We start from the raw sequence: 144179 nt of genomic DNA, 5'->3' as shown, positions 1-144179 counted from the left end.
AGTAGATAAGTTGGCTGTTTGGGGACACAAACATAGACAAGAAGTGTGGATAGACTAACATTTTTTATCCTATTTTAGGAAGTGAACTATCTAACATGCTAATTGGATTGCACATTTCATGTTCCCAAGAAGGCAGAATTGGTTGTCTCATTTCAGAAGTCCATCAGGGCCCAATATGCTTGTTATCATTTCTTTAATGACAAATCAGTATTGAAGGATTTGTATTTTAGCTTGGTGTGCCTTTTCTTAACTCTTTTCCAATCTTATCTGTCACGTTTTGCAGGGGAGAAGCAGCCATTGCCTTGGGAGATGCGGGTTAGAGTTGCTTACTATATTGCACAGGCACTTGACCACTGCAATACTGAAAACCGGAAGATCTATCATGATTTGAATGCATACAGAGTTCTCTTTGATGAGGTATTTGTCTAGATAACAAAGATGGTTTCCAAAGATCATCTTGCCTATTTTTAGATGGAACTTGAGTTGCAGGATAATATTATCCATGAATATCTGTGTAGACAACCAGAACTCCATGATATTTACTACATGCTAAAAGATCTTTGTATTCTACGCAAAAATAACCTGAAGCTTTTGTTTGTAAGGATTTTTTTTCTTTCGAAATTGGTTGTATAATGAGGAAATCGAGTATCCCAAACTTTGTACATAATATGTATCTGTTTGACTTTCTCTTATGTAAGCAATTCTGTCTCATACTTTGGATTGTTAAAAGGTATGTTGGCCACAGAAGGTGATGAGGTTTTCATAAATTGATATGTTTAGATGCAAAGCATTCACAAGGGACAGGAAGAAAGTGGATTTGCTTATTTGTACATATAGATGTCATTTCTGGATGACTAATACCATAGTTGCATTTGTATCCTAAATGAGATTTCACTTGTCTTTGTTTTCTTGCTTCCTCCTTCTAGAGGAAAGACGATGTCCCGCTGTGGACTATCTACTATCCTTGAAACTGAATTTGTTATTATTGCAGGATGGTGACCCTCGGTTATCAAGTTTTGGCCTTATGAAGAACAGCCGGGATGGAAAAAGCTACAGTACCAATTTAGCTTACACTCCACCAGAATTTCTACGTACAGGTCTGTGTCTGTTCTAGGTGGTACATAGTACATAGGCTTGATGTAAGTGTGGCTGGTCTGGTCATTCTTTCTGTATGTTTTCTTGATCAGTTGATTATAAATTTCATGTGAGGGGCTAAGGAGGTGCAAACTCCTTTAACTACTGGGAAATAGGCTACAGACTTGTACAAATACTTGATAGCAGATGACAAGGATGAAGAGGGTAGAAATAATTAAGTTTGTTTGCAATCCTTTCCTAAATAACTTGAAAGTCGGTTATCAAGTTTTGGCCTTATTAAGAACAGCTGGAATGGAAAAACCTACAGTACCAATTTAGCTTACACTCCACCAGAATTGCTACGGACAGGTCTGTTTCTGTTCAAGATGATACATAGTACATAGGTATGATGTAAGTGTGGCTGGTCCTTCTTTGTGTATGTTTTCTTGATCAGTTGATTATGGATTGCATGTGAGGGCGCTAAGGAGGTGCAAACTCCTTTAACTACTGGGAAATAGGCTACAGACTTGTACAAATACTTGATAGCAGATGATAAGGATGAAGAAGGTAGAAACAATTAAGTTTGTCTGCAGTCCTTTGCTAAAATTTGAAAGATGATTTCTCTTTGTGATATAGTCAATAAATAGAAATTTTGTACGTCAGAACCTGGACTTTGCAAACCATAGTCACCCTTCCTATATAATCCATTTTATTGTCTAATCAGTAATCAGTTGAACTGTTTATCTCTGGATGATTATTATCTTATCCAGTAACAAATATTGTTGTCAGATCTACTAACTTGCCCCCCAAAATCCTAGCTGGCAGAAGAACAAGAAAAAATCATTTGAGCTAATGTCCTCTTTGTCTGCTGATATCCAAAAGTGTCATTCATTTTACAGTTAAAAGCATGATTAAGCCATCTATTTTCTTAGTGAGGCTTCTTTTCCTATGTGGGCAAGACATAGCATGGTTGGTGTGAATATGATATGAATATAACCTTCGAACACTTCATGTTATAGAACTTCTATGACATAATTATATTATGGTAAACCTTTGAAGAAGGATCTACATTCTTCCCATGAATTTATGCAGTTCCAGAAGCCGATATTGCCATGGGATGCTTTTTAAGTGTCTATAGGACTATATTTGTCCCCTTTGGGCCAACATACTACGTGGAAAGTGGTTGCATCTCTTCTAATATAAGGCAAGCCTTGTTATGTCTGAAGGATGTATCTGCTAAGGTATGGAATTGGCCTTGGAGACATCGGAATAGAGTTTTTAGGACTTGACGACAAGTGGTAGACGTGAGGCTCTTGATTCTTGGTTCTGTGCTTATAATTCGTTAGGCTTCTATTATGTCTTCGTTTTCAACCTTGAGTCATGCTTGAAAGAACTGTTATGATTGTAATCTATTTTTAGTAATTGGAGTTGAAACTTCTCTGTATAGCTGCTTTCTGAAAGTCGGTGCTTCAATTTTCAGGAAGGGTCATCCCCGAGAGTGTGATTTATAGTTATGGGACTGTGTTGCTGGATCTTTTGAGTGGCAAGCATATCCCTCCAAGCCATGTAAGGACTCTGGATTCCATACTTAAGTTGTATACAAAATCTTTTCATTATCAGACATACTGTCTTTCTTAGGTTTCTGAGGAGTTATGGGCATCACCCTTGACGGTTTTGCTCCAATATTTTATTCTATCCGGAAATCTAATTTCCTCCGAGTGTATTGAAAATCACCCTCATTATAGAGGATGGACAGATCAAGGGTTCTCCCGAATTTGGGTAGTTCAGTGAGTTAAATCCAGGCAACAGGGCCTAAAATCTTGCGGGAAAGGACTGATGTATGATGCAAATACTTTGTGTCTGTGCTTAAGGAATGAAGCTGCACTGCAACATGCTAATTGGCGTTCTTTTCCCCAAGTCTGTGTCAGTTGCAAAATTCACACTAGACTTTTCACCAATTCGGTTATGTTTTTGTGACTGTAGGCTCTGGATTTGATAAGGGGTAAAAATTCTTTATTGCTAATGGATTCATCCTTGGAAGGACAATATGTTAATGAAGATGCATCTGAATTGGTTGAGCTAGCCTCAAAATGTCTGCAGTATGAGGCCAGAGAAAGGCCTGACATCAAGTTCCTCCTGTCATCGGTTGCGCCTCTCCAGAAGGAGAAAGAGGTGCAGAATCTCAAGTGCCATTTTAGTGGCTTCCTACTAATTGAGCTGTAGATTTGTCAGGAATTCTTGATTCTATTCATGGATAGCTCTTTTCCTTCGCTAATATGTGCATTTTACCATCAGGTGGCTTCGCATGTTCTTATGGGTATAACTAAAACTCCTGTAGTGCTTCCAACTATGCTATCGCCGCTTGGAAAGGCATGCGCTAGGATGGACCTTACAGCTGTACACGACATACTGCTCAAGACTGGTTATAAGGATGAAGAAGGTGCAGAAAATGAGGTGAGTTAGAGCTGTAGCATTCTGTCATTTTAACCTGGTAGACAACCATATAGCGCACAGAACTTATATTAAATCACAGTGATCATCCACTACTTGTATCCTGATGTAGCCAACCACGGCGAGCTAGCTTTGAGCTGATAGTGCATGTTCCAAATACCCGATAGTCTTCTAAATGAAATGTGAAGTAAGAGAGAGAGACTGGACAAATGGCGTGGAAGCAAAATGATTTGCTGTGAAAAGCAAAATGAAACAGTCCCACGAGTATCTTTAGGCAATAAGATGCCTCTTAGTTCCTTTATGGGCTGGATTGCCTCGGTATCTCTTTGAGAGATTCTAGATAGTAACTTTAAAACTTGTCCCTTCCTCTTGGTCCAATCCTTGTGTTGGGTCATGAAAACATTGATGTCTCTGCAAAATCCCCGTTATGTCATGGCTTTTGCTTATGACCTGTCTATTTGTGGCTCTAGATAAAGCTCTCATATTTACATGTTTCTGGCGTTACTCGGCTGGTGTAATTGTTTATCTGCGATTCTCGTGAAGCTTTCGTTCCAAGAATGGACGCAGCAAGTACAAGACATGTTGAACACAAAGAAGTTTGGAGATATTGCTTTTAGGGACAAAGATTTCAAGAATGCGATTGATTACTACTCAAAGGTACTCCACTCATAGCAACTTTGACGTGAGCATAATATCGACTGCGCTGTGATTTCATGCAATAGGTTCTAGTTAATAATTCCTAGACCTAGTTTGTTTGAATGTGCTTGCATTCAAAATTTACGTCCATACCAGTTGCTAATAGTTCCCATGTACTTTATATATTGACCAGACAAAATGTTTTCATGTTAGGAACTATTGTCTGATGAATATCTCTGTTATTTCGTCGCCCTTCAATAATTTCCTATAACTGCCTGCACCAACGCTAGTTCACTTTGATTGAAACACAGTTGGTGTCAATGATGTCGGTCCCTTCTGGTACTGTTTTCGTGAGGCGAGCACTCTCGTACTTGATGATTGGCCAACCGGAGCTTGCTCTGAGAGATGCGATGCAGGCTCAGGTGTGCTTGCCTGAGTGGCCCACCGCCTTCTATATGCAGGCTTTCGCCCTCTCGAAGCTCGAGATGGAAACCGATGCACAGGACATGCTCAATGACGGCGCTTCCTTTGAGGTGAAGAAGCAGAACAGCTGGCGCGGTTGATTAAATCCCGACGTGCCAAGCCATTTCTCTCTGCTTCAACTTGTGCTATACAGCGAGGGGGTCGGAAACGGAGATTGCTCCGGAAAGACATTCTAGGGGTTTGTTTTTCACTTTGTCGCCTCCAGTTTCCTTCTCTCCTGGATATAGTAGTTTCACTGAGAATGAGGTGCGAGATGATAGTAAAGAGTTGAGTAGCCAGGTTTCTAGTTAGGGGGCGGCTTAACGCCGTATCGTGCCGGGCAATTGGGTATGAATTACGTTCGATTTGCTGTGTGTTGTGAGTTGAATCTCCACCAGCCACATATCGGTCTGTTTTGGCTTCTCGGCCTTCATTTCATGGATCGTCCAATTATTATGCAGGATGATCTTCACTACAGTTTAATGAATGTTTCGGTCCTCGTAACCCTTGTCGATATTCGCATGAATGAGAAAGTTTGCAAGAATGATGTTGTGTCCGGGACTAATTGCACTTCACTATACTGGTGTCTCTTCGTATTCCTCGGGATGAATTGAAAATTTATGTCGCGTGCAAAATTGCTCTTCGTTTGAGCGGTAAGGTGTTCGAAATAGTTTGATGAAGCTACAGGCTCGAACCGAACTAACCCAAACCGAACCAATACAACTCGGAATGGAAAGCTTGGAACTGCGGACCCCGCTTCACAAGTCCACCACAAAGATTGTGCTCTTTACTTACGTATGAAAGTCATGTAAACCACAGCAAAATTGCCGAAAATTGGCGAATGGCGACGCTAATACCGGAACTAACAAGAAGGAAGTCCACCGATCGAAATGCTAGCCGAATTTTCGAGACTCTGCCTCCTTCGGAGTTGTGTATCCTGCTCGGAACTACCATCGTTGGCGAAATACTCATTAGAACAATCGGTGGACCAAATTTGAAAAGTACACGGTCAATTTGAAATATGGGAAAATGGCACAAACAGTCCCTGAATTTTGGTCCAATGTACAACATGGTCCATAAGCTTTTAATTTATTTAATGTAATTCTTGAACTTTAACCCAATGTGCAATGTAGTTCTTGAACTTTTAATTTGTTCAATAAAAAGTCCTTGAACTTTTGGTACATGTTCGATTTAGTCCCTAAACTATATGAAAATGTTCAATGTAGTCCTTCCATTAATTCAAGTTCAGGGATTACACTGAACATTTTCATATAAAGTCCAATGATCACATTGAACATTTTCATATGGTTCATGAACTACATTGAACATATACCAAAAGTTCAGGAACCATATCGAACGTTTTCATATAGTTCATGGACTAAAAGTCCAGAGACCACGTTGAACAAATTAAATGTTCAGGAACCACATTGAACATTAGGCTAAAATTCATGGATCAAATTATACATTGTGCGAAAGTTCAGACACCCCGCTTGTGTGGTTATCCCTTGAAATAAAAAAAATAGGGGAGGGGTGGACAACCTTAAATTTCTCGAGCATTAGTGACAAAAAAGTGTTTTTACCATGCGAGACTTAGAAGACTCAGATATTTTGAAGAAACCGTTCGTCACTGAAAAGCACTTCAACCGTCACTCTCGTTGAGAATCACGGACCGTTGCTTCTAACCGATTTTCAAAATACACAAAGAAGAAGAAGAAGAAGGAGAAGAAGAAGAAGAAGCAATGACAATGGAGACGGCGACGGCTGCTCTGGTGAAGCGGATAGGCACGGTGATCAAGAGAGCCTCCAAGAACAGGGCGTCCGCGTGGTGGTACGGCCCTCACATGGCCACCGCGTCCCGCGCGATCGCGGAGCGCCTCCCCCTCGCCGATCTCGTCCTCGAAGTCAGGGACGCCAGGGTAACCATATCGGCCCTTTTGGTCCGTTTTCCTTATTGTCCCCGTTACGCGAGTGAACTCCGATTGTTCGATGAAATGCCTCAACGGATATTCACTTGTGAGTCCTGTCGGTTAATGGTTCTGTGAAGTGGCAGCTTGTCCTCACGTTCTCTTGTTGGCATTTAAGATGAGAAGATCGGAGCGATGTTTTTAATTTTTTCCCGTGCGGAAATGCTTATGAAACGAGTGCTGTGCTCTGTCTCTCTCTTATGTTTTTTAATTGGGTCAGGCGATTCTATAGTCCGCTGCTTTCCCTCTTTTGGTTGCCCAGGTTCCGTTGTCATCTGAGTTTGAGCTACTGAAGAATTGCCCATCTCCATCCAGGCGAATTGTGGTGCTGAACAAGATGGACCTCGCGAACAGTTCTCGTACCAAGGTGGGGCTCCTGGTATCCCATGTTGGTTGATCTTGATGAGGTTAATCTTTCAGACTTTTAAGATTGATTTGCATTATTCCAGTCGCTAAGCTAAGCATGGACATTTGCTCTTGGATGGCTTGAGGCTTAGTATGTGTAAAGCTGACTTTAATGTTTCTAATGCGTGACAATAGATGATGTGTATTTTTAGAGGTAAGTTACAGCTGTGACACTGCATATCTAAACTTTCTTCTGAGTTTATATATGCTGAGCATCCGTAACGTGTGACCGTAATTGTTGATCGACACTGGTCATAGTTTTTTCTGAGTTTGTGAGTCGCCTTCTCTTTTTATGCTTTATTCAGTCTTAATATAAGGAAGTCTGATTGGCCTCATCTGAATTATTGTTGATAATTTAGTTACGATATGCTACTGTTGAAAATTTAGCTGTGTCATTCTTTTTTGATGCTTAGTGTTAGTGTCTGGGGTGAGTTACATAGTGAGCTGACGTGTTTCTGTGTGTCACAGTATTCCCTCCAAATATTCAACTTAGAAACTGGCAATATCTATTGTTTCCAAACTCTATCTTCTCACTTTGGATAACTCCTTGTAACTTAGTGCTGTGTTTCATATATAGGAGTGGATGAGGTACTTTGAGCTGCAAAACTGCGAATCTTTTGCTGTGAATTCCCATAATAGGGAAAATATTAAGCAGGTAAAAACTATTACCTGTATTTATTCCTGGATTGACAGGAGCATTCTTGCACCAAGTGAGTTTTAGAGAATTTTACCTTCTAAATACAACTTAAAACTCAGTGTAGCTTTCAGAACAAGTGGGACTTCGATAAAGTCTTCCATCTGAGTGGCTGGGTATACAAGGACTGTGACAGCAGCCAGTCATAATTAATATATACTAATTCTAGTTAAAGCTTTTTCCTTTTTTGAATGTATAATTTTTTTTTTACTTTATCAAACAGTAGTTGATGATGACTGACATCTTGCAGTTTTTGAATTTCTTACAAGCCAAAGTAAGAGAGTTGAAAAAGATGGATAATTCTAGCAGCACTGCAGCAATTATGTTAGTCGGAATCCCTAACACTGGAAAGTCTGCCCTCGCCAATTCGTTGCATAAAATTGGCAGGATAAGCGCGGCAGGTACTAATCTTCTTATTGCATCTGATGCAAGATCTAATTCCTTCACAAATTGCCCTTTTTATGGTTTGCATGGACACTGGAAGCAGAATAACTCTTCTGCCGTCCCTCTCTACCTCCATATCTTTTCTGCTCAGGGCCATTCCTTGATAAATACGTGAATGCATCCTAATATAATGCAAAATGAGTTTCTTCACAGAGAAAGGAAAGTTGAAGCATGCAGTAGTGAGCTCAGAGCCATGTGAGACGAAAGATATTAGCAGTTTGAAGGTATGCAGTTAATCTTCCTTCATTGAAGTTCTATCAATGTTTTTTCTTGTTTCATCTGCAGATGCACATTCAGATATGCTATCTTTTCTAGAAACTGTGTGTAGAGGAGTGAAGAAGTTAAACAGATCTTTTGCTTCATATGTTAGGTTTCTTTCCAAATTATATGTAAGCATTAGATATTCATGTGTTGATTGCTTTTTATCTTTTTGGTATTGTTCATGCCAAGATCAAGAATAGAGGGGTTTGAATTGATAACTGCTATCAGAGCATGGTCAATACTATGTGATTGGCCGATTAAAATTCTGTGTTGTCCTTCTCTCTTGTCATCATTATACCCTAATATTGGGATATGAAATGATAATTTTAAAGAAAGAGCGCCGCGGATCTCTCCTTTATGGTACAGTTAGAAATACTTGTTTCTGTATGCTTGCTGTGTTATGGTACTGATACTCATTTTTCTTCACTTGGAATGTTCTTATGTTGATAACGGCCATCTACCAATTGGAACATGATTTCATCAGATTGCCAGCAATCCAAATGTTTATGTGTTGGACACTCCAGGAGTCTTGCCTCCGGCTATTTTCGACTTTGAGACCAGCTCCAAGCTAGCTTTGATTGGTATGATTGTGATTATATTAAAAGTCTCTTTTTCTTTTCTTAGAGCATATTGTATAAATTAGCTCTAACAATGGTTTTTTTTTTGGTCAACTAATCTAAGTAGTTCACCCATGTGATCTTGCATTGGGCTAGCAGAAATTATTGAACTTCCGATTAGATGATCTGAGCCCAGATTTTCTTATTGCAAGTTCAGGTACAATTAGCGATTCCTTGGCTGGAGAAAAACAACTCGCGCAGTTCTTTCTATCAATACTTGACTCAGGTAAAGAATATCAACAATGGGGAAAGCTGTCAACCGCTGGATCTGGCAGATTGATTGCGGATTTCAGAGAAGAATATTCAGGTAGCTCTGAAATTGAAACGAGAAGGAAAAGGCAGTATCCCTCAGATCATACCCAGGTATTATCACAGAAAGATTGCATGTGCTGGTCTGTTTAATCATTCATATGGACGGTTTCCACATTTTGGGTTTTGTAATTGATTCTGAACTATTTGCTTAGATGGATACCAAATGGTAACTGAAAACAGTGTACCTCTTTACATTTGCATCTAACATAATGTTAACGTGTTGAAACAACTTCATTCCTACTTTGACGAGATAGTGCTTGAATGGTGAATGTGAGCTAACTCTTATTGTTGCTAGTTACTTTCTTTTGAATTGGGAATAACTAGTAGAATTCAGATGTATAGAAGACGCAACACAGACATGGAAACTAGAATTGGAGCATTTTAGATTAGGCGATTATCAGAAGGAAAGTGATCATTGAGGTGGATTTGGTGCATTCCTTTTAGTCTGAAGTGTTTAAATGGTGGTGAGATCATGAGAGGATGACGATATATCTGTAGTCAGGCAACCACTGCTCTGTCTCCCTGCCAGTAACATTAAAACTCTTAAGCAGACAGTTATAGAAAGTGTTGTTTGTTGATTTTCTGAGTATAGGATGACATATCTCCTTGGTAATCGGAGTCAAGAAGGATTTCATTACTTTCTTGTCTCTAGCCGTAAATTTCCTGTTCCTTGGAAGCAACTGGAAAGTAACCTAATAGGAGTTGAAGAGCTTGTTCCTATGTAAACCAAGGAAGAGCTTGCATTTAAGTGTCGAGTGATCATTTTCTTTCCTTTAATTTTGGTTTAAGGTTTGATTTCTTGGAGAGGTGAAAACTAGAAAGATTGTAATGATGAAATCAGAGGCCTATCTTTCTTGCACATTCATGGAGAGTTTATTGGCAAGTCTACCAATAGCTTTTGCATAAGTCAAAACGCAATGGCTCTGATAAGTTTAACCCGATTGAAGAGTTGCCTGGAGGGCTACCCTGCCAAACTCGACATTGGCAGGTCGAGTACAAGATGCAATGAGCAAAGGCTTCACATGCTTTGTTATCTGTCCTTGTATTACATTTTCTTTTCTCTTCGAGGGTTTATGGTTGTTGTCAGCATGAATTTTTGCTCTGAGACATTACATGTCCTTCCATGACAGGATTTCATCGTGCAAGATGTCCGCCGCGTCCTTTATGAGAGCATTTCCTCCATGCGTGTCGACATGAGACGTAAGAAAGATGTGCTGAGGCTTATCGAGCGACAACTGGCCGCTTTGCGAGAAGCTTTTAGGATCCCCTCGGAATTAGGCGAAGCAGATGCCTGTATCAGAGTTTCCGAGAAGTTACTAAATCTGTACCGAACCGGGAGGCTCGGACATTTTACTTTGGACAGCATCCCAAAAGACATCGATCTTCATGGCACTTCATAGAATTACCAAGTTCTTATCTTCATCTAGCTGGTGACTGTACTTAGTCTTTCTCCCCGCATCGGTAAAGTTTTATATGGTCTGTTCTACAACCTCTTTTCTAACGTATGTAGAAAACTTGTTTCATGGAGATATCAACGGTTCGAGAGGGAACCACCGCCGGGTGGCGCTGCTGGAGCGCGCACTCTTCCTCTCGCAAAAGGTTGAGTGTTCGAATCCGGGTGCCGCAGGGTGACTTAACCGGTGCACGTGTGTGGTGGCTAGCACGTGTCGCCCCAGGGTTTACCTCCCGGCTGTCGGCCGTGCGGGGTTCCTGGGTCATCAAAAAAAATAATAATCACCATTGCTATTCATTAAACGGTTCGAGAGGGAATGACAAATAATAATCACCATTGCTATTCATTATATGAAACGAGGAGTACATACATATATAAATTTTTCTGATATATTCGGATGTCTACGGTTCTTTCAGCACCCAATTAAGCACGTGCAAACATCGTCGAGATGTTCAAATTAAACTCCACAATCTGCCCGTCGTGGTTTGTTTTGCAGCAGCTTTCTGGGATTTGCCTTGCTTTGCAGCCTCTTATATGTACGTCTCACGTATTATTTCGAGATATGCACGTCTCACATCCAAAAAACCCGAGCTGAGTGACCAGCTTAGCCGTCTAGTAGCGCAAGTCGATGGTTATCATCTGCGTGCGTCAACCATCAATCCTTTGTCTTTCGATCCCGTTGCAAAGTTAATCATCCAGAAGTCGCTAGAGAATTATTTAGGTGTTCTTGTAGCATGACATCCTGGTCGTGCACAAGTGTGGTTGACTTGGACGTTCGGGAAAATCGTGCTTTGGAAGCGCTAAAGAATTTCCGCAAAACATCATGTTTAAAATGGTGGTGGGTAAGCTTTTCTTTTTTCAGATTTTTTTTCTTAATTTCTCACTAACTGTTTCTTTCAATTAGTATTCAATATTTTCAATCCTGAGGCTGTTTATTTTGAAAAATTGTTTCACACTATATAATCCTTAAAGAAAGGGGAAGATTGTCTTAGTTTTAGGGTGCATTCGTTTTGCGGAAAATAGGTGATTTAGAAAATATTTTTCAAAAAATGATTGCTTCTATCGTTTGGAAAAATTAGTCAACGGAAAATATTTTCATTATCAATAATAATCTATGCCTAATTATTTTCATTGGTGATGAAAAAAATTTCCATTCATTTATTATTCTAAACGATATAAGTGATTATTTTTTGGAAAATATTTTTCAAATTACTCATTTTTCGCAAAACGAAAGCACCCTTAGCTCTGCATTGTTTCTCTTTTTCAATCGTTAAATCTACGACAAGAAAATTGCATGAAAGCTCATGATGCGATGTGATGTGCATATTCATATATTACAAACAATGGGTAAAATAGAACTATGAAGTAATTCGGTATCCCATAAATCTCTCGTGAGTTTTAAGTCCAAATACCTTTGATCGAGACATATTGTTGGGTCATCCTAGGATCATCTAATTTTGCATGGGTTTTTCATTAAATGTTCGATACGTACAAATTTTTTAGGGATAATGACACAAATGGTCTCTGAACTTTGGCTTAAAATGCAATTTGGTCCATGAACTTTTAATTTGTTCAATATAGTCTTTGAACTTTAGCCTAATATTTAATGTGGTCTATGAGTTTTTAATTTATTCATTGTGATTCTTGGACTTTTGGTGCATGTTCAATATAATCCATGAACTTGGAATAATGGAAGAACTACATTGAAAATTTTCATATGGTTCGGGGATTAAATTAAATGTGTACCAAAAAGTTCAGGGATGACATTGAACAAATTAGAAGTTCAGGAATCACATTACACATTAGGTTAAAGTTCATGGACTATATTGAAAAAATTAAAAGTTCAGAGACCACGTTGCACATTGGACAAAAGTTTAGGGATTGTTTGTGTCATTTGTCCAATCTTTTATGCTACTCGTGTGATGGAAGTACCGTCTTCTCATCGTCTAAACCACCGTTGATTTAATTTAAATGCAGAAAATTTAGTGTGACCTACTAATCATTATTACAAGTGTATTAATCAGTATTCCCTATTCTATTGCCACTTGTAACTTAATGAGTGCAAGCTATAGCACAGTACCAATACCAAGAATAGAACAAAGGTAGGAATTCCAGAGAAAAGGATGATGCATAGATTGAAACATATGTGTAAAAACAATCACTTAAAGAACGATGATGAATATGAATGAAAAACCACACTAAAGTCATCGAAATTTAAGCTCATCACTAAATTGTCAATTCATGGTCATCTCTTGGCTATTCATATTCTTTTTATTCTTTTTAATAAAGTGGTATTGTTAGGTTAAGAGTTAAGCAACTGAGCGCTGATGAGTCCCACATTTCACTCATTTTAATAATGAGTACGGACATTTATGGAACTTCATTCGTCATTTATGGAAATTCATTAGGCCTCAAGGTCAAAACAATGCCATATTCGTATTACAAAGGTCAACGGAAGAGACCCGTTTCCAACTCAAGAGGTTCGCGGAGGCTAATAATTACATTTGTGAAATTAGGTTGAATTTGTTCGGGGTTTCGGGTGGTTTTCAGTTCCCATGAGGACCGGTCCAATTCTTTTGTGAAATTAGATCGAATTTGTTCTGCAATTGTCAATGACCATACTCTCTTCTTGTTGGAGCAATATCGTTGAGGAAGCGTATATTTAAAGGGAAGAAAGAACTCTTTTAAATGGTTATGGATACACTCCAAATAAAAGAACTCCAAATGTAAGAAAGTAAGTGCAAAATTGCACGTGCATTATAAGTGGAGTTTTCTATGCCTTGGCCCAGGGCATTTTCATACCAAATCATCAGAATCATCACTATGGTGATGTTGGCATATATCAACATGATGTTGTCCTTCGGGCTATGGTAACAAGGGACATGCACCTCTGTTTGAATGCCCCCATTCGCCTAGCCGGAAGCATGTTCCTGTTTCATTTTGAAAACGTTGGTTAATAAGGTGGCATGCTCTCAAATTCCTCAACTAATAGTGGTTTATGCATGTTAAATTGGTAGCTTTAGAGTCCTGCATCTCTACTTCCGCAGCTTTTACATTTAAAGATTTCTTTAGACCTCGATAGTATTTGAACATGGATTGTCCGTGAGAATTCATTAACCTTAGAAGAAAGTAACTTATCCTTGATAATTTAACTCCTCTCATGGCTACAACTATAGCATAATAAAGTAATAATGAGCATTAATCTCATTGAATTAAAGCCATAGAACATGCTGAGATTCAAGACTCGAGAGGAGCGACACATGATAAAAACCGAAAGATGCATTAATTGCCAACATAGATGAGAGTGACATGTTGACGCATCCCATATCATTAAATAAGAGAACAAAGAACCATAACATGATATGAATAAATGAATCCAAACCAACACTTCAACAAGACAAGCTATATCAAATTAATCACGTATTTGTTTTTTATAACTTAATTTCAAATTAAGTGGATTATAAATAAATTTATTTTCATTTTTATTTTCATCTTGGTGAACCCTTTTAAATGGTTTCAGATACACATAAAATAAAAGAATTCCAATTGTAAAAAAGTAAGTGGAAAATTGCACGTGCATTATACGTGCACTTTCCTTATCAACTGCAAGAACTAGCACCATTGTTATAATGAGAGGATCGTCGGCCATCATTATCTGGGCGTGACCGATGTGTTTTTGGAATATTTAAGAGTTTAAGTGACGGAGCTGGTGGGCACCATGCCATAATGGGTGCTAACATTTACGGTGATCATCCGGTCATATTTATGGAACCTCTTAACCCCTCAATTTGCCATATTTGCATGCAAAAGTCAACTTGTGAAGACCAACTTCTTCATCTCTCATTTGCGTTCAGCCTCTTTCTCTCACTCTTAGGCTGCATTCTCTCTCACGCCTATCTCACGCCTCTCAGCGCTCGCACAAGGTGAAAGCTTGTCTCCTTCTCTGGCTTCCTTGAGGTGTTTGTGTCGGTTTGTCCCTCTAACTCATGTATTGAACGTTTCCATAGTTGTCTGGTGAAAGTGATCGATCTGTTCAATGAACGGTGATGGCCGGAGTAGTCTTCAATTGTCGTTACTCATGGATGATTCGTTTGCTTTATGATCGCAGACACTGTCGTTCCAACATGGGAGACATTCAGTTTCAGGCGCCTCCCCTACCTTACCACGACCGTGGTGAGCGCCACATCATGATGGTAGTTTCCATCGTACTAGCCGCCACTGGATTTCTTGGCGGCTTCTTCTTCTTGTGGTGGTGAACACATTGCCATCAATCTCCCGGAGCAGCGCATGTTGCGGTGCCGCAGAGGCGCCAGCTGAGGTACCGACAGAGGTGCCTGAGGAGATTGAGCTCGTGGACCTAGCGTCCAATCCAAGAGTGTCGTTTGCAGAGGCTTAATCACATATTTGACTTAATTTCAAATTAAGTGGATTATAGATAAAATCATTTTCATTTTTATTTTCATATCGGTGATTTCTTTTAAATGGTTTCGGATACACTTAAAACAAAAGAACTCCAAATGTAAAAAAGTAAGTGGAAAATTGCTCGTGTATTTTACGTGCACTTTCCTTATCAATTGCAGGAGCTTGCACCATTGTTATAATGAGACATTGAAAGGCAATTGCTAAACCAGAGATTTAGGTAGTTTTTAAGCCTGCTAGCGGTGCGATAAGTATCAATTTCTTAGGATAAGATAGAAAGGATTGCAAGAAGGCTGAGAGGCAAGTGTAGCTAGTTTTGGTTGAGCTCTTGACCTTTGACTAACCTGATTCCAAAAGAGTACTTTTGGTTTGTGTTATATGCTTGTCTCGTGGATTGTGTGTCCAAGCGTCGTCCAGTCCTAGTCTGAAAAATAGTCTCTGATTTTTTTTATGATGAAGTCATTTTCCTGAATTTAAATATATGGTTTGCAGATATTGTGTTCCGTCCAAATCAGAAGATTTTACAAGATGTGCAAGTAGAAGTGCATGTCCTGCTATATGCTGCGCCCGGCGGGAAGAACACATTGCAATAATAGTTTCGATTTCCCTTGTTGCGGCCATGATTGGCATCCTTGGGTCTTCTACCACTGGTGGATGCAAAGTGTCTACCATCAAGGCATCAACCAGAGCATCCGGCTGAGGCGTTGGCTATGGAGCAGGCTATGGAGTTGGTTGAGGCACCAGCAAATTAAATAGTGATTGCAATTAGACTGACGTGCACGTCCTGCCTTACCACGATCATGGTAAGCGCCACACTGTGGTGGTAGTTGCCATCACAGTAGCCGTCGTCGCATTCCTTGGTGGCTTGCTCTTGCTATGGTGGTGGAGGCATTGCTATCAGTCTCTCGCAAAGGCGTTGGTGGAGGTGCCTGCAGAGGCACCGGTTGAGGCACCGGCGGAGGCACCCGAGAAGGTGGAGCTTGCCGACCTAGGGTCCAATCCGGGAGTGAGTCTGTTTGGATTATTATATTTGGTATTATTTTAGTAAAGTCAGTTATCTTATGTGATGTTTATAAGTACTTCAAATCTTCATGGACCCAAATATTTTTTAATTGGGTTAATACTATGAAAAACCCCAAACTAGTACACTTGTGACAAATTTACCACAAACTAATTTTTTGACCACAAAAAACCCCAAACTGGTACACCTATGATAAATTCATTTCAAACTAATTTTTTTACCACAAAAAATCTCAAATTTGTACAGCTGTGACAAATTTACCCTTTGTTAGCTTCCGTCAAATTTTACCGTTCAATTTGCTGACGTAGATGGCACATGGTGACGTGGTATGGTGACTTGGCAAGTCCACATGGAAATCAATAGGGTAAATACCACGAAAAACCTCAAATTGGTCCGCTGACGAACGGTAAATTTGTTACAAGATTACTAGTTTGGGGTTTTTGGTTGTCAAAAAATTAGTTTTTGATAAATTTGTCACATGTGTACAAGTTTGGGGTTTTTATGGTAAAAAATTAGTTTGTGGTAAATTTGTCACAAATGTGCCAGTTTTGGATTTTTCTTGGTAAAAAAATTAGTTTGGAGTAAATTTATCGTAGATATACCAGTTTGGAGTTTTTCGTGATATTAACCATTTTAAATTTTTAAGTATTTTCACATACTTTAGTATTACAAGAGTAGAAGTTTATATCGTATATATCTTTCTAGACATAATTTCTTTTGCGAAATTAGATTGAATTCGTGGCACCAAGAGAAATAACGGGAGATTTGTTCTAGTAGCTTAGTTCATTAAATTGTTTTGCTAATTTCTTATTTGCTAATTTTTTTCATGTTTAATTTGTTATAAATTGGTTAGTTTTTTTTATGGTATTTTCCTTGGGGAAGGGAAAAAATTGCTAAGAATTGGAGTCCGAATTAGGTTGGATATGAGTTAGGTCCGATTTGGATTGGGTAAACCGTCACCCATTAATACAACACCAACATTATTTGATTCCAAATTCAGAGCAATCCCTATTGTACCCTCTTCAAATTCTACTAATTCACCTGCCAAGACTACATAAAAATGGGTCAACTAAAGTCGGACCTGCTTTTGACTCAACCCAATCCATCCTTTTGATAGGTTTGGCACTTGATGAGTGTATAAGTTCATTAAATTGTGTTACGTGGATTTATGGCTATTATGACTATAGTTGCAATAACAACCAAAGTCAAAATAGTTATCCATGGTCACCTGAGGCTTGCTACATCCTCTCAGGGACCATTTTTCAATCGTAACATGTCACAAATAAATGCCTGGAAAATTCTCGAAACACGGTAAGTTCTATCGCTTCGAGACGCTTAGGCGCTTTGTTAAATACTCATTTGGTAGGGATGGTGTTTGTGTTTGGAAAGTACTTCTTAACATGTTTTTATAATTCTAAACAACGTTAAAAAGGTTATCATCAGAACTCACTGCCAATGGACCTGCCTAAGAAGTCGTCGGGGTTGGGTAACACAAAAAACGAGGGAATGCCATTGATAGTCCCACTTTGATGGTAAAAGATCTCTTTGTTCTTTATTAAATTTTGGGAAAAATGCATCTTTTTCTTCCATAATTATGTTGAGAGAAACTTTCCTTTTTAAAGAAATCTCAATCTATCAAAGAAGGTTTATGAGAACATGTCGTAATTAATTCATTTACCCAAGATTTGGTCCAAATTTTTTTTTTTGACGAGGTGAGGTATTGGGAGATTTTTAAAAAAATTCAAGCTCCCACAGCCAAAGTAAAAAGTGATATGATACCAATTGACAAAATGATAGTTGATGAATTGATTCCTATATGTGTATATGAATAAGTGAATTATAGGAAAAGATATTCTCGACCTTTTCCTCATCTACTAGAGAGAAATATACTTTGTTTTATTAAAATCTTTAATCTATTTTAGATGACTATGAAAATCAACCAATAATCCACTTTGTATTAATCATCAAAACCAAATTGGTATTCTAAATAATTTGTACTAATTATGTTTATGTAGGTTTTATTTACAATAAACATCCAATTTTTTTTAATATATGCACCTCAATAAACTTTGTCTCAAATAAAACGGGCAAACTTAGTGCTCCGAGCTCACTCGTGGCCTGTGCATCTCACGTGCATTTTTCGTGCAGTTCACTCGCATCTTCTTGCTTCTTCTCTCTGGAGCTTTGGCTTTTGGAGTAAAAACAGAGCTTATAATTATTAATAAATGTCATTAGATGGTAGAGCAAGTTCTTTCTGCTTGTAGATAACTACGGAGTTATTGATATAAGTCACGAAATGGTTTCTAAAAGAACAAGAACAGAGCATAAATATATGAAAAGAAAACATTTAGAAGTCAAAATAAAGTGTGGGTACACACCATTTTGATTCTTTCATTTCTAAACACATTCATCTAAAAAGAAAAATTCGCAAAGAAGGCTTTAGCCATTATTTGAGCAAGAGCACAGGACTAATATTAGTCAATCAAAATGATCAATCAAAAAATGTTGGTCTAAAAAATAAGAGAAATCTCACCGTGTGAAGAACAAGAAGAGACCCTCTTTTTCTTCCTTCTTCTTCCTATAGAGAGAGCAACGACTAGAGAGACGGAAGATGAGAACCCCGGCTAGAGAAAGTATGAGCAAACTTGGTTATATGTGTTGGATTATTTACGTTTTTATTTTTATCTCTATGAACTCTTTTAAATGGTTTCAAATACACTTGAAATGAAAGAACTCTAAACGTAAAAAAAAAGAAAATCAAGTGAAAAATTGCACGTGCATTTTACATGCAATTTTCTACTTACGTGTGTTTTACGTGCAATTTTGAATGTATTATTTTTTCACATTTGTTTCCTTGATCATGACTGTATGTTACACTGATCACGCACTTATGTTATGCTCAAATGTTAGATGGCAATTTAAGAACGGCTGAGACTTGAGCTTCGACTGCTATATGCGGGATTATCCACTCGATTTTCGGTGTCCAACCTCATTTGATCTTAGGGGTCACGGAACAGATTGTTATATGTACATTCATCTGTACAATCTTGCGAAGGGGAGGTCGGACCTGGGGAGAGAGTTGTATTTGGCTTGGGCTGGTTGGTAAGGAATTGAAGTCCTCCTCTTTCTTATGGTCATGTAGAGCTTACATCAGTGTGATGAATAAGAACACAAATACGGTCAATTTACGGTACGGCGTTAATTGTAGGGTCTGTGTTTGGACAACATTACTGCTATTTCTTCTTGCCATCTTCAATGCATGCCCAATCATTACGAGATTCACTAAGATTATTTGTGTCATTTTTCCCGATACTTACAATCCATCCATACTATTATCCTTTATCTTGATCATTTTATTCTTTATTGGATTATTTATGTTTTTATTTTTATCTCTGTGAACTTTTTTAAATGGTTCCAAATACACTTAAAATGAAAGAACTCTAAACGTTAAAAAAAAAACAAGTGAAAAATTGCACGTGCATTTTACGTGCAATTTTCTACTTACGTGCATTTTATGTGCAATTTGGAATATATTATTTTTTGACATTTGTTTCCTTGATCATGACTATTTGTTACACTGATCAAGCACTTATGTTACGCTCAAATGTCAGATGGCAGTTTAAGAACGGTTGAGACTTTATCTTCGATTGCTATATGCGGGATTATCCACTCGATTTTCGGTGGCCAACCTCATTTGATCTTAGGGATTGTGGAACCGATTGTTATATGTACAGTTATCTGTACAATCTTGCGAAGGGGAGGTCGGACCTAGGGAGAGAGTTGTATTTGGCTTGGGCTGGTTGGTAAGGAATTGAAGTTCTCCTCTTTCTTATGAATTGGTGTGATGAATTAGAACACATATACGGTCAATTTATGGTATGACGATTATCTTTGGCGTCGGAGGGTCGAGCGAGGTCGCAATAGGAGACGGAACCCAAAATTAGGTCCTTGTCCAAGTCCAGACCCGACCCTGCTCGCTTGCAGAGATCCACCAACGCCATTTCCAACCATTGCCCAGGCAACTTCATTTGATTGAAGAGTTCAAAGCATTGGAGATGATCGTGCAATCGATGGATGCTCAGAAATGGCAATGAGCATGTGAAAGGAAGTGAGCGACGTCAAACATTCATTAATGTTAAATTGTTATAATTCGTGACCTGAGTCATTTGGACGTTCCAAATCCCATTTTCTGATCGCAGCGCTCTCTCTCTAGGAAGAAGGAAGGAAGGAGAAGAGGGTTCTGTACTTGTTCTTCACCCGGTGTGATTTCTCTATCTTTTGGACTAATTCTTTACTTTCATAGATCATTTTCATGCGCTAATACTATTAATCCTGCGTTCTTGCACTCATGATGCCTCAAGCCTTTCTATGCGGGATTTTTTCTTTTTAGATGAACGTGTCTAGAAATAAAAGAATCGAAAAGGGATAACGACACAAACGGTTCCCGAACTTTGGTTCAATGTGCAATTTGATCCCTGAACTTTAAATTTGTTCAATTTAGTCCCTAAACTTTAGCCTAATGTGCAATGTGATCCATGAACTTTTAATTATTCAATGTGGTCCTTGAACTTTTGGTACATGTTCAATGTAGTCCCTGAACTATATAAAAATGTTTAATATAGTCCTTTAACTTGAATTAGTGGAATGACTACATTGAACATTTTCATATAGTTCAGGGACTACATTGAACATGTAGTCCTAAATTTGGGTACAAGTTTTCCTAAATTTAGTTAAATATGCCCTCTTATCTCAATTTGGGTACGAGTTTTCCTAAATTTAATTAAACATGGAAGTGTTTTAGTAATATGAGTCGAGTATGAGTTGTGTATGGGTCGGGTCGGATATGGGTCATTAAATCTGCATTACATGGAGATGGGTTAAAATGGGTTAAATGAGTCTATTCGGGTCGAACCATTTTCGTCCCGATCTAAATACGACCCGACCCACTCATTTGACAGGTCAACTATTCAATAACTGGTTGTGCGATAATACCAATCAATCTAGAATTTCTCAATCTCCAAAAAATCACTGAATTGTCTCAACTTCAAAAAACTACGTAGACCAAAGTCTGCGGCTCCACATATATGGACTCTTTTAGGTTCGTATTAACATTGGGAACAAGTAGAGTATGAGGAAAGAGTTTCGCACATAGGAAGCACTTCGTGAACCGAGTACAAATGCCAAGGAAAGTGGAGTAGGTTTTTTGATCATGTAAGAAAGAAAAGGGTGAGTTTTACTTACTCGAGAATATCTTTTATCTTCACAGTATTTCGAGAATTTTCGTGAATATCATGAATGAGCTTCAAGGGCAAATTGGCCTAACCAAAACATGACTAAAGTAGACATGACTACAACACCAAGGTGTGTAACGAAAGATAATAACACCGCATGTTTTATTTAAATTTTCTAAATGATCATTTTGGCCATCCTTTTTCAATAGAAAGATTTTAAAATGCATCTCGTGCAAAGTACGAAATTGAAAACTACTTATGATGGAAAGCTGGGATTCAAGTAATTACAAGATACTTTAATTGTCGTGACTGTTTTATGCTGTGATTTTGACGTTATTTTTTCCCTAAATTCAAAAGATTTTAACTTTTTCGCCACTATTTACATAGTTTTCGTAGGCCATAATATTTGATCTCATTTACTAACTTTGAACTCTCCATTCGTTAATAACCTGAGATTCTTTAATTGTCAAGGGGGTGGTGGTGTTGCCAGACCCAAGTCTTATTATAGTTCGACTCGACTTGATTGTTGAAAGCTATGAATAAGCATCGGTCCATGACCGAATTAACAACTTTAAAAGGGATGTACTGCGTTTAGTTCAGTTTTTTCGAGAGGCTTTGCACCGCCCTTGGGGACAACTTAACCCGTTGGTCATCACTCTCAAAATTCTTTAATAACTGGCCAGCAACCTGCATTATCTTTCGACTACTTCATCTAACAACTCGACTAGACAGCTCAATTACATCTCTTTTTCCTTCTTCTTTTACCACAAGCTGAACTGCATTTAAGAATTGTTGGAAAAATGGGATAAACTTATGGGTGAATGAATGAGAAATTGATGCTTAAAGAACACCCTTGAGTTGGAAATGGGAAGTGGAAAAATACTAGTCCCACATTGGAAAAGAAAGAAGGCTATGGAGTGCTTTATATACAGTTACATTTATTTGAAGTGGTAACTATCATAGCACAAATACTATACCTCACGCGTAGGCGCAGGGGGGTGCAAATCCGATGCCCGATAAGCTGAAACTTGGGCGCGAGCGCACGTCCCGCATACACGATTGCAGGGCCGAACAGGATATAGCTGCACGATTAGGTCGTGTCAGGCCGAGTCGGGTTTCGTGTTCGCGGTCCTCACCTTGGACATTTGCGGCACTGGAACATGGGCCAGCTATTGCGCTAACGAAGGCTTCGATACCACTTGTCACGGGTCGGTCGATTTCACAACGATCCCACACCCGTGCGACCTTAGGATCACTCCCAAGTCAGCCTTGCACACACACACTCGATTCAACAAGAATGGAAAGAAAGCAGCGTAGTTGTATTTCTTGCTCAAATGAGCATGTACAAATGAAGGGATAGGGTCCCCTATATATACAAGTGCGGGTCTAATTTGATCTGTTGATCCCTTCATGATCCAACGGTGGTGTTTGAACCGATACAATCATTATATAGCTACTTAAGAAGTTGCAGAGGCCCTAGGGGCGTGGGGGAGCTCAAGGGAAGCTGTAGGGTCGTGTGTCAAAGGCAACTAAAGGGTCGCGGATGATGTTCGCGCCTAGTCACGGATGGGCCACGTCCTATGCACGAATGGGCCGCGTCTCATTCATGGATGGGCTTGGAGCCTTTCGCTCCCTTGGGCCGTGTCACATGCATGTGCAGAAAGCATACGTTGAACATCTTTTGTCTGGATTTATTCATTTCAGGCAATGATTCTGCATTACACAATCTCAATCTGAACACTGAGAATTGGTACTTTTCCCGTGATTAGGGAGGAAGGCGAAGAAAATGATAAAAATGTGAAAATAGGTTGCGTGTCTTTTTGATAAGAAATGGACTCAGACTTGTTAATTTGGTGACGGGCTTGGTGAGTCAGCCCAAAAGTGCTCTTTTATAATTTCTTATTGGAATGGGTTTGATACGAAAGCCCGATGGTATCCTAAGTCCAAATTCTGGACTCGCGAGTATAGCCCAAATTCGGATCGGGCCCAAGGGCCTATTTCCAAATAAAATAAAAAATATAATTCCGTAAAAATAAAATTCGAAAATTGTTAGAAAATAGGTTTCATAAGATCGTTGGGTTTTAGTATTAGATTTAGCTTAAGTTTCACTTCATTAGAAATCATAAGGTTAGAAAAGTTCAATTCATTGATTGTGTAATTCGTACTTTTTACTTGATTGCTTGTTGATTTGCGAGTTCATTTTAGTATAGATTGTGGATTCTTAGCTTAGTTTAGGCTCACTTAGGTATTATATAGTTAAATAACTAGTGTAATCGAGTTCCCGACCTTATATCTCGTGAACCCTTTGTGGTTTGAATTGCAGGCGCTACCATTCATGGGAGGCATTCAGACTGAAGTGGACGTCCCGCCTTACCACGATCGTGGGGAGCGCCACGCTGTGGTGGTAGTTGCCATCACGGTAGTCGTCATCGCAGTCCTTGGCGGCTTATTATTTTTATGGTGGTGGAGGTGTTGCCATCAGTCTCCCGCAGAGGCGCCGGCAGAGGTGCCTGCCGAGGCGCCGGTTGAGGTGCTGGTTGAGGTGCCGGCTGAGGTGCCTGCCAAGGCGTTGGTTGAGGCACCGGCGGAGGCAATCGAGGAGGTGGAGCTTGCGGACCTGGAGTCCTATCCTGGAATGTCATCTCCAGAGTTTGATTAGGTTATTATATTTAGTATTATTTTAGTAAAGTCAGTTATGTAATGTTTACAAGTACTTCAAAGATTTGAAGGATTTGAATATTTTTAAACTTTTAAGTATTTTCAGATACTCCAATTACAATGCAAACCTCATCAAGGTTTCTGTAAATAGTATAAATGGTTCTTTTCATATTCAGAACAGTGATTCTCATATTTTGTCTTCTAATAAGGTAAAATCTGATGTCTTCAGCGGTGCACCTTATTACAAAGCAGGACAATTCAAAAGGTTGTTGTGCAATAGAAGCCTGCCCATCAGACATCTAGGGGTGTCAATGATTTGGGTTTTTATGATACCCAAGACCCGAATAGGATATAGTTACACGATTAGGTCGGGTCAGGTCGTATCAGGCCGAGTCGGGTTTCGTGTTCCAGATTTTTATTTTAAATTAAGGTTAAGTTACACATGTTTTTCCACAATTGCTTAGGAGTCCCACATATTTTCACGCGTGCTGCTTGCACCTTCGCGAGCTTCCCCTTGAGCTTGGCCATCTCTACGCGCATGGCCGCCATCGCGGCCTCCCAGGTCTCATCCCGTTGCTGCAACTCATGAGTCACAGGCCTCAACACCTCATCGCGGAGCTCTCCCATGCCGGCTTTGAGCTCTTGCATCTCGACCAAGAGCTCCTCCCTTCCGGCTTCCACTCCTTCGTCGGTCTGTTGTAGGTCATCGAACATCCCTTGGACGTCCATGACGGTTCCCTCTAATGTCGTTCTAGCCGACCCTATCTAAGAGGTACTTGTCGATGGATGTGAACAACGATTGATTCGTTTGAAAGACAAACCAAATGGTTTATTAATCTAAAGACCGAGGCACTCCCAAGCCTCATACCTAGCGCGACAATCGTCATTCGACATTCTAGGTCACCCATTTAATCCCTCGAGCTGGAGGCAACACGACTCCTCCTGGTTTGGACGTCGACTCTCTCGGTCGCCCTCCCATAATCCTCGTGGTCCTCACCTTGGACATTTGCAACACTGGAATGTGGGTCAGCCATTGCGCTAACGAAGGCTTCGATACCACTTGTCACGGGTCGGTTGATTTCACAACGATCCCACACCCGTGCGACCTTAGGATCACTCCCAAGTCAGCCTTGCACACACACACTCGATTCAATAAGAATGGAAAGAAAGCAGCGTAGTTGTATTTCTTGCTCAAATGAGCATGTACAAATGAAGAGAGAGAGTCCCCTATATATACAAGTGCGGGTCTAATCTGATCCGTTGATCCCCTCATGATCCAACGGTGGTGTTTGAACCGATACAATCATTACATAGCTACTCAAGAAGTTGCAGAGGCCCTAGGGGCGTGGGGGAGCTCAAGGGAAGCTGTAGGGTCGTGTGTCAAAGGCAACTAAAGGGTCGTGGATGATGTTCGCGCCTAGTCACGGATGGGCCACGTCCCATGCACGCATGGGCCACGTCCCATGCACGTAAGGGGCCGCGTCTCGTTCATGGATGGGCTTGGAGCCTTTCGCTCCCTTGGGCCGTGTCACATGCATGTGCAGCAAGCATACGTTGAACATCTTTTGTCTGGATTTATTCATTTCAGGCAATGATTCTGCATTACACAATCTCAATCTGAACACTGAGAATTATAAACTTTCCTTAATTAATTAGTACACCAACGAGCCAAAATCACACAAGAAACCAAAACTGCCATCATCAGAACAAGTCCTAGAATCGGATCCAAGAAAACCCATAAATCGCTCTTACCTCACCATCATATATGCCACGAAACATTGACCTCTGAATCTCGTTCCAGCCTCAAGAGCTAAGACGACAGAGGCGGAGGCTTGCGCCAACACCAAAGCAGAACGACTGCTCTCAAAACAGAGAGCCCTCCTTCCCGTTTGCGAGTTCATCTGGTTCGAGCCTCCCTCTGATATGCTTTTTCTCCTCCATAACTATGTTCTTTCGTTTGTGTCGTGCTTTGGTTATTTTTGTTTTGTTGTATTTTTCCCGATTGAATGCCGTGATCAAACGAAAGGAGAGGGTAATCTGAGCCTTTCGAAAGTAAACTTGCCATGCAAACTGTCTTGGAGGAAACTTTTCTTATCATCAATATTCTATTGAAAAAAAATGTTTATTTGGACGTGCGCTTATTTATTATTAACCAATTACAAATTGACACGTGGAATAAAAAATGAATTAAAAATTCCCTGAATTCATCTAGATTTCTCTTTTCTTCCTCCTCCATCTTCACGACGAGCCCCATGCCTCCTTCCGCCATGGCCATCGGCGGAGCCGGAGTTAGCTGGTGCCGCGTCTCTCCACTTTGGCCGTCTCCTCCGGCCGGTGCCTCAGTTCCAGGTCTAGTGGCGAGGGACTGGATTTGGTGAAGAGAGAAGCCATGGCTGAAGATCTCCCTCTCCTTCCATCACTCAATAGAGAATCCATGGACTGAAGGTGTGTACACCAGATTTGGCAACAGCGAGGCCGGTCTTCGCCGGCCTCTGGCGAGGGCTGGGCGAGGGTCCCCTCGCCGGATCTAGCAAGGGGCCTCGCGTCGCTAGAGGCCAACAGGGTCGGGGAGAGGTTTCCCTCGCTGGATCTGACAACGAACCTTGCAATGGCGGCCTCGTCCAGCCCTCGCTAAGGGTCGGCTTCCCTTGCGGCCGGCGAAGGCGTCCCGGCCCTCGCCTTCTCCCTCGCCGGCCGCCGGCGGCCTCCATCGGTCATCTTGGAGGCTGGAGGCTGGCGAAGGGAAGAGGAAGGGAAGAAAAACAAAGGAAAGAAAAAAGAAAAAGAGGAAAGAAAAGAGAAGAAATAAAGAAAATGGAAAGTAAAAAAATTAATTAAAGTAATAAAAGAATTCAAAAAATTATTAAAAAAATATTTTTAAATGTCCACGTCAGCGATTTCCGGCCTAAATTGGCCGGATGGACTGAATTGGTACCAATGTATAAAAGTTTAGGACTAAATTGGTTCAATTGAAAGGTTTAACATTAATTTAAGACTTTTTTGGTACTTTTCCCGTGATTAGGGAGGAAGGCGAAGAAAATGATAAAAATGTGAAAATGGGCTGCGTGTCTTTTTGATAAGAAATGGACTCAGACTTGTTAATTTGGCGACGGGCTTGGTGAGTCAGCCCAAAAGTGCTCATTTATAATTTCTTATTGGAATGGGTTTGATACGAAAGCCCGATGGTATCCTAAGTCCAAATTCTGGACTCGCGAGTATAGCCCAAATTCGGATCGGGCCCAAGGGCCTATTTCCAAATAAAATAAAAAATATAATTCTATAAAAATAAAATTTCAAAAATTGTTAGAAAATAGGTTTCATAAGATCGTTGGGTTTTAGTATTAGATTTAGCTTAAGTTTCACTTCATTAGAAATCATAAGGTTAGAAAAGTTCAATTCATTGATTGTGTAATTCGTTCTTTTTACTTGATTGCTTGTTGATTTGCGAGTTCATTTTAGTATAGATTGTGGATTCTTAGCTTAGTTTAGGCTCACTTAGGTATTATATAGTTAAATAACTAGTGTAATCGAGTTCCCGACCTTATATCTCGTGAACCCTTTGTGGTTTGAATTGCAGGCGCTACCATTCATGGGAGGCATTCAGACTGAAGTGGACGTCCCGCCTTACCACGATCGTGGGGAGCGCCACGCTATGGTGGTAGTTGCCATCACGGTAGTCGTCATCGCAGTCCTTGGCGGCTTATTATTTTTATGGTGGTGGAGGCGTTGCCATCAGTCTCCCGTAGAGGCGCCTGTCGAGGCGCTGGCTGAGGCGCCGGCAGAGGTGCCTGCTGAGGCGCCGGTTGAGGCACCGGCGGAGGTGCCTGCTGAGGCGCTGGTTGAGGTGTTGGTTGAGGCGTCCGCGAAGGTTCCTGTCGAGGCATTGGTTGAGGCACCGGCAGAGGCACTCGAGGATGTGGAGCTTGTGGACCTGGAGTCCCATCCTGGAATGTCATCTCCAGAGTGTGATTAGGTTATTATATTTAGTATTATTTTAGTAAAGTCAGTTATCTTATGTAATATTTATAAGTACTTCAAATCTTGATGGATCTGAATATTTTTAAACTTTTAAGTACTTTCAGATACTCCAATTACAATGCAAACCTCATCAAGGTTTCTGTAAATAGTACAAATGGTTCTTTTCATATTCAGAACAGTGATTCTCATATTTTGTCTTCTAATAAGGTAAAATCTGATGTCTTCAGCGGTGCACCTTATTACAAAGCAGGACAATTCAAAAGGTTGTTGTGCAATAGAAGCCTGCCCATCAGACATCTAGGGGTGCCAATGATTTGGGTTTTTATGATACCCGAGACCCAAACAGGATATAGCCGCACGATTAGGTCGGGTCAGGTCGTGTCAGGCCGAGTCGGGTTTCGTGTTCCCGATTTTTATTTTAAATTAAGGTTAAGTTACACATGTTTTTCCACAATTGCTTAGGAGTCCCACATATTTTAAATGAAGACCCAGGATGGTCCAGCAAATAAGCAGCTTGCAAGCAAATGAATCCATTTATAAAAACCCACTATGGCCCGAGAAAACAAGCCCTGGTGGCTGGTGGGTATATGAAGCAATCACAATGATTAGTAATGTCAACAAAGTTCCCATCATGTAAATGAACATTCAGGTTTTAGGAAAATAAATTGAGACCAATGTAGCACACAAAAGATACACTTGAACTGCGTCAAAGTGAAAATGGCTTAGACATGGATTGCTCATTTAGTCATCTTCCGACACAAACTTGGTACTAGAAAGACCAATTTGCTTTATAGATGACAGTACAGTGCCAGTCATAGTGCAGAACAATTTAAAGAGGACAGCAGAAGGCAACACTAAAGTAACTAGATGGAAATGAACTAAGCTGGCAGATTAGCATCTAGCATCTCATCATGTACCCTCCTTAAGGTTATAGTATGAAAGGGGAGAAATATACCACAAGGGTGGCCACATGAAGGAACAGAATTGTTGTATTCATCTTCCAGACACAAGAATGGAAAAAGTAAAAACAGGACACCTTGCCTTATAAGTGCCAATAGAGAGTACAGTTATAAACTTCACACAGAGAGTAAAAGAGATTCCATTTAAAAAATATCATTGTTCGAGATGCAAATTGCATATGCAGTGAAGCTATATACCAAGGTTCCAATTTGTGCTTCTACAACAAAAGCATTAGAGGGCCAAGCAATAGACTTAGAGCAAAAATTGTCGCACTTAAAAGAGAAAAATCTCAAACTACAGGAAAAAGAGACACAAAGTGAAACACAAGCAAAAGGCACTTCAACTGCCACTCTCAAGTGTTACACTCAAACATCCACTTGATTCTAAACCTAAGCTGAGGTTAAAACAACTAAAATCTAAACAAACCAAAGCAACTCCACCAAGGCAACTCCACCAAAGCAGCTCCAACGTTATACAACCTCGTTTACATGCATAGTAGACAACTAAAATAGAAGTGCATTCCGGAAATCATTCGCGAGACCCTTAGTAGCTTGAACTTGACGTGTCAAAAAGAACTACATAAAGTATCCATCCTGCCCCAACAGATAAAAACTATCTCCAAACGGATGCATCCACAACAAACATATGCTTATTCCTATTAATGATAGTCAACCAATGGCGAAGAATTACATACAGTGATATCAAAAGTGATGCAGAATCTATTTGTGAAGCGTTTCTGGACCGATTGGACAGGCAGAAGTCCAAACGGAAGGCAAAACGGTGATGCGACTAGAACCGGCGGACCCGGTTGACAACATCGGATTAGGTTCAAAATCGGTCGTTTTAAGCGAAACGGCATTCTGAACAAAACTCATTGCCTTTGGCTATGACTAACGATAGATTTTAGCGATTCAGGATCGTTTACATGGGTTTTTCTATTTTTTAATAATTTTTTATGGGTTTTAATTTTAAGGGCAGTTTTGTAATTTTAATGTTTTATGTTTTCTAATCCTAGTAGGGTTTGGTTTAGAGATATATAAGCTTGTTTTAGGGTTCTTTTTGAAGAACAGAACATTATCATCAATATTGAATTTCGAGATTTCTTTCTCTAAGCAAGGTTTTGCTTGAATTATTCATTGAACGCTGCGTCAGGTGGTATCAGAGCCTATGGTGACTGGCGGTGGTCTTCGTGACGATGCTCAAGAGACTGGAGCCCCAACCCTTGGGGACGACGCGCTGCAACATTTGGAGCAGCGTTTAATGGAACGCTTGGATCAACGACTCGATCAAAGTCTTCGTCGTTTCGAAGAACGATTTGATGAGTCAATAGATCGGTTCGAAGGTTTCGACGTTGATGTGAACCGAAATCAGCGGAACGACAGAAGGTCGAGTGCAGATCTTGCTCGCGGTGATCCTGTTGATAGGCCTGTTCCTGTCCGCAGGTTGCATAACCCTCTGTTTTCAGAGAGTTCGGAAGAAGAAGAAAACGATTATTTTGATGCGGAACGTGCTGATTATGGCGGCAGACGTCATCATAGAGGATTTCAAAGAGGATATGATCAGAGAGATAGAAGACGACGTTACGACGATCGTGAAAGTAATGACTTTAAATTGAAAGTCGATATTCCTTATTTTAATGGAAGTCTGGGCATAGAAGAATTTCTGGATTGGATTGCTGATATAGATAGATTTTTCGATTATATGGAGACTCCTGGTGAGAAAAGGGTGCGATTAGTAGCCTTTAGATTAAAGGGGAGTGCGTTTGCATGGTGGGAGAGATTGCAGAATAAGAGGGAGCGAGAAGGGAAAGATAGAGTTCGAACTTGGACTAGAATGAGGAGGCTGTTGAAGTAGGAATTCCTTCCACCCGATTTTGAATAGATTATGTTCCAGCAGTACCAACATTGCCAGCATGGCAATCAGACTGTGCATGAGTATATGGCCGAATTTATGAGATTGGCGGAGTGGAATAATTTATCAGAGACGGAGGTGGCCAGATATCTTGATGGTTTGAAACCCTTTATTCGAGATAAAATTGAAGTGCAGTTTCTACGAAATTTAACTGAAGCCAAGAATATGGCGATGAAGGCAGAATTGATGCAGCAAGACAGGGGAAGAAGAGGCTATGAAAATTATCGAGGTAGCAGTTCGAGCAGTTCGGTAGAGAAGAGCAGTTTCAATAATCGCTTTAACGCAGGGCGAAATCAGAAAGATAAGACAGTAGAAAAGCGCCCTATGAATGAGCCGAGGGATAAGGGAATGTAAGCAAAGAAAACTGTGAACCCTAACCCTTATGCTAAACCAGCCGCGATAAAGTGTTACATGTGTAATTAGCCTGGGCACCGATCTAATGAATACCCTCAGAGAAAGACCGTAAACGTAGCAACGAGAGAAGAGGAGGAGGATGGATATTGCTGTGCGCCGGTTAGTGAGGACGATGATTTTGAAGATGAAGAAGAGGAGCAAGTAAACTGTGTGGTGCGCAGGATGATGTTGGCCCCAAAACAGGAAGATGATTCACAACGCCATCAGTTATTCCGAACCAGGTGCACCATTCTGGGAAAGATCTTTGCTGTGGCTATTGATAGTGGAAGCATGGAGAATATCATTGGGAATGAGGCAGTGAAGAAGTTGGGAATACCCGTGGAGAAGCATCATAATCCTTATACGTTAGGATGAATTAAATCTGGAGCGGAAAGCATTTAGGTAACTGAACGATGCAAAATTCCATTCTCCATCGGTAAGTATCATGATGAGTTGTATTGTGATGTAGTAGACATGGATGTATGTCATGTGTTATTTGGGAGGCCGTGGCAATTTGATGTAGATGCTCAACATTCGGGAAGAAGCAATCAGTATAACCTTGTGAAGGATGGAGTGAAGTATACGTTACTGCCACTAAAGAACATAGGAAAATAAGCTGCTGAAAATAATTTCCTTACACTTACAAGGAAATTTGAAGCTGAGGTTAAGGAGACTCGATAGATTCACGTGCTGGTCGTGAAACAAACAATTGAGACTGAGGCTGCATTACAAGTGGAGGAGCAGCCGGAAGCAATCAGGCCTTTATTGAAGGAATTTAGTGAACTGATGCCTGAAGAGATTCCAGATGGGTTGCCGCCTATGCGCAATATTCAGCACCATATAGACTTAATTCCTGGTGCTAGTCTGCCTAATTTACCGCACTACAGGATGAGTCCTAACGAGAGCGAGATTCTAAAAGAGAAGGTGGAGGAGTTGTTGCGAAAAGGGGCACATTCAAAATAGCATGAGCCCATGTGCTGTTTCGGCCTTGTTGACTCCTAAGAAAGATGGGAGTTGGCGGATGTATGTAGATAGCAGGGCCATTAATAAGATAACTGTGGGTTACAAGTTTCCAATTCCGAGATTGGATGACATGCTAGATAGGTTGCACGGTGCTAAGTGGTTTTCGAAACTGGATTTGAAGAATGGATACCATCAGATTCAGATTCGACCCGGAGATGAGTGGAAGATAGCTTTCAAAACAAAGGAGGGGTTGTATGAATGGTTGGTGATGCCTTTCGGACTTTCCAATGCTCCAAGCACTTTCACAAGGCTTATGAATCAGGTTCTGAAATCTTTTATTGGCAAATTTGTTGTAGTTTATTTTGATGATATCTTGGTTTATAGTAAGACTGAGGAGGATCATCTGATGCACTTAAGGGAGGTATTGACATCTTTGCAGATTAATAAGTTGTATATTAATCTTAAGAAGTGCAGTTTTTTAACTAATAAGCTGTTATTCCTGGGGTTTATTATTACTGCTGAACGAATAGAGGTAGATGAGGCGAAGGTAAGAGCAATCAGAGAGTGGCCGACACCTAAAACAGTTTCTGACGTTAGGAGTTTTCATGGGTTGGCTACTTTTTATCGGCCATTTATTAAGAATTTTAGTACTATCGCAGCCCCAATTACTGAATGTACGAAGAAAGACAAATTTCTATGGGGAGAGGAAGCTGAGAATAGTTTCGCTATTTTAAAGGAGAAGTTATGTACTGCACCTGTTCTTGCTTTACTTGATTTTGATAAACTGTTTGAAATGGATTGTGATGCTAGTGGAGTGGGTATAAGAGCTGTTTTATCTCAAGAGCACAGACTAATTTGCTATTTCAGTGAGAAGCTTAGCGAGGCGAGACAGAAGTGGAGCACTTATGACAAAGAATTTTATTCTGTCGTAAGGGCTTTGAAGACTTAGGAGCATTATCTGATTGGGAAAGAATTCGTCCTTTATTTTGATCATGAAGCTTTGAACTATCTAAATAGTCAGAAGATGATTAGCAAAGAGATGCATGCGCGATGGTGTCAATTTTTGCAAAAATTTCCTTTCAGATTACAGCACAAGTCAAGTGTGCATAATGTCGTAGCAGATGCATTGAGTAGGAGAGCTGGCTTGTTGATTACATTAAGCCAAGACATCTTGGGGTTTGAGCAGTTGAAAGATTGTTATGCAGATGATGATGACTTTGGGCAAATTTGGGAGTCATGTGCTGCTGGTCAATCTGTGCAAGAATTTTATGTGTAGAATGGCTATTTGATGCGTAGAAACCGGCTTTGCCTTCCTCGAACATCATCACGAGAGAAGGTAATTCGTGATTTACATAATGGAGGATTAGCTACACACCTGGGTCGTGATAAAACTATTGCTTCAGTCTAGGAGCGATTTTACTGGCCCCAGTTGCATAGAGATGTCAGCAGGTACATACAAAAATGTTATGTTTGTCAGACTGCTAAGGGGAAATCTAATAATACAAGTTTATATATGCCATTACCTGTTCTTGACAATACATGGGGAGATTTGTCTATGGATTTTATGCTTGGTTTACCACGGACACAAAGAGGCGTGGATTCTGTTTTCGTTGTGGTTGACAGATTTTCCAAGATGACGCACTTCATTCCTTGTAGGAAAACTTCTGATGCAGTAAGTGTGGCCAGATTATTCTTTAAGGAAGTGGTTCATTTGCATGGTGTAGTCTATTACCTCAGATAGGGATAGTAAATTTCTAGGGCATTTTTGGTGAACTTTGTGGAAACTGTTTGATTCATCTTTGAATTTCAGTAGCATTGCTCACTCGTAGACTGATGGGCAAACAGAGGTGGTTAATAGAACTCTAGGAAACTTGATTCGAAGCATTTGTGGAGATAAGCCGAAGCAATGGGATGTTGCTTTATCACAAGCAGAGTTTGCTTATAATAATGCAGTTCATAGTTCTATTGGCAGGTGGCCTTTTTCTGTTGTTTATACAAATGCGCTTCAGCATACTCTGGATTTGGTACAGTTACCTAAGGAAGCGGATAAAAGTGTAACATCGGATCATATGGCTAAACAGATTGTGGAGGTGCATCATGAAGTCAAATAGAAGCTAGAGGAAGCTAATCAGAAGTATAAAGCTGCAATAGATAAGCACAGGCGGAAGCAGGTGTTTGCAGTAGGTGATTGGGTCATGGTTTTTCTTCGTAAAGAGCGATTACTAGTTAGATCTTATAGCAAATTACAGCAAAAGAAGTATGGGCCTTACACTGTCAGCAAGAAGATCAACGATAATGCTTATGTTATAGACCTTTCATATAGTATGGGCATATCTAACACTTTCAATATTGCTGATTTATCACCGTTTCATAAGTCCGTAGAGTCGTTATATCCAGATCCTGATTTTAACTCGAGGACGAGTTCTTTTCAAGTGGAGGAGAATGATGCAGAATCTATTAGTGAAACGTTTCTGGACCGGTTGGATAGGCAGAAGTCCAAACGGAAGGCGAAACGGTGATGCAACTAGAACCGGTGGACCTGGTTGACGACATCGGATTGGGCTCAAAATCGGTCGTTTTAAGCGAAGCGGCGTTCTGAACAAAACTCACCGCCTTTGGCTGTGACTAACGATGGATTTTAGCGATTCGGAATCGTTTACATGGGTTTTTCCATTTTTTAATAATTTTTTATGGGTTTTAATTTTAAGGGCAGTTTTGTAATTTTGATGTTTTATGTTTTCTAATTCTAGTAGGGTTTGGTTTAGGGATATATGAGCTTGTTTTAGGGTTCTTTTTGAAGAACAGAACATTATCATCAATATTGAATTTTGAGATTTTTTTTTCAAAGCAAGGTTTTGCTTGAATTATTTGCTGAATGCTGCGTCAAAAAGTTGGAACATACATTCAGACATTTCTTCTACTTGAACATGCTACCGGTTCACATCAAAATTAATCGGGGGACAAGTGCTATTGGTTCACAGACAATAAAATCAACTTGTTCAACTTTTGTTTTACACACAAACAATTTCATCACAAGGCACAATAGAACATCAATCAGAATCTGAACAACATTTCAATCCGACGATCTTTACTCCTTTGAAGCCCACCATCCCAAATTCCCAGTAACATTTAAGCTAAAAAATGTCATAAGAACCCAAATAAACAGAGAAACCGCCTACTTCAAAGACAAAAGGAAGACACAAAGAAAGAACAGCAAATCACCTGAAAACGATAGGTAATTATAGAGCGCGAGATTGGGGACTCGCTCGTCGCGGGCTTTGGCAATGGCTTCCAAACTATCGTCCGATCTAAATCCGCAGTGCGCGATTGAGATCACCCCTCTGCAACCGCAATCTCTTCTCTGCATCTGACTCTGCAACCGTAATCTCTTCTCAGTGTAGGTCACGGCATGGCGGATCACATTCTCCGGGAAGATCTTCAGCACCCTGCGTGATCTTGCAAAGTCCAGGTGATGCTTCTGTTGAGGTGAACAAAGAGCAGAGTGTAATGAACACAACCTTTTCAGGTAGATCAATTGCAGAAGTGGATACCCCTGGTGTTGATTTTCAAACTCGCAGTTACCAGCATAAGGGAGAAGATAGCGGAGCAGTAGAAGAGAAAAAGTTGCCAATTGTTTCAAAACCTGTAGTCTGTGCCCTTGAAAGTAAGGTAGCTACTGGCTCTTTGGGCACTTCTGTCCAGGGGCAAGTTATTGCAGAAAGCTCGGATGAAATGCCAGTTGTTCCTCCTTGTTTTGAGAAATTTGACATTACAGCGAGCAAAATGAAGATTGGTGGACAAAGTGAAGTAGTGTACGCACCAAAGATTGCCATGGTCGCAACGTCGACACCTCGATCTAGGCTGTCATGGATGTTGGACCGTTGCCTATACTTCCATTTATGAGAAAGATATTTTGGGAATGCTTCTATTGAAAAATGTTTCTTACTTCAGAGTGGTGTGAATGGATCTATAAGTGCACTTTCTCCTATACATTCTTGTAGTTTATCTACTCGCTCTTCTGTAGTCTAACACAATCCATCCAAATGAATCTCAATGAGCCGAAATCACCTTATGATAAGAAAAACTGTTACTATATTCAATTATATAATAAACATCGATTGCTACAACTTAGGAGCTAAATTTCAATGGTAGGAGACTACCTCCATTAGTGAATCACAGTAATTAAATGACAGTTTCTTGAGAAAAAAACTTATTTTCTTCCAAGTAGCACGCACTTCATTATTTGCCAACCGCACTTAGTGGGCTGAGGTTTAGTTTGTTGTTTACTGTGTCATTCACTTCATTTCCTCATTCGCAAGATAATTGCATAAATGCCACCAAGACACTTCAAGCATGATACAAAAATTACATGCACAACAGGAGAAATACGTTGGACTTAGCAGAAAGAAAATTCTTTATCACTGGTAAAATAACTCACACAGCATCCGTGGTCTAGCAAAATCATTGGCTTTTATTGATTGAACCGGTTGATGGATCCAGAAGATAAGAATGGAAGAAGGATCATGGGAATCAACATGCAGTTGTTATATTGTTTAGGTTGCTCACTAACTCACCTACTTTCAATAAAAAATGGAAATTTACAAGCTTGCAGTTAGCAGATCTAGTGAGTCCCTTACTTGACTCAAAGGCCATGCTGCTGTCGCTGTCAATTATTAAAACCAGTGGCCTCCTTGTGTATGGAAGTAAGCCACAGGGATATATTCAATTTGAACCAGACAGTTTACTGTCCAACATTAGGAGGAGAAACTTCTCAATGGAGAATACCATCTACAGTATTTAACTCTTTTCTTATAAGAGAGGAATAAAATATTGCAAGACTTACAAAAGCACTTCACCAGTATCAGTACCATAAAATAAGTTGGAAATATAGACAATAGACGAAACATCTCCAGAAAACTGTCCTTCCAAATTTTTGTATTGATCAATAATTAAGAAAAGGAAGTATCACAAGTTCTGAAACCAATAATGCAGACCAATCACCATTTTACAACATTACTTAACATTGGCTCTCCATCATCTAACTCTATCATCAACCCTCAAAATGAGAACTGAGCATGTAATTTGATGCAAACCATATGCTGCACCAGCAGTTCATGTGCAGGAAGGCATACGAGGCAAAGCTTTTACAATTTACAGATACTCTATTGTATTATTACAATCTTAACCAACAAAAATATTAGTAACAGACACCAATATTCAGATATGTACGAGACAATATCAGCATGATTATTTAATTGGCAAAATAAATTCATTAATTAGGCTATAAGCTATGTAAAGGAAAAGCACTAATCATCTAAATACAGCCCAGTAGACTAAAGTTGATTTCTATGTACCCAATTAGGCTTTCCTACAAAAAAAAGATAATTATTTTGCACTCCCCAGAAAGTAAATTTACTTTAAGTGAAAGCCAAAAGCCGACTTTTTTACCCCTAGCAATTCAGTTAATAAAGCTCTATGTCCTTCTCCTTCAATCTAAACTGAGTGTTCCCATTGACAAAAGAGTCCACTAGAAGTAAGTTAAAGCTTGTAAGATCTATACAAAGATTGGCGCTGCTTCTTCTTCTTTTCGCAACATGCTTCGATGAAGTCAGAAGCTGCAACGAGAGCTTCTATCTAAAGAAAATTACAGTTTGCTTTACATCTAGCCCTACGAATTAGTACTGTCACAATTAAGGAAAGAACTCGTAGAGTTGAAAGAAATCAGAATGCATGTCTCGATAGATAATATAATATTCACATGCATACACAGACAAACACATCACATTTATGAATAGTATATCTCAACAACCATTGCCAGGGATTACCACCATTATTACGATTACCAAACTGCAAACAAGGACTTCAGTGATGCATGCAGTCACCTTTGCTTTGTCCAGTTGGGAGTACATCGTCACTTAGGGAGCCAAATGTAATACTAGAAGTTTCAACAGAAGATATGGCAACAGTCTGGAGGTTTCTCGCTATGTTTTCTGTAGCATCAGAAAAAGCTCCAACCCCTGCTGACAGTGAAATGGGAGATCTTCCTCTTCCTGAGGCAATTTAATAGTTGTCTCAGAATTGATGATTGTACTTCACGTGCAGAAAATTCGTAAGCATGAGCCAAAAAATATCCAAAAGTGTCCCCCCTGAAGCTGACAGATATAGTAAAAGAACTCCATCTGGAGGAAGCTCTTCACAAATAGTGTCAAGTACCTGTCCAAGAAGAGCATAATGGCAATATAGACCAAGACCTTCAAATTGCAGAGTAACTAAAATCACAATCCCTGAAAACTTCTGTAAAAGAAAAGACTCCTCTAATTGGTTCTGCAACACGATGGCATGAAGAACGAAATATCTGTAACATATTAATCAAACCATTGAACATTTTGACTTTCGGCTGGCTTAACTCAGGATATCAGCATATATCATATATGTTTTGTTCTGCCATCACATTTTGAGGCCACCTCACATGTTCCATTCGTAGCATACCAGAAAGATTTCTCGTATATTGTTGACACCTATTTTTAATTTGTCCAAAAATTAATTACACAAAATTTAGGAATTAATTTTCTTTAATTTCTAAAACAAAAAATATTTCTATTTCAATGCATTGCATATAGGAATTAGGCATATTTGCATTAATAGAGCCTATTTGAGCATATTTTCTTAATTAATCCTTAAAAAAAAAAAAATTCGAGTCGGGCCGGGTCGGGGCTGGGCCGACCCGGCCCTTTTCTTTTCTCTTCCTTTTCCCCAGCGTGGGCTCGGCCCACTTTTCTTTTCCTTTTCTACCTGCGCGGACTGGGCCTGGCCCGGCCCAGCCCCTTCCTTTCTTCTTCCCCCTCGCTAAGCCGTCGCTCTCCTTCCCCCTGTTTTCCTCTGCCGCTGACGCAGAGGTGATGAGCGGCTGAGGGCGGCCGCCCCGTCCCCATCCGGCCAGAGCAGGACCGGGGCAGCACGCCACAGGGACTGGCCATTAAGGCCAGTTCCTTCTCCCCCCGTTTCCCGGTCTCTCTTTTTCTCTCTCTCTCTTCCTTCTCCTCTCTGTCTCCGCACATTGAGCGGCCCCTCGCCCGCACCGGCCGCCATAGCCACGAAAGTCGTGGGTGGCGTAGGCCGGTGCAGGCCATCGTCACGCCGACGCGGCCGGGCCCAGACTCGTCGTCGTCGGCTATGAAAGACAGAAAGAGAGAGAGAGAGAGAGAGAGAGGGTTGGCCAATTTTGAGAGAAAACAGAGAGTCCGAGAGAGACCCAGAGAGAATTAGAGTGAAACAGAGAAGAGAGAAGAGCCTGGGAGCGTCTCGCAGGTCCCAGCCGGTCTCGCCGTCTCCAGCAAGCCGACCAGCAACCCCCGGAAACACCCCCGGTCAGCGATTTTGAAAAAGAAAAACAGAGAAAGACAGAACCGAGAGAGGAGAGAGAGAATAGAGAGGGAGAGAGAGCAAACCGAGGCCACGCCGGAGCAAGAAAGACAACCAGCAGCGTCGCCGTCGCCCACGGAGTAGCCGGAAAGCGGCCCTGACGCGCCGCCAACCGGTGAGCTCCCCCCTGGCCGAGAAGCCCCTCTGTTTTGCCCTGTTTTTGTGCTCGGTTTGGCCGGGACCTGCGCCGGCCGTTTCGTGCGAGTCCCGGTCCATACCGTCGTCCCCCACCATGCTTATATCGTCACCAAAGGTAAGCTAGGCTGCCGGAGCCGACCAGGTCTCCGGAACAGGTCGAAATCTTCCATTTTTGTCTCTGCACGCCAGGTGTTCGACAAAATACCTCAAAGAGGCCGGGTTTGATTCGATCGCCGGCCGGCGAGCAGGCGATCGGACGATGACCGAGGCGGGCGGCGAAGCTTGGTGGCAGCTCCCAAGGGCCGGATTCAGGTCGGCGCCGGTCTGGGTCGGCCGGCGGAAGGCCAATTTTGGCTCCGCCGGCGTCCCCGTGTGGCTGTGTACGCGGGTCGATCGACCCGGATCAGCTGATCCGACCCGGGTCGGTTCCGACCCGATCCGGATCAACTGACCCGACCCGGTCAATTCCCCGGGTCGGGTCCGTTGACCCGGGTCGGTTCCGACCAGATCCGGATCAACTGACCCGACCCGAGTCAACGCCCAGGGTCGGGTCCATTGACCCGGGTCAGATCCGCCCGACCCGACCCGGGTTTTAATATTATATTATTTTTTTTATTTTATTTTAAAAATTTTTTTAAAAAAAATTAATTTTTTTTTTCATTTCTTCTTATGTATTATTTTTTTCATTTTTTTTCTCGAAAAAAAAAATCAAAAAATAAAAATTTTTTTTAAAAGAAAAGATCCTTTTTTAAATTATGTGAAATATTTTAATTTATTGTTGTATTATTATGCATGCTGTTATAATTGCATAATTTATCATGTTTAAATTAGATAAGCCTAGGATTGCGCGGTAGTATTTTGCATGTTAGTTTTTATTACCGTTATATTGTTATGCATGTTTTTAATACAATTGCATGAGCTGTTGTGTTTTTGAATGTCATCTGACTTAGTTAAGGTTAGAACCTTAGGATGCATGAATTGTTGTGTTCCTGACTGCTAATCGTTTCTGATTATGCACTCGCTTGATCACCTCACATGTTAGGAGAAAGGTCCTAAAATCAATCCAAATTGCCTGACAAATGTTTTCATGAAATGAACAGGATAAAAAGGTACCGAAAGGGCATTAGTTATCTAACTAGTGTAACCAAGTCCCCGAATTCAGTGAATTTCTGGTTCGCAGGAATAGGGTGATTCTCCCATCACCCTATTTGGGTTTCTAATCGGCCCACCCCAAATCGATTAGTGGCGACTCCTTGATATAAATCATCCGCATGTTAATAAACTTAAACCCTAAGTCGCGATATGGTATGGGCTTGGGAGAGCCCGAGTTAAGTCCCAAACCTAGACTTAGCACGTACCAGGCGAGCCCCCCCTTTCGCATGTTTTCAAAAAAGGGCTCGGGAGTTCGGTCGCGACAGACTGGCGACTCCGCTGGGGACTTGTTTTTTTTTAAAAAAAGTGGACTTAAGCCAAATTTTTTTTTTCCTGTTCAAAAATAATTTTTGTTTGGCAGCGAGGATTCTAGGTATGACACTGACATTAAGGTGTTATTTGTTCTTGCAGGTTCAAATTGATTGTTTATAAATTGTTGTGCATGCTTTAATGATTTAGCACTACACCGTTGCACACACAACCACGCTGCCGAACCTGGGCCGCAATAGGGCATTTTAGGATGGTGTTAAGAAAGATACGACCTCGAACGCGAGCCCGCGATGTAGAGGTTGCCTTTCTTTTCCCCGAAATTTATTTCTAAAAATCTTAAAGAAATATCTTTAGCCGCTATTCGCGTGACTATAAGATATTCCTTTCGATTTGGCCGAGGTTAAAAGGACTTGACACCAACGCGAGGCTGCGACGGTCAGGCACCCTTTTAATTTCATTTTGCTGAACCAGTCTAAATAGAAATCGAACCTCACTCCTCATGCGTATGTCTCTGTGATTGCCATGGTTCCTGGTAAAGTAAGTTTTCTATTCATGCACTTTGCAATTTATTTATTTTTATATATCCCGGTCGGTCCATGATTAGTCTAGGTTAGTTGTGGATTTAATACCGTAATCGTTTTGGAAGAAATAGTTACTAAAACTTTTTTAGAATACTTACTTCCAATTCGTACCTTTATTTTTATAAGTACATTACAAATCACTATTCTCCCATACGTTTTCTTGGCATTTTCAAAAGGGAGAAAATTTGTTATAAATATTTGTTTTGCGCTTTAATGACACCACCGTGGCCTCGGCCCAGTGGTATCCGGGATGAGCGAAACGGTCCGAGGCAACCGGGGTTCGAACCCCGGGGACGCCGTTTGTAATGTTAATATAAATAAAAACCTTTTTTTGCTTCCCTTATTTTTTGCAAATAAAGAAAATACATGATAGACAAATGCAATACTAGACTAAGTCATGGACTGATCATTTATAAGATTTTATACTCATTCGTTGCCATTTTTTTAACAGGTAATTACGAATTATACCAACCCGCAAAAAAAAATGGCTGAAAAAGATATGACAACTCGTGTGGCGGACATGGAGACCGAAATGAAGCAAGTCTTCGCCTTTCTTCAACAACTCTCAAAACAAGTGGAACATCTGTCAGTCCGCTTAGACCAACTCACCATGACTCCACTTCGCCATCCAAGACCAGGGGTGATGATTCAAATGGAGCCCTCCGGTCTCAACCAAAAGGATAAAGATGTCATGGCTGACAATGTCCACGAGTCCCCTGATCCTAAGGAATTGAGCACCCTATGCCCAAAGTTCATGCAACATGAACAATACAAACCCAGTATCCCTCCATCACAAAAGCGAAACAACCGGAGACAATTCACTCCCCTCCCAGGACCTCTGTCTCAGATGCTGGCAATACTCCGGAAGAAAGGGCTGCTCTCCACTAAACCAAAGCGACCTAATCCTAAGAGCTTTTCAAACTACAATCCGTCTAAAAAATGTGATTATCACATGGGCGAGGTGGGGCATTCAACTGATGGGTGCTATACTCTTAAGCACCGAATTCAAAACCTGCTGGATACCAAGACTTTCTCATTCGAGACCGGTGAAGGGAATGGGCGCAAGCCCGCTTGAGTAGAATTTCTCTCCTCTCTTCTGCATGAATCCCTGAAAAAGGGGCTATCCTTGTATTTTGCTTTTTGTCGTCATTTCTGCTGGAGGAAATGTCCTTTTGAACTCTCCCTCTTTTGAGGTTGTAAATCCATGTATTGTAAATAAATAATGTTTTGAGGGCATGAGGTAGTATACCAAACCGGCCCGTTGATGATATCCAGCCACGAAAAGGAAAGTGTTCTGAGGCCCGGACTTTCTCATGTTTCCTTGTTTCTAAGCTTTTGAAAAATAAAACAAACGTTTTATCATTTTTCAAAAGGACCGAAAAAGAACGGTGGTGAAAAAGCATGCATGCTCATAGCCCTGTTTGTCTTTCTAACTCGCTCACTTCGTGTCTCAGAGCATACTCCCTTTTGATTTATTATTACGAAAGGGACATTTGGAAATGACACAAACTGAAGAGCACATCAGACCCTGGGATGATAACGGACCAACTCATCTGATAAGGGGCAGTCCGAGCGAAGAGCATCCAACCTTCAAATGAAGCATGGGGCAAATCTCATTATTACCAGTGGGTGATATCAGCCCCAGAGAGTCAAAGAGAATGCTGACCATTCCTTGACCCCATGATGAGCGAAACATCATTTCGTACAAAAGTCGGGGGCAGATCAAGAAAAGATTACCCCTTTTAAAAGAAAAAGGTATGTCTTATTCCTAAACAAATTTTGGAAATGACATTCCATCCCTTTTCTTTTGCAGATAATGAACTGGGGAACATGCTAGACTCTGACGTGCTAGCGAGCCGGATAGAGCACCAATGTTGGGACCTCTCGAATGAAACATGACGAAGAAGTGCTTAACTGGAAGATTAGACTAGGGGGCATGCAATCCCCCAGTCCATAAAAAAGGATGTATTTCGTTCCTAAAGTTCATCCACTTTAGCATAAAAATGACTTATCTTTTCCTTTTATATAGGACAAAATTGAGTAAAGAACACTCATGGTGCAAGCAGCTGGAAACGACTTTACATGACAAAATGGCGTCAAAGCTGATCCTGACAACCATCGAAGTCTCGATGGCGGTCACGCCTACGTCCATCAAAGACCTTTAAAGCAGAGATTAGCTTTGCTGCGAAGATCCCCATGCAAGCAATTGCACATGCATGTGCAGTCAAGAATCAGAGCATTCACGAGAAACTCCTTGGCACGCTGGAACTGCACAGCACGTGCTGACAATAGAATCCTCTACCTGGAAGCACCCTTAATTATAGAGGATTTCATTCGAGCTTCGAGACTAAGAGCATGGAGGATCAGACTGAGACAGAGAAGGCTGAACAAAGTAAAGAGGAGAAAAGACTTTGCTAGCTTTGAAGGCAAAATGGAAGAAGGGTAATTTGTATCGTTCTCAGTTTACCCTCAATTCTCTCATTTTTAACATAAACTCCTGCTTGTGTCAGAAGGGAATTATCAACATCTGATAAAACTCAAGGAGTTGTCAATCTAATCTCAAATGAAGGGAATCACGAAGGGTAATGTTGTATCGTTCCCAATTCCTGTCCCTCAGAAAGCCATTCATTAACATAGTCTTTCTTATTACCTGGCAGGTTTGTCTCGCCGCCATTGCAGCACAGGTAAGTATCTCTTTCCCTAAAACTCTTCTCATAAGAGTTGAAAGAATCAAAAGAAAGAGGAAACATGTTAAAGCAAATGAATGCTTAACCCTCCTCCAAGTGCATCGCATATCTTTTGGAAAGGAATTTTGCATGGTAATTTTACCTGTTTAATTCACCAATCCTCTGTGAAAATTTTGACAATTCGACGAATGGTGTCGAACTGCTCCGATGTATTGAACGAGGTGTGTCAGGATGATGAGAGGCAATCCTTAGTCTATACACATTCTCACATACCAAACTCTTGCAAGATGAGCGAAAAGGTTTCATTTCTATAAGGTAAAGGGATTTCTCGCATAAGGTACGGTAGTCAAAATGATGAGAGGCAGTTCATTTCTCTGCCCCATACACTATCTTTGATCCTTTGCTTGACCATTTTTGAGCCCATACACTTGGAGGTTTCTTTCAAATCATCCCCGTCAAGAACCACCCCACATTGGGGCAGCTTGAGGTAAACCAGCATCACAGGGAGAATTCAAATTCAGAGGGAGCAAGAGGAGCGTCCCTCCCTTTCGATCACCACTCCCGTGGTTTCGGCCTCGTCGTCTTTACGGATCCGGCAGTCCTCGACAGAGTCCTCCGAGACAAACACACCATCGATGGCCGGACAGTCGAGACTAAGAGGGCTTTGTCAAGAGAGAAGCAGCAAACTAAAGCCTGTTCAAAATGCCAACATCTTATTGATAACAGTGATGTTTTCACCTAGGAATTGAGCAAGACAAGAAGGATGAGGAGTTTGTAATATCTAAAATTTTCTATGATCATCAGCTGCAACAGCTCTCACAAGGTGAAAAAGATGAATAGAAATTTTCTTGCTCTCACTTGCATTAATCTTTGAGTGTTATTATTGCATGTGAACTCTCATGATAATTTAAGTGCCCTAAGATGACGAAGAGCAGTTCTTCTTCTATCCCATACACTTATATCCCTTGCTAGCCCAATTGAGCCGGTGATTTCATTTCGTACCAACCCAGTTGGTGATCATCCCCTACACCGGGGCAAGGCAAAAGTCACCACAGCTCGAGCATCAGGGTTCAAAGTACCGAATCAAGATGAAGACTCCAAGAGCCTAATAACATTGTTCTGCTCAAACTTGTTTAGGCTAGTCCTGACAACACCAAAAGAGCAGCAAAAAAAATGCTGAAAACTAGGGGCATGAAAAAGCAGTGTGCTTGGTAAAAGTAAGGCCAATGCCCACAAACAAAAAGCAATCAAAAAGTAAATTCCGACTGTAAAGGAATTTGTATGCCTAAGCAAATTTGCAATTATTGGACAAAAGTCCAAGAAGCCAAGGCGCCAAATTACTCCAGGAAATTGTCCAAGAGATCCTGACAGTGAAGAAAAAGACAGGTGACAACGCCAAGATGATCACCAACTTTCACCCTTACACACATTTTTTAGCCTAACGATCCTTTCGTTTCTCAACCTGTGAACTGAGCCCACGTTACATCCATCATGAAGTCTCTTCTGACTAGGGCACTTGATTTAACGTGGAATTTCAAATGTTTATAAACAACGCTCGAGGAAGTGCGAGCAAGACTATTTCTATCTCATTTTGCAGGGTTCTTGACTTGTAAACCCGGAGATGATTACAGAATATTTTCTTTCATGGCCTTGACTCGGACAGTCTCCTTCGTTAAGCCATTGACCAAGCCTACATTACGACCCTGAAGAAGACCTCTCAGATTGGCAGCGTCGTACCGCTTGCGAGAAAACTCAGACCCTTGCGGATGTGATAACGATCAGATTGAGTGTTTTCGATGTTCCCGCATTAATGGACGGGACAAATAGCCCTTTTCAATGAGAGCGAGTGGAAAGTCCTTTCTGACTGAGGATCCCTCGTTCAGCATCTCGAGAAGTCCACCTCCCAAGCAAAAATTGTCTTGATTGACCCTCGGTGGATGTTTGGTGATGCAAACATGGCAAAATAATCATGCATGAACTTTCAAATACACATTCTGGGATAGCCTAGCTTGTCTATCCTTGATGAATGCATGCATGTTTGCGCTAACCCTCTTTGACAGATAAAATATCCTCAAAGACTCAAAGAACATATGACCTTTGGAGCGTCTCCAAAGATGTCACAGAAAATTTCTTCCGCTCCCCAAGTGGAATTGACACAGCATGCTTTTGCTGCTCAGAGTTCTAATCCCCAGTGATAGAACACGAAAATTCGGGCGCTGGAGAAGCCCTCATTATCATCACAAAAGAGATGCCCTGAAAAAGGTCGGGTATTCAGCAGATGATACATCAAACCTCCGGGTAAGAAATCCCATATATTTCATCAGATTTCTTTTCAAACTACCCAGAAGGTAAACGAGGTGTTTCTTTGAAAAAGAAAAGCATCTTGACTAGCTGGTCAAGATATTTCATACGATATTCAAGAATAGCCTCAGTTGTCTATTTCTCCGATGAATACGTATGTCTTTGCACAAAAAGCTTGTCTGACAGGAGACACGCCCTTAAGAGGCAGGAATGTGCCCAGGTAAGTACATTTTACCCATGCCTGATTCCAAAAATCCATGTACCTACGATTGTTATGGTACCCTCTGAACATTGGATTGACCCATTTGTTCACCCTCTGAACATTGGATTGACCCCTTTGTTCACCTTCTGAACATCGGATTGATCCCGTTGTTCACCCTCTGAATATCGGATTGACCCCGTTGTTCACTCTCCTGAGCATGGGACTGACCCCCATGTTCCCATCAAATCCTCGGGCGAGGACCCCCGGGTGCTCATCGTTTGAGCCTTTTCAAGACCTGCTGGCGAGGACCCACCAGGCAAACCAACAAATCCTCGGGCGAGGACCCTCAGGTGCTCATCGTTTGAGCCTTTTCAAGACCTGCTGGCGAGGACCCACCAGGCAAACCAACAAATCCTCGGGCGAAGACCCCCAGGTGCTCATCGTTTGAGCCTTTTCAAGACCTGCTGGCGAGGACCCACCAGGCAAACCATCAAATCCTCGGGCGAGGACCTCCAGGTGCTCATCGTTTGAGCCTTTTCAAGACCTGCTGGCGAGGACCCACCAGGCAAACCATCAAATCCTCGGGCGAGGACCCCCAGGTGCTCATCGTTTGAGCCTTTTCAAGACCCGCTGGCGATGACCCACCAGGCAAACCATCAAATCCTCGGGCGAGGACCCCCAGGTGCTCATCGTTTGAGCCTTTTCAAGACCCGCTGGCGATGACCCACCAGGCAAACCAACAAATCCTCGGGCGAGGACCCACAGGTGCTCATCGTTTGAGCCTTTTCAAGACCTGCTGACGAGGACCCACCAGGCAAACCATCAAATCCTCGGGCGAGGACCCCCAGGTGCTCATCGTTTGAGCCTTTTCAAGACCTGCTGGCGATGACCCACCAGGCAAACCATCAAATCCTCGGGCGAGGACCCCCAGATGCTCATCATTTGAGCCTTTTCAAGACCTGCTGGTGAGGACCCACCAGGCAAACCATCAAATCCTCGGGCGAGGACCCCCAGGTACTTTGTCAAAGCAATCCCCAGTCAAGGCGACCGAAGAAAGGTTCGGGTCCTAGACAAACAAAATCCAGTCAAGGCGACCGAAGAAAGGTTTGGGTCCTAGACAAAAACAATCCCCGTCAAGGCGACCGAAGAAAGGTTCGGGTCCTAGACAAACCATTTCCCCCCGTCAAGGCGACCGAAGACAGGTTCGGGTCCTCGACACACAATATCAACTATCTGGAATTACTCTACCCTTCGGCAAGGTAAGTAGCCCCAGGTATATTTTTATTTGCTTTAGCATGCATCATCTTATATCGCATCATAAAAAAATGAGACTCACGGTCTCGCCAAAAATAGCATTCATTGAACAGGCATGGCCAAATTTAGGTGTCTTTTTATCTTTGAATGTAACCTCTACGAGCACAACCTCTGCGAGCTCACCTTCAAAGAGGGGTAGCTGTTGACACCTATTTTTAATTTGTCCAAAAATTAATTACACAAAATTTAGGAATTAATTTTCTTTAATTCCTAAAACAAAAAATATTTCTATTTCAATGCATTGCATATAGGAATTAGGCATATTTGCATTAATAGGGCCTATTTGAGCATATTTTCTTAATTAATCCTTAAAAAAAAAAAAAATTCGAGTCGGGCCGGGTCGGGGCTGGGCCGACCCGGCCCTTTTCTTTTTTCTTCCTTTTCCCCGGCGTGGGCTCGGCCCACTTTTCTTTTCCTTTTCTACCCGCGCGGACTGGGCCTGGCCCGGCCCAGCCCCTTCCTTTCTTCTTCCCCCTCGCCAAGCCGTCGCCCTCCTTCCCCCTGTTTTCCTCTGCCGCTGACGTAAAGGCGACGAGCGGCTGAGCGCGGCCGCCCCGTCCCCATCCGGCCAGAGCAGGATCGGGGCAGCACGCCAGAGGGACTGGCCTTCTCCCCCCGTTTCCCGGTCTCTCTTTTTTTCTCTCTCTCTCTCCTTCTCCTCTCTGTCTCTGCACATTGAGCGGCCCCCCTGCTCTGCACCGGCCTGCCATAGCCACGAAAGTCGTGGGGTGGCGTAGGCCGGTGCAGGCCATCGTCACGCCGACGCGGCCGGGCCCAGACTCGTCGTCGTCGGCTATGAAAGACAGAAAGAGAGAGAGAGAGAGAGAGGGTCGGCCAATTTTGAGAGAAAACAGAGAGTCCGAGAGAGACCCAGAGAGAATTAGAGTGAAACAGAGAAGAGAGAGGAGCCTGGGAGCGTCTCGCAGGTCCCAGCCGGTCTCGCCGTCTCCAGCAAGCCGACCAGCAACCCCCGGAAACACCCCCGGTCAGCGATTTTGAAAAAGAAAAACAGAACCGAGAGAGGAGAGAGAGAATAGAGAGGGAGAGAGAGCAAACCGAGGCCACGCCGGAGCAAGAAAGACAACCAGCAGCGTCGCCGTCGCCCACGGAGTAGCCGGAAAGCCGCCCTGACGCGCCGCCGACCGGTGAGCTCCCCCCTGGCCGAGAAGCCCATCTGTTTTGCCCTGTTTTTGTGCTTGGTTTGGCCGGGACCTGCGCCGGCCGTTTCGCGCGAGTCCCGGTCCATACCGTCGTCCCCCACCGTGCTTACGTCGTGATCAAAGGTAAGCTAGGCCGCCGGAGCCGCCTAGGTCGCCGGAATAGGTCGAAATCTTCCATTTTTGTCTCTGCACGCCAGGTGTTCGACAAAATACCTTAAAGAGGCCGGGTTTGATTCGATCGCCGGCCGGCGAGCAGGCGGTCGGACGGTGACCGAGGCGGGCGGCGAAGCTTGGTGGCAGCTCCCAGGGGCCGGATTCAGGTCGGCGCCGGTCTGGATCGGCCGGCGGAAGGCCAATTTTGGCTCCGCCGGCGTCCCCGTGTGGACCGTGTACTCGTCAACGGCCCGGGATTCACCCGATCCCGGATCAACCGACCCGACCCGAGTCAAGCGCCCGGGACGGGTCCGTTGACCAGGGTCATATCCGCCCGACCCGACCCGGGTTTTAATATTATATTATTTTTTTATTTTATTTTAAAAAAAATTTTAAAAAAATTAATTTTTTTTTCATTTCTTCTTATGTATTATTTTTTTCATTTTTTTTCTCGAAAAAAAAAATCAAAAAATAAAAAAATTTTTTAAAAGAAAAGATCCTTTTTTAAATTATGTGAAATATTTTAATTTATTATTGTATTACTATGCATGCTGTTATAATTGCATAATTTATCATGTTTAAATTAGATAAGCCTAGGATTGCGCGGTAGTATTTTGCATGTTAGTTTTTATTACCGTTGTATTGTTATGCATGTTTTTAATACAATTGCATGAGCTGTTGTGTTTTTGAATGTCATCTGACTTAGTTAAGGTTAGAACCTTAGGATGCATGAATTGTTGTGTTCCTGACTGCTAATCGTTTCTGATTATGCACTCGCTTGATCACCTCACATGTTAGGAGAAAGGTCCTAAAATTAATCCAAATTGCCTGACAAATGTTTTCATGAAATGAACAGGATAAAAAGGTACCGAAAGGGCATTAGTTATCTAACTAGTGTAACCAAGTCCCCGAATTCAGTGAATTTCTGGTTCGCAGGAATAGGGTGATTCTCCCATCACCCTATTTGGGTTTCTAATCGGCCCACCCCAAATCGATTAGTGGCGACTCCTTGATATAAATCATCTGCATGTTAAGAAACTTAAACCCTAAGTCGCGATATGGTATGGGCTTGGGAGAGCCCGAGTTAAGTCCCAAACCTAGACTTAGCACGTACCAGGCGAGCCCCCCTTTTCGCATGTTTTCAAAAAAGGGCTCGGGAGTTCGGTCGCGACATATATCAATACTTTTTATTCATTTTTCTTTCTTGGGCTGTGTGCATGCGTGGAGGGATTTGGGCTCTCTAATATACTTACTGTCACGCCCCGAACCCTCGAGTGCGTGAACATCCTTCCTTGATCGTGAAATTACTACATCACAGGACGTAACGTCGACCCATCCATTTTCACTTTAGATCATGCACATGCGGAAGCGTATATCTCCAGACAACAACGGGGATAGACAGGAAAACATACAACATATATATACACATCATCAGTAGTACATCGGGGATTAATATATTACCAGTCCGCTACGCCGACCTTCCCGATTACAACAACAACGGATAGGGGGTTAACCTAGCTCCTCTATTTACGAGGACAACCTCAACAGGTATTTCCCCCTCGACATAACCATATCACAAGGAACGCAACGCGTACTCATACCTGAGCACCTGAAAAGATGGTTAACAACAACGAATGAGATAAAATCTCAGTAAGTTAACGACCTAAGCCTTGACTAGGAGGTCAACTCATCTCGGATGCACCTAAAACATGCAGCAATCTATCGATGACAGATCAATAGCAAAGCAACCCCTGCTTTGCCCTAACTATTCACACGAGCAGGCTACCCAGCCCAACATAAACATACGTGCCATTAAACAATTGCGACATTCTTACCTTACCTTGGCACACACGTCCTGCACGTTATAAACCATCATATACAATCATAATGCAACAAGCATATAATGTAATTAGAATACGCAACAACTTTCCCATGCACAATGCATCCACACGTGTCCCGATTATAAGGTGAAACCGCTTCGGCCCGTCCCATGCCGTGCCTAGCAATTTCATCCCATAATCAAGTGCAATGCCACCACAATCTTTCACGTGTATTCCAATTACTACAGCCACACCAGGGGCTACGGCACAACCCGCGATATTCGCCTCAGGTTGGCAGTCTTCCGGTATATCCGGGCATCGTCCCGCCCCATCGGGCACGGCATCGTCTCACCCGACCACAATGACGGCATATCCCATAAATGGGTTCATTCCGAATCCGATTCGCGAATGACTACGTTTCCCCTGCTACCAGCGAGGGCTTCCAATTACCAAATTGGGGACACCCATTAGGGCCACGGCCAAACCCTAGGTTGGCGGTCATCCGGTATACGGTTTTCCGATATAACCGGGCACGAAAGGAACCTTTGGGTGATCATGCACACATAGCAACACTTAGGTTCCATCATTATAATTTTCAATAGCCGATGCAAACATAATCCGTGCTAATACGTTGAAATATACAACTTCCACACATAAAAATATACTAAAATATTCACACGTGATTATGCACATATCAATAAATTCCCAAACTTGGCATGCTTCTATATTCAAGAATCCACAACATATTTCTCACATAAAACTTAACAAATAAACCCGACACCTCAGGGTTTATTAATTAAATACCCGTAATTCTATATTTCACCATAACCAAACAATTCAATTTGGCATACAAACCAATATATAAGACAAATTCTAGCTTAGGCATCACAATTTAAGCCTAAAATAAACACAATTTAATTTCGGAATTTCCACAAAAATATTAATAAAATAATAATATTTTTAATTCCGAAAATTAATAAAATATTATTATTTAATTTCCGAAAATTAATATAATATTCTAATAGCTTAACAATTGATTCCTAATTAATTAACACTAAATATAATTGACTTAAACTAATCCGCTCTAATCAAGTTTAACATACTAAGCAAGGGATTAGGGCGATAACTCACCTGATTAAAATTCCGGAGACACCGGTGTGTCTGCGGCGGCGAGGGCCACGCTTTGCACGGTCCGGAATCGACATGGAAAGATGACGACGACTGGGTCTCGGCTGGACAGCAGCTTTGGGGCGGCTGTTTTGCCTCGGCGAGGCTCGGTTGAACGGCGAAAATGGCTCGGACGGGTGGCTCCCGGTGGCGGGCAACCACGGCGTGGCTCTTGGTTCTCCACGGAAGCAACACAGCAGCAACACAACAGCAAGGGGGCTGTTTTGTTTGCTCAGCCGAAGGAACAACAAAAAAAAGAGAAAAGGGGAAGTTGCCGTGGAAGAGGAAAAAGGAGAGAGGGAGGTCCAACGTGAGAAGAGAGAGAGAATGAGAGTTATTGGGAGATTTTATCCACTCCCAAAGTCTTCATCATCATTTCCCCAACATAAATGCCAAACCCCCAAAGTCTTCTTCATCATTTTCTTTTGTTTCTTGGTTATAAATGCTAGAAGGGTAAAATGGTAAATTCACCATTGATACTATTCACGGTTACTATTCACGTGGGCTCGGGCCAGCAAACTTGGGCTCGGGCTTGAATGGGCCCAATTGGAAGAGAAATGGGCTTGAAAAGCTTAATGGGCTCATTGGGCTTTCCTTGGGCTCATTGGGCTTTGGTATTGGGCGTGAGGCCCATTGGGCTTTTTTTCTCGGCCCACTCCCTTGTGGGCTTCCATTCTCGGCCCACTAGTTCCTTTGTCCAAAATTTCGGGGCCCAAAACTATTCCCGAGTTTTACCCCGACTAACTCGGACCGGAAAGTCTCGGAACAATCCTTAATCGAAAACCTATAATCAGATCAAGGCTTGTGGCAAAACTTCAATGGGAAGTGTCTCTAATACGGCCTATTCGAGTTAGGTGGCGTCTTAGGGTGTCGCTAGCGTGACTTATGGTTGATTCGTCAATCAATCCATATTCGACTCTCGTTAATCCATGGATTATTCTCGGTTGTCATGTAATCGTGTGGAATTGACTTATTTACCCGGGGCACGTGATCTGGTGAAATTGACTTAAGATCGTTCGGGTTTAGTATAATGATCATGCGGAATCACCCGCAATATGACTATGTATACTTTCGCCGAATCGATTCCTAACATTTCACTGCTTGACCCGTGACGTCATAATGTCATCCCGCATCGATCCTTATGGTCGAGCTATTTCCATGGTCGAGTACTCTAGTCGATCGCATTGTCCGACCCTCAATTGCCTTTCTTAATCGAATAGTTGACCCATGAACGATTCGTGAATCGACTCATGGTCTAATCCTGCTATTAGAGCATTGACAGTTTAAGCCACTTCACTTGCCGAATTAGGTTCCGAATCGAGGATGTCACACTTACTGCCCCAAAATGGGTCACTGATGGTCGATATAAAACATCTTTTCGTGGGTTTGGAACCAAAGTATAATCAACAATATCCCGAGAGTGGTTGGTGCGAGTATGAGCAGAAGCACCAAGTTTAGTTCCTGGTAAATGGTATCATGAGCCACTTGGTTCCCACTTCAAACACTGAAGCATGCTGAAAGCGTCAAGAGTGAGCTCTAAAAAGTTCACCTGATTAAAAAAGCAGGAAAGATTATAAGGGTACAAAGATCTTCCCAGAAACAAGTAGGAAAGGGGCCTAACAACTGATGGGTTACCTCATTATGTTGATAGCTGCTCATTGCATCTCGTAATCTCAGATTTCAATTTGCGGTAGATGCAGCAATGCGTGGCAGAGAATCTCTGTGGGGATCCAAAGAAAGACTATATCGCAAAGGCTTGGTATTCATAAAAGCCGTGTCAGCTTTCAAAAACCTATTAATTTTCCTGAACCACCAGCTTCCATTCTTTAAAATTAGTGTCCTGAAAATAAAATCACGTACATGTCAAGCTCAATCTATCTAAACTAAAGAATCACGACAGCTTTGTATTAACAGGATTTAATTTAAGAAAATAAATCACCAAAATGTCTGTGATAGCGTCAAGAAAGCTTATTGGGGACAAGATATATTTCCCATAATTAGTATCAGGTGCTACACTAATCTAAAACACTGTAAGTTACTAAATGTTTTGGCTTTTCGCATTGAGTAAAAAGCTCCTCCTCTGCTCTCGTAGCAGTGGTTCATAGGAACCATAGACTGTACATCCCATCTATAACCCAATAATAGCTATGTTTTAAAACTAAAGACATGTAGCAAGCAGATGAGAATACCCTATACATGTGTAGGATCATAGCATTTGGTTATTGATAGTCTTTCTTCCTAAATTGATCAGATACCCGCTGTTTTTAAGGCATTCTATTTGGCGCAGTTTCCCCTCCATTCTACTTCTGGTTTCTGACATTTGATCCAACTTGTTCTGTCGTTCATAAGCCAAACGAAACCCAAGTAAGCAATATGCTTCGCAACTGGAGGAGAAATACTATAACTGTTTTGTTTTTTTTTTTTGTATTTGGCCCAATCAGGAAGTTGCTCCCACTCCCCCCATTATTTTTTTTTTTTGTATTTTTTAGCTGCGTCAAAATAACTGTTTAAAATGATAAAAGCATCTTAATTCTGAAAAGGCGATTTAAAATTTATGACCCACTTTTGCAACAATTCATCATTTTATCAAATAGACAAATGCCTATGATTTCCAGTGCTACTATAATTACAGAATATCACGGTTAATACCACAAACCCAAAATTCAATGATAGATATGAAAAACCAAAATCAAGCCGAAGCCCCGTAAGCACTTTAGATTGTCCAAAATTCTTTACATTTTTTAGGCTTGAAATGCTAACATGCATCTAATTGCTGTTCAGCACAGTACATTCTAGTCAACTTTTGTTTTTAGAGAAAAAACTGCTCCTTTTCCTGTTGAAGTATAGGTGAGTTTGGTTCAGTGATACCATCTCCATCTCCTACTATTATTCAAGATGACAAATCTATGGGTCCAGCGCATACGTATAACTCATTAAAGAGAAACCTAGATGTGTAGTCAATGAGAACATCCAACATATAGGTGTCAGCAAAACTTCAAAGAAAAAATCAAAGACATGATTGCAACAAACTAAAAAATACCAGTCAAGTAGACAACTCACAGTAGGGAAATGGACAATTTGAATATATTTATGCAGATATGTGTATGCGAAATGCAGGCAATGTAACTAGATTGAATAATTGTTTGGTTTTCGTTGGATATATATCGGGTTGGAGGTTTTTTTTTATGAAAAAAAAATAATTGCTCTCAATTTTACAGTGCTGCTTAATTAAATTGTTTAGATTTCGTCCTCTAATTTGGTCTTACATGAATGGCTTTAGCTCGTGGAGGCCTCGAAATATAACACATGAAATGAAAGCTTGACAAATACGGGAAGATAAAAAGATGGATATTTATATCTTCGAAGTCGACATTACAATGGATCTTATTCTTATATGTTTTTAAGCTCCACAACCATCTCCACCAGGTCCCCCGAACAACAAGGTAAAGCCCATGAATTTATCATCATCGTTGGGGGCGGCGCGATAGCATTCTTTCGAGCTCGTGTGAGCAGATGTTTGCCAAGACTCGGGCACTTTCCAAGTTTGCGAGTCATTGATGTATTGAATTTGTCTGAAATAGCACGCATGCTTGTATGAGTGGTCCGGAAAGTATCTGCTTCCCATTGGCAAGAAGGGCTTGCCTTGGGAAGTGTGCGTCACTCCGCCGTACTGCACTGTATTGGCGCCGAGCAGCAACTGTAACATCCTGAATTTCGACCTATTTCCGGAATCAATGAAATAGATGTTATTTCTCATTTCATTTTAGTAAGTCTCGCCCGGAACTGATCATTCTCGGGATACTAACCTTTAGGGAATGGCTACCTAGGGAAATGTACGTGGACCTAAGAACTCGATCATGAGTCGACCTTCGGTGACGATCGAGGTCGCCATGACTCAAATAACCCTAGGTCGATATGCGTAATCCCTAAACAACCGCCCGTTAGTGAGAGACCCTAAAATTGAGATTGGGCGATTTTGATCGTGAAATTGGATCCGGACTTGGATGTCGATTTTCAGGGTCGCGCGCGACTATTTTTACGAGGATGACGTCATTTTAGTGTGGCCAATGATATTTGGGGTTGGTATGGTTGAAAAATGGAAATTCGGCCCGGGACTGAAAAATTACGATTTTGCTCCTGTGGGCGCCGGTGTTGGATTTTGAGGCCGTTTGAGGTTATTTTTCGAGGCCGACGTCATTTTTGGGTGGCCACGCATACTAGGAGTCGTTTTGGACAAAAATTGGAATTTCGACAAAAATTGGAAAAATAATATTATTTTATTCCGGGAACTTCGCAGTCGATTTTCGAGGACTTAGAAAGTGAATTTCACGATTCTGACGCCATATTATGTTGGCCACGCACATATGGAACACGTATGTGCGAAAATTGGAATTTCGCCCCGAGACCGGAAAATTACGATTTTGCCCCTAGGCCTATTTTTGGGTATTCCGAATTTTGGGGATTTTGGAAATTGAATTTGGGGATTAAGTGTGGATAAATATCAGTCCCAAAATATTGGACAAAAACGCCCTTAGATATTTTGGTTTGGAAGAATGTGGACCAAGTGTTTTAGGGGCAAAATTGGAATTAAGAAAAAAAAATTGGTCAAACCTTGGACCAAATATTTAATTGTTTCTCTCCTCTCTCTCTCTCCTCATTCCCTCTCTTCTCACGGCACCCCCACCCCCCCCCCCCCCCCCCAACAGAGAACTCTCTCCCTCTCCCTCACCAAAAATCCTCTCATCTCTCTCTCGGCCTTGGACCACCGATCATTGCCGGAGCATCGCCGGAGCAAGCCGCCACCGCCGATCGCCGCCGGCCAGCCGTTCCCCCTTGCCGCTCTAGCCGAGTTAGTCTAGAGTTCGGGTAAGTCGCGATTTAATCCCTATTTAGGACGTCGGGTATTTTCGGACTCGTTCGGGTATGGTTTAGAGGATTTAGAAGGTGATTAAGGTGTCGATAATGGTTTTTGGTGGCTGATCGTGGTTGTTGATGGCTGATCGTGACTGTTATCAGGTGTTGCGGGTTGGATTAGACGTTGGGAAATGAGTTTAGGCGGTTGGAATTCGGTAGGAATCGGTTCGGGTTTGAATCCGTGAGGTTCGGGGTGAATCGCGGATTCGCGGTTACTGTATCTGCCCGGATTGCTATTTTTGTAGAGAATTTTGGGGGCCGAATTTGAGGGAATTTTCTTCATGAAAGTTGTTCCCAACATCTTGAAGTATGACATATTTTAATTTGGGAATTTTTGGAAATCATTTGATGCCATTCGGAAGTCCATCTTTGGACCGAAATAAAACTGCCCGATTTACTGTTCACCCGACCTTCGGGTCTGTTCGAATTTTTATAAATTTTTCCAGGCCTATTTTAAAAATTCTTCCTTCACAAAAGTTGTTGGGGACATTCGTGGCTATAACATATAAAAATTTCAAAGCTTTTCAAGGTGATTTGGGTGTTGAAATAAATGTATTTTGAGGACAAAATATTCTGTTGGAGCAAACTGATTTTGGTCTGATTTCGAGGGACAAAAAGGCATGGTTGCAGTTTGAACCGGATTTTGTGTTCTTCATAAGAAATGTTTATCGGGATGTGTTTTGTGACATATCCAAAATTTAGAATTTTTGGAGTTCGTTTACTATTTATTTTGATAGGATTCCTGTCACTGTTTAGGGTTCGGTTTAGGGGATTTTGTGACTGTTTTAGGGGCTGTTTGGGGCTGAATTGAGAGACTGGTTATTTGGTGGTTGTGGACTGATTTGGCGACGAAAATTTGAGGTATAGGAAGCTTGGGTAGGACGGTGATGTTGTGACTGGATTGGGATTAAATTGTGCAATCGATCAGTGGGAATTATGCTATGAATTGAATTGTGTACGTGGTTGTGTGATTTGTGATCGTGGGCTGATTTGGATTATGCTTGGGCTGAATGTGGATTGGTGATATGCAGTGTGTGCTTGGCCGTGAGATGTGGTGGTGTGATAGTGCATTCGCGTATTGTATTCGCGTGCCAAAAATGTGTGATTGGGTGGCGTGTTCGTGTGACGAGAATGTGAAATTGTGAAATGTGTGTGAGGTGTGCGTGTTTGGCAGTGTGTAGGTTTGGCCGTGTGACAAATGTGGTTTGAGTGGAACGAAGGTACTGGAATGTAGGATTGGTTTGAAAAGTGAGACCCTGAGGCGTGTACGTTTACGCGGGGTGAGGTCCGTCCTGAGGCGTGTACGTTTACGCGGGACGATGCCGTCCCTGACGAGGTGACGATGCCCGGCCCGACGGGGTGACGATGCCTGACGTGGTCAGAAGACCGTTGGTCTGATGCGTTTTACGCGGGCGCGGTAGAAGGAAAGTGTGTGTAGTATTCCGTCTTAAGGCGTGTTCGTTTACGCGGGACGATGCCGTTCCTGAGGAGGTGACGATGCCCGGCCCGACGGGGTGTCGATGCCTGACGAGGTCAGAAGACTGTTGGCCTGATGCGTTTTACGCGGGCGCGGTAGTGGTGGAAAGGTTGAGAATGAGCGGGAATTGGCTTGAGGTGCGAGGTTTGAGAAAGTGATGCATGGTGTGAGTTAGTGTGCGAGTGTGTTTGTATCGCGTGATGCAGTGCGCGATTATGGGGTAAAATCTGCTAGGCATGGTATGGGACGTGCCCAAGTAGGTTTTGCTTTATAATCGAGGCACGCGCGCGGCTGTGATGTATTGCTGTGGTACGATTGGCGCGTGTATTGATATGTGGAAAGTGTGTGATGGCATGTGTGTAAGAATTGTATGTTGGGATTGTGGGCTAACGTGCATGGTGCGTATGCAGAGAGTCCAGGTATGTGTGAATGTTCGATTGCTGGTTGTGTGGTTGTTTGGTTGCGCGTTTGGATGTGTCTGTAATTACGTGATAGCCTAGGTGGGGCTTAGGTTGTGACTTATTGAGATGTAATCTCATGGTTGTTTCAACCAAACCATTTTAGAGGCCCTGCCTGAATGTCGAGATTGAGGTCGACTCGGAGTCGTCAGGTGAGCAGACAGCTGCGGAGGATTCAGGTGGTGATGCCGAGGACAGTGAGTCAGAGTGGACGCCTTCGAGAGGGCGTAGGGGATAGTTCTGGAAGGAGGATGCACCCCATTTTTGGATAGTGCTGACCTAGAGAGCTGATCTTGATATTTTGGTGGTTTGGAGTTTATAGTTCGGTGTGCTTATAAATTATTTTGTGGTTTGTATTGGCGGATGATGTAAATATTTGGAAGTGTAATATATGCTTGGTGGTTTGACGATTTGTTCCTTCCTGGTGTTCTCCAATTTTAATGTCCGGGATTTTTGATTGCTTCCGCCACGAGTTAACTCTGATGGATCGTTGGGTCGGCGACGTTATTCCTGAGACGTCGCACTCTGTTCGACCAGAGGCAGGATGTCGCGGGCTCGACGGGGGTTCGGGGCGTGACAGCAACTGAGGGAGAAAGTTAGCCAGCCAATAGCCCACGTTGACGTCAACGTTATTATTTTCGAATGTCAACCACCAATTCTTTGTGGTCAAATCCTGTTGCGCAGTCAATCGTTAAATAGTCATTAGACAACTTTTTAGCTGTTCTCGAAACACGATATTTGAATCGTGGGCAGGTAAATCGTTTCACACAATATGATTTCCAACTAAGTTCACTAACATGTTCGAGAAACACAAAAGATCATCACCTGTTTCAGAAGTATCTATAAAATAAAAAGGGAAACGAATAATGAAATTACATTGAGTTTCATACTACATAGATTTTTTTTTACAATTATTATAGAGGTTCAAAGGAAAACAGTTAATTACCTGACGAATAGCGAGATGAATCTCAAATTGTGGCCCATCATAAACAGAAGAACTTGGGAGAACTCCTCCGAGAGTAATGGAATGATCGACTTGCACAAAGCCTGGACACTGCAAATCAAAGCATCCCGCTCCATCTGGCCCCTGTTCTTTGAACATGTATCAGTGTGATCGTCCATTTTGGACATGTTTCATTTTGCTCTTTGAACAACAGATTTAACATTGGTTGGGTAATCATCATGCATAACAAGCCACGCCAAGTATCATAATCATGTATGCAAATGACATAATCCTAAGAACAATTTACAGTCTTCAAACACCGAATTCGATAATTTTTGTTTTCAAAAGCTGCATTCCATTGAATTAAAATTTTATCGATAGAAATTGATAGTTACTACGCAGAAATTGATGAAAGGCATATTTCATATGCAAGTCATGCTGCCAAATTACAATCAAGTGTACAAAAACTACGAAGGCATGAATCCATATGAGACATAAAATAGAATTTCACAAGGTAATCGAATGCAGACAAAAAAAAAAAAAATCCTCGAAGGGCCAAAATAGAACTAGGTAAAACTTGTAGCAAGTTAGAACTTACTTTCCAGTAAGTAAAGAAATGACTCCGATCGTCGTTGTATAGATCAGGATCCACCTATCATGACAAAATCCATTAAATCCAATATCCTATAGCAAGAAACAATAAAAAAAGGCCAACTATGGAAAAATAATACACCTTCGATCAAATGAAATTTTATCTCATTGTGAATATGTTCTTATATTTTCTTTATTCCCATTCAAAAAGGAAAAGAAAGATTTTATTTAATTCATATATCGGGAAAACGTACCCTCCATCCAGCTTGTATCGAGTTTGTTTGATTATTGAGGTTGTTGAAGATCCAGATCTGAGCTCCGCTAGATTGTCCATTTTCACACTTTGGAATGTAATTATCTATGAATGCTTTTGCTCCGTGGAAAGGATCGCGCGGAACGAAAAAGAGCTCCATATAAGCAAACTTGAGATCAATTGAGAATGATATCATCAGTGAATGTAATTCTTTTGGCCAATTATCAATTGACATACGGAATTCACTACAATACAGACACATTAGGTTTTTATTAATTAGTCATATAATTACAAGAGAGCTAAAGATATGTCCAATGTCATTGAAACAAGTTAAGTTGAATGCAAAAATGCATGAAATTAATTGTATAATACAAGAGACAACAATTTATTACGATAACCTGGAGAATCGGTAGACGAAGGATGATATATCTGTGGACGTGTCTGCTCAAGCAATTTGGCTCTCATCCGATCTTCCTTTGTTGTTCTCAGAATTGGAATAGTTCCATCAGGACAGCCATCCAAAACATGTGATATCTCGAGTTGCTTAGCTTGTGCTATATGTCTGTGCTTTTTTGCATTGAGCGAAAAGCTAGGCTTTTTCTGTCCACAATTTAGTTCATGCAACAAGTAGGGATTAAACCCATATTATTGAAATACCGGCAAAGTTTCATGGAAAATTGCACAATTAGTATGCAAGTCTGTATCTCCACTATTGAATAGAGGAGGAGGAGCTAGCAGAGGCTGCTTTGTGCATGTGTACGATAGAATAGGATCGATTGTGCAATTATCCTCGTAATTTTGCCAATAAATTAATACCTGAAGCTTATGGTCTTTTAGTAAAGGGTGGTTGAACGCCGGTTGTTTATATATGTCGATACAATCAATGATCTCTCCATAGATTGTCTACAGCAGTTACGAACAACGAAAGTTAGTACATCGATACAAGTGACAAAGAAACTCACGTGTGCACCTGGACAAAGTTCAAAATCAGTCAAAATACCTTAAAGGTCTTAATTGGCCGCCTCTCTTGCTCCAACTCTTGTTCTTCATGATTGGAACTCACAAGAAGGCCAAAGCATACAACTGCAAGCAAAGAAATTTTTCTCAACCCCATTGTCTGAATCTTTGTGTGATATGATTTGCCAAAGGGCTCCTTTATATGCTACAATTCGTATTTTCGAATGGAGAAAGAATGCTTTGGAATAAAGAGGTAGGTCATCTCTTTCCACTTTTCATGGAAAGTGATTGGATTATTCTAGCGTTACTTAATTTACAGTTGTTCTTATCTATTTTCTTTCCACTACTGCAATATTCTCATTTTCTATAAGGAGAATAAAATCACACAATTATGAGCAATCTAATGACTACAATAGAAGCAATCAGGTGATTTTCATAGCCAAATTATTAAATGATCTTTGAACTTTATTCTAGATCGGCTACTCATTTAAGACCCAATAATTGGATATTCAAGAAATGCATATGCCAAAGTGAGATGCATCTATAAGAGATAATAACACAAGCAGTCCCTGAACTTTAGCTCCATATGCTTTTTGGTCTCTGAACTTCTTATTAGTTCAATATAGTCCTTGAACTTTAGCCTAATGTTCAATGTAGTTCCTGAGTTTTTAATTTATTCAATGTGATCTCTGGACTTTTGGTATATTTTCAATGTAGTCCTTGAACTATATGAAAATGTTCAATTTTCTGAAATGTTCACAAATAATTGATTGAGGGGTAAACAGTAAGACAAACCAATGGCCCAAAACCGTATTCCATTTTTTAATTCAAAAGACTATCCGAACAAGCAAGTTTGCTATCTTATCCCCTATTTTAGTTAGGGGTTTTCTTGTTTTGTTTCTTTGGGCAAATTTTTTATGAAAAAAGAAAAGGTTTGGACTCATGTTTTCTCAACGGAAACAATAGCAGACCTTACGCGCATGCAAGATCATATAAAACATAATGAATGGGTTAGTTAAATGGCTAAATACTTTGTTCGCAAGCAGCAAATCCCGTATTCAGATCATATTTCTCATTCAAATTAGCCTTGGGAGCGATGCCTGCCACATTGTAGGTGCAACCTCAACCTCAACCTTAACCTTGTTCGATGTTCTTGGACGAGACTTGTTTCGTATATCCGAAAGGATTAGTTGAGTCAAACGATCTGGCGACTCCTCATTAATCCAAATTGATTTTGGTTTCTTTCTTGCATGTATTGTGAAACCCAAGCAACATGACCATGCTTAGCTACGACAAAACACAACTATAAATATATTGAATTGAACATTGGCTCAACCCCAATTTTAGACACCATTCTCAATAGAGCTCAGACAAAGCATCACGTCCCAACCTTTCAAAACTTAGCTGTGGATAAATGTTTGTTTATTTGTATATGTTGGACATGCTTATCTTCATTTTTTAAGTTTATGACGTGTTATAAATGAGTGTGTGGTTGTCCAAAGATTATTGCTTAAACTGCTTCGGTGACCGACAAAGAATTCATTCACTTTGTGACATTAACGTTATAGTCATCCGACACATTGTCTTTTCATGAACACGTTATTCGGATTTGATTGAGAAACTGTCAGATAAAAGCTTAGAGGTAAGTAAAATATTCATCTAGAAATGTCAAATAGCCAGATACAGTAAATGTCGAACAGCTTGGATAATGTTTTGATTGATGTAAAATGCTGACTGTTTGGTAGACTTCAAATTATACCGGCGGTAAATTTATTTTCGCCATTGGATTTTTACAGATGTCATGTTTTTTATGTTTCACCAGAGCAAGCTAATTGACATGTAATTGTTATCATTGGGTGGCTTTATCCAAGGATCTTTGTTGTTTGATGGTTGCATTCTCAGGAGGACTTGTTGAAGACATTGTTGAATCAAGAGAAGTTCAAATGGTTGGAGATAGTATGCGTGGCTTCCATAGCTCAGTGCTTGATACTTCAATATTTCAAAAGAGGTGAAATTTCACTAGGATATTCAAATTTTAGGTGAAACTTCTAGTTTATGTAGTAGTGATTATACTTAGGGTTGTTTATGTGCATTGGTATTTGTTTCAGTGGTATCAACTTTGTTTGGTAATAAGGAAATTTTTCTCAGGATATTTTGATCATGCTTAAAAAGAAATGGATAGATAACACAGCAATATTTTAGGAATTTTCTTGGAGATAACTCTAAACTTAACATGAAAGAAGAACCTTCCTTCTGATAATTTCAAATACCCAAGTTGACCTTTGGGGGTCGCCATAAGCTGAAAAACAGGATCCTCATACTTTGAGGCCATTCTTTTCATGCTTAAGGTTTCCACCCAACCTTTAAGTATCATACTATGTTTCAGCAGAAACATCCAGAAATCAATGAAGTACAGATGGTGAAAGTGGTGAGACAGAAATGCAGGAGTTACTATAGCAAAATTTTAAAAATTGTCACGTGATTCACACGTCACTTTTGTTCTAACAATTTAAGGCCTGCTTAGTTTAGAAAAGATTTTTAGTTTTCAATTTCATAGAAACTGTTTTCAATGTTTTTGACATAGTATTTGTTAAGTGAAAATGATATATGTTGTTAGGGATAAAAATTGTGTGAATATCCTCACGTTTTATCAGTATCAAAAAACAGGCGAGTATGCTAAAAAGTTATCTTCAGTCTGTAAATTTGATTTTGCAAATAGTTTTCCTTTTATTAATCAAACCAAACACATTTTTTGGACTGTTTCAATTCTCAAATAGAAATGAGAACAGACTTTTGAGAAAATTGATCAGCCGAATGCCTGCTTAGATTCTCCATCTCTTCCTGTCTGCAGAAAACATGAATCAAGTTGCTCAACAGGCTTTGTAACAGCCCGAATTTCGATGTAATTTTCGGGATCAATGAAACTGATATTATTTCGCATTTCATTTTAGTAAGTCTCACCCAGAGCTGATCACTCTCGGGATACTAACCAATAGGGTGGCTAACTAGAAGATGGTACGTGGACCGGGGACCCTATCGCGAAAGGGATACCGATCACGAGAAACGCTGAGGAAATATTTTGGGCCAACGTGGGCCGATCTTAGGAAAGAGTAATGGATTGGGTTTGGCCAAGGCCAACGATGTACAATTGGCACGCAGGTGATTCTGCAAGACCAAAAGTGCACGTGGTCAACCAGTCCGGAACTTGAACCTAATGATTGTGACCTCTGGAACTAATGATAATTTCTCATTCTCTCAATGATCGAGACCATCACGATACGAATAGCCTTAGGTCGATACGCGTAACCTCTAAACAGCCACCCGTTAGTGAGAGACTCTGAAATTGAAAGTTTAGCGGGTTTTGTTCACGGAATTGGGCCCGGATTTCGGTATCGATTTTCAAAGGCTTAAGAGACTATTTTTGGGAATCTGACGTCATATTACGCTGGCCACTCACATGAGGAGTTAGTACGAGTAAAAATTGGAATTTCGGTCCGGGGGTGAAAAATTACGATTTTGCCCCCGGGATGTCAGCGTCGCTTTTCGAGGCCAAATGAGGTTATTTTTCGTGGCCGATGCCATTTTTGGGTGGCCACGCATACCAGGAGTCGTTTTGGCCAAAAATTGGAATTTCGACAAAAATTAGAAAAATAATATTATTTTATTCCCGAAACTTTGAAGTGGATTTTCGAGGGCTTACGCGATGAATTTCGCGATTTCGACGTCATATTATGTTGGCCACGCATATATGGAACGCGTATGTGCAAAAATTGGAATTTCGGTTCGGGATCGAAAAATTACGAAAATGCCCCTATGCCATTTTTGATTAATTCCGAAAATTGGATTTAATTTTGGGATTAACCAAGGTGAGTTAAGGCTAAACCAGGTCTGGTCAACCATGGTTAGGGACAAAAGACCATTTCACCCCTAAATTATTGGATATGGATTAATCTTGGCCATTGGATCAAGGGCAAAATTGTCCAATTGGCCTAGATTTTGACACTTGGATTCCACCCACACTTTGTTGACCTATTTGACCAGACCCTCTCTCTCTCTTCAGAGTTCATTCGGCCAAATTTTTCCCAGAATTTCCCTTCTTCTCTCCCGTTTCCATTTCTGCAGTTTGCGTTTCTGCACATCCTGGTACTGTTCACGCCGGAACAGTACCAGCCGGAGCTGTCCCCGCCGAGCCAGCACCACCAGCAGCTAGTTTCACCCAAGAGCAGCCACCATCAGCCCCGGTTTTAGTCCAAAAACAGCTCTCTCTCTCTCTTTTTCCCTCTTTTCTCATTTTTCTGTTTTACAAACAGTACCACCGGAGCTCCGATCGCCGTTCCGTCGACACCCGGCCGTCCAGCACGTCCATACGTCGCCGTTCAGCCCAGACCGTACAGCGACCCCCGTACGGTTACTGTTCACAGTCCGTACGGTCACTGTTCATCCAGACCGTACGCGCGCCGCGGCCGTCGCCGGCACCTCGCCGGCCACCGTCCCAGCCGGGCCGTACAGTGTCCGTACGGGGGATCACTGTTCACCCCCGTCCGTACACCGCGCCCGCCGTCCCGTCGGGAATTCCGCCGCCGGTTTCACTGTTCACCAGTGATCGGTCGCCATTCCCCGTCGTCGTGACTTCGGATTAGGTGAGTAAAATTCCTAAACCCGGATTAGGACTGATAGTGCGTTTTTCCTGGACTAGTTTAGGTATTATCGGTGCATTTTTGACTGGCTTAGATAATAGTAGTGTGTATTTGAGACTGGGTTGAGGACCGATTAGTAGAATTTATTATCGGGAAAATTTAGTGGTTTAATGAGAACTATTGGGGAGGAAAATGGGGTTTAATGATCAATTTAGGAGCTTGTTGGTGAAATTGCCGGGTATGCCCGGATTGACTGATGGTATGTAATTCGTGTTTAATTGTGATTGATTGCGTACTGCCATGTCGCATGTTGTGTGGCTGCATTTGTGGAGTGCGATTGGCCACTGTTTGGCTTGTAGTTAATTATTGAGTTGTGAATCGCACGTTGGGCCACACGGTATTAATTGGGCCAATTAAGCACGTGTTGTGACATTGGGTGTCTAAATTACATTGGTGCTCGTGGTGCATTGCATTACATAACATGGACACGTATTGTGTATGCCAAGAGTGAGGTATGTGATGAAATTGTGCGAGAATGCGTGTCTGCCATGAGCATGTGATCACTTAAAATACCCTGAAGCGTTATACGCTGGGTTCAGATAATAATGAGCTGTGTGATCACCTAAGGACCTTCGGGTCGATACCGTCCTCATGCACTTTGAAGCAGGACGATGCCCGGTACGTCCGGAAGGCGACCATCCTCATGCACTTTGAAGCAGGCTCTGGTTCGCAAGGAGAATAGTGTTGCGCCTCATGCACTTTGAAGCAGGCTAGAGACACTGGGCCAGATCGGTTGCTGCGCCTCATACACTTTGAAGCAGGCTAGACGCACCGGGCCATGAAAAATTGATGACTCGAGTCGTAGTAATAATTAATTGGGCAAGTGTGCCAGTGTGGGCCAGTGGGCCAAAGAAATGTGCATGACATGTCAATGACATTTGCATGCATAAACATGCATTGAATAGCATGCGAGTGTGTGAGACTCGGTGTATGAGCATGTGATTGGCGTACGTGTGATAATGTGTGTCACGTATGTCCCGTGATTATTACATATTGAACTGTCTAACTTGCAGGGTCAGAGAATTGTATGATTATGGTTGTGTTATGATTTTAAATGTTTGTTTCCGGTCAGGAGATTGCATGCTAGCCTAGCCTAGGTTTAGGGGTTGAACTCACTGAGATTCGTCTCACGGTTGTGTAAACCGAAACATTTTCAGACCCCCGGCCGTGAGGATGGAGAGGCCACCGCCTCTTTTTGGGATCCCGTTGCAGATCCAGCAATATACCAGTACCTACCCCTCGGGAAACGGGGAGACTTTTGTGAGATATCGATCCGAAGTAACTGTGAATATAGGCGAGTATTATTATCAGAAGCAGGAGTACGTGGCATGGTGCCACCGGGATGCCGCTGGAAATGAGGGAGAGCCCCTCAGGACCTTCGATATCCCAGTCGATAGTATTGGGTTGTTGCAGCCTATTATAGCGGGTGGTGAGGTGATCAATCCAGAGGCCACGCCCGAATGGATGAGGCAGGAGGAGGAGATGGACGAAGAGCCCGGGGTATTAGCAGAGGACCCTAAACCAATGGAGGAGGATCTGAATGGCGAACCCGAGGCCATGGAGCAGGACGAAGAGGAGGACGGAGAGGTGGCAGAGCTGGGATCGGATGAGGAAGGGGTTGAGCTTTACCTTGACCCAGAGTTGGAGCTGGACTCCGAGGACGAGCAAGCTCAAGCTATGGATTCGGAGGAGTCAGGGCCCAGTGAGGACGCCTCCGAGGAGTTATCAGATGACCCTACCGAGTCGTCCGATCCTGACTGGGAGCCTTAGGGCCGCCCAGCGTCCTTAGCTAGCAATGAGGGCCGCTACTTTTTTGGAACTGTCGCCCTCTCCCCTAGTTTAGCCTGACCTCCCTAGCCGCTTATCCCTTTTTGACCAGGTGGCTGCTAATCTTTTGTAGTTTTTGTGTGTTCCTGCAAATGTTGTACAAATGGTTTTTAATAGTAAAACAAAAGTGTAATTATTTTCTATGATGGTATTTAATGTATGGCTATCCTCGGCTCATATTGTAGTGTCTGGGTTTGTTTATTTTATACTTCCGCTTGTGCTTGATCTCTGTATGGGCGTGGGTCGGCGACGCTTCCTGGGATGTCGCAATTTATCGACCGAAGGTGGGATGCTCTCGCTTCGTGGGGTACGGGGCGTGACAGGCTTCCCACATTGAAGACTTACTTCATGTCCTCCGTACATCATTATCAGTCATGCATAAGCAGGGGGCTGATGCCATGAACATATTTTATGAGAAGTTTGATTTGTTATCAAACCATCTAATTGACCATGGTAAGTGGAATTGTTAATACAGAGCAGTAGATGACTTTTCATTGTTCTTCAACCAACTATTTCTGTTTGCTTATCTAGGTTTTGACTCTTCTTCTCAGGAGGAATTTTTGAGTCTTCTAGGAGGTTCTAGGAACAGTCCTGTAGTCCATCAATTTCTTGTTAATTCTCTGGGCGAAGTGGTATGGTTGTTTTTCTAAGCTCCAATGTCGCCATAGGAATTTGGTTTTCTGTGGTTGGTTTTTATAATCTTAGTCTGCTAGTTTGTTCAATGGTAGGGTGTGAAGTGTGAATTAAAAGTTGTTTGTGGTGCTGGAAGAGAAATTTTGCTGGTTGTACTCAATCATCTGCAGGTGCACGTTATTATCTTTGCATCTGGCCTTTCTCCCTGATAAATGAAAGTTTGAAGCATGTCAGAGAAAGTCTTGGAGGTGATTCGATAGACATAGGAATTTTTTTATAGTGAGTAGCTTCGCACATAACACGCCATTTCTTTCAAAATATCCTAACGTTGAATTTTTATATGAATGTATCATGTGCAATGACGTGGATAAATGACATAAGTGGCTGCAAATGGTGAAGTAAAATCTGATTTGAGTCTGATTCAACAGGGTGGCATTCTCTACTATGACAATATAATAAAAATTATAGGTCATTAATCAATGTTTCGAACTTGAACTTGATCTTAGTTTGAGCTCTCAGAGTACTGTACATGGAGATGTGGGATATAAAATGTTAATGCATTTACATTACAATTAGCTGGTGCAGAGATATTAACTCAGTTTAAAAGGAAAGAGTTTATTGCCCACTTTGATCTTAGCATATATCCCTCATAATTGTGAGAGTTTGTATCAATGAGTTATTTTCAACTCGTTTTACCTATCAATTAGCACTATTTTAGAGCCTAGGAGAATTCAAGAATTACATATACAACCACATTGCACTCATTGAACTCAACGTGGTAAGTGAGACTCTTGTTTCCTACGATATGTTTATTGTCAACAAGCTAAGGATGCGAATGAAAACTCAGTTATCTGAAGAAAATGAGATGATAAAACCTAAACTTGCTTCAAACCAGCTTTTCATACTAGTCTCAGTATCCCTACTACTGTTCTTTTTGGATAATGTGTCGGTAGCTCTATGGATCTAAAGCTTCTGTCGAACATCTTAGATCTTGACTTTAGGTTGTAAAGGCACCCTAACTTAGCCTTAGCTGATTTGGTTGTTGGGTTTGTTGTGTTCCTGATTACTGCCCTAATACGTCAGTTCAGTGACATCACAAGGGTTTGGGCTGAGTTTGTCCCGATGAGCTTTACTCACGAAAAGAATCATGATTGTTAGTTAATATTGTGTTTTTGCGCTCAATAAATGCAGCAGGGTATGAGGATGATGGTTATGCTGATTAGTGATTAGCACAAAATCATATTTGAGATGTTAATGCTGGTACTTGAAACAATATGATTAGATAACCAAGTGTTAGGATCAAGGGCTATTGCAAAAACCTAAAAATCCTCAGAAAGGTGTAATTTTATTTTTATAGATAAAAAGTTCAGGTATAGGGCACCAAGGAGGTAGAAACCCATATATAGAAGGAGTTCAAAAAACTGAAGCTGCACACAAAACAACTCTTAAAACCAAAAGGGAGCTCAAATGCAAGATGAATCATCTCCACTATATCAACAAAGTCATTAACCAACCGTACCAACCGCGTAGGACTTTAGGCCAAATTTCGATAACGATAGAAATGGGAGATTTCTATCCATGAAAAGCACTCTTTTTTCTTGTTGCAGCTGTAAACGAATGACCTGCCAAGCCCAAAGTTCTTGCTTGATAGAACATCTGGTGAACCCAAGCTAAACCCGGTGCAAGCATAGGAGACTGTCCAATGGCAGTAGCGTTTATGGCCTCGAGAAGCTGTGATTGAGTGACTTGAATTGAGTTGAGCTGACACAGTGCTAGGCTCAAGGTAGACTCAACCCATAAACTCGAAGCTTGAAACTCGACTAGAGCTTTGATCATATGCTTTTGTTTTTTTTGCTTGAACTCGACTTTATATAAAACTTGACATACTTGAGCTCAACCCGACTGGACTCGAATTTAAGTATATAAAACTTCTCGCAATGCATATCAACTCCTCTTGCTAATGAAGATAGTAAACATGTTTTCACGACAAATTATTGATAAAAATACCAAACATTTCCGGACAAAAACGATAAAAATATGAATCTTCCTCATCTATATTGTTTTCTACTTTTTAAATATGGGTTAAAAGATTATTCATGCTTCAAATTTTATCGATCTCGGTACAAAGTAGCTGAATTAATGACATGTATGAGTTTTCTCATCGTGCCGAACATTATGCTAGGATAATGGACTTAACATGGTCTATAAAAACTCATCTTCAAATTTTTCTACTTTTTACGACTAGTCCTTTTGAAAAATGCTAGGCACCGACTCTTTTCGATTTTTCAATTTTAGAAAAGTTTTTATAGACCATCTTAGTCAATTACACGAGACCCAGTGTCAGGCCTACATGATCAACACTAGAAATGGACTTAACATGAGTCCATGCACGGTCTCACATAGACGAGCGTCGGAGGCAAAGCAAGAATTCATTCGAAGTGCCTTTTTGGAGAAGTTAATCAAGCTACTTTCATTCTCGTTGGCAATCGCTTCCACGGTAATTATAAAAGTTACCACACAAGAAAAATTAGGAAAGATCCCCGAGGGGCATGATGCCATCACATATCTCTCGCCATTGGATTGAAACGCAATAAATCTTAAACCATTTGACAAGATTTCAGCCTAGACGGTTGTGATGTTTTGCTTTTCGATCCAATTGTGAAAATCTGTGAAGGCATGATCCCCATGAGGAACCATAGACTCACACAAGAATATTATCTATGATCCGACTTCTCCAAGAAAGGAGAATTGTTTGACAAAGCAGAACCGTTTGATTTTCCGTCACAGTGTGAATATTATCCACGTTTTAACGAATTATAAAACAAATTATATGCATAGAAACGGTATAAACAACACTCTACTCTGGGATGACTTTTCTCTCTCGCCCTCACTAGTATACATATTTATCGTTGCATTCCCAATGACCAAGATATCAAGCAAGAGATAAGTAGTTGGGAATGTTGGGCATGATCTGTCCGCTGGTGGAATGTTGGGTATGATCTGTCTCGTACTGCTGATCTATCTGCTGGTGGTAAAGATATGACCCTTAGCTACACTATGCTAAGCATTTATTTCACATCTCTCTTAACTTTCTGGTTTCAGGCAAGTAATTATTATGTTGCACTGCTGTCTATGGTGTCATAAGATTTTAACTCAAACAATGCTATATGTTGGACATTGCAATGTCATATCCTTCCAGACTGTTGCTTCTCTGCTGCTTTTGTCATACTTATATATGCTCCATTGCGGGTTTATATGTTTAACTCTCCGTGTTAAATTGAGCTGGAACTGTTGCTGAAAGATGCAGTTCTTACTTTATTTGCAGATACACAAGATTGTCCCCATCATTGGTAAGAATGACTTTGGTAGCATGACTTGCGACATACTGACGTAAGATAAATTCAACCAGAAATCAAATAATTATAATAGAATGTTCCTGCAGGTTCATTTCTTTAGTGGGGAAAAAAGATCCGCTAAAAAAAAAATCAAACGAGCGGTAGAAACCATGCCATCTGTGAACCACAGGCCACTATCCACTTCTCTAGCAACAAACAGAAGAGAGTTTGATGAATCTCTTCCTACTTCAAGTTCCTCTCGACACCTTGGATTGGCCATTAAGCCCTCGACTGATATTCAGAGCCTGGATATGGTTGGCAAGAACAGCAGTGGAAGCAACATAAGCCCACCCTCTGTTCAAATGAAAAGAAGGCTTGGTGTACACCATAGCACCATTGTGGATATATTGTTTAGTGATAAGGATATTATTGGAAGGATTGTCTTTGTTACAGTTTTGGGTTGCTTTATGTTTATAACCATTCGGTTTTTAATTGAAGGAGACGGGCTCTGCGCTGACTCAGACAGGAAAATATCACAAGCAAGTGAAGGAACCAACAACTTCAATTCAAACAAAACTACACAAACGCACACCGTGTCTTTTAATCGACAACAAGGTCTGAAAGTACAGTTATTACAAGCGAATCGGACATAAACCAACTCTGTGAGAATTTAAACGATGATAAAACTTGAGAACACAAAAATATTATATCGAAATTTAATCGATGACGTGAGTCTGAAAGACAAAAACATGATACAAGAAAGTAAAGATATTGAAAGGTAATAAATTTGTTTGATTTGTGCGAGGGGTCGGCGGGACTTCAGTGGATAGGCGATTGTACTTATAGTGGTTGTGCCATAACTGTTCTCGAGTGGTTCCTAGAGGTTGTGCCTATGTTCTTCCATTCTGAAAATCTTGTGCCCATGTTCCCATGACACCATGATCTTGTGTTTAAGCGGTTGTTTTTATAAAATGCATGTTAACCATCCCCCGATCGCAGTCACTTCATTCTCTAGGGGCTTCAAACTCGCAATCATATCTTGATGGGTTTTTTCTCTTAATACTTTGATAGATCATTGATCTTTATCAATAGGTACTCTTACCAATTATCATTACCCAATCGTGATCGTATATCAACAACAAATTGGCGACACTTATCGATAAGCACTAGCATTGATACCGATTGGTTACGTGTCTAGCAACACTCATTGCATTAATCACATGTTGATGACCCGGTCACTTTTTGGTGCAAATGCCCCTCAATCAATTAACTAGGAGCATTCTAGGAAAATGGAATCCCACGCGATAGTGATTAAAAAATATTTTATCCATTTATTTTCTGATTTTTTGTGCAAACAATGATGTATGCCTTATTATTAGTCTCGATTATATAGCAATTTTAGACTAAATAGTCGATAGAATCAACACACCACGGACAATTCAGATGCCAAATCTAATGTGAGCATAAAGAAAACCTCTAATTTTGAACATCAAATACTCATTACAGATGTATCTCATTATGATATATACATCTCTTGAATATCCGATTATTGGGTCTTGAATGAGTAGCTGATCTACAGGAAATTTCAAAGGTCGTTTAATAATTTGGTAATGAAATGATCTTATTGTTTTTATAGAAGTCACTAGAATGTGCAATGCTCCTAATTGTGTGATTTTATTCTCCTTATAGAAAATGAGATTTTTGCAGTAATGGAAAGAAATTGGATAAGAACAACTGCAAATTAAGTTGCCAGAACTAAAATAATCCAATCGCTTCCATGAAAAGTGGAAAGAGATTACCTACCTTTTAATTCCAGAGCGTTCTTTCTCCATTTGAAGATATGAACTGTAACATATAAAAGAGCCCTTTAACAAATCACATCACACAAAGATTCAGACAATGGGGTTGAGAAAAATTTCCTTGCTTGCAGTTGTATGTTTTGCCCTTCTTGTGAGTTCCAATGCTGAAGAACAAGAGTCGGAGCAAGAGAGGCGGCCTATTAAGACCTTTAAGGTATTTTGATTGATTTTGAATTTTGTCCCGGTGCACGCTTATGTACATATACTATTACGCATGAGTTTCTTTGTCATTTGTATCGATGTACTAACCTTTGTTGTTCGTAACTACTGAAGACAATCTATGGAGAGATCATTGATTGTATCGACATATATAAACAACCAGTGTTCGACCACCCTTTACTGAAAGATCATAAGCTTCAGGTACTAATTTATTGTCGAAATTGCGGGGATAATTGTACAATCGATCCTATTCTATCGTACACATATGCACAGAGTAGCCTCCGCTAGCTTCTCCTCCTCCTCCATTCGACAGCAGAGACACCGTCATGCTTTGCTGATTATGCAATTTTCCATGAAATTCTGCCAGTACTCTGTAGTATTGGTTCAATCCCTAAGTGTTGCTGTCTAAATTGTGGATAGAAAAAGCCTAGCTTTTCGCTCAATGCAACAAAGCACGGACAGAGAGCACAAGTTAAGCTACTGGAGATATCACATGCTTTGGATGGCTGTCCCGATGGAACTATTCCAATTCTCAGAAGGACAAAGGAAGATCGGATAAGGGCCAAATTACTTGAGCAGACACATCCACAGATATATCATCCATCGTCTGCTGAATTTCCAGGTCTTCGTGTAAGTTGTTCCCTTAATGACGAAATTAAATTAACAACGAATTGTTGTCTCTTGTATTACACAATTAATTTCGTGTTTTGCGTTCAACTTAACTCGTTTCAATGACCTTCGACATATCTTTAGCTCTCTCGTGATTATATGATTTACTATCAAAAACCTAATATGTCGTATTGTCATGAATTTCGTATGTCAATCGATAATTGGCCATCAGAATTACATTTACCAATGACATCATTCTCAATTTCTCAAAGTTTGCCACTCTGAAGCTGTGGAGCGGAAGTAATCCTTTCCACGGAGCAAAAGCATTCATTGATAATTACATTCCAAAGTGTGCAAATGGACAATCTAGTGCAGCTCTGCTTAGGATCGCCAGCAGGATCACTGGCGGAACAAACATAATGCAAACTGGATGGACGGTATGCTTTCCCGATATATAAATTAATCAAGACTTTCTTTTCCTTTTTGAATGGGAATAAAGAAAATAAAAGAACATATTCACAGTGAGATTGAAATTTCATTTGATCCAAGGTGCGTTATTTTTCCATAGTCGGCGTTGTTCTTATTGTTTCTTGCTATATAATATTAGATTTAATGGATTTTGTCATGATAGGTGCATCCAGATCTGTACAAGGACAGTTGGAGTCATTTCTTTATTTACTGGCAAGTAAGTTCTAACTTGCTACAAGTTTACCTAGTTCTATTTTGGCCCTTCAACTTTTTTTTTTTTTTGGTTTGCATTCGATTACCTCGTGAAATTATATTTCCAGTCTCATATGGATTCACAGCTTCGTAGTTATTGCACGTTTGATTGTAATTTGGTAACGTGACTTGTATATGAAATATGTCTTTCATCAATTTGTGCGTACTAACTATCGATTTCTATCTATAAAATGTTAATTCATTGGAGTGCAGCTTTTGAAAAAAAAGATTATTGAATTCGGTGTTCGATGGGTGTAGATTATTCTTAGAATTATGTCATGTGCATACATGACTATGATACTCGGCATGGCTGGTTATGCGTGATGATTACCCAATCAGTGCCAAATCTATTGTTCAAAGAGCAAAATGAAACTAGTCCAAAATGGACAATCATTCTAATACATGTGCAAAGAACAGGCAGGTGCAATGGGATGCCATGATTTGATGTGTCCAGGCTTTGTGCAAGTTGATCATTCCATTACTCTCGGACAAGTTATCCCAAGATCTTCTTCTTATGGCGGGCAACAGTTCGAGATTCGACTTACAATTGATCAGGTAATTAACTCTTTCTCTTCGGACCTCTGTAATAATGGAAAAAAAAAGTAAAAAATTTCTATGTAGTACGAAAGTTGCACCAGCAACGGATATGAGTTGAGGAAAAAGGTGATCAGTTGCTCTTTCAAGGATTTTGAAACGTTTTTTTTACGTGAACATGTTATTTTACGAACGTGTTTGTGAAACAAGAAATAATTACTGAAAAAAGGGTTACCTACCCGTCTCTCAATTATGCTAGTGAACTTAGCTGAATATCACATTGTGCGTGGATTGATTTACCCATCCACGAGCGAAATATCATTCTTCGAAGCACATAAAAAGTTCTCTAATGACTATTTAACAATTGACTTCACAACAGGATTTGACCACAAACAATTGGTGGTTGATAGTCGAAACGGCTAACGGTACTGCTCACGTGGGTTATTGGCCGGCTGAGTTGTTGCCCGAAATGAAGGACGGCGCCGAGGCACTATTCTTCGGAGGAGGGACGTCCGCGTTCAAAGACATGCCTTTCCCGCCGATGGGAAGCGGATACTTTCCGGACAAGTCGTTCTCGCATGCTTGCTACATTAGACAAATTCATTACACGGATCGCTCGAAAGAATGGAAAGTGCCCGAGTCTTGGCAAGTATCTACTCGGACGAGCTCGAAAGATTGCTACGGCGTTGCCGTCAACGATGACGATGATTACATGGGCTATACCTTGTTGTTCGGGGGACCCGGTGGATATTGTGGAGCTTAAATACAAACAGATAGATATAAGAATAAGATTCGTTATAATGTCGACTTCCGATATATAAATTTCCATCTTTTTATCTTCTCATATTTGTCAAGCTTTCCATTCATATGTTACATTTTGAGCCCTCCTTGAGGTAAAGCCATTCGTGTAATGTCAAATTAGATGACGAAATCTAAACAATTAATTAACCACACCGTCAAATTTAGAGCAACTATTTCTTTTCATCAAAATAAATAACCTGCAATGCGATATGTATTCGGCGAAAACCATACAATTATTCAATCTAGTTACATAGCCCGCATTTCGCATAAACATATCTGTATGAATATATTTAAATCGTTCATTACCATGATAATAAGTGTAGAAAATCAAACTCCAGAAAGTATTTGCGTCTTCGTTTGGGGATTTTCCTTCGTATCTTCTTGCTCGAGTTTTGATTTACTCATACGGAGTCTATAGAATTACTTTTACTTTTTTTCACTTTTTTTTTTACAAAAAAAAAATCTTATGGCTTGTCCATTTTTAATTTTTAATGACTCGAAATTCCTAAGACCTTCACGACACACAAATATTAACATATAAGTATGCACACAATCTAAAATCTGTAATTCATGGAAGGGGGTTGGGTTTATTATTTCAATAAAAGATAAGTGCAGTTTTTTTTTCATTTATTATTACTCTATTTTAATGATATTTGCCCTTTTCTATTTTTCAAGAGTCTTCATGGAGATTTTGGCTTTTGAGGATAACTTTGTCCATTCGAGATACAAAATATAAAATAGTTTTTTCGGTTGGAAATATATAAAATATAAAATAGTTGGGGAAGAAGATTTTGTAGTTGTGGAGATATCATTTCCCGTGACCTAAACCATAGCGCTTCATCCTTTAATTTTCCAATGACACCCTCTTGATTCAACAATGTCTTCAACAAGTTCTGAGAATGCAACCATCAAACAACGAAGATCCTTGGTTAAAGCCACCTAATGATACCAATTACATGTCAGTTAGCTTGCTCTGGTGAAACATAAAAAACATGACATCCATAAAAATCCAAAGGCAAAAATAAATTTACCGCTGGTATACATTTGAAGTCTAGCAAACAGTCAGCATTATACGTCAATCAAAACATTATCCAAGCTATTCGACATTTATAGTATCTGGCTGTTTGACATTTCTATATGAACATTTACTTACCTCTAAGTTATTATCCGATAGTTTCTCAATCAAATCCCAATAACGTGTTCATGAAAAGACAATGTATCTGGTGACTATAACTTAAATGTCACAAAGGGAATGAAATCTTTGTTGGTCACCGAAGCAGTTTAAGCAAGAGTCTTTGGACAACCACACACTCATTTACAACACGTCATAAACTTAAAAAATGAGGATAAGCATGTCCAACATATACAAATAAACAAACATTTATCCACAGCTAAGTTGTGAAAGGTTGGGACGTGTTGCTTTGTCAGAGCTCTATTGAGCTTGGTGTCTAAAATTAGGATTTAGTCAATGTTCAATTCAATATATTTATAGTTGTGTTTTGTTGTAGCTAAGCATGGTCATGTTGCTTGGGTTTCGCAATAGATGCAAGAATGAAATTGGAAATCAATTTGGATTAATAAGCAGTCGCCACACCTTTTGACTCGACTAATCCTTTTGGATATACGAAATGAGTCTTGACCAAAAACATCGAACAAGTTTGGGGTTGAGGTTGCACCTACAATGTAGCGAGCATCGCTCCCAAGGCTAATTTGAATGAGAGATACGATTTGAAAACGGGATTCGTCACTTCCAAACAAAGTATTTGGCTATTTAACCAACCCATTTGTTATGTTTTATATGATCTTGCATGCGCGTAAGGTCTGCTATTGTTTCCGTTGAGAAAAGATGAGTCTAAACCTTTTCCTTTTCCATCACAAATCAGCCCAAACAAATGAAACAAGAAAACCCCGAACAAAAATAGGGGATTCTCTCGTTAGAAAAGGACAGCAAAACGCAGCGACGTTTGAAATTAGGGGAGCATTTCAAAGGAAAATGGAATTCCATGCGATAGTGATTAAAAATATTTTGTCCTTTTATTTTCCGATTATTGGGTCTTAAATGAGTAGCCGATCTATAAGAAATTTCAAAGATCGTTTAATAATTTGGTAATGAAAATTACATGATTGTTTTTATAGTAGTCACTAGAATGTGCGGTGGACAAAATTGCGTGATTTTATTCTCCTTACAGAAAATGAGATTTTTGCAGTAATGGAAAGAAATTGGATAAGAACAACTGCAAATTAAGTTGCCATAACTAAAATAACCCAATCGCTTCCATGAAAAGTGGAAAGAGATTTCCTACCTCTTTATATCAGTGCATTCTTTCTCCATTCGAAAATACGAATTGTAACATATAAAAGAGCCCTTTGGCAAATCATATCACACAAAGATTCAGACAATGGGGTTGAGAAAAATCTCCATGCTTGCAGTTGTATGGTTTGCCCTTCTTGTGCGTTCCAATGCTGAAGAACAAGAGTCGGAGCAAGAGAGGCGGCCTATTAAGACCTTTAAGGTATTTTGATTGATTTTGAATTTTGTCCCGGTGCACGATGTGAGTTTCTTTGTCACTTGTATCGATGTACTAACTTCCGTTGTTCGTAACTACTGTAGACAAACTATGGAGAGATCATTGATTGTATCAACATATATAAACAACCAGCGTTTGACCACCCTTTACTGAAAGATCATAAGCTTCAGGTATTAATTTATTGGCAAAATTACGAGGAGAATTGCACAATCAATCCTATTCTATCGTACACATGCACAAAGCAGCTTCCGCTAGCTCCTCCTCCTCTATTCGATAGCAGAGACAGAGACACCGTCTTGCGTACTAATTGTACAATTTTCCATGAAATTCTGCCAGTATTTCAATAATATTGGTTTAGTCCCTAATTGTTGCATGAACTAAATTGCGGACAGAAAAAGCCTAGCTTTTCTCTCAATGCAAAAAAGCACATACATAGAGCACAAGTTAAGCAACTCGAGATATCACATGTTTTGGATGGCTGTCCTTATGGAACTATTCCAATTCTCAGAACGATAAAGGAAGATCGGGTGAGAGCCAAATTGCTTGAGCAGACACGTCCACAGATATATCATCCTTCGACTACCGATTCTCCGGGTTATCATGTAAGTTCTTCCCTTAATGACGAAATTAAATTCATAATGAATTGTTGTCTCTTGTATTATCCAATTAATTTCGTGCATTTTTGCATTCAACTTAACTTGTTTCAATGACCTTCGACGTATCTTTCGCTCTCTTGTAATCACATGACTTATTATTAAAAACCTAATGCGTCGTATTGTAGTGAATTTCGTATGTCTATCGATGATTGGCCACAATAATTACATTTACCATTGATATCATTCTCAATTTTTCAAGTTCGCTTTTCTGGACCTGCTATCTGCCGGTAGTCCTATGTACGGAGCAAAAGCATTCATTGATAATTACATTCCAAGGTGTGAAAATGGACAATATAGTGGAGCTCAGATGTGGATCTTCACCGAGCTTGATAATCAACCAAACTCGATAGAAGCTGGATGGAGGGTACGTTTTCCCGATATATCAATTAAATTAGATCTTTCTTTTCCTTTTTGAATGGGAATTGGAGAAATATAAGAACATAATCACAATAAGATTAAAATTTCATTTGATCTAAGGTGCATTATCTTTCCATATTCGGCGTTGTTCTGATTGTTTCTTGCTATAAGATATTGGATTTAATGGATATTGGTCATGATAGGTGGATCCATGTGTGTACAACGACAGTCAGAGTCATCTCTTTATTTACTGGAAAGTGAGTTCTAACTTGCTACAAGTTTTGCTGAAAACTACCTGTATAACAGGGAAATTTCATGGATGGCCCCTTCAAGGTTTTTTTTTTTTCCCGTCTTCGTTCAATTACCTAATGAAATTCTATTTCCAGTCTTATATGGAATCACGGATTCGTCGTTATTGCACATTTTATTGTAATTTGTTAGCGTGACTTGCATATGAAATATGTCTTTCTTCAATTTCTGCGTACTAAATATCAATTTCTATCTACGAAATGTTAATTCATTGGAATGCAGATTTTGAATTTTTTTTTATCGAATTCGGTGTTTGGTGAGCGGCGATTACTCGTAGAATTATGTCATTTGCATATATAATTATGATAGTTGACATGGGTGGTTACGCGTGATGAATTAGCCAACTAGTGCTAATTTTATTGTGTTGGCCACGAAAATGGCACGCCCAGGATCACCATAATCAGAAATCGAAACATGTTAATGGAGAAATTATCGATTCGCGTATCTGGTTTGGAATCCATCGAACTTGATGCGGAATTTGCGACGGTTTTCGAACACGAACTCAAGTGTTTCTCCCCTATACCCTTCGTTAGAACACTGGCCTAATGAGATTGCCACTCACGAGAAGAAAGTTCTCTCTAGATCCGTATGTGAGTTAAATTGTGCATCATGGGGTTAGGGGAGGGACTTGAGCGCTATTTATAGAATCTTCGACCACGGGTCCTCTCATTACGGGCCGGGCCGTACTGCCCACATCGTGCCAGCCCCATATTAGACTTATTAAGAACCCATATATCTTACCTTTATTAGACCAAATTAATTCAGTTAATTTCAATTAATGAAGCCCGCATTAGGAAATTCTTACATTCTCCCACTTGGGCGATATTAATTGAAGCAGAACTGTGTTCGCACCCTTATATTGGTCTAGAGATTATTCTTAATAGTCAATCCGATCCCATAAAGTCTCGAACACCAAATCATGGTGGTAACTGCATGTACTCACGCAGAGCCTTCCATGGTCACGAGTGCTTTCAACTTTACTGATATGGATTCAATATGGTAGTGTGTCAAATGGACAATACCTTATAATGAGTGATACTTCATGTGTTGTCCATTTTGTTAGTCTAAATTCTCTCTCCTTAAGTGTCACAAAACCTAGTGTGTCACTAGAGAATATCTTTCATGGTTCCAACGAACCTGCATGTCTTACCTTGATAGTTAACTGTACTTTATGTGTAACAAGACATATCGTTAAGGCTAATACCAAGAATGCCCCATAGCCTGTACTCAAGGTTTACACAATGCCTCGAGATTTTCATCAAATATGTGTACTCAACTTGATAAATCTACATTCACAAGTACCGCATTGAATGCAAAAGAGTTTATACATATTTAAATATTTACAAAATGTAACAAAATCAGATACAAACTTCATAAGAGCAACATAAAACTAAACAACTCCCACTAATTAACAGTATCCCATGATACTCCTAAGCCCATGTTCATGACATGTCAATCAAATACACAAGGGCGAAGACCTTTAGTTAGCGAATCTGCAATCATATCATCTGTTGAAATGTGCTCTACAGCAATGTCACCATTTTGAACTTTTTCCTTTATAGTTAGGTTCTTGACCTCCATATGCTTAGATCCCTTGAGACCTCTATTGTTGTTAACAAATAACACTGCAGAGTTATTGTCACAATACAACTGTATGGGCCTATCCACAAAATCAAATACGGACAACTCCTTAATGAGGTTCCGGAGCCAAATTGCCTGAGTAGTAGCCAAAAAGCATGCTACAAACTCTACTTGCATGGTAGAGGATGTCATTGATTTCTGTTTCTCACTTTTTCATGATACTGCACCTCCTGCTAACTTAAAAATATAACATGTTGTCGACTTCTTTTCATCTTGATAGCCAGCAAAGTCTGAGTCCGAATACCCAACCAGCTGTAGGTCCTGAACATATTTGTAAATCAGCATATAGTCTTTTGTCCTCTTTAAATACCTCAAAACCTTCTTGGCAGCAACCCAATGATCGTGTCCTGGATTTGACCGATATCCGCCTAGAAGTCCATTTGCAAAAGCAATATCTCGGTCTAGTACATACTTGAGCATACATAATACTCCCAAGTGCACCGGCATAAGATACATTCTTCATTTGGGCTTTCTCAAAATTTGAATGAGGACATTGTGACAGACTCAACTTATCACCCTTACTGACATGAGCAATTCCTGGCTTGCATTGCTGTATGTTGAATCTTTCTAAGATACGATCAACATATGCCCTTTAAGATAAACCCAATAGTCGGCGAGAACGATTCCAATGAATCTCAATGCCAATGACAAAAGACGCCTCACCAAGGTCCTTTATATCAAAGTTCTTTGACAACATCCGCTTTGTCTCATGCAGTAAACCAAGGTCACTGCTCGCAAGCAGGAAATCATCCACATAGAGTATAAGGAAAATGAATTTTCTCCCACTGACCTTGCAGTATATACACTGATCTACTTTGCTCTAAACAAAACCAAATGAAGCGACAGCACTATGAAACTTCAAGTGCCATTGTCTAGAAGCTTGCTTGAGACCATAAATAGACTTTTTCAGTCTACATACAAGCGTACCTGAATCATTTGCCGCAAAGCCTTCGGGTTACATCATATAGACTTCTTCTGTCACGCCCCGAACCCCATCGAGCACGCGACACCCTTACCTGGTCGATTTGCGCGACATCCCAAGAATGTCGCCGACCTCAAATGACCATCAGAGATTTAAAGCCACAGGGGAATTCACAATTAATCCCCGACAAATAAACTCGGGAGAATAGGGAGAATACACATATTTCTTTACATTACCAACTTATAAAATATTCACAACTTACAACCGCCGACTTTACCACCATCGCGTATACTTGCACCCGTGTTACAAACCATCGATATACCAAAAAGATCGATGACCTGACTTTCTATCCCAAAAATGTTACTTTCCAAAAACCTATTAAGAACCCTTGAATTAACCCCTAACGCCCCTTGCTAGGCGTCCATTCCGAGTCTGACTCCTCATCTTCCGACTCCGAACTTTCCCGAAAGCGCATCACTCCGAGGGCCGACTCGCTTCGATCACAATCGGGTGATTGATATCACCCGACTCAAATTGAGCCGCATTCGATACTCCTCAACTAAGAAATCGAAGAAATTATACTCAGGCACGTAATTGGGATCCATGTATTCCTCAAAAGGGAGTATATACTCCGGGTCTCCTACAGGTTCTTCAAACTCGCCAGGTTCATCCTCGGGTTCCATTTCGGGTTCCACCTCAGGTTCTACCTCGGCCTCCGCTTCCTCTGGTTCTTCATCGGGGATCGATTCCAAATCGATGTCCATCGGATCGTCTTCAGCTTGCGACGCTTCGGGCTCGGGTTCATGCTCAGGCCTCGAAGATCCCCCGAGCCGCGGCCGCCGAATGCAAACCCGACGAGCTAAACTAGTATCCACACTAGTCAACTCTCCGTCTATCGGGGTACGACCGTCGGGTCCCAATCCCCAACTAAATCAAAGGGAACATCGAAACCCTAACGGGCCCGAACTCATCCCCACGCATCCCTAAGAACCAGGCTGTACTTCTATTCCTCCTATGGGGCAAGCCTATTTCTATGAAAACGGTAGTAGTATGTCTAATCCAGGTTATCCCATCTCCCATTGGAAACTCTGCAACGTCCAACTCGGAGTGCACGGGTACCCCAAAACGCTTTGGTGGCTGCGGTGGAGGATTCATGGTTCCTGTCGGGGTTCTGAAATTGTCGGTTGAAACAACCGTGATAACACTTCTCAGCAAGTACAAAACCCCTAATCCTAAACTAGGCTAACGTGCACCTCCAGATAGGTAAATCGACACAATGAACTCATGAACCAGCAAATCATTATAAATTTGCCCTGCTCACGACCCAATTCATTATCTCGCCCCGCAAGTTAGGCATTTGAATTCAATGTGAATCATGCACAATTATAACGACCCGAAGGCCCACAATTGAATATAGCGACCCGTAGGCCCGACCCGAAGGCCCACAATATAATAAAACGGCTCGTAGGCCCGACCCAAAGGCCAACAGCTTGTTAAATCGACCCGTAGGCCCGACCCGAAGGCCAACAGTTTGATAAATCGACCCGTAGCCGACCCGAAGGCCAACAATTTGATAAATCGACCAAGAGCCCGACCCGAAGGCCAACAATTTGATAAATCGACCCGTAGGCCGACCCGAAGGCCAATGATCCGATAAATCGATAGGCATTTATAATGATGCATTCAATCCGGTTATTTAACAACACGATATGCATTTCACATGCCCGGGAATTCATGCCAATTACCAAAGCCAAATTATCAAATACTAATGTCCATCAATTCAACGAATTGGACACACTCTCGATAAATCCAATTAATTCCCATTCTAATTCAATCAATTCGGCACTCATTCCGCTCGATCATTCCAAGGCAGTTTAATACGCCTAAGGTCCGCTTTGGACACAACGATTTCATTAGACAACCTCACCATCACGGATTTCTCCTATAGGGTTTATACAAGCTCTCAATAGTCACCCAATTGTCTAACACTAAGTCATTAATCAATGGACTAAATAAGTCCCAACTTAGGCAAATTGCACAATCTCGGTTCTCTATGAACAGTACCAGAACAGGGTACTATTTAGACACTAAACCACAGTTAAACAATCTCATTAGGGCCTAATCACCTACCCTAACCATCCAACCACCAAATACATTTAATTAAGCCTTAACTAAGCCCAATTAAGCCCCTAAATTGCCTAATTTCAAACCTTTAATCCATGAATCCAATTGGTGCAACACTTAGGCAATTTAAGCATTTTTGGTAATCGTAAACGCACTGGCAAGAAAGCTATTTAGGCCCTAATCCACCTCTAAACCACATCATTAAGCACTAATTAGGTCCCCTAATCACCCCACACAACATTAGACACGATTAGGCCATGATTAAGCTTAATTAACTTCCTAATTACTCTCTAAAAGTACAATTAGACTAATTAAGGGTTTAGGGTTTATACTCGCCTAATATTAACTCGGGACGACGGAACGAGCAATGATCACCGCACGCGGTAAAAATCGACGGCGCGCTCCGGGGGCAAGCCGCCGGTCACGGGCGGCGACGTGATGACGATTAGTGGCCGGTCTTCTCCTGTTTCAAATAAACGCCAACTTGGTGGCCGGGCAATCGTAGGAGAGGGAGGTTGACGGTGGCCGGGCTCTTTTGGCGTGCGTGCGGCTTCCGCAGACGGCGGCCCGAATGGGTGGCCTCCCCTGGGTGATAACGCCCAAGGAAGAAATGGAGAGAAAGAAGGGGAAATGGGGAAAATGTCTTGGCTGATCAGAAATGGGAGAGAAAGAGAGGTCAAATATGGGTCAAATTGGTGTGAGTGGGATCCAAGTGTTAACATCTAAGCCAATTGGACAACTTTGCCCTTAATCTAATGGCCCATATTTGATCTAATCCAATAATTTAGGGACCCATTGATCATTTGTCCTTAACCATAGCTGACTAGCACCTGGTTTAATTCCATTTAACCTTGGTTAACTCCCAAAATTGATTAAAATTCGGAATTAGCCAAAATGGCCCTAGGGGCATTTTCGTAATTTTTCGATCCGAACCGAAATTTCAATTTTGTCCATACGGTCCTATATATGCATGGCCAGCATAATATGGTGTTGGATCCTTAAAAAAATCATTCTTTAAGCCCTCGAAAATCAGTCCTAAAATTTTGAGGGGTAAAACCGTAAATTCTCATTTTTTTCCTACCAAACGGCGTCGGATTAATTCCGATCCTTCACGGAACTTTCTCGCCATAAAATACCGGTTCTAAAAATCCAACTTGCGTCCCGATCGGCCCATCACGACCCCATGAACAATAGATCACAGCCACTATTATTTTCTAATTTCCAATAATTAATGCTCGAATTAAATCCCAAAGCCCGCCATAAAATTTCCACTACCAAATCATACAATTCCGCACCTAACTTTATACAGATTTAGCCCAAAATCGCTCGTTGATACCCGAAGTCCAAAATTGTGTTTAGAGCGCGACTTACTAAAATCAAACGAGCATTAACATACACTTCATTGGTCCCGGTAACGGGTCAAAATTCAGGATGTTACATCTTCATTAAGGTCTCCATTGAGAAAGGCAGTTTTAACATCCATCCGGTATAACTCCATATCAAAATGAGCTACCAATGCCATGATTACTCTGAAAGAATCTTTAGAAGAGACCGGAGAAAAAGTTGCTTCATAGTCTACTCCTTCTCTCTAAATGAAACCCTTGGCTACCACCGGTTTTAAACTTCTCAATCTTTCCTTTAGAGTTTCTTTTAGTCTTATACACCCATTTGCAGCCAATGGGTCTATGACCTTCAGGTAATTCAACAAGTTCCCAAAATCCATTATGTTTCATAGACTGCATTTCATCTCTCATTGCATTCAACCACAATTCCGACTGAGGACAAGAAACAGCTTCTACATAAGTCACTGGATTAGCCACAGAACCGATATCGTAATCTTGCTCTTTTATATAGACTAAATAGTCTGGTGCTATAGATGATCGTCTCTCCCTAATGAATCTCCTTACTGGAGCAGCAACAGCCTCATCCAACACCTGAGAGCCTTGAGGAACTTCATTAGGAGCTGTCTCGACAACAGGATCATGAGCCTCAACAGGTTCAGTCTATGGTGTGGGAGTCTCCACAATTATCTGTATGGGAGGAGATAAAGATACAACATTACCCACCGTACTATTATTCTCAATAGTTTGTGAGCAGCTACTTTCTTCGGCCGCATCAAACTCTAGAAACTTCGCTGTCTGTGATTTCACAATTCTTGTGCCTCCATTGGGATTATAGAATCAATATCCCTTCAAATGATCCGGGTAAGATACAAAGTAACACCGAGTGGTTCTGGAGTCCAACTTACTTAATGTTGGATTATATAACTTCACTTCTGCAAGACATCCCTACACCTTAAGATGGTTTAAGCTAGGCTTACGTCTAGTCCATAATTCAAAAAGAGTCAATGGAACAGCTTTAGTAGGTACACGATTCAGAATGTACAAAGCTGTTTTCAAAGCTTCACCCTACAAAAAATCAGGCAAATTTATCCTACTAATCATACTCCTCACCATTTCCATAAGGGTGCGATTGCGACTTTCGGCTACACCATTTTCCTCAGGTCTCCCAGGCATAGTAAACTGAGCCACTATCCCAGAATCCTCTAAGTATTTGGCAAATGACCCTTTAAGCTGTCCGGCATCGCCATGCTTACCATAATACTCTCCACCTCGGTCAGATCTAACAACCTTTATGACCTTTCCCAACTGTTTCTCGACTTTAGTCCGAAAAATCTTGAATTTGTCAAGAGACTTAGACTTTTCTTTAATCAAGTACAGATAACCAAATCGAGAATAGTCATCAATAAATGTGATGAAATAAAAATTTCTACACAAGGTTACCGTATAACGTCCACTTATGTCAATGTGAATGACCTCCAACAGGTCAGAATTTCGGACTGCAGTTTTCTTCCTTATCTTGGTCATTTTACCTCTACAACAGTCTATGCATGTCTCTAAGTCATCTTTAAGAGCAGGCAGGATGTTAGTTTTTATCAGCCTTTTTACTCTATCCTTAGAGATATGACTAAGCCGTTTATGCCACAATGCATAAGACTATTCCTTAGGTAGTGGTCTCTTGGAAACAACCTTTTTAGCCGTATAAGCGACGTATATGTCATTAGGAGACAAACACAATCTGTACAATCCGTTGGACACATAACAACACCCAACCTTATTTGAATTAAGAAACAAAGAAATAACATTGTTCTTGATTTCAAAAGAGTAGCCATACATGTCTAAACACAATACGAAAACTAAGTTCCGTCTAAATGAAGATACATAAAAAGTGTCTTTTAACATTAACCTAAAACCAGAGTTTAGAATCAAGATAACATCTCCTACAAACACAACATCGACTTTCTCATTGTTTCCCACAGTGAGTTTTGACTCATCCTAATTTTGCTTCCTCCGGTTTATGAATCCCTGTATGGTAAACGCAACATGATTAGTTGCACTGCTATCGAGCCACCAAGAACTGGATGGTGCTTCTGATAGGTTGGATTCACAAATAAGTGCCAAAGAATCATTACCTGTAGGCTCACGTTTGGACAACCAAGCTTTAAACTTTCCACAGTCCTTCTTTATGTGACCTTTCTTCTTACAAAAGAAGCAGCGGTCACCATCCCTTTTGAAGGATATTTTCTTTGGACCCATATTGTCAGATTGACCGGTAGTATCATGGGTTCCTTTATGAGTACGATTTCTAGACTTCTTATCCTTTCTTTTGTGGGAACTAGAAACATGTAAGGCTAGATGTCCTTTTTCTTTCTTAAGTTTCTCTTCCTTTGCCACCACCCTTGCTATCAAGTCATTAACTGACCAAGTCTCATATTGGGAATTGTAATTTGTCTTTATAATCCCAAAATCAGGTGGAAGGGTGTTCAGGGCTTGATGCACAATACAAGCATTAGGAATGGAAATATTAAGAGCTTGAAGTTTCGTCTTTAGGTCTACCATCCTAAGGACATAATCTCTAACCCCAGCAGTACCATCATACTTCATATTGAAGAGCTTTTGAAGAAGTGTACCAACCTCAGCATTAGATGAAATGCGGTTTCTAGTCTCTAAGGCTGCCATCATTTCCTTAGCAGTACAGTCAGCTAGCAAATCACTTTTCAAGTGTTCTTGAATGGATTTCTTCATTGTCAATAAGCAAATTCGATTGCTCTTTTCCTAGGCAGCATAGTCCGTTTTCTCAGTTTCAGTACTGGTGGCCGTGATATCTGCCGGCTTATCCTTTCTAAGAGCAATGTGAACATCCGCCAGCTCCATTCCAAATAGAAAATCCTCTTTCCATTTCTTAAAGTTCAACCCAGTAAGGACCTCAATGGAAATGGAATTGCCGTTTATAAAAAATGTGACTGGAAAACAAATAAACAATACAATCATCATCATGTGAGTACTTATCTAGAGAGTTGCATACATCATCACATAATCACCTTTGGACAGAAAATATGACATGCAATTGTACACTCTCCACATGACAGCGGGTGAGAACATATTCTAATCTTTCGTGAAATCACCAACTTTGGGTGTATGAATCACTAAGATCAGTCATTTCTCAATCACATGCTATACATGTACCCCTCCATAAACCAATACAAGATCACCTCCTTTGGGAGTATGATCACGCAATAGAACAAGAGACATCCCACCATAATATGAGACCGATATTTCTCAATCCCAGTCAAGTGTGCCACTTTGGCGGTCACTACCCAACTGAATCCTTAAAAATCTCTCATACCAGGGATATGAGCTTTATGTATCACATTCACTATATACATGTAATGCTAGACGTAAAGACAGGGGCGTATGTCTCTGAAATTACATGTCATGCTAATTATACTGTTCCATTCATTGATAGATAATGAATTACACTCAACACAATCCTTATGTGGTGATATACATGTGAGCTACCATATGCATTTTCGAAACCATAGAGAAATACAAGAAAATACGCAAAAATACCCTAAAAATACGCGTATATAGGGTTCAATACGTATTTTCACATCTGTAAAAGCTTCAAACATGTAAAATAAATACACCACAATGTAGAGAATCTCGATACGAGCGCGTCAGTACCAAGAACGTCCAAAATGGACGTCAGACGCGCCCTCACGCGCCGCCGGAAGGAGCGGCACGTGTTCAACTAGTCAAACTGGTTTGAACAGCTGGTCTGACTGGTTGACCAGTCTAACCAGTCAACGGTCAACGGACTGGTCCGATCGGTTGATCGGTCGGGTCAACAATCGGGTCAGGTCGAAACTCGGGTCGGGTCAGGATCCGGGTCGGGTCAGGATTCAGGTCAACCCGGATCCGCGCCCTTGCTGATGTCAGCCTGCGATTACCGGCGGAAAGAGGCGCCGGTTCAGCATGGCCGCGCGTGGCTGTCACGCGCCGCCGCACCCACGGCGCGTGTCGGCGCGTGAGGTCTTGTGCGGCCTCCTCCGGTGACGTGCCGCCCGTCAATCTTCTCGTCTCGATGAATAGATTCCGAATATCTAATAAAATTTTACATTCATCCAACAAAAAATTTCGAAAATGGGTAAAAATCTCTCGGACATAACGAAAACGATCTTAATCCGCATGTTTCAGTTCTAATCTATGGCAGGCTATGATACCACATGTTGGCCACGAAAATGGCACGCCCAGGATCACCATAATCAGAAATCGAAATACGTTAATGGAGAAATTATCGATTTGTGTACCTGGTTTGGACTCCATCGAACTTGACGTGGAATTTGCGACGGTTTCCAAACACGAACTCAAGTGCTTCTCCCCTATACCCTTCATTAGAATACTGGCCTAATGAGATTGCCACTCACGAGAAGAAAGTTCTCTCTAGATTCGTATATGAGTCAAATTGTGCATCATCAGGTTAGGGGAGGAACTTGAGCGTTATTTATAGAGACTTCGACCACGGGCCCTCTCATTACCGGCCGAGCCGTACTCAGCCTACACCAGCTAGCCCCATATTAGACTTATTAAGAACTCATATATCTTATCTTTATTAGACCAAACTAATTCAGTTAATTTCAATTAATGAAGCCCACATTAGGAAATTCTTACATATTGTTCTAAACTAGTCCAAAAGGGACAATCATTCTAATATATGTTCAAAGAACAGGGGCTAGATGGAGCGGGATGCTTTGATTTGCGGTGTCCAGGCTTTGTGCAAGTTGATCATTCCATTACTCTAGGAGGAGCTCTCCCAAAATCTTCTTCTTCTGGCGGGAAACAATTCGAGATTTATCTCACAATTCGTCAGGTAATTAACTCTTTTTCTTCGGACCTCTTTAATAATGGTAAAAAAAAAAATTCTATGTAGTATGAAAGTTGCACCAGCGACGAACATGAGTTGAGGAAAAATGTGATCAGTTGCTCTTTCAAGGAGTTTGAAACATCTTTTTACATGAACATGTTATTTTATGAACATGTTTGTGAAAACAAGAAATAATTACTGAAAAAACGGGTTACCTACCCCTCTCTCGAACATGCTAGCGAACTTGGTTGGAAATCACATTGTGTGTGGATTGATTTTCCTTCGATAACCTATAAAAAGTTCTCTAACGGCTATTTAACAATTGACTTCACAACAGGATTTGACCACAAAGGATTGGTGGTTGATAGTTGAAAGGATAACGATGACACAAATGTGGGCTATTGGCCGGCTAAGTTACTCCCTCAGTTGATGTCCGGTGCTCAAACAATGCAGTACAGTGGAGCGACGCACACTTCCCAAGGCATGGCCTTCCCGGCAATGGGAAGCGGATACTTTCCGGACAACTCATACTCGCACGCGTGCTACATCAGACAGATTCAGTACCTGCTTCAATTCCTGAATGAGTCGCAAGGTTGGAACATGCCTGAGTATTGGCGAGCATCTGCTCACACGAGCTCGAAACATTGCTATGGCGTCGCCGTCGACGATGCCAATGATTTCATGCGCTATACCTTGTTGTTCGGGGGACCCGGTGGAGCGAATTGTGGAGTTTAGAAACAAACAGGTAGATGTAATAATAAGATCCAATTGTAATCTCAACTTCTAAGACACAAAATATCCATCTTCTTTTCTGATCATATGTGTCAAGGTTTCCTTTCATATGTTATATTTTTTAGGTCTCCTCGAGCTAAAGCCATTTGTGTAAGCCAAATTAGACGACGAAATCTAAACGATTAATTAACCACACAGTAAAATTCAAAGCAATTATTTTTTTTCATCAGTATAAGGCCAATTTGTGGATTTTCCTTCATATCTTCTTGCTCGAATTCTGATTTACTCAGATGGTGTCTATAAAATAACTTTTACTTTTGTTTTTCTACTTTAAAAAAAAATCTTATGGCTCGTACATTTCGAATTTTTAATGATTGGAAAAACCTAAGACCTTCACAACGCACAAATAGTAACATGTATGAATGCACACGATCTATAATCTGTAATTCATGGAAGAGGGTTGGGTTTTCGTCAAGCGCTCTCTTTTTAACCCCAGCCTTAATTGCTACACAAAATGTGGAGGATGATGGAAACTCCAAATGCTATGTGGTGCCAATTTCAAAGGATCAAGATCGTCTGTAACAGTCTGAATTTTCGATCATTTTCCCGGGATTTAAGAAATGAATATTTTGGCCAATGCACTTATAGTGAGATCTCACCCGGGACCCGCGCATTCTCGGAATGCTAACCTTAGGGGTAAGGCCATTACGGGATTGAGTTCGCACGACCAAAGAACTCGACCTGGGTTCGATCTTCGACCATATGGATTGACGAGGGAATGTTTTGAGCCAACCGAGACCGGTCTATTTGATTGATCGTGTCCGAAGGGCACTAGTGACAGACCCTCGCAATTATATGACAACCGAGGTCGTCCCGGGTAGAGTGAACTTAAACGTGATTTGACTTAGTGTCGGTCACGGGTCGAGAGCGCGTAATCCCAATGAGCCACCCGTTAGCCAGAGATAAGCTAAAGTCGCGATTGTTCGATCTTAGTCATTTCTTGGAATTCGGGCCCGGGAATCGAGAATTTTGAAAGTGACAATTTTGAGCGGCCGATGACGTTTTTGGCTTGGCCAACCTTGGGGCTACCCATTTCTGCAAAAAAATGGATTTCGGTTCGGGGCCGGAAAAATTACAGTTTTGCCCCTGTGGACACCGATGTTGGATTTTGAGGTCGTTTGAGGTTATTTTTCGAGGCTAGTGTCATTTTGGGGTGGCCACGCGCATTTAGAGTTGTTTCGGTCAAAAATTGGAATTTTGGCTCGAAGTGAAAAATAATAATATTTTATTCCTGTGACTTTGCAATCGATTTTCGAGGGCTTAAGAAGCTATTTTCACGATTCCGACGCCATATTATGTTGGCCACACCCATATGGAACCCGTATGTGCAAAAATTGGAATTTCGCCCCGGGACCGGAAAAATGACCATTTTGCCCCCGGGCCCGCTTTCAGCCTGAATTTTGGGAAATTATTTGGGATTATTATTATTGATTTTTTCAGCTGCATTATTGGGCCTTGGATAATTTTGCCCCTCAATTATTGGATTGGGTTAAACTTAGACCGTCAGATCAAGGGTAAAATGGTTAAAGTGCGTAGGATCGCGACACGTGGCACTTGGGGCTGTCATATTTGACCAACTCTCTCTCTCTCTCTCTCTCTCTCTCTCTCTCTCTCTCTCTCTCTCTCTCCCCCAGCCCCATTCGGCCAGACCACCAACAGCAGCCCCTTCCCCACGTTTTCCTCCTCCTCCTTTCTTCCTTCATTCTCTTCCTTAGCCATTTCCTCCCATTGCTGCTGCTGCTGCTGCTGCTGTTCCGCCCGTTTCAGCCACCCATCCAGCCCGTTCGTCTCGCCTTTCTTAGGTAAGTGACCTTCCCAAATGTCGCCTAGGACCTCGGGTATTGTTAGGCTTGTTTAGGGCTCGGTTTATGGTGAGTTTAGTGGCTTGTTTGCTCGGTGGTGTGTGTTGGCTGATTTCCAGTTAGGTTGCTGCTGCGTCGCTGATTTTTGTTATTTTTACTGTGACTTGTGTGGCCCGAATTTGAGGAAGTGTTCTGCATGAAAGTTGTTTCCAACATCTTGAAGTATAACATATTTTAATTTGGGAATTTTTGGAAATCATTTGATTCCATTCGGAAGTCCATCTTTGGACCGAAATAAAACTGCCCGATTTACTGTTCACCCGACCTTCGGGTATGTTCGAATTTTTATAAATTTTTCCAGGCCTATTTTCAAAATACTTCCTTGACGGAAATTGTTAGGAGCATTTGTAGCTATAACATATAAAAATTTCAAGATTTTCCAAAATGATTTGGGTACCGAATGAGTTGTATTTTGATGGCCTGAGGGGCTGTCTGAGCGAACCGGATTTCATCTGACTTTGAGTGTTAAAACGAGGTGTTTACGGTTAGAACTGGGTTTCGAGTTCTTCACGGAAAATGTTCATTGAGATGTTTTGTACAACATATTCAAATTTCATAATTTTTAGAGTTGGTTTACTATTTATTTCAAATAGATTTCTGTCACTACGCAACTGCCCAGTTTGGACCTGGTTTAGGCGATTTTGTGACTGTTTTAGGGGCTGTTCGGGACTGATTTGAGTGACTGATTATTTGGTGGTTGCGGACTGATTAGGCGAAGAATTTTGAGGTTTAGGGAGCTTGGATTAGGGCTGTGATGTTGAGGTTTGATTGGAATTAATTTGTGCGATTAATTATTGGAATTGTGCCTTGAATGGAAATTTGTGCGTGATTGTGCGATTTGTGGTAGTTGGCTGATTTGGGATTGTGTTTCGGGTTGTGTACGTGTGGTCGTATATGTCACGTGTGTGGCCGTGAGGTGTGATGGTGTGGCAGTGCGATTGCGCAATATGTTCGCGTGCCAAGAATGTGTGATTGTGCTTTGGGATCGCGTGTTATATGTGTATGATTGTGCGGTGTGCTTGCGTGGTGAAAATGTATATTTGCGAAGTGTATGTGACTTGTGAATTGTGCGTGCAATGTGGAATTGTGTTGGGTCATGTGGTTGCTGGTCGTGCGTAAGTGTGGTTTGAGTGGAACGAGGATATGGAAATGTGGTTTGATTGGAAAGGTCCGTCCTGAGGCGTGTACGTTACGCGGGACGATGCCGTCCCTGACGAGGTGACGATGCCCGGCCTGACGAGGTGTCGATGCCTGACGTGGTCAGAAGACCGTTGGCCTGATGCGTTTTACGCGGGCGCGGTAGAAGGAAAGTGTGTGTAGGATTCCGTCCTGAGGCGTGTACGTTTACGCGGGACGATGCCGTCCCTGACGAGGTGACGATGCCCGGCCCGACGGGGTGACGATGCCTGACGAGATCAGAAGACCGTTGGCCTGATGCGTTTTACGCGGGCGCGGTAGTGGTGGAAAAGTTGAGAATGAGCGGGAATTGGCTTGAGATGCGAGGTTTGAGAAAGTGACGCGTGGTGTGAGTTGGTGTGCGAGCGTGTTTGTATCGCGTGGTGTGATGCTCGATTATGGGGTAAAAACTGCTAGGCATGGTATGGGACGTGCCCAAGTGGGTTTTGCTCTATAATCGGGGCACGCGCGCGGCTGTGATGTATTTTTGTGGCATACTGGCTGTGTGGTTGACTAACGTGCAGGGACGTGCATGAGGAATTCCAGGTAGGTTCATGTGTGATTGTTAGATTGATTGATCGTTGTGTGAGATGCGTGATCTGTCTGGCGGTACGTGAGTGCCTACGTGGGGTTTGAGGTTGTACACTTATTGAGATTCGTCTCATAGTTGTATAATCCACAATTTTAGACCCCCAAGCCGTAAACCCGGGAAGTTCGCCTCTTCTTTTTGAAAGTTCGACCGCTTTTGGTGCCCGGTGGAATTGCAAGCGATGCCTAAGAGGTCTTCCGAATGATCGAACCAAGCGAAGTGGGAATATGAAGGAAGGAGGCGACCATTAGGTTTTTCCCTAGGCCATTTTAGGGGTTGTTTGACTTGGGTTATCCGATAGTGAAGTTAAGATAACCAAACCCCTGAACTTTTGTTAAAACGGTGGTGGAGGATGCTCATCTGTATTTATGTTTGTATATTCGGTGCTGTATGATTATGTTGTTTGATTGTTATGGTGGTCTACCCCGTCGTCGTCATCTTTCTGTCCGGGGTTTTGTTATTCGCTTCCGCATGTGGCACTGATGTTTGGGTTGGGTCGGTGACGTTCCTGGGACGTCGCATCATTTCGACCGGAGCAGGGGATGTCGCGAGCTCGATGGGGTTCGGGGCGTGACATCGTCACATTCAGAATCTAGTCGAGCCAAACAATCAAAGAGTTTTTCCTCTGGCGCATGGGAAGAGAATATTTTTTTTCTTTACCTTAATAACTTCATAATATTGTTCAAGTTTGTTTTTTTACCTCAGCATTTCTAAAAAAGTTAAACATTGAATAGAAAGAGATGTTCCTTGACCTTTAGCTTAAACCTTTAAAAAGGATTGAATAACCAAACAAAAGAAAAGAAAAAAGTTAAAATCAAAAGGAAAAGTAGAGTTAGCCTTAGGAAATAATACAAATCAAAAAGATAAGTCCGGCTTTTTTTATTAGTGATAAATATCACAAAAAACCCCAAACTGGTACACGCAAGACAAATTTACCATAAACTATTTTTTTTACCACGATAAATCCCAAACTGGTACACTTGTCAAAAAATTACTTCAAACTAATTTTTTTTTACCACCAAAACCCCAAACCAGTACGCCTGTGACAAGTTTACTCTCCGTTAACTTCTGTCAAATTTTACCGTTAAACTTGCTGATGTGGATGACACATGGTGACGTGGTATGGTGATGTGCCAAGTCCACATGAAAATTCATAGGATTAATATTATGAAAAACTCCAAACTAATATAGTCAAATTGTCACAAGTGTACCAATTTGAGGTTTTTCGTGGTAGGATTTCCAAGTGGACTTGCCACGTCACCATACCATGTCACCATGTGTCATCTATATCAACAACTTTAACGGTAAAATTTGACAGAAGCTAACCAAAGGTAAATTGTACCAGTTTGAGGTTTTTTGTGATCAAAAAGTTGTGGTAAATTTATCACATGTGTACCAATTTGGGATTTTTTGTAGTCAAAAAATTAATTTGCGCTAAATTTGTCATTTAGAGCCTAATTCTACTCATTGCGCATTGATGAAATAACCATTCATCATATCTTGAATAGAGTCTAGATTTGAGGATGTCACAGTATTCTTTCTCTCCCGAGAAGAAAAACAATGAGAAGGAACTTAAGGGCTTGTAGGTAGAGAAGTAGACTCAACATCAGCTTCGGCTAGCTATCGGTAAGTAGGCAAGTGTAGTAACCTCTCACGCCTAGGGTGATGCAAGGGAGCCTCGGATACTGTGATCGCACAGTGTCTATTAAATCAGGGGTACTTGGTCAGATGTCGGTTGAATAGACACTACGCGAAGCATAGGCCAGCCAAGCAGGAGCCGAAGCTCCCTTGCATTACCCCAGGCTACTACACCTGCCTACCCAGCAGTAACTAGTCGAAACTGACATGGAGTCTATCTTACCCTCCTCCTCGGTATGGTGGAGAGATCTCTCTATAAGTTCTCTCCGTATTCCTCCTCTTCCGGGAAGAAAAACAAAGGGAGGGAACTTAGGTGCTTGCAGGTGGGGAAGGTAGATCTTGTAGTTGTGGAGATATAGTTTCTCGTAACCTAAATTGTAAATGCTTTATCCTTTAATTTTCCAAATTTTTGCATAGATAATAAATATTTGCCAATCTATCAGTGTCGATAAACTAGATTTTAGACTAGATAGTACAATAGAATCAACACACGAAGGATAATTCAGTTGCCAAATCTAGTGTTACTATAAAGAGAACTTCTAATATTGCATTTCCAATACTCATCCTAGATGTCTCTTATTATATATATTTCTTGAGTATCCATTATCTAAAAGAATTTTCAAAGATCTCTCGATAATTTATTGATGAAAATTACCTAGTTGTTTCTACTATAATCACTAGAATTTGTGTGCTACGCAAAAGAGATGCGTGATTTTACTCGCTTATAGAAAATGAGATTTTTGCAATAGTGCAAATTTATCGAAAGTTTCGGCATGAAATCTAGAAGTAAAAGTAATGAAGTTTACAGATGATTACATACAAAATTTCATTTGACTATATATAAATAAAAATGTTAACTTATTGCATATGACGAACCCAAAACTTTGTAAAATAAACAAATGATGAATTGTGTGACCTCAAGGTAAGTTTTCCTTGAATTGTGTAAAATAAGTTTCCTTGAGGTTACACAATTCGTCATACCCTTGTTTTTCAGCTCAAAACTTGAACGGGGACTCTATGTCCAGAGACATCTTTGAACTTATTTAGCATATGTGAACTTCTTCGTATTGCAAAAAAAAGAAATTCCAAATCCAAATTACAATCACCGATATATTCAAGGACTCATAATGTTTTAAGGGAATCGCACTCGTTCATTCCCGCATATACTTGCAGCCCTCCTCATTAAAAAATTGATAGAGAAGCACATTTTAATTATCTATACTATTCTGTGAAGTGGATCGGACCTTCTACTTTTAAGGGATCATAATCTTTTTTTTTTTCTTCCGCAAAATATTCATAAATTGTTATTTTGAAAATATTGTATCAATGGACACATAATTCAATTTTTAATCTGTAAATCCAATAACTCTTATCCCTAAGAGGACCTTGAAATCTTCCTCATTTGGACGGAACACAGTATCTGCAAATCATATATTTAAATTCAGGAAAATAACTTCATCATAAAAAAGTCAATGACCATTTTCCAACTAGGACTGGACGACGCTCGGACACACAATCCACGAGACGAGCATATGACACAAACCAAAAGTACTCTTTTGGGATCAGGTTAGCCAAATGTCAGGAGCTCAATCAAAACTATAGACTTGCCTCTCAGCCTTCCTGCAATCCTTTCTATCTTATCCTAAGAAATTGATACTTATCGCACTGCTAACAGGCTTAAAAACTACCTAAATCTCTGGTTTAGCTATTGCCTTTCAATGTCTCATTATAACAATGGTGCAAGTTCCTGCAGTTGATAAGGAAAGTGGACGTAAAATGCACGTATAATGCACACGTGCAATTTTCCACTTACTTTTTTACATTTGGAGTTCTTTTGTTTTAAGTGTATACGAAACCATTTAAAAGAGATCACCGAAATGAAAATAACAATGAAAATAATTTTATCTATAATCCACTTAATTTGAAATTAAGTTATGAAAAACAAATAAGTGATTAAGCCTCTGCGGATGACACTCTGGATTGGACGCTAGGTCCACGAGCTCAGGCACCTCTGTCGGTGCCTTAGCTGGCGCCTCCATGGGCGCCGCAGCCTGCGCTGCTCCGGGAGATTGATGGCAACGTGTCCACCACCACAAGAAGAAGAAGCCGCCAAGGAATCCAATGGCGGCTAGTACGATGGTAACTACCATCGTGATGTGGCGCTTACCACGGTCGTGGTAAGGCAGGGGAGGCGCCTGAAACTGAATGTCTCCCATGTCGGAACAACAGTGTCTGCAATCATAAAGCAAACGAATCATCTATGAGTAATGACAATTGAACACCACTCCGGCCATCACCGTTCATTGAACAGATCAATCACTTACGCCAGACAACTATGGAAGCGATTAATACATGAGTTAGAGGGACAAACCGACACAAACACCTCGAGGAAGTTGGAGAAGGAGACAAGCTTTTACCTTGTGCAAGCGCTGAGAGGCGTGAGAGAGGCGCGAGAGAGATTGCAGCCTGAGAGTGAGAGAAAGAGGCTGAACGCAAATGAGACCCATTATGGCGTGCTGCCCGCGGGCTCCGTCACTTAAACTCTTAAATATTCCAAAAACACATCGATCTCGCCCAGATAATGATGGCCAACGATCTTCTCAAAGTGTGTGGTACCGCATCTTCGGGCGACGGCCGTTGCAGCCAAGCTCCCCCGTCGCCTTCGTTGCGCGATCCCGATGCCGTCGGGCTCGTCAAACGGATGACGACGTGAAGAGGGCGGTCGTAGGGGATGTTCAGGTCGAAGAACCTGCGTCGTTGGCGAAGGCGAGAGAGTTCTCTGGTATTTAATTATTTGCAGGGTTTTGTTACGCACTCAGACGTCGAGGAGGAGCTTTCTTCGTTCGGCCAAATGAGCTTGCTTACAAAACTACGGAGTAAGGAATGTTGATTTACGTATTCTGCGTGTTTTAATGACTTCACTGCGGAAAATTTCATAGCAAGCATCATGCTAAGTATCGAAATTATAAATATGTGGTGCAGATTCTATAAATCAAAAGGGCGGGGAGAGACGGCGAAATCTCACGCCGGTCCCGAAATTTTCAATTTGAGCTATAATTATTCGGCACTACCCGTGGCACATGGGTCCAATATTCGTCTCTTTCATGCTTTTTGCACTCAATGGATAAGAATCCGCAATAATATACATTAGAAAATCACCGGCACTAATAATAACAAAAAGGAGAATTAATACATGTAAAAGTGAGTTTATCAATATAAGCTTGAAATGAAAATGTAAATAGTATCGTTAGCCTCGTCTCTTCTCTTACGTCCAATCTCATATTATTAGCGATACTAATAATTGAAAAATATTAAAGCTAGAGCTTAGAGAATGTTCATTTTTGTACACAGTACATGGCACATCACTTAACCGCTTTTATTGCCTCGTGGCAAGACACATGGCACGTTTCTGCCATGTGGTCCACACATGAACAATGATTATCATAGCTTATTGATTTTATAATCTTCAAACACCTATCCTTTGCGGAGCTTAAATTTCCAAAAATAAATGAATCAAGAGAAAGTAACTCAAATATATTCTTATACGATATATTTTGTGTTAAACATAATTTCTTAAACGATAGAATTTTCTATTTAACTAAGTATGAAATAAAGAGCGCAATGCATTTCATTAAGCAAAATTTCTTGAATGATGCAAATCTTTGTTCTAATGATATAGTATCCTTAAATAAACCAGATATAATTAACTAAGACCGAAACAAATGATATAGTTCATTTAACTCGGGAAAACTTTAAGAAAAATAAATATACAACTTATTTGAAACATGCCCATTGCATTTAATTTATATTTATTTCATTATAGGTTATATAATTTGAATTAAGTTCTTTTTACATAATTAAAGAGAAGTTCATAGGCTTTACCCACAAATTTATTGTTCAACAGCTTTTTGTTCTTTGATCTTACAATTTAAATAGAATTTAAATAAGGGATGGGAAGGGATGGTCTTGAGTAATAACTTAGCTATTAACATCGCATGAAAATTTCATTTAAAGAAATCCACGTACTCTAAGATATAAATAAATTTGAAATTGGGAAGAAGCTGATAGTAGACAAGTTATTCTTTCCTACTTTTTCATATAATAGTCTATTTTAGCTAAATTGTAGGTTTAATGTTTCGATGCTCAATGGGTAATGTACAAGTAAAATGATTGAGACTGTTAACTAGAAGGAGAATAGGAAAGTACATTTACGAATTCGTCTAACTAGTTTACTATCAATACCGTCACAAAAGAAGACATTCGTTCGAAGGTCGTGGCCATAAGAATCTGAAAAAAATGGATCATGAATTACTGAATAGATTGATATTCACCATATCAATAATTATGTGGAGATGGGCTAAACTAATCACATTAATCTAATCAAGTAGTATAACAGGATATTGAAGAATGTCACGAGGTTTACCCGAGGCGGGTTTCTTCGTCATAAAAATAAAGGGAAAAGTGCCAAAAAAGTCCTAAACCTTTTGCATTAGTGCCAATTTAGTCCTAAACCTTTTTTTGGTGCCAATTCAGTCCTGAACCTTTTGCATTGGTGCCAATTTAGTCATAAACTTTTTTTTGGTGCCAATTAAGTCCTAAACCATTTAAATTGGTGCCAATTCAGTCCTAAACTTTTTGTTATTGTGCCAATTTAGTCCTTCCGGCCAATTTTGATCGAAATTTGCTGACATGGACGCCAGTCGGTTGGTAACCGGCGCTGACGTGGACAACTTTAATAATATTTTAATATTTTTTTGAATTTTTATTTTTTTCCTTTTTTTCTTTTTTTTCCACTTTTTTTTTTGGGTCTCTCCCCCTTCCTCTGGCCGGTCGCCGGTCCGGCAATCGGCCAGAGGCCGGCGAGCTCGACCTCGCTGACCACTGTTGAGGGCGGCCTCGCCCGGCGAGGGCGAGCCTCGCCATGGTCGGTCGAGGCTCGACCTCGCCGAATCTAGCGAGGTCGCTGGGCAAGGCTCGACCTCGCCAGATCCGGTGAGGTCGGGCCTCGCCCGACCATGGCGAGGCTCGAGCCCTCGCAGAGGGCAACGGCGAGGGCGTGGCAAGGCCCGACCTCGCGCCGGATCCGACGAGGTCGAGCCTCGCCCGACCAAGGCAAGGCTCGAGCCCTCGCCGGGAGGCCCCTGGCGAGGGCTCGAGCCTTGCCTTGGTCGGGCGAGGCTCGACCTCGTCAGATCCGGCGAGGTCGGGCCTCGACCGACCATGGCGAGGCTCGCCCTCGCCGGGCGAGGCCGCCCTCGACAGTGGCTGGCGAGGTCGAGCTCGCCGGCCTCTGGCCTCTGGACGGTCATAGGACCGGCGACCGGCCAGAGGAAGGGGGAGAGACCCAAAAAAAAAGTGGAAAAAAAAAGAAAAAAAAAGAAAAAAAATAAAAATTCAAAAAAAATATTAAAATATTATTAAAGTTGTCCACGTCGGCGTTGGTGACCGGCCGCCGGCCGGCCGGCGTCCACGTCGGCAAATTCCAATCAAAATTGGCCGAAAGGACTAAATTGGCACCAAAACAAAAGGTTTAAGACTGAATTGGCACCAATTTAAAAGCTTTAGGACTTAATTGGCACCAAAAAAAGGTTTATGACTAAATTGGCACCAATGCAAAAGGCTTAGGACTGAATTGGCACCAAAAAAAGGTTTAGGACTGAATTGGCACCAAAAAATGGTTTAGGACTAAATTGGCACTAATGCAAAAGGTTTAGGACTTTTTTGGCACTTTTCCCTAAAAACAAATTAGTACTGAATTTCATACTTCTGAAGCGATTTGAAGAATTTCATATTGAAAGCGTCATTTTTTCCTTTTTGTTCAATTTGAATTGACGGTTTTGAAATGTGATTAGACTTTAATCAACGAACTCCAAAGTGTGTTCTTGAGTTTTAATCTTGGCAGGGCATGTTCCGTTTCTCCTTTTCCATTTAATGATTTGACTAAATTGACATATGATCCTGCAAGTCAGCTAGCTAGAGGGCACTTAAGCGAAATAAGTTCCAATCTTGAAGTAGCAAAAGGAAGCACTTGCCATTTCATATGTATTTGATCAATGTATGTGCAAACAAATTGACATATGACCCGGACAGTGACGGGCAGTGGTCGCGTAGCCAAGAACAAGTCGGGGAGTCGTTGGAGTCACCCGGTGGCTTGTTGACGATGCACTTGTAGGTTGCGGCCGAAGGTGTGTCGGGGCTGTGAGAATCTGCGCGAGCACTGGGCGTACTTGTCACGCCCCGCACCCTACGAGCGCGCGATCACCCCTCGATGGTCGATCATTGAACGCGACGTCCCAGGACGCGTCGCCGACCCAAACGAACTACGCAAGCGGAAGCGAAATAAAACAACCCGGACAATAACATATGACGAAGGGATAGCACAAAACAATAATTCCAAATACACAACATCAAAACGGAGTAGTGGTTTGGATATCCTACTTCACTATACAAAAGAGGGGCACACAAAAATATGGGGCAACTTGACTCGTCCTCCACTCCCGAGATACCCTGGTGGCGTCTCCAATCAATCACGGTCGCGGATCTGAAATGGTTATATAATAACCGTGAGAACGAGTCTCAATAAGCAACCCCCTATACCCCACGTAGGCCAATGCGTACCTGACAAGTCGTACATGCAATCTACATCTATCCCATAACATATAAAATAAAATCGCATCCTTATACTTACCTCACCATCGAACCCATGCTAACACCGCACGTTAGTCATAACATGGTAATACAGAATAGTAACTAAATAGCACATCGCAATTGCTCAAACGCCAACCACACTTGCACGCAATTCATCTTACTAATTCGACCACACATTCAACCAGCCAATTCAATCACACTCTACCAGCCAATTCAGTCACACTCAACCGGACATTTCAATCACACTCAAATCGCATGCGTGGCCGAACATCTTTCACGACCCGCGCCCGCGCCTCAGGTCCATTCTCACCGCCCGCGCCACTCGCGCCTCAGCCCACTTGGCACACCGGCCATTCATGCTTTCACACGGACCGCCGTCAACACGTCCCAAGTCCGTAGCCCTCCGATCAATCCGGGCTCAATTTCCAATGACCGACGTAAATACGTCCCGGTCCAACACACCTCTAACGGGCCACCGTCAACACGTCTCAAGCCCGCATCCATTTGGCACACCGGCCATTCATGCCTTCACACGGACCGCCGTCAACACGTCCCAAGTCCGTAGCCCTCCGATCAATCCGGCTTATAATCGACAGGCATGCACACGCCATTCAATTCAATCAATTTCACGCCAATTGCATTAAACCATCCATATTCACAACTCACCACGTCAATCCACAAACCCGACGTTCAAGTCGGCCACGTACGATCACCTAAATCATGCACATCATTTTATCCAATCCAATTAGCACAATTATATCATAATATAATTAAATTAAATCACGCTCTAACCGTTCTAAACCCAAGACAAGTCATAAAATACCCAAAGTACTAGGTAGGGTTTAGGAAGTCACTTACTTCAATTTGGCTCGGGAAAACCCGCACGGGCTCAAAAACGGGCCTGATGAACAAAGGCCGAATGAACAGAACGGGCCCCGATGAACAAAGGTTCGGAATGAACAAGTAATGGGTCTCGGATGAACAAGGTTCGGAATGAACAAGACGGCCCTTGATGAACAAGGCCCCCGATGAACAAAGGACGGGCCCCGAATGAACAAGGACGCCCTCCCCTCGGCCGAACCGTACGAGCAAGGGCGCGGGCTCGGCCACGGCTCCTGGGCACTCTCGGGCTGGCTGGGCAAGGTGGTCGCCGGGCTAGGTGGTGGTAGACGGGCACGACGGCGGCCGGTACGGCGCGCGCGGCTGCTGGTCGAGGCGGCGCCGGGAGAGCCCAAAACAGGGAGGCGTCGGGGAGGAAGAAAAACAGAGGAAGAAAGGTGGTGGCGGCCAAGGGGAAGCGGCAGGGTCGGCGGAGGGGGGAGAGACTGGGGGTGGCGGAGGCCGAGCGGCGCGGGCCGAACGACCACGGCGGCGGCGAGCTTGAGCCGAAAGGAAGGCGTCGGGAAGAGAGAAACAGGGGGAGAGGGGGGAGCGCGGCGGCGGGAGGTGGCACGGCGTCTGCGTGGTCCGGGCGACGGAGGACAGGCCGGCGGACGGGCAAGGCAACGCCGGACCACGGCGGACGCAAGCTTGGCAAGCCTCCTGCCGCGTGCGCCAGGATGTGGCCGAAGACAAGGGACAAGGCCGACGAGCGGGGGTCGCGGGGCGACGAACTTGGCAGGCATTGGGTGACCGGACAGCGGCGAGACGGCAGCGATGGCGACGGGCCGGAGGCGAGCCTCGGTCGGGTCGCCGGGTGGTGCGAGCAGGCGTAAACGATCGAGCGGCGAAGGAGGAGGAAGAAGAAGAAGAAAGAAGGAAGAAGAAAAAGAAAAAGGAAGAGAGAGAAGGAGAAGGGATGGGTCTGACACAGGGGAGAAGGGATAGACGTGCGCAGGGGGAGGTGACCGGGGAGAGAGAGAGAACAATAAAAAAATTTAACTTCAATCAAATATTAAATGCGATCTGATGATCCAAATTCAAAATCGAAAGCGATCTACCGGTCCAAAATAAGCCTCGCATATAAAAAGGGACAAATGCCGAATTAATTAAATCAAACTATATCGAGGGAGGTCTACTTGTCCGAATTCGCACCCGGTCAAAAACTCCCCTTTTTCCATTATTCCTGACAATCTCAACGCTGGCTACGATAATATTGACACCGTCCAATTTATTTCGTCCAGAAACTCCCGAAAATCGACTGTCAAGTTCGGGGTCTAAATAACGGCCAAATTCGATCGAGCGCGATTCTAGCGAAATCTCAATTTTAAAACAATAACCGAGAGTGATCAGTTCCCGGGCGAGATTTTACTATAAGCACACTGACGAATTACACGTTTTATAAATCCCAACTATGGGCCGAAATTCGGAATGTCACAGTACTCGTTCGAAGAAATCACCGAGACCGCTTGGGAGGAGACCGGAGATGATGGTGGGATGCAACGATAATGTGATCCACGTACTCTTTACATTTCTCGATATGAGCATTGACGTAATGAATTGTGCTCCTTCCCCCTTGTTCTTGACAGAAGGTGCCCTTTTATAGTGGCTCTAGACACCTCTCTTTCTTTGCAAATCTCTTAAGTTTCCTTTTCTCTTGATTCACGCCATTGCACGGCCAGCCCGTTTGTGCATCCCAATCAGCTCCTTATTTTGATTTTGCCTCTCAATTGCCGTCAGTTTCCTTTGTCTTCGGCCGTGAAATTATCATTCATGGACCCACGAATTCCTCCATTTAGCTGGCTATCTCTCTCATAAATTACGTTTCATTAAAATTTCCGTAATTTTTGGAATTTAATACAACCACCCATGGCCGACTTGATGCAAATATGCATAATGCTAAACGTGTTAATCTAAAATACTATTAGCGCCTAATGCAAAGAAATACAACAAATTGAAACAATGCCATATCAGTGTTTTGTTTAAGGGTCGACTTCAACCCCTAATTTTCATGCGATAAAAGACTAAGTGGGAAAATCAAAATTTAGGTGTCAACAAGAAGCTGGGACAAACTTTTGAGATTTCATCTTCCATTTGTGTTCTATTGTATGTGCAGTTATGATGCATTTCTGGTTCGTTGTCATCATCTTCTTGTCGTGACTCATTATTGCTTAACAAAGATATGGAGAATACTTCTTTTGCAGGATTTAATCCTCATGTATTCATTTGATATATTAGACTTGCGGTGTGATATTTCAGTTATCACTTATTTGGACAAAACACAAACAAATGTGTATCAGTGACTCATTTCTTTAAGGCAATAAATAACCTATCATTTCTCAATCTCACGTGTCAAACGACAGTGTATATCTTCAGAACCTTCGATACGCATAGTATGCATTGCACGCGCTGATTTCAGTGAAGGGTATGGATGCATGCAGCCAATCTAGGTAATTGGCTTAATAGGCGAAACTCATAGAGGAGGCCTCAACACGTGATGCGATTTTAGCTTGGGGATTGACTTTTTGTGAACGATGTATGTATCTGCCAAGTGTAGGAATTGCATTTATTATTTCGTGCTATTGCTACCTTTGTCATTATTAATTGTCCGAGCTGTTTCTATTTGTTTCCGCGCGTGCCTAATCTCTGATGTTTGGGTTGGGTCGGCGACGTGCCTGGGACGTCGCATTCAATGATCGACCATCGAGGGATGATTGCGCGCTCGTAGGGTGCGGGGCGTGACACAATTAGCACTATTTTAGAGCCTAGGAGAAATCAAGAATTACATATACAACCACATTGCACTCATTGAACTCAACGTGGTAAGTGAGACTCTTGTTTCCTACGATATGTTTATTGTCAACAAGCTAAGGATGCGAATGAAAACTCAGTTATACGAAGAAAATGAGATGATAAAACCTAAACTTGCTTCAAACCAGCTTTTCATACTAGTCTCAGTATCCCTACTACTGTTCTTTTTGGATAATGTGTCGGTAGCTCTATGGATCTAAAGCTTCTGTCGAACATCTTAGATCTTGACTTTAGGTTGTAAAGGCACCCTAACTTAGCCTTAGCTGATTTGGTTGTTGGGTTTGTTGTGTTCTTGATTACTGCCCTAATACGTCGGTTCAGTGACATCACAAGGGTTTGGGCTGAGTTTGTCCCGATGAGCTTTACTCACGAAAAGAATCATGATTGTTAGTTAATATTGTGTTTTTGCGCTCAATAAATCCAGCAGGGTATGAGGATGATGGTTATGCTGATTAGTGATTAGCACAAAATCATATTTGAGATGTTAATGCTGGTACTTGAAACAATATGACTAGATAACCAAGTGTTAGGATCAAGGGCTATTGCAAAAACCTAAAAATCCTCAGAAAGGTGTAATTTTATTTTTATAGATAAAAAGTTCAGGTATAGGGCACCAAGGAGGTAGAAACCCATATATAGAAGGAGTTCAAAAAACTGAAGCTGTACACAAAACAACTCTTAAAACCAAAAGGGAGCTCAAATACAAGATGAATCATCTCCACTATATCAACAAAGTCATTAACCAACTGTACCAACCGCGTAGGACTTTAGGCCAAATTTCGATAACGATAGAAATGGGAGATTTCTATCCATGAAAAGCACTCTTTTTTCTTGTTGCAGCTGTAAACGAATGCCCTGCCAAGCCCAAAGTTCTTGCTTGATAGAACATCTGGTAAACCCAAGCTAAACCCGGTGCAAGCATAGGAGACTGTCCAATGGCAGTAGCGTTTATGGCCTCGAGAAGCTGTGATTGAGTGACTTGAATTGAGTTGAGCTGACACAGTGCTAGGCTCAAGGTAGACTCAACCCATAAACTCGAAGCTTGAAACTCGACTAGAGCTTTGATCATATGCTCTTTTTTTTTTTGCTTGAACTCGACTTTATATAAAACTTGACATACTTGAGCTCAACCCGACTGGACTCGAATTTAAGTATATAAAACTTCTCGCAATGCATATCAACTCCTCTTGCTAATGAAGATAGTAAACATGTTTTCACGACAAATTATTGATAAAAATACCAAACATTTCCGGACAAAAACGATAAAAATATGAATCTTCTTCATCTATATTGTTTTCTACTTTTTAAATATGGGTTAAAAGATTATTCATGCTTCAAATTTTATCGATCTCGGTACAAAGTAGCTGAATTAATGACATGTATGAGTTTTCTCATCGTGCCGAACATTATGAATTTACGACTAGTCCTTTTGAAAAATGCTAGGCACCGACTCTTTTCGATTTTTCAATTTTAGAAAAGTTTTTATAGACCATCTTAGTCAATTACACGAGACCCAGTGTCAGGCCTACATGATCAACACTAGAAATGGACTTAACATGAGTCCATGCACGGTCTCACATAGACGAGCGTCGGAGGCAAAGCAAGAATTCATTCGAAGTGCCTTTTTGGAGAAGTTAATCAAGCTACTTTCATTCTCGTTGGCAATCGCTTCCACGGTAATTATAAAAGTTACCACACAAGAAAAATTAGGAAAGATCCCCGAGGGGCATGATGCCATCACATATCTCTCGCCATTGGATTGAAACGCAATAAATCTTTAAACCATTTGATAAGATTTCAGCCTAGACGGTTGTGATGTTTTGCTTTTCGATCCAATTGTGAAAATCTGTGAAGGCATGATCCCCATGAGGAACCATAGACTCACACAAGAATATGATCTATGATCCGACTTCTCCAAGAAAGGAGAATTGTTTGACAAAGCAGAACCGTTTGATTTTCCGTCACAGTGTGAATATTATCCACGTTTTAACGAATTATAAAACAAATTATATGCATAGAAACGGTATAAACAACACTCTACTCTGGGATGACTTTTCTCTCTCGCCCTCACTAGTATACATATTTATCGTTGCATTTCCAATGACCAAGATATCAAGCAAGAGATAAGTAGTTGGGAATGTTGGGCATGATCTGTCCGCTGGTGGAATGTTGGGTATGATCTGTCTCGTACTGCTGATCTATCTGCTGGTGGTAAAGATATGACCCTTAGCTATAGTATGCTAAGCATTTATTTCACATCTCTCTTAACTTTCTGGTTTCAGGCAAGTAATTATTATGTTGCACTGCTGTCTATGGTGTCATAAAATTTTAACTCAAACAATGCTATATGTTGGACATTGCAATGTCATATCCTTCCAGACTGTTGCTTCTCTGCTGCTTTTGTCATACTTATATATGCTCCATTGCGGGTTTATATGTTTAGCTCTCCGTGTTAAATTGAGCTGGAACAGTTGCTGAAAGATGCAGTTCTTACTTTATTTGCAGATACACAAGATTGTCCCCATCATTGGTAAGAATTGAAGGGACGTATCGAGAACCGAAACAGAACGATCACGCAGAAAACAGAGAAAATAGACGATGCACGAATTTACCCAGGTTCACCCTCGATTAGGGTTACGTCCTGCAAAGAGATTTCACTATGTTTTTAGGTTTACAGCCACTCAACTCGTTACAATGATCAGAAAAACGAGCAAAATATATATATGCCCCAAACGGGCCCAAAACCTAAACCTATATGAAATCTCTTAATCTCGCACTATACGGGCCAGCCCAAACCCGCCCGCCCGCTTACCCGGTGTGAGAAACAAGGGTCCCCGAAGTATTCGCCAACTCCAACAAGAATGACTTTGGTAGCATGACTTGCAACATACTGACGTAAGATAAATTCAACCAGAAATCAAATAATTATAATAGAATGTTCCTGCAGGTTCATTTCTTTAGTGGGGAAAAAAGATCCGCTAAAAAAAAAATCAAACGAGCGGTAGAAACCATGCCATCTGTGAACCACAGGCCACTATCCACTTCTCTAGCAACAAACAGAAGAGAGTTTGATGAATCTCTTCCTACTTCAAGTTCCTCTCGACACCTTGGATTGCCATTAAGCACTTGACTGATATTCAGAGCCTGGATATGGTTGGCAAGAACAGCAGTGGAAGCAACATTAGCCCACCCTCTGTTCAAATGAAAAGAAGGCTTGGTGTACACCATAGCACCATTGTGGATATATTGTTTAGTGATAAGGATATTATTGGAAGGATTGTCTTTGTTACAGTTTTGGGTTGCTTTATGTTTATAACCATTCGGTTTTTAATTGAAGGAGACGGGCTCTGCGCTGACTCAGACAGGAAAGTATCACAAGCAAATGAAGGAACCAACAACTTCAATTCAAACAAAACTACACAAATGCACACCGTGTCTGGTTTTAATCGACAACAAGGTCTGAAAGTACAGTTATTACAAGCGAATCGGACATAAACCAACTCTATGAGAATTTAAACGATGATAAAACTTGAGAACACAAAAATATTATATCGAAATTTAATCGATGACGTGAGTTTGAAAGATAAAAACACGATACAAGAAAGTAAAGATATTGAAAGGTAATAAATTTGTTTGATTTGTGCGAGGGGTCGGCGAGACTTCAGTGGATAGGCGATTGTACTTATAGTGGTTGTGCCATAACTGTTCTTGAGTGGTTCCTAGAGGTTGTGCCTATGTTCTTCCATTCTGAAAATCTTGTGCCCATGTTCCCATGACACCATGATCTTGTGTTTAAGCGGTTGTTTTTATAAAATGCATGTTAACCATCCCCCGATCGCAGTCACTTCATTCTCTAGGGGCTTCAAACTCGCAATCATATCTTGATGGGTTTTTTCTCTTAATACTTTGATAGATCATTGATCTTTATCAATAGGTACTCTTACCAATTATCATTACCCAATCGTGATCGTATATCAACAACAAATTGGCGACACTTATCGATAAGCACTAGCATTGATACCGATTGGTTACGTGTCTAGCAACACTCATTGCATTAATCACATGTTGATGACCCGGTCACTTTTTGGTGCATATGCCCCTCAATCAATTAACTAGGAGCATTCTAGGAAAATGGAATCCCACGCGATAGTGATTAAAAAATATTTTATCCATTTATTTTCTGATTTTTTGTGCAAACAATGATGTATGCCTTATTATTAGTCTCGATTATATAGCAATTTTAGACTAAATAGTCGATAGAATCAACAAAACCACGGACAATTCAGATGCCAAATCTAATGTGAGCATAAAGAAAACCTCTAATTTTGAACATCAAATACTCATTACAGATGTATCTCATTATGATATATACATCTCTTGAATATCCGATTATCGGGTCTTGAATGAGTAGCTGATCTACAGGAAATTTCAAAGGTCGTTTAATAATTTGGTAATGAAATGATCTTATTGTTTTTATAGAAGTCACTAGAATGTGCAATGCTCATAATTGTGTGATTTTATTCTCCTTATAGAAAATGAGATTTTTGCAGTAATGGAAAGAAATCTTAAAAGGACAACTGCAAATTAAGTAATGCCACAACTAAAATAATCCAATCACTTTCCATGTAAAGTGGAAAGAGATTACCTACCTTTTAATTCCAGAGCGTTCTTTCTCCATTTGAAGATATGAACTGTAACATATAAAAGAGCCCTTTAACAAATCACATCACACAAAGATTCAGACAATGGGGTTGAGAAAAATTTCCTTGCTTGCAGTTGTATGTTTTGCCCTTCTCGTGAGTTCCAATGCTGAAGAACAAGAGTCGGAGCAAGAGAGGCGACCTATTAAGACCTTTAAGGTATTTTGATTGATTTTGAATTTTGTCCCGGTGCACGCTTATGTACATATACTATTACGCATGAGTTTCTTTGTCATTTGTATCGATGTACTAACCTTTGTTGTTCGTAACTACTGAAGACAATCTATGGAGAGATCATTGATTGTATCGACATATATAAACAACCAGCGTTCGACCACCCTTTACTGAAAGATCATAAGCTTCAGGTACAAATTTATTGTCGAAATTGCGGGGATAATTGTACAATCGATCCTATTCTATCGTACACATATGCACAGAGTAGCCTCCGCTAGCTTCTCCTCCTCCTCCATTCGACAGCAGAGACACCGTCATGCTTTGCTGATTATGCAATTTTCCATGAAATTCTGTCAGTACTCTGTAGTATTGGTTCAATCCCTAAGTGTTGCTGTCTAAATTGTGGATAGAAAAAGCCTAGCTTTTCGCTCAATGCAACAAAGCACGGACAGAGAGCACAAGTTAAGCTACTGGAGATATCACATGCTTTGGATGGCTGTCCCGATGGAACTATTCCAATTCTCAGAAGGACAAAGGAAGATCGGATAAGGGCCAAATTACTTGAGCAGACACATCCACAGATATATCATCCATCGTCTGTTGAATTTCCAGGTCTTCGTGTAAGTTGTTCCCTTAATGACGAAATTAAATTAACAACGAATTGTTGTCTCTTGTATTACACAATTAATTTCGTGTTTTGTGTTCAACTTAACTCGTTTCAATGACCTTCGACATATCTTTAGCTCTCTCGTGATTATATGATTTACTATCAAAAACCTAATATGTCGTATTGTCATGAATTTCGTATGTCAATCGATAATTGGCCATCAGAATTACATTTACCAATGACATCATTCTCAATTTCTCAAAGTTTGCCACTCTGAAGCTGTGGAGCGGAAGTAATCCTTTCCACGGAGCAAAAGCATTCATTGATAATTACATTCCAAAGTGTGCAAATGGACAATCTAGTGCAGCTCTGCTTAGGATCGCCAGCAGGATCACTGGCGGAACAAACATAATGCAAACTGGATGGACGGTATGCTTTCCCGATATATAAATTAATCAAGACTTTCTTTTCCTTTTTGAATGGAAATAAAGAAAATAAAAGAACATATTCACAGTGAGATTGAAATTTCATTTGATCCAAGGTGCGTTATTTTTCCATAGTCGGCGTTGTTCTTATTGTTTCTTGCTATATAATATTAGATTTAATGGATTTTGTCATGATAGGTGTATCCAGATCTATACAAGGACAGTTGGAGTCATTTCTTTATTTACTGGCAAGTAAGTTCTAACTTGCTACAAGTTTACCTAGTTCTATTTTGGCCCTTCAAGTTTTTTTTTTGGTTTGCATTCGATTACCTCGTGAAATTATATTTCCAGTCTCATATGGATTCACAGCTTCGTAGTTATTGCACGTTTGATTATAATTTGGTATCGTGACTTGTATATGAAATATGTCTTTCATCAATTTGTGCGTACTAACTATCGATTTCTATCTATAAAATGTTAATTCATTGGAATGCAGCTTTTGAAAAAAAAAGATTATTGAATTCGGTGTTCGATGGGTGTTGATTATTCTTAGAATTATGTCATGTGAATACATGACTATGATACTCGACATGGCTGGTTATGCGTGATGATTACCCAATCAAGTGCCAAATCTATTGTTCAAAGAGTAAAATGAAACTAGTCCAAAATGGACAATCATTCTAATACATGTGCAAAGAACAGGCAGGTGCAACAGGATGCTATGATTTGATGTGTCCAGGCTTTGTGCAAGTTGATCATTCCATTACTCTCGGACAAGTTCTCCCAGAATCTTCTTCTTATGGCGGGCAACAGTTCGAGATTCAACTTACAATTGATCAGGTAATTAACTCTTTCTCTTCGGACCTCTGTAATAATGGAAAAAAAAAAAGTAAAGAATTTCTATGTAGTACGAAAGTTGCACCAGCAACGGATATGAGTTGAGGAAAAAGGTGATCAGTTGCTCTTTCAAGGATTTTGAAACGTTTTTTTTACGTGAACATGTTATTTTACGAACGTGTTTGTGAAACAAGAAATAATTACTGAAAAAAGGGTTACCTACCCGTCTCTCAATTATGCTAGTGAACTTAGCTGAAAATCACATTGTGCGTGGATTGATTTACTCGTCCACGAGCGAAATATCATTCTTCGAAGCACATAAAAAGTTCTCTAACGACTATTTAACGATTGACTTCACAACAGGATTTGACCACAAACAATTGGTGGTTGATAGTCGAAACGGCTAACGGTACTGCTCACGTGGGTTATTGGCCGGCTGAGTTGTTGCCCGAAATGAAGGACGGCGCCGAGGCACTATTCTTCGGAGGAGGGACGTCCGCGTTCAAAGACATGCCTTTCCCGCCGATGGGAAGCGGATACTTTCCGGACAAGTCGTTCTCGCATGCTTGCTACATTAGACAAATTCACTACACGGATCGCTCGAAAGAATGGAAAGTGCCCGAGTCTTGGCAAGTATCGACTCAGACGAGCTCGAAAGACTGCTACGGCGTTGCTGTCAACGATGACGATGATTACATGGGCTATACCTTGTTGTTCGGGGGACCCGGTGGATATTGTGGAGCTTAAATACAAACAGATAGATATAAGAATAAGATTCATTATAATGTCGACTTCCGATATATAAATTTCCATATTTTTATCTTCTCATATTTGTCAAGCTTGCCATTCATATGTTACATTTTGAGCCCTCCTTGAGGTAAAGCCATTCATGTAATGTCAAATTAGATGATGAAATCTAAACAATTAATTAACCACACCGTCAAATTTAGAGCAACTATTTCTTTTCATCAAAATAAATAACCTGCAATGCGATATGTATTCGGCGAAAATCATACAATTATTCAATCTAGTTACATAGCCCGCATTTCGCATAAACATATCTGTATGAATATATTTAAATCGTTCATTACCGTGATAATAAGTGTAGAAAATCAAACTCCAGAAAGTATTTGCGTCTTCGTTTGGGGATTTTCCTTCGTATCTTCTTGCTCGAGTTTTGATTTACTCATACGGAGTCTATAGAATTACTTTTACTTTTTTTCACTTTTTTTTTTACAAAAAAAAATCTTATGGCTTGTCCATTTTTAATTTTTAATGACACACAAATATTAACATATAAGTATGCACACAATCTAAAATATGTAATTCATGGAAGGGGGTTGGGTTTATTATTTCAATAAAAGATAAGTGCAGTTTTTTTTTTCATTTATTATTACTCTATTTTAATGATATTTGCCCTTTTCTATTTTTCAAGAGTCTTCATGGAGATTTTGGCTTTTGAGGATAACTTTGTCCATTCGAGATATGTCACGCCCCGTACCCTACGAAGCGCTAACATCCCTACCTTAGTCGATTGCAGTGCGACGCTCCCAGGAAGCATCGCCGACCCAGCGCCCAATCAGAGATCAAACACATGCAGAAGCGATTAAATAAACAACCCTGACAATTATAAAATACGAGCCAAGGATAGCCAAGCAATAAACACGATCGCAGTAGAAAATAGGTACATACTTACATTGCTATAAAAACCTTTTTACAATATTCGTTTATACAACAACAGTAGTCAACACTCATAATAGCAGCCTCTAGGTCAAAAGGGTCAGTAGCTAGGGATACTAGATGGGACTAAGACAGGCTTCAGTCAAAAAGGTGTACTCGCTTTACTGAGGAGTATTGCTAACCTAGGGACCCCATCCGGTCGGACCCCGAGGACTCCTCTATCGAGCTCTCCCGGGACTCGGACTCCTCGAATCCATGTCCTCTCGCCGCATCACTCTCGTCCACCGAATCCGGTTTTAACTCGTGGTCTAAGTATAATCCCGGCTGTCCCTCGGCTCCTATTTCTTGATCGGATCCCAGCTTCCTCAACCTCTCCATCCTATTCGTGATCTACTTCCATGGCTACCGGCTCTTCTTCATTCCGGTGGTCCAAGGGTTCCGGATCGCATACAACACTTCAGTTCCTCACCTCCTCGACCATAGCAAGAGGTCCGGTCCACGGTTTCGCCCGTCGCTCCAATCGCGTAGTTGGAGGATCGGAAATCTCACCACTTACCATCCGTGGATCATGACATTATTCACGTCTACCGGACATCAAAGGTCCCGAGCGGGGTCCGATTGCTCGTCGGCTCCTCGATAGCACCAAGCCACATATTATTGGGTGTGGTAGTGCGCCTCTCCCACATTTACAAACAAAACAGCATAATATCTCACATAGGCTGCTCCATCACCACGGGGGTGCACGCTTGACGACCGCCGAATATTGTGCGGTATCCCAAAAGAGGTGATGCCCTCGACATTCTACGGTGGGGTCTCGAAATGTTTCTGGTTTACACAACCGTGAGACGAATCTCAATGAGTTCAACCCCTAAACCTAGGCTAGGCTAGCATGCAATCTCCTGACCGGAAAATAAATAAGTGAAACCATAATGCAACAACAATCAAATAATTCTCCAACCCCGCGCAGTTAGGCGCTCAATATATAATAATCATGGCACGTACGTGGCACATATTATCACACGTACGCCAATCACATGCTCATGCACCGAGGCTCACACACTCGCATGCCAGTCCATGCATGTTCATGCATGCAAATGTCGTCGACATGTCACGTGTAGTTCCCGGCCCACTGGCCCATACTGGCACACTTGCCCAATTAATTATTATTACGACTCGAGTCATCAATTTTTCACGGCCCGGTGCGTCTAGCCTCGCTTCAAAGTGCATGAGGCGCAAAGAACCGATCCGGCCCAAGTGTCTCTAGCCTCGCTCAAAGTGCATGAGGCGCAACACCGATCTCCTTGCGAACCGCAGCCTCGCTTCAAAGTGCATGAGGATGGTCGCCTTCCGATGTACCGGGCATCGTCCCGCTTCAAAGTGCATGAGGACGGTATCGACCCGAAGGTCCGTAGGTGATCACACAACTCATTATTATTCGAACCCGCCGTATAACGCTCAGGGTATTTTAGGTGATCACATGCTCGTGACAGACACGCATTCTCGCACAATTTCATCACATGCCTCACTCTTGGCATACGCAATGCGTGTCCATGTTATGCAATGCAATGCACCACGAGCACCAACATAATTCAGACATCCAATGTCACAACACGTGCTTAATTGGCCCAATTAATACCGTGTGGCCTAATGTGCGATTCACAAATCAGCAATTCATTGTAAACCAAACAATGGCCAATCGCACTCCACAAAATCAGCCACACAACATACGACATAGCAAGATACGAAATCAACCACAATTAAGCACTATTGACGTACAATCACCAACCCGGACATACCCTGTAATTTTCCAACAGTGCTCCTAAATTGGTCATTTAATCCAATTAATCTCCCCAAATAATTCTCATTAATCCACTAAATTTCCCAATGATAATTTCTTCCAATCCGTCCTCAACCCAGCCGAAATACCCACCGATACTATCCAAGCCATCAAATTGTACCGATAATAACTAAACCACCCGTAAAAATGCACTTACAATCCCTAATCCGGGTTTAGGAATTTTACTCACTTAATTTCTGGACCACGGCGACGGGGAACGGCGGCCGATCACTGATGAACAGTGAAACCGGCGGCGGAATTCCGGGGGCGCGTACTGTTCACGCGCACTGTTCACGGCGACTGTTCACATGTACTGTTCACGACTGTACGGACGGGGCAGGAACGGTGGCCGGCGAGACGGTGGTGACGACCGCGAAAGGCCGTACGGACGGGGGCGCGTACGGACTGCTACAGTACCGACCGTACGGACACCGTACGGCCGGCGACGAACGGCGACGTACCGACAAGCTGGACGGCTGGGTGGCGACGGAAGGGCGATCGGAGCTCCGGCGAAGCTCCGGCGAGGCTCGGACGCGGCGGCGGTGCTTTACCGGGAGAGAAAAAGAGAGAAAAATAGAGGGAAAGGGAGAGAGAAAGGGCTGGATAGAGGCAAGGCTCAGGCTGGGGGGCTGTGGTGGTCGACGGCGGGGCACGGCGGTCGGCGGCGGTGCTCCGGTGGCCGGCGGCAAGCTCCGGCGAGCCAAAATCAAGAGAGAAAAATGAGAGAAAGAGAGGGAGAAGCTGCTGTGGCTGGGCTGATCTGCCGAGAGGGAGGGCTGAGGAGAGAGAAAACTGGTCTGAGTTGGTCAAAAAGGGCAGCCCATAGTGCCACATGTCGCCGATCCGTGAAAAATGACCAAAACGCCCCTAATCTAACGGTTCTAAAGAGATAGGCTTAAATAATTGAGGGGCAATTGGGTCTTTGGTGCCAATAATGCAGCTGATAACCACAGTTACTTATCCCAAAAATTTCCCAAAAATTCGACCCGAAAAGCCTTCAGGGCAAAACCGTCATTTTTCCTGGGCCCCAGGGGCAAAATTCCAATTTTCGCACGTACGTGTTCCATATGTGCGTGGCCAACATAATATGGCGTCGGATTCGCGAAATTCACTTTCTAAGCCCTCGAAAATCGACTGCGAAGTTTCGGGAATAAAATAATATTATTTTTCCAATTTTTGTCGAAATTCCAATTTTTGGCCAAAACCACTCTAAATGTACGTGGCCACCCCAAAATGACCTTGGCCGCGAAAAATAACCTCAAACGGCCTCCGAATCCAGCCTCGGTGCCCACGGGCAAAACCGTAATTTTTCACCCCGGACCGAAATTCCACTTTTTACTCGTACTAACTCCAAACGTGTGTGGCCAGCGTAATATGACGTCGGATTCCCAAAATAGTCTCTTAAGCCTTCGAAAATCGACATCGAAACCGGGCCCAATTTCGTGATCAAAACTCGCTCCAGTTTCAATTTCGGTCTCTCGCTAATCACGGCTGTTTAGGACATACGCGTATCGACCTAGGGTTATTCGAATTACGACGGTCCCGATCATTGAGAGAATGAGAAATTATCATTAGTTCCAAGGATCACGATCGTTCGGTTCAGTTCAGGACCGGTTGGCCACGTGCACTTTCGGCCTTGCGTAATCACCTACGATCCGATTGTACATCGTTGGCCTTGGCCAAACCAAATCCATCACCTTTCCTAAGATCGGCCCACGTTGGCCCAAAATATTCACTCATCGTATCTCGAGATCGGTGTCCCGTTCACCGTCCGAGTCCCCGGTCCACGTACCGCTTCCTAGTTAGCCATACCCCATTGGTTAGTATCCCGAGAGTGATCACTCACCGAGACTTACTAAAATGAAATGCGAAATATTGTCAATTTTATTGATCCCGGAATTACATCGAAATTCGGGCTGTTACAAGATACAAAATATAAAATAGTTTTTTCGGTTGGAAATATATAAAATATAAAATAGTTGGGGAAGAAGATTTTGTAGTTGTGGAGATATCATTTCCCGTGACCTAAACCATAGCGCTTCATCCTTTAATTTTCCAATGACACCCTCTTGATTCAACAATGTCTTCAACAAGTTCTGAGAATGCAACCGTCAAACAACAAAGATCCTTGGTTAAAGCCACCTAATGATACCAATTACATGTCAGTTAGCTTGCTCTGGTGAAACATAAAAAACATGACATCCATAAAAATCCAAAGGCAAAAATAAATTTACCGCTGGTATACATTTGAAGTCTAGCAAACAGTCAGCATTATACGTCAATCAAAACATTATCCAAGCTATTCGACATTTATAGTATCTGGCTGTTTGACATTTCTATATGAACATTTACTTACCTCTAAGTTATTATCCGATAGTTTCTCAATCAAATCCCAATAACGTGTTCATGAAAAGACAATGTATCTGGTGACTATAACTTAACTGTCACAAAGGGAATGAAATCTTTGTTGGTCACCGAAGCAGTTTAAGCAAGAGTCTTTGGACAAAACACGTCATAAACTTAAAAAATAAGGATAAGCATGTCCAACATATACAAATAAACAAACATTTATCCACAGCTAAGTTGTGAAAGGTTGGGACGTGTTGCTTTGTCAGAGCTCTATTGAGCTTGGTGTCTAAAATTGGGATTTAGTCAATATTCAATTCAATAAATTTATAGTTGTGTTTTGTTGTAGCTAAGCATGGTCATGTTGCTTGGGTTTCGCAATAGATGCAAGAATGAAATTGGAAATCAATTCGGATTAATAAGCAGTAGCCACACCTTTTGACTCAACTAATCCTTTTGGATATACGAAATGAGTCTCGTCCAAAAACATCGAACAAGTTTGGGGTTGAGGTTGCACCTACAATGTAGCGAGCATCGCTCCCAAGGCTAATTTGAATGAGAGATACGATTTAAAAACGGGATTCGTCACTTCCAGACAAAGTATTTGGCCATTTAACCAACCCATTTGTTATGTTTTATATGATCTTGCATGCGCGTAAGGTCTGCTATTGTTTCCGTTGAGAAAAGATGAGTCCAAACCTTTTCCTTTTCCATCACAAATCATCCCAAACAAATGAAACAAGAAAACCCCGAACAAAAATAGGGGATTCTCTCGTTAGAAAAGGACAGCAAAACGCAGCGACGTTTGAAATTAGGGGAGCATTTCAAAGGAAAATGGAATTCCATGCGACAGTGATTAAAAATATTTTGTCCTTTTATTTTCCGATTATTGGGTCTTAAATGAGTAGCCGATCTATAAGAAATTTCAAAGATCGTTTAATAATTTGGTAATGAAAATTACATGATTGTTTTTATAGTAGTCACTAGAATGTGCGGTGGACAAAATTGCGTGATTTTATTCTCCTTACAGAAAATGAGATTTTTGCAGTAATGGAAAGAAATTGGATAAGAACAACTGCAAATTAAGTTGCCATAACTAAAATAATCCAATCGCTTCCATGAAAAGTGGAAAGAGATTTCCTACCTCTTTATATCAGTGCATTCTTTCTCCATTCGAAAATACGAATTGTAACATATAAAAGAGCCCTTTGGCAAATCATATCACACAAAGATTCAGACAATGGGGTTGAGAAAAATCTCCTTGCTTGCAGTTGTATGGTTTGCCCTTCTTGTGGGTTCCAATGCTGAAGAACAAGAGTTGGAGCAAGAGAGGCGGCCTATTAAGACCTTTAAGGTATTTTGATTGATTTTGAATTTTGTCCCGGTGCACGACGTGAGTTTCTTTGTCACTTGTATCGATGTACTAACTTCCGTTGTTCGTAACTACTGTAGACAAACTATGGAGAGATCATTGATTGTATCGACATATATAAACAACCAGCGTTCGACCACCCTTTACTGAAAGATCATAAGCTTCGGGTATTAATTTATTGGCAAAATTACGAGGATAATTGCACAATCGATCCTATTCTATCGTACAAATGCACAAAGCAGCCTCCGCTAGCTCCTCCTCCTCTATTCGATAGCAGAGACACTGTCTTGCGTACTAATTGTACAATTTTCCATGAAATTCTGCCAGTATTTCAATAATATTGGTTTAGTCCCTAATTGTTGCATGAACTAAATTGTGGACAGAAAAAGCCTAGCTTTTCTCTCAATGCAAAAAAGCACATACATAGAGCACAAGTTAAGCAACTCGAGATATCACATGTTTTGGATGGCTGTCCTTATGGAACTATTCCAATTCTCAGAACGATAAAGGAAGATCGGGTGAGAGCCAAATTGCTTGAGCAGACACGTCCACAGATATATCATCCTTCGACTACCGATTCTCCGGGTTATCATGTAAGTTCTTCCCTTAATGACGAAATTAAATTCATAATGAATTGTTTTTTTTTTTTTTTTGATGACCCAGGGAACCCCGCCGGTTAATTCATAATGAATTGTTGTCTCTTGTATTATCCAATTAATTTCGTGCATTTTTGCATTCAACTTAACTTGTTTCAATGACCTTCGACGTATCTTTCGCTCTCTTGTAATCACATGACTTATTATTAAAAACTTAATGCGTCGTATTGTAGTGAATTTCGTATGTCTATCGATGATTGGCCACAATAATTACATTTACCAATGATATCATTCTCAATTTTTCAAGTTCGCTTTTCTGGACCTGCTATCTAACGGTAGTCCTATGCACGGAGCAAAAGCGTTCATTGATAATTACATTCCAAGGTGTGAAAATGGACAATATAGTGGAGCTTAGATGTGGATCTTCACCGAGCTCGATAATCAAGCAAACTCGATAGAAGCTGGATGGAGGGTACGTTTTCCTGATATATCAATTAAATTAGATCTTTCTTTTCCTTTTTGAATGGGAATAGAGAAAATATAAGAACATAATCACAATAAGATTAAAATTTCATTTGATCTAAGGTGCATTATTTTTCCATATTCGGCGTTGTTCTGATTGTTTCTTGCTATAGGATATTGGATTTAATGGATTTTGGTCATGATAGGTGGATCCAGGTGTGTACAACGACAGTCAGAGTCATCTCTTTATTTACTGAAAAGTGAGTTCTAACTTGCTACAAGTTTTGCTGAAAACTACCTGTATAACAGGGAAATTTCATGGATGGCCCCTTCAAGATTTTTTTTTTCCCGTCTTCGTTCAATTACCTAATGAAATTCTATTTCCAGTCTTATATGGATTCACGGATTCATCGTTATTGCACATTTTATTGTAATTTGTTAGCGTGACTTGCATATGAAATATGTCTTTCTTCAATTTCTGCGTACTAAATATCAATTTCTATCTACGAAATGTTAATTCATTGGAATGCAGATTTTGAAATTTTTTTTTATCGAATTCGGTGTTTGGTGAGCGGCGATTACTCATAGAATTATGTCATTTGCATATATAATTATGATAGTTGACATGGGTGGTTACGCGTGATGAATTACCCAACTAGTGCTAATTTTATTGTTCTAAACTAGTCCAAAAGGGACAATCATTCTAATATATGTTCAAAGAACAGGGGCTAGATGGAGCGGGATGCTTTGATTTGCGGTGTCCAGGCTTTGTGCAAGTTGATCATTCCATTACTCTAGGAGGAGCTCTCCCAGAATCTTCTTCTTATGGTGGGAAACAATTCGAGATTCATCTCACAATTCGTCAGGTAATTAACTCTTTTTCTTCGGACCTCTTTAATAATGGTAAAAAAAAAAATTCTATGTAGTATGAAAGTTGCACCAGCGACGAACATGAGTTGAGGAAAAATGTGATCAGTTGCTCTTTCAAGGAGTTTGAAACATTTTATTTTACGAACATGTTTGTGAAAACAAGAAATAATTACTGAAAAAACGGGTTACCTACCCCTCTCTCAAACATGCTAGTGAACATGGTTGGAAATCACATTGTGTGTGGATTGATTTACCTTCAACAACACATAAAAAGTTCTCTAACGGCTATTTAACGATTGACTTCACAACAGGATTTGACCACACAGGATTGGTGGTTGATAGTTGAAAAGGATAACGTTGACACAAATGTGGGCTATTGGCCGGCTAAGTTACTCCCTCAGTTGATGTCCGGTGCTCAAACAGTGCAGTACGGTGGAGCGACGCACACTTCCCAAGGCATGGCCTTCCCGGCAATGGGAAGCGGATACTTTCCGGACAACTCATACTCGCACGCATGCTATATCAGACAGATTCAGTACCTGCTTCAATACCTGAATGAGTCGCAAGGTTGGAGCACGCCTGAGTATTGGCGAGCATCTGCTCACACGAGCTCGAAACATTGCTATGGCGCCACCCTCGACGATGCCAATGATTTCATGGGCTATACCTTGTTGTTTGGGGGACCCGGTGGAGCAAATTGTGGAGTTTAGAAACAAACAGGTAGATGTAATAATAAGATCCAATTGTAATCTCAACTTCTAAGACACAAAATATCCATCTTTTTATCTGATCATTTGTGTCAAGGTTTCCTTTCATATGTTATATTTTTTAGGTCTCCTCGAGCTAAAGCCATTTGTGTAAGGCCAAATTAGATGACGAAATCTAAACGATTAATTAACCACACTGTAAAATTCAAAGCAATTATTGTTTTTCATCAGTATAAGGCCAATTTGTGGATTTTCCTTCATATCTTCTTGCTCGAATTCTGGTTTACTCAGATGGTGTCTATAAAATAACTTTTACTTTTGTTTTTCTACTTTAAAAAAAAAATCTTATGGCTCGTACATTTCGAATTTTTAATGATTGGAAAAACCTAAGACCTTCACAACGCACAAATAGTAACATGTATGAATGCACACGATCTATAATCTGTAATTCATGGAAGAGGGTTGGGTTTTCGTCAAGCGCTCTCTTTTTAACCCCAGCCTTAATTGCTACACAAAATGTGGAGGATGATCGAAACTCCAAATGCTATGTGGTGCCAATTTCAAAGGATCAAGATCGTCACATTCAGACTCTAGTCGAGCCAGACAATCAAAGATTTTTTCCTCTGGCGCATGGGAAGAGAATATTTTTTTTCTTTACCTTAATAACTTCATAATATTGTTCAAGTTTGTTTTTTTACCTCAGCATTTCTAAAAAAGTTAAATATTGAATAGAAAGAGATGTTCCTTGACCTTTAGCTTAAACCTTTAAAAAGGATTGAATAACCAAACAAAAGAAAAGAAAAAAGTTAAAATCAAAAGGAAAAGTAGAGTTAGCCTTAGGAAATAATACAAATCAAAAAGATAAGTCCGGCTTCTTTTATTAGGAATAAATATCACAAAAAATCCCAAACTAGTACACGCAAGATAAATTTACCATAAACTATTTTTTTTGCCACGATAAACCCTAAACTGGTACACTTGTCAAAAAATTACTCCAAACTAATTTTTTTTTACCACCAAAATCTCAAACCGGTACGCTTGTGACAAATTTACTCTCTGTTAACTTCTGTCAAATTTTACCGTTAAACTTGCTGATGTGGATGACACATGGTGACGTGGTATGGTGATGTGCCAAGTCCATATGAAAATCCATAAGATTAATATTATGAAAAACTCTAAACTAATACAGTCAAATTGTCACAAGTGTACCAATTTGAGGTTTTTCGTGATAGGATTTCCAAGTGGACTTGCCACGTCACCATACCATGTCACCATGTGTCATCTATATCAACAACTTTAATGGTAAAATTTGACAGAAGCTAACCGAAGGTAAATTGTACCAGCTTGAGGTTTTTTGTGGTCAAAAAGTTGTGGTAAATTTGTCATATGTGTACCAATTTGGTATTTTTTGTAGTCAAAAAATTAATTTGCGCTAAATTTGTCATTCAGAGCCTAATTCTACTCATTGCACATTGATGAAATAACCATTCATCATATCCTGAATAGGGTCTAGATTTGAGGATGTCACAGTATTCTTTCTCTCCCGAGAAGAAAAACAATGAGAAGGAACTTAAGGGCTTGTAGGTGGAGAAGGTAGACTTAACATCAGCTTCGGCTAGCTATCGGTAAGTAGGCAAGTATAGTAACCTCCCACGCCTAGGGTGATGCAAGGGAGCCTCGGATATTGTGATTGCACAGTGTCTATTAAATCAGGGGTACTTGGTCGGATGTTGGTTGAATAGACACTACGTGAAGCACAGGCCAGCCAAGCAGGAGCCGAAGCTCCCTTGCATTACCCTAGGCTACTATACCTGCCTACCCGGCGGTAACTAGTCGAAACTGACATGGAGTCTATCTTACCCTCCTCCTCGGTATGGTGGAGAGATCTCTCTATAAGTTCTCTCCGTATTCCTCCTCTTCCGAGAAGAAAAACAAAGGGAGGGAACTTAGGTGCTTGCAGGTGGGGAAGGTAGATCTTGTAGTTGTGGAGATATCGTTTCTCATAACCTAAATCGTAAATGCTTTATCCTTTAATTTTCCAAATTTTTGCACAAATAATAAATATTTGCCAATCTATCAGTATCGATAATCTAGATTTTAGACTAGATAGTACAATAGAATCAACACACGAAGGATAATTCAGTTGCCAAATCTAGTGTTACTATAAAGAGAACTTCTAATATTGCATTTTCAATACTCATCCTAGATGTCTCTTATTATATATATTTCTTGAGTATCCATTATCTAAAAGAATTGTCAAAGATCTCTCGATAATTTAGTGATGAAAATTACCTAGTTGTTTCTACTGTAATCACTAGAATTTGTGTGCTACGCAAAAGAGATGCGTGATTTTACTCGCTTATAAAAAATGAGATTTTTGCAATAGTGCAAATTTATCGAAAGTTTCGGCATGAAATCTAGAAGTAAAAGTAATGAAGTTTACAGATGATTACATACAAATTTTCATTTGACTATATATAAATAAAACTGTTAATTTATTGCATATGACGAACCCAAAACTTTGTAAAATAAACAAATGATGAATTGTGTGACCTCAAGGTAAGTTTTCCTTGAATTGTGTAAACTAAGTTTTCCTTGAGGTTACACAATTCATCATACCCTTGTTTTTCAGCTCAAAACTTGAATGAGGACGCTATGTCCAGAGGCATCTTTGAACTTATTTAGCATATGTGAACTGCTTCGTATTGCTAAAAAAAAAAAATCCAAATCCAAATTACAATCACCGATATATTCAAGGACTCATATTGTTTTAAGGGAATCACACTCGTTCATTCCCGCATATACTAGCAGCCCTCCTCATTAAAAAATTGATAGAGAAGCACATTTTAATTATCTATACTACTCTGCGAAATGAATATGACCTTCTACATTTAAGGGATCATAATCTTTTTTTTTTCTTCCGCAAAATATTCATAAATTGTTATTTTGAAAATATTAGTTTCAGCAAAAACATGTAGCTATATACATACTTATGAAGCAACTACATGCAAGTGAATGACAAAGGCACCCTTGCAACGATGAGAAGGATGATGTTTCCGCTATTTAAGTTAGAAATTACAGCCCAGTCAATAAAGAAATGACTAAGATCGTCATTGTATAAATCTAGATCCACCTATCTAGACAACATCCATTAAACCCATTACTCCCAGATAAGAATATTTTTTTCAGAAAAATAACAGAAAGAACAACGCTGAACATAAAAAAATGCACTTTAAATTAAATGAATTTTAATCCCACTACAATTGTCAAAGAGAACTGTCGCGACCCTCCGTAATGGGTCATCGGGGGAAACGAGTTTAGCAGTTAGTCGAATGAAAATTGGCGGTCCCTTTAATCAAGGCGCTGGCTCTAGTTCAGCATGGGTTCTTCCGAACCTTACCGCGCACGACGTTGGTTGATTCAATTAAACGATCAGATTCTTATATGACTTGGAAGTGGCCACCAGCCTATTTGTGGTTGACTAGGAGCATCCTCCAAACTAGAGATCTAGAATAAGGATCTTGGTTACGCTAAAAGTCTACCTAGCGCCTTTTTAGTACCTAAACCCCTTTTTTTTCTTTTTCTTTTTTATAATGTGAATTATGTAAACTTATTCATTTTTATTAACTTAAGCCGCTAACATGGATCTTGCAGAGGTGCACAAACCATAAAGATAACCCAACCACGATCAAGGCAATGAACAAAGCAATGACAAAATAGTAATAAGTAAAGTACGCGAAAGTAAAGACCCGAACGTTATCGGGTAAAAATTATATGAGGTCTGTCTCAGCATAGGACACCCCCCCCGGCGGTAAGCGGTACATAAAAAAAGGGCACAAATCTATGGAAATAAAAATTTCGTAATCTAAAAGATGAGAAAGGAATTCTTAATATGATATGATAAAGCCAAAGATTAAAACTAATTCGATCCTATTTATCATGCAAACTTGCTTAGATGCAATCTATATGTTCTTGTTATCTTTTCAATTTATAAAACTAATTCGATCCTATTTATCATGCAAATTTTGCTTAGATTGCTTAGATGCAATCTATATGAGCTAGGCGGGCAAGGGCGGCCCTCGCCCGGGTTTCCCTCACCGGCGTTGGGCGAGGGCTGCCCAGTGCCAATGAGGGCGGCCTCCACCTGAGGCCGGCAACCTCCACCGGCCCCGGCTATGGCCGGCGGAGGGAAAAGAGGACAAAAAAAGAAAAGGAAAAGAAAAAAATAGTAAAAGGAAAAAAGAAACAAAAAAATTTAAAAAATAAAAGACGAAATTGCCCTTATTCCGGCGATCGGAACAGTGACGTGCTCGCCGGCCGGTGAGCATTTGACTAGCCGGCGAACCCAGGCCCTTACTTGAGACTAATTGGGCACTTCGGGCCTCTATTTGAGACTGATTCGGGCACTTAAGGCTCTTATTTGATACTATGTCCACTTTGGACCCTTTTTTGAGAAAATGGCCCCACTTTAGGTACTGATTTGGAATTTTTCCTTTATTCAATAGTCCTAAAATTTTGACATGATGTGCAATCAAGTCCGAAACGCTTTCGAATCTAGTGCAATCGGGTCCTTTCATTGACAATTTTATTGACGTGGCACGCCGAATATCCAACAATACATTATATAAATACTTTTTGGCGTATGTGGCCTTGACGCGGTGCCACACTAGAAAAATTGCCAAAGTATAAAACCAACAAAAGGTAAAAATGCAACAACAGAAAAAAAACAAGAAGAGGCCAATTTCTTTATAAAAAAAAAAGAGCAAAAGAACCTAATCTCTGAGAGAGAGAGAGACAGAGAGAGTTGAGTCTTTGACTTTGACCGCAGAGAGAGAGAGAGTTGAGTCTTTGACTTTGACCGTACTTTCCTAGCCAAGGATAGCGACCTTTTCTTTCATTATATATTTTTAAATTTTCCTTGGACATCAGCGTTGTCCCGACAACACCACACGAGTAAAAAGTCAGTTAGATAAACACCACATCGGACTCCGATGAGACACATCGACAAAATTGGCCAGGCCGCCACCAAAAGGACTCGACTACACCGGAGGCAGCCGTGTCTCCACGCCCGTGCCCCTGGATCATTACCAAAAAATAAAACATTATATACCTTGGCTCATGCTTTTATTCCACCAAATATCAATGACAGGAATGCCCATGCACATCAATTTAGATATGGAATATGTACTTTGGTTTCCAAAGTTTAGATCAATTCAAATTTATATTTACCCGAAAAAAAGTTGGAATAAAGACGTCATTGGTTCCGACACAAATTCAATGAGATGTGACTAAGTTTAACTTAAAATGAAAATAAAGGGGAAAATAATGTTGGAGTTGGCGAATACTTCGGGGACCCTTGTTTCTCACACCGGGTACGCCTACGTGAGCTTAGGGAAACTGAAGTGTTATTCGACGACATGTGACCCCTGCGTGTGGAATGCGGAGGTTCAGGGGCAACGCCCCCGACACGGGTGTCCCGTTGCCCGATCAGCGGGCGGGGGTTCGGGGGCAGCGCCCCCCGACGGGGGTTCCGCTGACCGGGTGAGCAGGCGGGGGCTCGGGGTGTCACGCCCCGAACCCCAACGAGCTCGCGACATCCCCTGCTCCGGTCGAAATGATGCGACGTCCCAGGAACGTCGCCGACCCAACCCAAACATCAGAGCTACATGCGGAAGCGAATAACAAAACCCCGGACAAATAATGACGACAATGGGGTAGAACAACAGAACAATCCAGTAACCACATATTCATACAACACCAAATATACAAATATCATATTATTTACAGACATAAATACAGACTAACATCCTCAGTCACCGTTTAAACAAAAGTTCAGGGGTTTGGTTATCTTAGCTTCACTATCGGATAACCCAAGTTATACAACCCTTAAAACATCCTAGGGAAAAACCTAAGGGTTGCCCTCTTCCATTCTGCTTCTGAATTTCTGGCTTGAATCTCTGGAACTCACCTGCAGCTCCACTGGGCACCAACAGCAGCTCCCCGGACTTCCAAAAAGAAAAGGCGCACTTCCCGGGTTTAGGGCCGAGGGTCTGAAAGTGGCGGTTATACAACCGTGAGACGAATCTCAATAAGTTTACAACCCCAAACCCCACGTAAGCACTCACGTACCGCCGCACGAAAACACACATAACACACAACGATCGGCCAAACTAACAATCACATGCGACCCTACCTGGAATCCATCACGCACGTTCCTGCACGTTAGACAATAACACAGCCAACACATCACAGCAAGGAATCACAGATGCGCGCGTGCCTTAATTATAAGACAGAAACCACTTGGGCACGTCCCATACCGTGCCTAGCAGTTTCTACCCCATAATTAAGCATCACATCACGCGATACAAACACACTCGCACGCTACTCACACCATGCGTCACTTTCCACAATCCTCTCGCTTGTCTTGCCAAATCCCACTCATTCTCAACCTTTCCACCACTACCGCGCCCGCGTAAAACGCATCAGGCCAACGGTCTTCTGACCTCGTCAGGCATCGTCACCCCGTCGGGCCGGGCATCGTCACCTCGTCAGGGATGGCATCGTCCCGCGTAAACGTACACGCCTCAGGACGGAATTCTACACACACTTTCCTTCTACCGCGCCAGCGTAAAACGCATCAGGCCAACGGTCTTTTGACCACGTCAGGCATCGACACCTCGTCAGGCCGGACATCGTCACCTCGTCAGGGACAGCATCGTCCTGCGTAACGTACACGCCTCAGGACGGACCTTTCCAACCAAACCACATTTCCATATCCTCGTTCCACTCAAACCACACTTACGCACAACCAGTACTCGCACGGCCAAACACAATTCCACATTGCATGCACATTTCACAATTCACATACACTTTGCAAATATACATTCTCACCACGCCAGCACACCACACAATCATACACATATAACACGCGATCCCGAAGCACTATCACACATTCTTGGTACGCGAACATATTGCGCAATCGCACTGCCACACCATCACACCTCACGGCCACACACGTGACATATACGACCGCACGTACACAACCCGAAACACAATCCCAAATCAGCCAACTACCACAAATCGGACAATCACGCACAAATTTCCATTCAAGGCACAATCCCAATAATTAATCGCACAAATTAATTCCGATCAAACCTCAACATCACAGCCCGAATCCAAGCTCCCTAAACCTCAAAATTCTTCGCCTAATCAGTCCGCAACCACCAAATAATTAGTCACTCAAATCAGTCCCGAACAGCCCCTAAAACAGTCACAAAAATCGCCTAAACCGGATCCTAAACGAGTCTAGAAATACCCGTGCTCCTAAGTAGTTTTTGGGGGAGACACTTACCCAAAAAGGCGAGACAGAACGGGGCTAGAACGGGCCGGGACAGCGGCAGCAGCGGGAGCGGCGTCGTCGGCGACGTACGGACGGCGTGAACAGTGATTCCCCCGTACGAACGCAGTGAACAGTACTCCCCCATACGGACACTGTACGGACAGGCTGGGAACGGTGGCCGACGAGGTGCCGGTGACAGCCGCGGCGTCCGTACGGTCCATCGTGAACAGTGATCCGTACGGGGACACTGTACGGACGGTGCTGGGCGGCGACGTATGGATGTGCTGGACGGCCGGGCGTCGACGGAACGGCGATTGGAGCTCCGGCGAAGCTCCGGCGGTACTGTTTGTAAAACAGAAAAATGAGAAAAGAGGGAAAAAGGAGAGAGAGGGCTGTTTCTGGACTATAACCGGGGCTGTGGTGGCTGTACAGGTGAGAGGGAGGTCCAAGGGTGCGTGGCGGGGCGGCCCAGCCCGGCTCGGTGGCAGTGCGTTCCGGCGTGAACGATGCACGTAAAATGCGAAACTTGCCCACGGTAGAGAAAAAAAACGCTGAAGAAGAAGAGGAAGAGGGGAATTGGTCTCGGCAGATCAGGAACACACGAATGAGAGAGAGGAAATTCTGGTCAAATGAGTCAAATATAACTTAATGGAATCCAAGTGTCAAAATCTTGGCCAATGGACAATTTTCCCCTTGATCCAAGGGCTAAGATTTGATCTAATCCATTAATCCAAGGGTGAAATGGTCATTTGTCCTTAACCATGGTTGACCAGACCTGAGTTAAGCCTAACTAATCCTGGTTAACCCCCAAAAATTAACTAAATTTCGGAATTAGTGAAAAATGGCCTAGGGGCATTTTCGTAATTTTCCGATCCCGAACCGAAATTCCAATTTTTGCACATACGTATTCCATATGTGCGTGGCCAACATAATATGGTGTCGGAATCGCGAAATTCATCGCGCAAGCCCTCGAAAATCCACGTCAAAGTTTCGGGAATAAAATAATATTATTTTTCCAATTTTTGTCGAAATTCCAATTTTTGGCCAAAACTACTCCCGGTATGCGTGGCCACCCCAAAATGACACTAGCCTCGAAAAATAACCTCAAACGACTTTAGAATCGCCATCGGTGACCAGAGGGGCAAAATCGTCATTTTCCGGGTCCCGGACCGAAATCCATTTTTTTTTGCAGAAATGGGTGGCCCCAAGGTTGGCCAAGCCAAAAACGTCATCGGCCGCTCAAAATTGTCACTTTCAAAATTCTCGATTCCCGGGCCCGAATTCCAAGAAATGACTAAAATTGGACAATTGCAACTTTAGCTTATCTCTGGCTAACGGGTGGCTCATTGGGATTATGCGCTCTCGACCCGTGACCGACACTAAGTCAAATCACGTTTAAGTTTACTCCACCCGAGACGACCTCGATTGTCATATAATTGCGAGGGTCTGTCACTAGTTCCCTTCGGACACGATCAATCAAGTAGACCGGTCTCGGTTGGCTCAAAACATTCCCTCGTCAATCCATATGGTCGAAGATCGAACTCAGGTCGAGTTCTTTGGTCGTGCGAAGTCAATCCCGTAATAGCCCTACCCCTAAGGTTAGCATCCCGAGAATGCGCGGGTCCCGGGTGAGATCTCACTATAAGTGCATTGGCCAAAACATTCATTTCTTAAATCCCGGGAAAAGGATCGAAAATTCAGACTGTTACGCGGGGGCAGCGCCCCTGAAACCTCAACGGGTTTGGGCTTTTATTTAAGCTGGCCCGTATGGTGCGAGATTAAGAGATTTCATATAGGTTTAGGTTTTGGGCCCGTTTGGGGCACATATATATTTTGCTCGTTTTTCTGATCATTGTAACGACTTGAGTGGCTGTAAACCGAAAATATAGTGAAATCTCTTTGCAGGACGTAGCCCTATTCGAGGGTGAACCTGGGTAAATTCGTGCATCGTCTATTTTTCTCTGATTTCTGCGTGATCGTTCTGTGTTCGGTTCTCGATACATCCCTTCAAATAACATGTACAGTCCTTGAACTTTGGCTCAATGTGCAATGTAGTCCTCGAATTTTTAATTTGTCTAATGTGGTATGTGAACTTTACCCTAATATTTAATGTAGTCCATGAACTTTTAATTTGTTTAATGTCGTCTCTGAACTTTTGATACATGTTCAATTAGGTTCCTGAAATATATGAAAACGTTTAATGTAGTCCTGAATTATATATAATATAGGTCCGAATATGTGCATTTTTATTAAGGATGGGATTATTAATGGAGTTGGTGGCCACATCGTAGCATTTATTTAATTAACAGTATATATTAATAAGGCTCCTTGATCTTTCGTCATGTCGGTGATTCAGCCAGCTTGACTTCTTTCCCAAAATGGAAATAATTATCAGCTCTCTCTCATGCCATATCCTTCCAGCTGTAGAACATAATTAATTTCAGGATATACCTGGATTACTTACCATTTTCATATGTATGTACATTTTTCAATTCAAGTAACTATTCAATCCAATTGCATCGATTGAATTCGCCCCTCTTTTGAATTCCACTTTTTGAGATTGCTAGCATAATATAACGCAATTTTGAATAATCAATTCTTCATGTCTCGTGAAACGACACAACTTATCGTAGCACATTTATCTTTTAATTATGTGTCATGGGCCGAAACCTTGAGACCGTGACACATGCATGACGTGAATTTTTCCATTGATCTCGCACTCCCCTATTCTAATACGTTTGATTTTCTTGACATTTCATGCCATGAACAATGAATCACTTGCTCAAGATTGCTTTGGCTTCATTTCCGTTTATTTCCATGCTCAGTGTCATGCGATTTCCATTTCCTAATTGGATTGTAAACGCGTATGTGATCTCAGAGAAATCATTTGATTACCATGCGAGTCCTAGAAGGTTGATTTAGTTTGGACAATGCTAGCTGTTCCGTCATACATACGTATCGTGCCGAAGACGGCTTCACCGCGCGTGTGAAGCATGCCCGGCAATCTATCCCGCGCGTGATTTCCGCAACGACGCGTGCGTGGCGCCGCGATCGGTTTGACGTGGCACCTTCGAGTTTGCATAACCGAACAATCGGCGGATTTGCGCAATTGGTATGTCCATGGACGAACAGAACCTGAAATTATTTCATTCCTTAATGGATATGCGAGGATCATTTCCCATGAAGCTCGAGAGTACCCTCTTCGAGCGCGATAGCATGCAATCTTGGTTCTTTCACTTTCTGAACATAAATGGATCATAACGTTCTTTATATGTAAACCAAATAGACATAGAAATGGACAGATGACAACAAACCTCACACTTTCAACCTAGACCCACACAGACAAAGAAAAACCTAGACCCACGACAACACACTTAATTTCATCTTATTTCGTTTCACTAAGGACCAAGAAAAGAGAAAAAGACACTACCAAACTCTTTCACGGGAAATAGAAGTTCGACCATGTAGGAGTAGGGTTTCCATAAGGGTACGACGGCATCGGATCGTTCTTGCTGAGATTCACGGCATTGCCCTCGTCGCGCGGCTTCAGCAGCTCCATGTACCAAGGCTGGTTCTGCATGGTCTCCACGGCCACGGCATCATTCAAGGCGGCACTGTTCTTCGGAGCCGCCTCGCCATTGTCCTCCTCGGAACCCTTGTCTGCCTCCGGCTCCACCGGCGCCTCCTGGTCCGAGCCCGGCGCCACCTTCTTCAGCTTCTTGATCCTCTCCTCGATCTCCTTCCCGGTCTTCTCCAGCATCCATCCCAGGTCGTTCAGGTCCACGATGGTCAGGCCCTGGAGCCCCTCGCTGCCGACGAGGGCCCGGTACATCACCTGGCCAATCTCCTTCTCGCGGTTGTCACGCAGCTGCTTCTTCAGCTGCTCCTCAGCCTTCACGATCCTCTGCCGGATGAACCCTTGCTGGTTCACCATCCGCTTGCTCTGGTCCATCTCCGACATGTTCTTGAACCTCGCGATGGCCCGGCGCGCCCCCAGCGTGGACGGCCACACCTCCGGCTCGGCCTGGTACGGGCTGTAGACGATGGCGCACGCCTCGATCCCGCACAGCGTGCTCAGTTCGCTCACCTTCTTCATCAGGCCCTTCTTTCTCTTCTTGAAAGTGGCTTTCCTCGCGGCATCGTTGGCGATGTACGCGAGAGTGACTTTCTTTCTAGTCATGGCCAGGGGAGGATTGGTGCTCCGGAAGGAAAACGTTGGACGATCTTTGAGGTGGCTTTGTTGCCCCTTAGGGCATAGCGTTTATATAGTGTGGGGAAGAAGATCGCGCTATTAATGGACAAGATTTTGTTGCCTTCTCTTTTTCGAAGGAAATGGTCCCCTGGCAAAACAGTGCATTAGGATTCCTAGGACAATGATTGTGGTCGGCTGCTCTAATGGAAATTCAATTTGGGGTAACAAAAATTTACTATATGAGATTGCGGACTGACATGGTATGTGCCTTAGGGATTCCAGTTTTCTTTCTGTTCAGGTGAACTGTCAAAGGGTGGATAAGATCAAAATCCATTTATGGCTTCCATTTGAATTTCGACAGGAATCAAAGAAGGATCGTGTACTGGCACTGGAATTCAGCACAACTAGAATCTGGGCAATGATAAGAAAACTTGTCCGGTCAATTATGATACCCATGAGTGATTACCAGATTTGATCAGCCTCTACCCTAACACATTAGCTCACCTGCCCTTTTTTACGCAGCACCGTCCAATTTTTTCTTGATAGCGGCGGTCCATTGATCCGAGATCACGGCGGAAAGCACCGAAATGATGGCAGTTGGCACTGCCGATATGCCCAGGAATTGCTTATGAGAAAGGTATGAACAAATCGGGTGTCGTCTTCGCGCAATCATGTATGCCCATGTTCAAAAAGGGAAAAGAAGTTTCGGACGATGCTGTACGTTCGCCGATACGTTTCGGGTCCGTTGACGGTGGAGGATTTCGTTTATATACCAACATTATTGATGTCATGGCTTATATAGAATAGTTTACGAGTCTTGATAACGGAATTGGTCCTCCTGATAATGAACCTAATAAAAATCCTAATAAGATCATCATACGATCGATCCTAAGGTTGATTTCCCTAGACAAGAATTTCGTTTCATTCCTTAACTGGGAAAAAACCAAATAACGCTCTATATCTAGTTTGAGTTGTTCTTATACATTTTAGGTTCAAATTTTTTTTTGTTATTATCAACAAAAAGTTGTGGGAAAACCATAGATATGACTCGTATTTTGCATGCACTAGCCAAAGAAAAACTTTATAAGCTACTTATGTGATAACTTAACTTAGTTATATTTGAGTTACACGAATTTGAACCAATCATGGCATTACTCGAAGGTATTTGCGTGAGGTTCGTATTTTTCTTTTTTCTTTCTTTACTTTTTTTCGATTAGACAGATAAGCGCAAAATCTCTCTTTTTTCATTTTTTCATTTGTTTTCCTATTTTAACTTTGCATAAGGCAAAGTTTTTTTTTTTTTTTTTGAGGATGATGGTCGGAACCTTTTTCTTTTCAAATTGAAATCCCCTCTATTCCAATGTATATAAGCAATAAAACACCAGCAAAAACATTTCCAATTACACAGAAAAGATCTATATTTAAGCAAAGTCCGTTGCACCTTATACGAAGGACGTAACGAAGAGGCGAACGTGTATCATGATTCCGCTCCGGTCACCATACAAACCGATTGAAAGAAATTGTTACATACTTCGAGCAACGTTATGAATACGAAGAAACACGGAAGGAGGAAAAAAAAAGGAGAGGGAATGATGAAATCACTCTAGTTCTATCCCACAACACATGAGGGTCTCTGGGACTCTTACAATAACTTGTTGGATGGAGGAGCAGATGATGCTTGGGATGGAGAAGCAATCTTGACCTCATAAGTGGTAGCATTGCCTGCTCCAATCGGGTCTGTTGCTCTTTGATCGCTGTTCGTGTAGCTCCCATAGCCATTGTTGTTCCTAGGACCACCATCCCCATGTTTTGCTAGCTCTTTCCGCGCCAGCCGTTCGGCCTTGTTCACATGCTTGTCCATATCAGCTTCGGCCTCTCTCGCCAATCTCACCTCGTGTGCCACCCCCGCTCTTGCTTTCGCGTAGTCCTTCTCGGCCTACCAATGGATTTTGTTGCAAAAAAATGTCGTTAAATGGTTATTTTTCAGAACCCCCACTGTTCGAGATTGACACAATCACATACTACTAGGGATCAAAGGATATCCATGTAGTTTTGATCATATGCAAGAACCGTGACCAGAATTCAATTGCAAAGTAGGACTAGGGACCAAAATCACGCGAAATGAAAATTTGCAAATCTGATCTTCTCAAAATTTCCATGTGAAATCAAACTGAACTCATCAGTAACTCGTATACTTTGACATCAGAAAAATCTTTTGTAGCACTGATAAACCATGAAAAGTTGTTTAAATGTCAAGAGTTGAAACAATAATGTGGATGAAACAGAGAAGATTGGCTAAGAACATAAGATAACTGCACGTAGTTCGAGTCTTGGTGCGACTTGATCCTGTATACCTTCTCGTCGGCCCTCGCCTCGGCCTTGACCTTGCGCGCGGTGTTCATTTCACTAAGCTTCTCCTTAATGGCCTGCATCTCTCTCTATCTCTCTCTCTCTCTCTCTCTCAAAAATGGCTTACTGTAATGGTTTCTCAAAGCTTTCCCAGACATCAGAAGACATTTATAGGAGACGGACAGCATTCTATTCTGGGATCTCCCTCTCTTTTCTTTGTGGTTGCACTGCCTACAAGTGTCGAACATGGGGACATTCTCCATCAATTCGTGGCGGATGCTTTCTTTCTCAATAAGGGATTTGCAGCAAGTTTGGAGGGAAGCGTGTGACGAGAATGAAGTTCGAGGAATGAGATCCGAATTCAAAGCGGGCATGATTAGACATTAGAAATGGAAAGACATTTTCCATTTCAGATCACTTGCTATAATTAACGACAGACATTCTCTGCCGTTAACCAGGAAGAGAAAATCAGCCAAACAGCCACTAGAAACTTACGACCATGCAACATGGCATCGACCAAAGTATTCGGATATGAAAGCTTTCCTACAAAAATTTAACATATAAGTCAAATTCCTAAAGAAAGTAGAGAAATTACACGTGAATTTACCTATCAATATTTGCTTGTTATGAAAGTCTTTAGATGTTGTTCCATGGGCCTTCTAGGTAATCGGATCTTTACGTTTGTGTCCTAGATTTTAAAAAGAAAAGAAAGGTGTTTCGACTTTTAATTTTTGACTAACCCAACGTCAACTCTTCGATAGTCTAAAAAGAGAAGTCAAAGCATGTACGTCGCGAGATTCTAATTAAGTTTTTTCCTCTAAAATTTGCCAGATGGGTGCCAAGCCCCTCGGTGAAAACCAAACTCAAAATTGGCAAATATGAAAGACTCGTAGTCCCCGTATTATTGATTAAACGATTACAATCTAGAAAGGAACATGAACTAGACTTAAGAATGATTTAGGGTTCAAAGCTATAGCACAAGCATAAATTAAACTCACAAGAGCGGGAGTTTAGCAACATAAAACGAAGGAAAGAAAATTTGGATAAAATAAGTAAAGAATCTTGCGATTTGGTATAGTGTCGTCTCCTTCTTCTTTCCTAAGACATCATTTTAGAGTCATATGTCTCTAGGATGTCACTTTCCCGCATTTTTTTCGGACTTTTACCCGGTTTGGCATCATACTAGTCACTTTTGCCATGTGCGTGTCAATCGCCTGTGCGGCTGTGTCACGTGTCTAGCCGCGATCCCCACATCCCCTGTGCGGCTGTGTCACGTGTCTAGCCGCGATCCCCACATCCCCAGAATCCAGGGTCATGGCCTAAGTGCTGGTACTTTCTCATTTTCAACGTTGACAGCATCACCGATGTCCGAAAATCTCCCTAAAGAATTTCGATGATAACGAAACATAATCCAAAGCTCATGTCTAAACCACGCGGAAGTTAGGATATGACTCTATAGAAACATCAGTCAAATTTCACCAAGTCTTTCATCTCGTGAAGGCGCTCTAATTAACTTGAGCCACAAAGTTGCCGCTTACGACTAACACATGACCTCCCATTAAACGGAGATGACCGATCAAATTGTTGGTAGGGTGTGATCCAGTAGATCGTCCCTGTCTTTCATCTAAACCGAATCAGTTTGCATCTTCGTGTGTCAAATGGCCAATGTCGCTCTCACAATCGAGTTTCTCGTTCCTAGACTTTGTAGCCGAGGCACTGATTTAGTCACTGCGAGCTACATCCGTTGCCCCCGAACAGATCCTCGAGCTCAAGCCAGCTATTGATTTTGAGGGGTCTCGATTGGTCATTTTCAGGAAGGAAAGAAAATCACGTGACGTTTCTATATTTGAATTTCGGGTTTCGGATAGGGAATGATTTTCCAACTATTTAACTGGGACTGGAATCGTCTTCATTAAGCGAGGAATCATCAAGCAAGCATGCACCCAGAGGAAGACAAACTCTCTCCCATGGAAGAGCTTTACCCTATCCCTCTTGGTGATAGCATACCCATTCCTCTAAAACCCCCTTAAACCCTACAACTTCTTTGTCCTGTTCCTCAAATCCCATACACAATACACCTACCCAAGCTAATTACGTCTCGAATTGGGAGTTGTTCTTGCCTCCTTAGAGCTTCTTGGTGGAAAGTGTCAAAGATTCCTCGCCGAAGTCTCCTTCCATTTGGCCTTGTGTTGTCTCTCTTTGTCCTCTTGTGACAAGAAAGGGTATTTAGCTCTTGCTATCTTCGCATTTCAGGTATTTGGCTGTTTCATTCTCCATCAGCTTATGCCCTAAATTTGCTTCATTCAAACTGAAATGGAAGAGCCCAAACCCTAATTCTCGGTGGTAGTTATCACCTCCCTAACCCTTCATCCTCTATTTTCACAAGTGAAGTTGCTTCGCCCAAACCCTAACCTCTGTTTTCCCGGTGCTTTTTGGTCTCTTTCTTCAGGTGCTCTGTGTTGTTGTTCCCTGCAAATCAGGCCCTGGGTTTTCCCCTGTTGGAATCCAATGGAGGAGGATGATGCTTCAGATGCTCGCTTAGCATCCATCTGCAATAAGTTGGGCAATTTATGGTCTGAAAGTGACTTAGCAATTATTGATAGAGCGGTTCCTTTGGAAAAAATACAAGAGTGCCGATTGACTTTATATGGGCAATTGTTCTCAGCCCCTAATATTAATGTCCAGGTATTCCAATGCATGATGAAGAGAGCCTGGAGAATTGATTCAGTCAATATTACCCAGTTAGATCAAAAAAACCTTTGCCTTTACCTTTAAATTCGAGAATGAGATGAAAAGGGTGAGGGATTCGGGGCCCCGGTCTTTCTCTAGCAACCTACTGGTGCTCAAACCGTTTGTCTGGGATATTCGACTGCAATGCTATGAATATACTCATTGTGATTTTTGGGTCCAAGTGCATGGTTTGCCTATGAACTGGATCTCAGAGGAATCCATAAGGAGAATCATGGCGGCTGTGGGCCTTGTTTCTGAAGTGAAATGCGACCCAAAAGCCTCTTCCACCTTTTCAAGGGGAAAGGCTAAAGTTAGACTGAACTTAACACCCCTTTGAAGCTTGGTACGATTGCTAGCCAAGAAGGAAAGAAATTATGGGTTGATTTTAGATATGAGAGGCTGCCACACTTCTGCTATGCTTGTGGTCGGATTGGGCACTATGCCAAATTTTGTGAAGTAGAACAATATGACAAGAGCAAGCTAGAGACAGATACCCCAGGGTGTTTCAGCCTTTGCTCCGTGCGGAAACAAGAGAGTGGAACCCGCTTTGGAAATCAGTCCATGCTACAAAAGTGAATGAAGTTAGAGATGAGGAGATAGATCCTGATACTCCAACCCCCACTCTTCAAATGGTGTCTTACAAGTCACGAGGAAAGAGTTCGATAATCCCAAGCTTTGAGAATAAGATTGAGAAACCAGGACAACCCTTTTGTAAATGAACTAGTAGCAAGATGGGTTGGCGGCTGGTTTTCTAAAGATGGTCCTGACCAACCAATTCAGCCGCTAAATGCCCCTGTCCTCCCCCTAGTGAGTGAAGGGAGCTCTAGCGGCCCTCAGAAGAATTACAACAATGGAAAGAAATCAGCAAGCAAGAAGATCTAGAGAAGGTACAGTCCCTACTCCACCCAAAAGGGTCTCTCCCCTGCCTTGGACGTGACCCATCTTCTAGATACTCCGATCCAGGTTCTAAATGAGCCTCAGTTACGGGCTTTGGTGGCTAGCCCTAATAAGCCACCGGGTTTCTCATGAATATCTTAAGCTGGAATTGTCAGGGGTTGGGCACACCCCTAACAAGCCAGGAACTGCGAGCCTTAGTGGCTCGTGTTAAGCCCAGTATCCTCTTTTTGATGGAAACAAAGAACAAAGAAGTGAAGGTTCAGAGACTAATGAGACGTCTAAATTTCTAGTTTTACAAAGTAGTAAACCCAACAAGAATAGCAAGTGGGTTAGCGGTGATGTGGACGGATTCGGTATCCTTGAATGTGGTAAGGGCCTCTCCGGAGCTATTTGACTTGATTTGCTCATATAAAGTAAGCCAAACTCATATGAGAATCACATTTGTCCATGCCACAACAGTATACCAAGAAAGGCTCCAACTTTGGAGCGAGCTGCGTTACCATAGATTTGTATGGGTGATTTCAATGAAATCTTGCACTCGTGGGAAAAGATCGGAGGATGCATAGCGGATAACTACAGGCTAGCTGCTTTTCAGGAATTCCTTAATAATTGTTCCTTGCTAGATCTAGAGGGCAAGGGTTACGCGCTTACCTGGGCAAATAATAGGGAGGGAGAGGCACATGTGAAAGAACGCATAGATAAAGCCCTATGCAATATGGAATGGAGAGTAAAGTTCCCAAGTACATAAGTTCTTGCCCTACCTACGGTCGTTTCAGACCACAACCCACTATTTCTGACACTCTCACCTACCTCATCTAAAAGAAAGAGGGAATTCAAGTTCGAAGCCTTCTGGATGGAAGATGAAGATTGCATTAAAGTTGTACAGTCGGTGTGGAGTGTCCTTGGATTGGGAAATGAGAAACTCACGAGGAAATTATTGAGAGTATCAGAAGCCTTGATGAAGTGGAGTAAGGAGAAGTTCTCAAATGCGCAATGCCAAATAAATTCTCTAAAAAGAGAACTCCAGGAGATTACAAATGCCCAAACTTTGCAACTAAATAGGGAGAGGGTCAAATCTTTAAACCAGCAAATTGAAGACCTATGGAAACAGGAGGAAATGTATTGGGGCATGAGATCACGCATTAGCTGGCTGCATTGGGGAGATAAGAACACAAGGTATTTCCATGCAACCACAGTTAAGAGAAGAAAAAGAAACAAAATCTCTATGTTGAAAACGACGGAAGAAGAGTGGAGCTGTGACCTAAAAGAACTACAGGAATTGACGATGCATTTCTTCCAATCGCTTTACACCACAGCGGGTCAAAGAAACTTTCAGCCAGTAATTGATATATGCCCTACCATAGTGGAGGATCAGATGAATCAGAACATGCTAAGGAGTGCAACAATGCAAGAGGTCGAGGAAGCGACTTTTCAGTTAGGCACCAAGAAAGCTCCGGGACCAGACGGTTTAAACGGACAATT

General features: G+C 41.5%; 9 protein-coding genes and 1 long non-coding RNA gene across 12 annotated transcripts in view; 7 read left to right on the top strand and 3 right to left on the bottom strand.

Annotated features, from left to right (window-relative positions):
• The window catches only part of LOC115684478 (serine/threonine-protein kinase BSK2), a 6680-nt gene extending 1553 nt beyond the window's left edge, over positions 1 to 5127 (top strand). For both annotated transcript variants that reach the window (XM_056318060.1, XM_030609218.2), the window contains exons 4-10: positions 284 to 417; positions 992 to 1097; positions 2555 to 2640; positions 3058 to 3246; positions 3370 to 3528; positions 4069 to 4182; positions 4473 to 5127. In XM_056318060.1, coding sequence (XP_056174035.1) covers positions 284 to 417; positions 992 to 1097; positions 2555 to 2640; positions 3058 to 3246; positions 3370 to 3528; positions 4069 to 4182; positions 4473 to 4724 — 1040 coding nt within the window. In that variant the 3' untranslated portion in view covers positions 4725 to 5127. The remainder of the gene's footprint in view (positions 1 to 283; positions 418 to 991; positions 1098 to 2554; positions 2641 to 3057; positions 3247 to 3369; positions 3529 to 4068; positions 4183 to 4472) is intronic.
• A 1059-nt stretch (positions 5128 to 6186) lies between these two features.
• On the top strand, positions 6187 to 10874 carry LOC115684427 (DAR GTPase 2, mitochondrial). Of its 2 annotated transcripts, XM_030609155.2 has the most exons (8): positions 6187 to 6539; positions 6850 to 6954; positions 7570 to 7647; positions 7937 to 8087; positions 8284 to 8354; positions 8876 to 8972; positions 9166 to 9371; positions 10451 to 10874. In XM_030609155.2, exons 1-8 carry the CDS (start codon positions 6363 to 6365, stop codon positions 10718 to 10720), a joined length of 1155 nt encoding a protein of 384 aa, XP_030465015.2. In that variant the 5' UTR covers positions 6187 to 6362; the 3' UTR covers positions 10721 to 10874. The 2 variants fall into 2 exon arrangements, with proteins under 2 accessions (XP_030465015.2, XP_030465016.2); XM_030609156.2 differs by lacking the exon at positions 7570 to 7647.
• Positions 10875 to 29292: 18418 nt separating this feature from the next.
• On the bottom strand, positions 29293 to 36140 carry LOC130139936 (uncharacterized). Its single transcript, XM_056317937.1, has 3 exons — positions 36128 to 36140; positions 35530 to 35964; positions 29293 to 29656 (listed from the first exon to the last, which is right to left on the bottom strand). The coding sequence occupies exons 1-3, from the start codon at positions 36138 to 36140 to the stop codon at positions 29616 to 29618; spliced, it is 489 nt and encodes a 162-aa protein (XP_056173912.1). The 3' UTR covers positions 29293 to 29615.
• A 21271-nt stretch (positions 36141 to 57411) lies between these two features.
• Positions 57412 to 59933, top strand: LOC130139979 (uncharacterized). Its single transcript, XR_008817990.1, has 2 exons — positions 57412 to 57540; positions 59630 to 59933. It is a non-coding gene; the product is annotated as an uncharacterized LOC130139979 (long non-coding RNA).
• A 14725-nt stretch (positions 59934 to 74658) lies between these two features.
• LOC130139935 (uncharacterized) lies at positions 74659 to 77403 on the top strand. The gene is made up of 7 exons (XM_056317936.1): positions 74659 to 74772; positions 74892 to 74978; positions 75198 to 75407; positions 75674 to 75823; positions 76018 to 76071; positions 76524 to 76661; positions 77020 to 77403. Exons 1-7 carry the CDS (start codon positions 74659 to 74661, stop codon positions 77401 to 77403), a joined length of 1137 nt encoding a protein of 378 aa, XP_056173911.1.
• A 2437-nt stretch (positions 77404 to 79840) lies between these two features.
• On the top strand, positions 79841 to 92917 carry LOC130139934 (uncharacterized). Its single transcript, XM_056317935.1, has 5 exons — positions 79841 to 79954; positions 80053 to 80139; positions 80825 to 80989; positions 81186 to 81239; positions 92636 to 92917. The coding sequence occupies exons 1-5, from the start codon at positions 79841 to 79843 to the stop codon at positions 92915 to 92917; spliced, it is 702 nt and encodes a 233-aa protein (XP_056173910.1).
• A 20405-nt stretch (positions 92918 to 113322) lies between these two features.
• LOC115667595 (uncharacterized) lies at positions 113323 to 116067 on the top strand. The gene is made up of 7 exons (XM_056317934.1): positions 113323 to 113436; positions 113556 to 113642; positions 113862 to 114071; positions 114338 to 114487; positions 114682 to 114735; positions 115186 to 115323; positions 115684 to 116067. Exons 1-7 carry the CDS (start codon positions 113323 to 113325, stop codon positions 116065 to 116067), a joined length of 1137 nt encoding a protein of 378 aa, XP_056173909.1.
• A 6356-nt stretch (positions 116068 to 122423) lies between these two features.
• Positions 122424 to 125193, top strand: LOC130139933 (uncharacterized). Its single transcript, XM_056317933.1, has 3 exons — positions 122424 to 122537; positions 122636 to 122722; positions 124795 to 125193. Exons 1-3 carry the CDS (start codon positions 122424 to 122426, stop codon positions 125191 to 125193), a joined length of 600 nt encoding a protein of 199 aa, XP_056173908.1.
• Positions 125194 to 135797: 10604 nt separating this feature from the next.
• On the bottom strand, positions 135798 to 136731 carry LOC115694040 (agamous-like MADS-box protein AGL80). Its single transcript, XM_030621165.2, has one exon. The coding sequence runs from the start codon at positions 136707 to 136709 to the stop codon at positions 135969 to 135971; it is 741 nt and encodes a 246-aa protein (XP_030477025.1). The 5' UTR covers positions 136710 to 136731; the 3' UTR covers positions 135798 to 135968.
• A 1390-nt stretch (positions 136732 to 138121) lies between these two features.
• LOC130139981 (late embryogenesis abundant protein 6-like) lies at positions 138122 to 139205 on the bottom strand. Its single transcript, XM_056318072.1, has 2 exons — positions 139076 to 139205; positions 138122 to 138657 (listed from the first exon to the last, which is right to left on the bottom strand). The coding sequence occupies exons 1-2, from the start codon at positions 139151 to 139153 to the stop codon at positions 138364 to 138366; spliced, it is 372 nt and encodes a 123-aa protein (XP_056174047.1). The 5' UTR covers positions 139154 to 139205; the 3' UTR covers positions 138122 to 138363.
• Between the last annotated feature and the right edge of the window lie 4974 nt (positions 139206 to 144179).

The sequence above is a fragment of the Syzygium oleosum genome, unplaced genomic scaffold, assembly GCF_021117445.2.
Source record: "Syzygium oleosum isolate NSW1041296 unplaced genomic scaffold, Sole_v2.1 Sole_v2.14, whole genome shotgun sequence".
In the NCBI taxonomy this organism is placed as follows: Eukaryota; Viridiplantae; Streptophyta; class Magnoliopsida; order Myrtales; family Myrtaceae; genus Syzygium; species Syzygium oleosum.
Note: the sequence above shows the minus strand (reverse complement) of the source record. Positions and strands in the feature narration are given on the sequence as shown.

Excerpts from the sequence above, each read along its gene's own strand:
- LOC115684427 (XM_030609155.2), top strand. The coding sequence starts at position 6,363 with ATGACAATGGAGACGGCGACGGCTGCTCTGGTGAAGCGGATAGGCACG. Across the intron at positions 6,540-6,849 it reads TCGAAGTCAGGGACGCCAGG|GTTCCGTTGTCATCTGAGTT; the intron begins GTAACCATATCG and ends TTGGTTGCCCAG. Across the intron at positions 7,648-7,936 it reads ATAGGGAAAATATTAAGCAG|TTTTTGAATTTCTTACAAGC; the intron begins GTAAAAACTATT and ends GACATCTTGCAG.
- LOC130139936 (XM_056317937.1), bottom strand. Across the intron at positions 29,657-35,529 it reads TAATTACCTATCGTTTTCAG|ATAGTTTTTATCTGTTGGGG; the intron begins GTGATTTGCTGT and ends ATCCGTTTGGAG.
- LOC130139935 (XM_056317936.1), top strand. The coding sequence starts at position 74,659 with ATGGGGTTGAGAAAAATTTCCTTGCTTGCAGTTGTATGTTTTGCCCTT. Across the intron at positions 74,979-75,197 it reads TGAAAGATCATAAGCTTCAG|AAAAAGCCTAGCTTTTCGCT; the intron begins GTACTAATTTAT and ends AATTGTGGATAG. Across the intron at positions 75,824-76,017 it reads TAATGCAAACTGGATGGACG|GTGCATCCAGATCTGTACAA; the intron begins GTATGCTTTCCC and ends TTGTCATGATAG.
- LOC130139934 (XM_056317935.1), top strand. The coding sequence starts at position 79,841 with ATGGGGTTGAGAAAAATCTCCATGCTTGCAGTTGTATGGTTTGCCCTT. Across the intron at positions 80,990-81,185 it reads CGATAGAAGCTGGATGGAGG|GTGGATCCATGTGTGTACAA; the intron begins GTACGTTTTCCC and ends TGGTCATGATAG. Across the intron at positions 81,240-92,635 it reads ATCTCTTTATTTACTGGAAA|TACAGTGGAGCGACGCACAC; the intron begins GTGAGTTCTAAC and ends CAAACAATGCAG.
- LOC115667595 (XM_056317934.1), top strand. The coding sequence starts at position 113,323 with ATGGGGTTGAGAAAAATTTCCTTGCTTGCAGTTGTATGTTTTGCCCTT. Across the intron at positions 114,488-114,681 it reads TAATGCAAACTGGATGGACG|GTGTATCCAGATCTATACAA; the intron begins GTATGCTTTCCC and ends TTGTCATGATAG. Across the intron at positions 114,736-115,185 it reads ATTTCTTTATTTACTGGCAA|GCAGGTGCAACAGGATGCTA; the intron begins GTAAGTTCTAAC and ends TGCAAAGAACAG.
- LOC130139933 (XM_056317933.1), top strand. The coding sequence starts at position 122,424 with ATGGGGTTGAGAAAAATCTCCTTGCTTGCAGTTGTATGGTTTGCCCTT. Across the intron at positions 122,538-122,635 it reads GGCCTATTAAGACCTTTAAG|ACAAACTATGGAGAGATCAT; the intron begins GTATTTTGATTG and ends TAACTACTGTAG. Across the intron at positions 122,723-124,794 it reads TGAAAGATCATAAGCTTCGG|GATTTGACCACACAGGATTG; the intron begins GTATTAATTTAT and ends ACTTCACAACAG.
- LOC115694040 (XM_030621165.2), bottom strand. The coding sequence starts at position 136,709 with ATGACTAGAAAGAAAGTCACTCTCGCGTACATCGCCAACGATGCCGCG.
- LOC130139981 (XM_056318072.1), bottom strand. The coding sequence starts at position 139,153 with ATGCAGGCCATTAAGGAGAAGCTTAGTGAAATGAACACCGCGCGCAAG. Across the intron at positions 138,658-139,075 it reads AGGCGAGGGCCGACGAGAAG|GCCGAGAAGGACTACGCGAA; the intron begins GTATACAGGATC and ends ATCCATTGGTAG.